This window comes from Caenorhabditis remanei, chromosome III (genome assembly GCF_010183535.1).
Source record: "Caenorhabditis remanei strain PX506 chromosome III, whole genome shotgun sequence".
In the NCBI taxonomy this organism is placed as follows: Eukaryota; Metazoa; Nematoda; class Chromadorea; order Rhabditida; family Rhabditidae; genus Caenorhabditis; species Caenorhabditis remanei.
This window is the reverse complement of record NC_071330.1, coordinates 16395151-16514872: the sequence shown is the minus strand read 5'-3', so window position 1 is coordinate 16514872 and position 119722 is coordinate 16395151. Positions and strand designations below refer to the sequence as shown.

The 119722-nt window shown below is 37.0% G+C and overlaps 27 protein-coding genes across 27 annotated transcripts; 14 read left to right on the top strand and 13 right to left on the bottom strand.

Moving 5' to 3' along the window:
* Positions 1-8716: 8716 nt before the first annotated feature.
* On the top strand, positions 8717-13090 carry GCK72_011666 (uncharacterized protein; the record flags this gene model as incomplete). The annotated part of the gene is made up of 7 exons (XM_053728607.1): positions 8717-8794; positions 8839-8985; positions 11105-11653; positions 11700-11879; positions 11929-12020; positions 12071-12824; positions 12869-13090. The coding sequence occupies 7 exons, from the start codon at positions 8717-8719 to the stop codon at positions 13088-13090; spliced, it is 2022 nt and encodes a 673-aa protein (XP_053588184.1).
* Positions 13091-14095: 1005 nt separating this feature from the next.
* GCK72_011665 (uncharacterized protein) lies at positions 14096-15981 on the bottom strand (the record flags this gene model as incomplete). The annotated part of the gene is made up of 5 exons (XM_053728606.1): positions 14096-14221; positions 14273-15017; positions 15066-15157; positions 15210-15389; positions 15436-15981. 5 exons carry the CDS (start codon positions 15979-15981, stop codon positions 14096-14098), a joined length of 1689 nt encoding a protein of 562 aa, XP_053588183.1.
* A 919-nt stretch (positions 15982-16900) lies between these two features.
* On the top strand, positions 16901-21705 carry GCK72_011664 (uncharacterized protein; the record flags this gene model as incomplete). The annotated part of the gene is made up of 10 exons (XM_053728605.1): positions 16901-16960; positions 17007-17186; positions 17234-17325; positions 17374-18121; positions 18166-18309; positions 19725-20279; positions 20325-20504; positions 20550-20641; positions 20690-21434; positions 21478-21705. The coding sequence occupies 10 exons, from the start codon at positions 16901-16903 to the stop codon at positions 21703-21705; spliced, it is 3024 nt and encodes a 1007-aa protein (XP_053588182.1).
* Positions 21706-23991: 2286 nt separating this feature from the next.
* Positions 23992-25539, top strand: GCK72_011663 (uncharacterized protein; the record flags this gene model as incomplete). Its single annotated transcript, XM_053728604.1, has 5 exons — positions 23992-24070; positions 24395-24460; positions 24522-24711; positions 25234-25371; positions 25419-25539. The coding sequence occupies 5 exons, from the start codon at positions 23992-23994 to the stop codon at positions 25537-25539; spliced, it is 594 nt and encodes a 197-aa protein (XP_053588181.1).
* A 403-nt stretch (positions 25540-25942) lies between these two features.
* On the bottom strand, positions 25943-27942 carry GCK72_011662 (uncharacterized protein; the record flags this gene model as incomplete). Its single annotated transcript, XM_053728603.1, has 6 exons — positions 25943-26170; positions 26222-26596; positions 26741-26972; positions 27021-27112; positions 27165-27344; positions 27397-27942. The coding sequence occupies 6 exons, from the start codon at positions 27940-27942 to the stop codon at positions 25943-25945; spliced, it is 1653 nt and encodes a 550-aa protein (XP_053588180.1).
* A 474-nt stretch (positions 27943-28416) lies between these two features.
* GCK72_011661 (uncharacterized protein) lies at positions 28417-30376 on the top strand (the record flags this gene model as incomplete). The annotated part of the gene is made up of 5 exons (XM_053728602.1): positions 28417-28947; positions 28993-29172; positions 29220-29311; positions 29360-30104; positions 30149-30376. The coding sequence occupies 5 exons, from the start codon at positions 28417-28419 to the stop codon at positions 30374-30376; spliced, it is 1776 nt and encodes a 591-aa protein (XP_053588179.1).
* A 4124-nt stretch (positions 30377-34500) lies between these two features.
* Positions 34501-35599, top strand: GCK72_011660 (uncharacterized protein; the record flags this gene model as incomplete). Its single annotated transcript, XM_053728601.1, has 5 exons — positions 34501-34627; positions 34750-34914; positions 34960-35025; positions 35074-35247; positions 35484-35599. The coding sequence occupies 5 exons, from the start codon at positions 34501-34503 to the stop codon at positions 35597-35599; spliced, it is 648 nt and encodes a 215-aa protein (XP_053588178.1).
* A 132-nt stretch (positions 35600-35731) lies between these two features.
* GCK72_011659 (uncharacterized protein) lies at positions 35732-39022 on the bottom strand (the record flags this gene model as incomplete). The annotated part of the gene is made up of 6 exons (XM_003093371.2): positions 35732-35861; positions 37073-37254; positions 37306-38056; positions 38107-38198; positions 38251-38430; positions 38477-39022. 6 exons carry the CDS (start codon positions 39020-39022, stop codon positions 35732-35734), a joined length of 1881 nt encoding a protein of 626 aa, XP_003093419.2.
* An 817-nt stretch (positions 39023-39839) lies between these two features.
* On the top strand, positions 39840-44977 carry GCK72_011658 (uncharacterized protein; the record flags this gene model as incomplete). Its single annotated transcript, XM_053728600.1, has 10 exons — positions 39840-40364; positions 40411-40590; positions 40639-40730; positions 40779-41532; positions 41577-41723; positions 42997-43551; positions 43597-43776; positions 43822-43913; positions 43962-44706; positions 44750-44977. 10 exons carry the CDS (start codon positions 39840-39842, stop codon positions 44975-44977), a joined length of 3498 nt encoding a protein of 1165 aa, XP_053588177.1.
* Positions 44978-47294: 2317 nt separating this feature from the next.
* On the top strand, positions 47295-48560 carry GCK72_011657 (uncharacterized protein; the record flags this gene model as incomplete). The annotated part of the gene is made up of 5 exons (XM_053728599.1): positions 47295-47421; positions 47532-47696; positions 47743-47808; positions 47858-48022; positions 48445-48560. The coding sequence occupies 5 exons, from the start codon at positions 47295-47297 to the stop codon at positions 48558-48560; spliced, it is 639 nt and encodes a 212-aa protein (XP_053588176.1).
* Positions 48561-49698: 1138 nt separating this feature from the next.
* GCK72_011656 (uncharacterized protein) lies at positions 49699-52133 on the bottom strand (the record flags this gene model as incomplete). The annotated part of the gene is made up of 6 exons (XM_053728598.1): positions 49699-50181; positions 50357-50521; positions 50566-51310; positions 51359-51450; positions 51498-51677; positions 51723-52133. The coding sequence occupies 6 exons, from the start codon at positions 52131-52133 to the stop codon at positions 49699-49701; spliced, it is 2076 nt and encodes a 691-aa protein (XP_053588175.1).
* A 581-nt stretch (positions 52134-52714) lies between these two features.
* GCK72_011655 (uncharacterized protein) lies at positions 52715-54329 on the top strand (the record flags this gene model as incomplete). The annotated part of the gene is made up of 4 exons (XM_053728597.1): positions 52715-53260; positions 53313-53492; positions 53544-53635; positions 53684-54329. The coding sequence occupies 4 exons, from the start codon at positions 52715-52717 to the stop codon at positions 54327-54329; spliced, it is 1464 nt and encodes a 487-aa protein (XP_053588174.1).
* Positions 54330-54359: 30 nt separating this feature from the next.
* On the top strand, positions 54360-58413 carry GCK72_011654 (uncharacterized protein; the record flags this gene model as incomplete). Its single annotated transcript, XM_053728596.1, has 5 exons — positions 54360-54437; positions 54482-54625; positions 56746-57294; positions 57341-58174; positions 58219-58413. The coding sequence occupies 5 exons, from the start codon at positions 54360-54362 to the stop codon at positions 58411-58413; spliced, it is 1800 nt and encodes a 599-aa protein (XP_053588173.1).
* GCK72_011653 (uncharacterized protein) lies at positions 57933-59341 on the bottom strand (the record flags this gene model as incomplete). The annotated part of the gene is made up of 2 exons (XM_053728595.1): positions 57933-58082; positions 58646-59341. The coding sequence occupies 2 exons, from the start codon at positions 59339-59341 to the stop codon at positions 57933-57935; spliced, it is 846 nt and encodes a 281-aa protein (XP_053588172.1).
* Positions 59342-63296: 3955 nt separating this feature from the next.
* On the bottom strand, positions 63297-69319 carry GCK72_011652 (uncharacterized protein; the record flags this gene model as incomplete). Its single annotated transcript, XM_053728594.1, has 12 exons — positions 63297-63447; positions 63579-63670; positions 64774-64885; positions 65714-65870; positions 66000-66094; positions 66428-66705; positions 67153-67288; positions 67345-67499; positions 67545-67687; positions 68018-68101; positions 68284-68399; positions 69225-69319. The coding sequence occupies 12 exons, from the start codon at positions 69317-69319 to the stop codon at positions 63297-63299; spliced, it is 1614 nt and encodes a 537-aa protein (XP_053588171.1).
* Positions 69320-74135: 4816 nt separating this feature from the next.
* Positions 74136-75967, bottom strand: GCK72_011651 (uncharacterized protein; the record flags this gene model as incomplete). Its single annotated transcript, XM_053728593.1, has 8 exons — positions 74136-74373; positions 74436-74514; positions 74576-74753; positions 74800-74885; positions 75387-75483; positions 75529-75601; positions 75656-75805; positions 75873-75967. The coding sequence occupies 8 exons, from the start codon at positions 75965-75967 to the stop codon at positions 74136-74138; spliced, it is 996 nt and encodes a 331-aa protein (XP_053588170.1).
* Positions 75968-76474: 507 nt separating this feature from the next.
* On the top strand, positions 76475-78060 carry GCK72_011650 (uncharacterized protein; the record flags this gene model as incomplete). The annotated part of the gene is made up of 7 exons (XM_053728592.1): positions 76475-76593; positions 76644-76805; positions 76852-77012; positions 77381-77490; positions 77533-77722; positions 77769-77850; positions 77910-78060. The coding sequence occupies 7 exons, from the start codon at positions 76475-76477 to the stop codon at positions 78058-78060; spliced, it is 975 nt and encodes a 324-aa protein (XP_053588169.1).
* A 3514-nt stretch (positions 78061-81574) lies between these two features.
* GCK72_011649 (uncharacterized protein) lies at positions 81575-84342 on the bottom strand (the record flags this gene model as incomplete). The annotated part of the gene is made up of 5 exons (XM_053728591.1): positions 81575-81714; positions 82337-82459; positions 82767-82853; positions 83277-83483; positions 84246-84342. 5 exons carry the CDS (start codon positions 84340-84342, stop codon positions 81575-81577), a joined length of 654 nt encoding a protein of 217 aa, XP_053588168.1.
* Positions 84343-88601: 4259 nt separating this feature from the next.
* GCK72_011646 (uncharacterized protein) lies at positions 88602-93428 on the top strand (the record flags this gene model as incomplete). Its single annotated transcript, XM_053728589.1, has 3 exons — positions 88602-88703; positions 88780-88932; positions 93282-93428. The coding sequence occupies 3 exons, from the start codon at positions 88602-88604 to the stop codon at positions 93426-93428; spliced, it is 402 nt and encodes a 133-aa protein (XP_053588166.1).
* On the bottom strand, positions 89536-90380 carry GCK72_011648 (uncharacterized protein; the record flags this gene model as incomplete). Its single annotated transcript, XM_003102179.2, has 3 exons — positions 89536-89991; positions 90115-90245; positions 90341-90380. 3 exons carry the CDS (start codon positions 90378-90380, stop codon positions 89536-89538), a joined length of 627 nt encoding a protein of 208 aa, XP_003102227.2.
* On the bottom strand, positions 91094-92772 carry GCK72_011647 (uncharacterized protein; the record flags this gene model as incomplete). Its single annotated transcript, XM_053728590.1, has 4 exons — positions 91094-91522; positions 92109-92522; positions 92573-92688; positions 92733-92772. The coding sequence occupies 4 exons, from the start codon at positions 92770-92772 to the stop codon at positions 91094-91096; spliced, it is 999 nt and encodes a 332-aa protein (XP_053588167.1).
* Positions 93429-99874: 6446 nt separating the features above from the next.
* On the top strand, positions 99875-101167 carry GCK72_011645 (uncharacterized protein; the record flags this gene model as incomplete). Its single annotated transcript, XM_003102198.2, has 4 exons — positions 99875-100090; positions 100373-100533; positions 100583-100729; positions 101068-101167. The coding sequence occupies 4 exons, from the start codon at positions 99875-99877 to the stop codon at positions 101165-101167; spliced, it is 624 nt and encodes a 207-aa protein (XP_003102246.2).
* A 477-nt stretch (positions 101168-101644) lies between these two features.
* Positions 101645-102368, top strand: GCK72_011644 (uncharacterized protein; the record flags this gene model as incomplete). Its single annotated transcript, XM_003102214.2, has 3 exons — positions 101645-101684; positions 101732-101856; positions 101955-102368. 3 exons carry the CDS (start codon positions 101645-101647, stop codon positions 102366-102368), a joined length of 579 nt encoding a protein of 192 aa, XP_003102262.2.
* Positions 102369-102919: 551 nt separating this feature from the next.
* GCK72_011643 (uncharacterized protein) lies at positions 102920-104280 on the bottom strand (the record flags this gene model as incomplete). Its single annotated transcript, XM_053728588.1, has 5 exons — positions 102920-103157; positions 103345-103607; positions 103657-103754; positions 104077-104179; positions 104248-104280. The coding sequence occupies 5 exons, from the start codon at positions 104278-104280 to the stop codon at positions 102920-102922; spliced, it is 735 nt and encodes a 244-aa protein (XP_053588165.1).
* Positions 104281-104289: 9 nt separating this feature from the next.
* GCK72_011642 (uncharacterized protein) lies at positions 104290-105161 on the bottom strand (the record flags this gene model as incomplete). Its single annotated transcript, XM_053728587.1, has 3 exons — positions 104290-104300; positions 104352-104512; positions 105076-105161. The coding sequence occupies 3 exons, from the start codon at positions 105159-105161 to the stop codon at positions 104290-104292; spliced, it is 258 nt and encodes an 85-aa protein (XP_053588164.1).
* Positions 105162-107983: 2822 nt separating this feature from the next.
* On the bottom strand, positions 107984-114442 carry GCK72_011640 (uncharacterized protein; the record flags this gene model as incomplete). Its single annotated transcript, XM_003102201.2, has 6 exons — positions 107984-108016; positions 108636-108927; positions 111739-111962; positions 112235-112488; positions 113521-113899; positions 114383-114442. The coding sequence occupies 6 exons, from the start codon at positions 114440-114442 to the stop codon at positions 107984-107986; spliced, it is 1242 nt and encodes a 413-aa protein (XP_003102249.2).
* Positions 108654-113911, top strand: GCK72_011641 (uncharacterized protein; the record flags this gene model as incomplete). The annotated part of the gene is made up of 2 exons (XM_053728586.1): positions 108654-108911; positions 113672-113911. The coding sequence occupies 2 exons, from the start codon at positions 108654-108656 to the stop codon at positions 113909-113911; spliced, it is 498 nt and encodes a 165-aa protein (XP_053588163.1).
* Positions 114443-119722: the final 5280 nt, after the last annotated feature.

Here is a 119722-nt window from a genome sequence, read left to right as displayed (position 1 = left end):
TCACCGTTACCTAGATACCACATGACCTACTTCTCGAGTGCCTGGTTCCATAGAAACATTCCAAATTTATGTGCTCCTCTGTCCCCCTGAAAGCTCCCTTCCTATTTTATTCCCCTTCTTTTTCTGTTCTACTGGTATGTAGCGCTTCCGGCGCGTTTTTGTATTCAAATTGTTGACTTTGTTGGTCTTTTAAAACGTTTTTATCCGGGCGGTTCTGACCCGTTCACTGTTCTGACTGGGGTAGCACTAAGTCTTATCGTGCAACTGACTGTGTCTGGCGCGCCTTCGGCGCGTTAGATATTGCGGCTACGATAGTTGTAATCTTCAGAATCTAGGAATTCACCTGACATGGAATGATCGCGAATTGATATGCCTGGTTTTGGTTCATTATATTTTCAAACGAACACCCATGCAAAAGTAAAATGTTCCTAAAAATATTGTGTTTTGTGCTATCATAGTTTTTGAGAAAATTGAATTTTTGAAAAAATGATGAAAAACGTTTTTCGCAAACTTCAAACCTTCATAACTTGCTTCAATCTAACTCAAAATGGAAGATCTGAAAAATAAAAAAAAGCTAAACTCTTCTAGTTTTTGAAAACAATAACATAAAAATGCTACAAACTTTAATAATATGAAATTGGAAACGAAATAACATTTTTTCTCCAGTACGTAAAAACCGTAGAAAAAATTCTAACCGTAGAAATCGATTGAAATTAGTGTCATAAAGTAGCGAATGCATAATTATGTTGAAAACACTCATAAAACTCCAGGGCACTCCAAAAGCAGAAAAAATATAGAAAAAAATTTGAAGAAAAAAATTTGAAAAAAATTGAAATTTGAATTTTTCCTGCAAAATATCTATGGAAGTAATGTAGTTTTGTCTCAAAATTAAATTTTTTGTATTTTCAGCTTTAAATTAAAACATAAACCAACATAATATGAAGTGTGTTGGCTGAGTTATAATAGCTTGAATTGTGAATAGCTTTTAAAAATTAAGACTGGTATCATCCGGCTTCCGGCCACGACTTTCTAAAAAAATCCGTTAACTTTATTTAATTATTCAAATAGATCTAGTTTCTAGCTTTTAGAAAATATTTACATTTTTTCTGTACGTCACGATTGAAGACAGTTACCATGATGTTAGTGAGGTCTCGTGAGAAAAGGTAATTACAAGGTGGCTATTCAGTATTGTGACTTGTGTTTCACTCCATATCCAAAAATTAGATGCATACATTAAAATTGATTTTGTTATCATACAGAATACAACTTTGAACTTTTTTTACAAAAAAATTTATGTTTGATTCCGTGGTCTGGTGTTATGTCATCAAAAGTAGAGGACGCTCCACGCAACCAAGCATAGAATATTTTAGTCAAAAACCTACTCTCAAAGTTGTATTCTGTATGATAACAAAATCAATTTTAATGTATGCATCTAATTTTTGGATATGGAGTGAAACACAAGTCACAATACTGAATAGCCACCTTGCAATTACCTTTTCTCACCAGAACTCACTAACATCATGCTGTATACTCTACGTGGATACTGTGGTATACTGTCACTCGGAATTACCCAAAGTTGTCCCTCGTATAACTGGTCCTTCAATCAGTAGTTCTTTGGTCCCAGAGTGATCGTCACATCCTCTAAGTCTCCAAACTCCCCTATCGGCTGAAACAGTGTTAAAATTTAATCAACCACTTGTACTGTCTTCAAAACTTGTTTTCAAACATTTTCCGACACAAATGACTTTTTTGAATTTCAAGGTTTCCAGAAAATGAGAGATCGATATGAAATTTGAATAAAACATTTTTAATTTAAAGTTTAGATAATCTTTGAACTAAAAACAGTTTCTAGAAGTTATAAAACATTTTCGAAGAAATTAACTTTGAATCTTGTTAAACGATCGCTTCAGTACATGTTATCAGCTCGTCACAGTTCTTACAACTGCGCTCCACCGAAATCCCTTGAGAAATTTCTCATTTTCTCTGAATCTTTCAATTTGGCACACGTTTTTCTGCGGTTTCGGTAGAGCGCGGTTGTAAGAAGCGTGTCGCGCTAATATTTTAGGAAAAAACTTCTTATCAATTAAAAGTACAGAAAACGCATGTTTCATTTTAAGCCTAAAACAATCTCAACATTTCTCGTCTTTAATATTTTTTGGAATTTGACGTGTATTATGTGTCACCCGGTTTCCGTTTGTTTACAATGTTTCTTCCTCACTCTTATCTCCGTTTTTTCCTCTTTTCATTTTCTTTTTTATTCAGTTTTTGTGGTGAAAAATCACATTTTGAAATTTTCAGTGAGTTCATTCGTTTAAATGTATAAGCTTTTTAAACAATTTATTTCTCTCTGACCATTCATTTGTATGGTTCAAACAAAAATCTTACTGTTGATTTTCAGAACATGTCCCAAAGTTATCCTAGAATGGCATCGAGTCCAATAACGTCAATGGGAATATTTTATAGTGAGCAAGCATTGAAATGTGAATTATACTTCGATGATCCCTGTGGAAAACAGAGTTTCGAGTATAAGGAAACAAGGAACGATCATTTGAAAATCTTCGTTGAATACCCGGAAGAAATAATCAATGATCAAACAGGTCTTGTCAATTCCCTCAAAATCAAGTACAGTGGACTCGAAGAAAACTACACAAAGAACAAGTTGGACCCAATCATTAATCAGATATTCAAGTGTATGGAATCGAGAAAAGAACTTCTTCAAGTCAAAAGACTATCGATTGATGCAGTTGATATGAGTCAGGCAATGACAGTCGTCAAGTTATTGGATCCATCGGTTTTGAAGAAAGTCGAATTTTGTTTTGAAAATAGAGATGAGGATATCGATATGGAGGATGCTCTGGCATTGGTAGAATGGAATGAAGGACAACGGATGAAACTGGTTTTCAAGTTGCACACAATTCGTCCAGAATATTTGGAATCGGTGAAAAAGGTTTGTTTGAGAGAAGTACTGATGTATAGATTGATTAGATATTCAGTTTCTTCTACATCTACCGACTTTCACTGAGATCTTCGTTTATTATAAACACTGTGCCCATGATTATGCGAGTTTGAGATCAATTATGGATGTTCCAATGCAACATGAAACTCCCGACTCTAAGATGAAATTTTTCATGTTCCGGTTGTCACATAGCCTATTGTTAACTGCTGGTTTAGTGGTAAGTTATATTGAATATTGGAAAATGAAGAGTTAAGGTTATTTTACAGAAAATAACACTGAGCAACGATGTATCTGCAATGGTTCTGGGGAATCCATTGATTATGAAACGTGTCATTCAATCGTTCGGGTTTTGGAATATGTACGTGTTACTGTAGACACACCTGATTATTCATTTCAATGATTTCAGCCAACGACTCCGTAAAACGTCTCGTGGAATCAGAGACTGCGTTGACTTTCTCAAACCCGTTACCCATATTGCTGAGTATCATGTTTTTTTCTTAAGTGATACTCATCCAAGTGCATATATTAAAATTGGGTATAGAAGATCAAGAAGCTGGTTATACGGGAAACACGAAACTTCTGAGGACAGAAATTTGTTGTGTCAGAAGGCACAAGCCCAAGTTTTGAATGACTTTGAGGTCAACTTGAGAAATCAGAATACGTGTTTAGAAGAGTTGAAATTCATATTCTCGTATATTGACACTCTTCGAAAGGAGGAAAATCTGGAGCAAGAAGAATTCGAGCGTCTCAATGAACTTACCGCTCAATTTTTGGGAAAAATTAAAGAAACTCTATCAAGAAGAAGTCAGTTACTAAAAGTGAAAAAGTTGGAATTGTTATGTTGTACCGACGACAATGTGATGCAAATCCTCCCGTATCTTGATCCGAATTGCTTGAAAAAAATTGAACTGATTGATCCGATAACGAAATATGGAATACTCGGTTGTTCCACGATTAAGAGAAAGTATCCAGAATCCCTGTTGAAACTGTTACAAACGCTACGTTTGTATACTTTAAACGTGTACATTCCTCGAGGTTACACGCATTTTATTAATTCTATTTTTTCATTGACCTTGCCTTTTTATCATGCCATGTCAAGGTCAATGTTATTCTGAACTTTCACTAAAAAGCTCAGTTCTGATTTTTCCCTCGCTCCACGATTACCGCAATAAAGAGTAATTTTAACCCGTCTTCTACGACATAAAGATGGCGGACACTACAACTGGCGATCAGATAAAGCAACTCACTGAGCAAATCAACGCTCTAGTAGGAGTCGTAAGTACTCTAGCAAAAAATCAAGCCCAACTCCAAAATTCCGGTAACACCGAAGCCTCAACCACCACCACCAATGACACAAAAATGTTCGACTCAATCTGCGCCCGAATCCCAATGTTCGTGTATGATGCCGAAGAAGAGAAGACATTCGATAACTGGTACACACGGTATGAGGAAGTCATCATAAAGGATGGAGCATCGCTCGCGGAAGACCTCAAAACTCGGATTATTCTGTCCAAGTTAGGCCAGAAGGACTACGCGTTGTATACGAACCGATGCTTGCCAAAACTACCGAATGAAATCAGTTACACCGATACAATCAAAAGTCTGAAAACTCTGTTCAAATCGACGACGTCAATATTTAGAAAGCGGCAGGAGTTCTTACGAACAGAGTTCGGCGGAGGAAGCTTAGAAGAATACACTGGGACAGTTCTTCGAAGATTTGCCACATCAGAGTTCAAAAAAATGACCGACGAGCAAACATGTGCAATGGTATGGATAGCAGGGATGCGGGACCCATCCTATCAAGACATCCGAGCAAGAGCACTTCAAGTTCTCGAGCAAAAGCCTAATCTGACACTTCTGGAGCTGGAAAGTGATGTCAAGCGACTACTGGATATCCGTGCCGACGCGAGAGCTGTGGGAGGATCCGTTACAACGACATCGGACGTGAATGCGGTGCAGAAGTTCCAAAAATCCAAGAAAAACACTCCGGAGAAGAAAGATAGCAAACAACCACCATCTGCATGTTATCGATGTGGAGGGAATCATTGGGTGCGAGATTGTGAACATAAAAAGGTGACATGTAGTTATTGTAAAAAACCAGGTCACTTAGAGAAATGTTGCAGAAGCAAAAATCGGGAAAACAAGTCTCCAAAAGTCAAGACGGTCTACATCGGGGCCGCATCGATCGATGGCGCAGAGCGAATCTATCGACAAGTACAAATTAATGGTCATTATGTGAAAATGCTTCTGGATACCGGTGCCGACATCACGCTGCTCAGTCGAAATGATTGGACTACTCTGGGAAGACCTAAACTGGAAAAACCCGCCATCAAAGTCAAATCTGCCACACACGAGCCGGTGAAAATATTCGGATCCCTCCATTGCAAATATATGATGAATGGAAGACAAGAATCTGGAGTGGCGTACGTATCAAATACAGACACTTTACTCGGAAGAGACTGGATTTCAAAAGATAAAGAGTTGTGGAAGTTCCTGCAAACCCCTGAAAAGATTAACCGCGTCTCTGTCACCGAATCAGCATGCAACTACCTGGGCGGGACAAGGGAACGGTTGATCGAAGCGATTGGAACCAAATACAAAGAAATAATGAAACCAGGACTCGGGAAGTGTACGAAGACCAAAGCAACCCTGACACTGAAGCCAAATGCTAGACCCATATTCCGGAAGGCACGCCCCGTGACGTATTCTGCTCTTCCAATGGTCTCCACGGAAATCGAACGATTGACTCAAACCGGCGTCATTTCCCCAGTCGACCATTCCGAATGGGCCGCTCCAGTCGTTGCAGTAAAGAAAAAGAATGGTTCCATCAGACTATGCGCTGATTTTTCCACTGGATTAAATGATGCCATTGAGTCCAATAACCATCCGTTGCCCACTGCGGACGACATATTTGCTAAACTAAATGGTGGTAATTTTTTCACGCAAATCGATCTCGCCGAAGCATATTTACAGGTTGAAATGGATCCGGACTCGCAGAAGCTTCTGGTAATCAACACACACCTGGGCCTCTTCACATACAATCGCCTTCCATTCGGAGTCAAGTCAGCACCAGGAATTTTTCAACAAATCATGGATACTATGCTGAATGGCTTGGAAGGAGTGTCCACCTACTTGGATGACATCATTATTTGTGGATCTACCATAGAAGAACACAATGAGAGAGTGCTTAAAGTATTTGGGCGTATTCAAGAGTATGGATTCCGGATCAAGATGGAAAAATGTTCATTCCTTATGGAAGAAATCAAGTTCCTTGGCTTCATTATCAACAAGCAAGGACGACGTCCCGATCCAGAGAAAGTACTACACATCAAGAATATGCCGGAACCCACTAACGTGAGTCAAGTTAAGTCTTTCCTGGGACTTATCCAATTTTATGGGCAATTCGTAAAAGAACTTTTCCGATTACGCCAACCCTTGGACAATCTCACTGCCAAAGACACTGATTTCAAATGGACTCTGGAATGCCAAAAGTCATTCGATACAATCAAGGAGATCCTGCAATCGGACCTACTGCTGACTCACTACAATCCCAACTTGCCAATCATTGTGGCTGCGGACGCATCTCAATACGGAATTGGAGCAACCATCTCTCACCGATTTCCGGATGGAACCGAAAAGACCATATACCACATCAGCAAGACTCTGTCAAAAACCCAGCGGAACTACAGTCAGATCGAGAAAGAGGGTTTTGGTCTCATCACCGCCGTCACCAAATTTCACAAATTTATCCACGGGAGAAAATTCACTTTGCGAACCGATCACAAACCGCTACTAACTATATTCGGAGGAAAGAAAGGAGTACCTGTTTACACTGCAAATCGGCTTCAACGATGGGCTACAATCCTATTGAATTATGATTTCGACATCGAATACATCAACACCAAAGATTTTGGACAAGTGGATGCGCTGTCCAGACTGATTGATGAGCAGAATGCAGAGAAAGCACCAGAAGACTTCGTTATTGCACAAGTGGAACTGGATCCTGTCGACCAACTTTCCCAAAATCTCGAGTTCTTACCTATAACTGCCAAAACTATTTCATTCCAGACCGGTAAAGACACCATCCTGACAGATGTCCTCAACTCCTTGAAATCTGGTAAATGGCCCAAAAGTGAAAAAGGAACCGAAATGTGGAACATGTGTAATCGGAAGGACGAATTCTCAATTGTCAACGACTGCATCGTGCTGGGCGAAAGAGTAGTGATCCCCACAGTTTTGCGACAAAAGGTCCTGAAGACACTCCACCGTGCCCACCCTGGAATCGTGAGAATGAAAATGTTGGCAAGAAGTTACGTATACTGGCCGGGTATCGACAAAGACATCGAAAAATTGGTCAAATCGTGTGATGAATGTGCCTCCGCCGCCAAGAATCCAGTCAAGAATCTTTTATACTCATGGCCAATTCCGAAGAAACCATTCGAACGGGTTCATGTTGACTTTGCTGGACCGGTAGACGGTATGTATTATCTTGTTTTTGTAGACTCGTTGTCGAAGTGGCCTGAAGTCTATGCTACAACTTCGACTACCACCGCAGCTACTATCAAGATATTGGCAAAAGTTTTCGGGCAGTTCGGGAATCCAGAGACGCTAGTCACCGATAATGGTCCTCAGTTCACGTCACAAACGTTCCAAGAATTCACGGCATCCAATGGTATCACTCATGTTCGGACTCCACCGTATCACCCTCAATCGAATGGTCAAGCCGAGAGATTCGTGGACACTTTGAAACGAGCTTTATGCAAGTTAAGAGGGGAGGGAAACACTGAGACTGCGCTCCAGACCTTCCTTCAGGTTTATCGATCGACTCCATGTGCATCTGTTCCAAATAACCAGTCTCCTGCCGAAGCCTTCATCGGACGTAAAATGAGAACTGTGCTGAACCTGCTCCTGCCACACAAGCCGACTCCCAGCCTAGAGAGAAATTTGGCAATGGAAACGCAGTTCAATTTGCACCATGGAGCACGTGATCGGAGTTTTGAAATAAACGACCAGGTTTATGTTATTGACCGTCGTAGCCCAAATTCTTCCCAATGGGTTTCAGGAGTCATCGAACGTAAACTGGGTCAGACTGTCTACAAGGTCCGAGTTGGTAGTCAACGATGGACAAGACACGCCAATCAACTTCGTCAGCGAACGTCTCCACCGTCTCACTACGATTGGTCAGATTTCCTCGAAATTGAAGACCCCGCTGAAGAAATGCCCAAGTCCGACAAAGCTGATGCCACCGCCATTCCAGTACCATCTCCAAGAACGAGCATTCCAACAACCACACCAGTGCCACTCCGCCGCTCTACCAGAAACATCAAACCCGTGCAACCATTCCAAATCCAACCAAAGCAGAAAAGATACTAAGTGAACTCGTTGCCTCTCTTACCTCCCTCGCATCCATCTTAAAAAAAGGGAGATGTTACAAACGCTACGTTTGTATACTTTAAACGTGTACATTCCTCGAGGTTACACGCATTTTATTAATTCTATTTTTTCATTGACCTTGCCTTTTTATCATGCCATGTCAAGGTCAATGTTATTCTGAACTTTCACTAAAAAGCTCAGTTCTGATTTTTCCCTCGCTCCACGATTACCGCAATAAAGAGTAATTTTAACCCGTCTTCTACGACATAAAGATGGCGGACACTACAGAAACCGTTTGTACTGGACGAGATATGTCAGTTGGAGCAGTGGAAGAGCGCGACAGAACTGGAGATTAGCTCACAGCCAGTATCCACTTCAATTCAAAAAATGAATATCACTCACTTCTCAAAAATTTATATGCAAGTGGAAACAATTAGTTCAGAAGATGTGTTATATCTTAAAGATGTGAGTGATGATTATGGGAACTTTTACAGATACAATAATTTCAGCATCTTCTACTATCGACCACTTTCCAAAGATTCATTATTCACTTCAAAAACAAGGCGATTGACTACGAAACTCTTGTTGGAATAATGGGGCCACCGCATCGAATCTATGGAGATAATGATCGTATTATCTGGTTTTTCCAAATGGAAGTAAATCATCAATTTTTGAAAGTCAGATTAGATATGAGATATATTGAGTTTAAGCTTACTTCCCACATAGAATAATATATGTAGTATTACTGTGTTAACTCTATAAATGAATTATGTTAATAAACTTTTGACATTCTTGACAGGAATTCAATTTTCTCATCCTGTGGATACTTCTGTAGAACACAACTTTCATGACGAAATAAACAATTACAACTATTCAATATTGAATTTGGACGATGAGCATGAAAATAGAAGAGAAATACGGAAAAGTTTGTGAATTTCTGGTTGTAGTATTCGAATCTTGCTGACTACCAAATATACAGAAACGTTACATTCAGACAAATCGTTGGAACAAAAAGTTAAAAGTGGTCTGGAAAATTCCCTACTCCGTGACACCAGAGAATCTAGTTATAATCTCCTGAATTCAGATCTTGCTTCCCTCGACTGATATTCTCAGCACCCGCCCCTCTTCTTTTGCCAATTTTGACGTAAATGTCATTGTGCTGTCACTGGGATACTGTATAGGATACTGTATACTCTACGTGGATACGGTGGTATACTGTCACTGGGAATTATCCAAAGTTGTCCCTCCTATAACTGGTCCTTCAATCAGTAGTTCTTTGGTCCCAGAGTGATCGTCACATCCTCTTAGTCTCCAAACTCCCCTATCGGCTGAAACGGTGTTTAAATTTAATCAACCACTTGTACTGTCTTCAAAACTAGTTTTCAAACATTTCCGACACAAATGACTTTTTTGAATTTCAAGGTTTCCAGAAAATGAGAGATCGATATGAAATTTGAATAAAACATTTTTAATTTAAAGTTTAGATAATCTTTGAACTAAAAACAGTTTCTAGAAGTTATAAAACATTTTCGAAGAAATTAACTTTGAATATTGTTAAACGATCGCTTCAGTACATGTTATCAGCTCGTCACAGTTCTTACAACTGCGCTCCACCGAAATCCCTTGAGAAATTTCTCATTTTCTCTGAATCTTTCAATTTGGCACACGTTTTTCTGCGGTTTCGGTAGAGCGCGGTTGTAAGAAGCGTGTCGTGCTAATATTTTAGGAAAAAACTTCTTATCAATTAAAAGTACAGAAAACGCATGTTTCATTTTAAGCCTAAAACAATCTCAACATTTCTCGTCTTTAATATTTTTTGGAATTTGACGTGTATTATGTGTCACCCGGTTTCCGTTTGTTTACAATGTTTCTTCCTCACTCTTATCTCCGTTTTTTCCTCTTTTCATTTCCTTTTTTATTCAGTTTTTGTGGTGAAAAACCACATTTTGAAATTTTCAGTGAGTTCATTCGTTTAAATGTATAAGCTTTTTAAACAATTTATTTCTCTCTGACCTTTCATTTGTATGGTTTAGATAAGAATCTTATTGTTGATTTTCAGAACATGTCCCAGAATTATCCAAGAATGGCATCGAGTCCAATAACGTCAATGGGAATATTTTATAGTGACCAATCACAGCCATGTAATATAGTCTATCGAGTCCGAATAGTCTATCGAAATTTGTGCTGTAGAATTGCAAGTTTGACGGGTCATAGCTCGGTCCACGCGAGCATTTAGCAGATTTTTAGTGCCATTTTGGAATCAGCAGGGTTGAAAGTATCAGTGGTCAATTTTATAGAAAAAGTTCAACTCGCCTCGTCATGAACTTCCCTTGTAAGTTCAAAGATTCCCGGAACTAAAACATTCAATTTGAAATGTTTCATTTAGATTTCATCTCGATTTCTCATTTTCTGGAAACCTTGAAACTCAAAAAAGTGCATTTCTTTGATAAAAATTTATCTTCGCTTTCTGAGTTTCCTGAGACCTTACACAATCTCAACATTTCTCATCTTTAAAATTTCTTGGAGTATGACGTGTCCCTTGTCTTCCTATGGTCATTTTTCATTTGTTTACAATGTTTCTTCCTCACTCTTATCTCCGCTTTTTCTCTTTCCCTTCTCTTTTTTATCTAGTTTCCGTTTGATTGTGGTGAAAAGTCACATTTTTAAACTTTCATTGAGTTCATTCGTTTAAATGTATAAGCTTTTTAAACAATTTATTTCTCTCTGACCATTCATTTGTATGGTTTAAATAAAAATCTTATTGTTGATTTTCAGAAAATGTCCCAGAATTATCCAAGAATGACATCGAGCCCAATAACGTCAATGGGAATATTTTATAGTGAGCAAGCATTGAAATGTGAATTATACTTCGATGATCCCTGTGGAAAACAGAGTTTCGAATATAAGGAAACAAGGAACGATCATTTGAAAATTTTCGTTGAATACCCGGAAGAAATAATCAATAATCAAACAGGTCTTGTCAATTCCCTTAAAATCAAGTACAGTGGACTCGAAGAAAACTACACAAAGAACAAGTTGGACTCAGTCATAAACCAGATATTCAAGTGTCTGGAATCGAGAAAAGAACTTCTTCAAGTCAAAAGACTATCGATCGATGCAGTTGATATGAGTCAGGCAATGAGAGTCGTCAAGTTATTGGATCCATCGGTTTTGAAGAAAGTCGAATTTTGTTTTGAAAATAGAGATGAGGATATTGATATAGAGGATGCTCTGGCATTGGTAGAATGGAATGAAGGACAACGGATGAAATTGGTTTTCAAGTTGCACACAATTCGTCCAGAATATTTGGAATCGGTGAAAAAGGTTTGTTTGAGAGAAGTACTGATGTATAGATTGATTAGATATTCAGTTTCTTCTACATCTACCGACTTTCACTGAGATCTTCGTTTATTATAAACAATGTGTCCATGATTATGCGAGTTTGAGATCAATTATGGATGTTCCAATGCAACATGAAACTCCCGACTCTAAGATGAAATTTTTCATGTTCCGGTTGTCACATAGCCTATTGTTAACTGCTGGTTTAGTGGTAAGTTATATTGAATATTGGAAAATGAAGAGTTAAGGTTATTTTACAGAAAATAACACTGAGCAACGATGTATCTGCAATGGTTCTGGGGAATCCATTGATTATGAAACGTGTCATTCAATCGTTCAACTTTTGGAATGTGTAAATGTTACTGTAGACACACGTCTGATTATTCATTTCTATAATTTCAGCCAACGCCTTCGTAAAACGTCTCGTGGAATCAGAGACTGCGTTGACTTTCTCAAACCCGTTACCCATATTGCTGAGTATCATGTTTTTTTCTTAAGTGATACTCATCCAAGTGCATATATTAAAATTGGGTATAGAAGATCAAGAAGCTGGTTATACGGGAAACACGAAACTTCTGAGGACAGAAATTTGTTGTGTCAAAAGGCACAAGCTCAAGTTTTGAATGACTTTGAGGTCAACTTGAGAAATCAGAATACGTGTTTAGAAGAGTTGAAATTCACATTCTCGTATATTGACACTCTTCGAAAGGAGGAAAATCTGGAGCAAGAAGAATTCGAGCGTCTCAATCAACTTACCACTCAATTTTGGGGGAAACTTAAAGAAATTTTGTCAACAAGAAGTCAGTTACTAAAAGTGAAATTGTTGGAATTGTTATGTTGTACCGACGACAATGTCATGCAAATCCTCCCTTACCTTGATCCGAGTTGCTTGAAAAAAATTGAACTCAGTGATCCGATAACGAAATATGGAATGCTCGGTTACTCCACGTTTAAGAGAAAGTATCCAGAATCCCTGTTGAAACCGTTTGTACTAGACGAGATATGTCAGTTGGAGCAGTGGAAGAGCGCGACAGAACTGAAGATTCACTCACAGCCAATATCCACTTCAATTCAAAAAATGAATATCACTCACTTCTCAAAAATTTATATGACAGTGGAAACAATTAGTTCAGAAGATGTGTTATATCTTAAAGATGTGAGTGATGGTTATGAGAACTTTTACAGATACAATAATTTCAGCATCTTCTACTATCGACCACTTTCCAAAGATTCATTATTCACTTCAAAAACAAGGCGATTGACTACGAAACTCTTCATGGACTAATGGGGCCACCGCATCGAATCTATGGAGATAATGATCATATTATCTGGTTTTTCCAAATGGAAGTGAATCATCAATTTTTGGAAGTCAGATTGGATATGAGATATATTGAGTTTCAGCTAACTTCCCACATAGAATAATATATGTAGTATTACTGTGTTAACTCTATAAATATATTCTATAATACTTAATGTAAATCAAACATTAAAAATTCCCGTGATTGCTCAAAACACGTAAGTTGCCGTCTGTCTTCAAACAACTTTATTAGAATCCATAGAATCCGCATTCTTTTCCACATGAAACCACGGCGATTTGAGATCAAAAAGTTTCAAATATTTCTCATCAATCGTCTGTCATTTCTCACGGTATCTAATACGATGCATGAGCCCGTAGGCCGGGTTCATGTTGCCAAGTACACTTGTCATCCGGTCGAAAGAGTCGCCGTCCGTCTCGTCGAGATCCACGTTTTCAGATTTGTTGCAACTGAAAAACAATTTTTATAGACAGGTGTTTTGTGAAGATCATGTGAATCTGATAGGTTGATAAGGAAGTGAGAAAATATTGGTCGATAAGATAAGGGGTCACAAATTGTGTGATTTAAAGATGAACTGTGACGTTGGTAGACCAAAATGTTGAATGTTCCAAATTAGAGAGTGAGAGAGAGAAAGAGACGCAGAGGCGCTAGAGCCTCTGGCTTCTCTGCGTCTCTCCTCTAGCTGCGGACTTATAACTCACCAGTCTTAATCGCTATAAAAAAGTAGTCAACTAGTAAAATATAGAGAACTCTATAGGCTACATTTTTGTAGTTGACAACTTTTTGATGTCATTTTAGGTTTTTGAGATATAGCAGTTTTTGTGAAAGTGAGTAAAATTACAAATCGCTCAGTGTGACCGAAATTTGGCGAACCATAGAAACTGGATTTTTTAAACTTGTGTTGTGTATGTATGACTTTTACATGTTATCATTAACTCAGAGAACATGCGGATAGGAGAGACGCAGAGAAGTTAGAGTCTCTGGTTTCTCTGCGTCTCTCTCATTCTCTGCTAGCTGCGCGCAATTCAAACGGTTATATCTCACCAGTGTTGATAGCTAGAAAAAAGTTGTTAACTATGAAAATGTGGAGAATGTTATGGGCTATATTTTTTTAGTTAACAAATTTTTGATAACTATCAAGAAATTTTAAATAAAGTCCGTGAAGAGTTTCGTAGTTAATCGTCGTGTTTTTGAAGTCAATAATGAATCTTCGGAAAGTGGTCGATAGCAGAAGATGCTGAAATTTTAAAAGTTATAAAAAGTTCTAGTTCTCCTAATCATCACTTACATCTTTCAAATATAACACATCTTCTGAACTAATTGTCTCCACATCTATCCAAACTTTTGAGAATTCAGTGAGATTCATTTTTTGAATTGAAGTGGATATTGGCTGCGATCGAATCATCAGTTCCGTCGCACTCTTCCACTGTTCCAACTGACATATCTCGTCCAGCACAAACGGTTTCAACATGGACTCTGGATACTTAACCCTGAGTCTTTCATATTCCGATCGCGGATCGTTCAGTTCAATTTTTTTCAAGCAATTTGGGTCAAGGTACGGGAGAATTTGCATCAAATTGTCGTCCGTACAACATAACAATTCCAACACTTTAACTTTTAGTAACTGACTTCTTCTTGATAAAATTTCTCTAAGTTTCCCCAAAAATTGAATGGTAAGTTGATTAAGACGCTGAAATTCTTCAATGCTTGGGTTCGGATTTTCCTCCTTTTCAAGAGTGTGAATATACGAGAATATGAATTTCAACTCTTCTAAACACGTATTCTGACGACCCAAGTTGACCTCGAAATCATGCAAAACTTGAGCTTGTGCCTTCTGACTCAGTACATTTCTGTCCTCAGAACTTTCATGTTTCCCATAAATCCAGTTTTTTGACCAGTAACGTCCAGTTTCAATATATGCCCTTGGATGAATATCACTTGAGAAAGAAACCATATACTCATCAATGTGAGTAACTGGTTTGAGGAAGTCAACGAAGTCCCTGATTCCACGAGACGTTTTTCGGAGTCGTTGGCTGAAATTATAGAAATGAATAGTCAGATATGTCTACAGTACTACTCACACATTCCAAAACCCAAACGATTGAATGACACGTTTCATAATTAATGGATTCTCTAGAACCTTTGCAGATACATTGTTGCTCAGAGTTAATTTCTACAAGATAACTTTAACTCTCTTATCAAATATTTTTTTCAATATGACTAACCACTAAACCATCAGATAACAACAGACTATGTGACAGTTGGAACTTGATAAACTTCTCCTTCGAATCAGGAGGTTCATGTTGCATTGGAACACCAATAATTGTTCTCAAACTCGGAATATCGTGGGCACAGTTCTTATAATGAACAAAGATCTCAGTGAAAGTCGATCGATGTAGAAGAAACTGAAAATGTAATCGATCAATACATCAATACTTGTCTCAAACGAACCCTTTTCACCGATTCCAAATATTCTGGGCGCATGGTGTGTAACTTGAAAACCAATTTCATCCGTTGTCCTTCATTCCATTCCACTAAAGCCAGAGCATCCTCCATATCGATTTCCTCATATCTATTTTCAAAACAAAATTCGACTTTCTTCAAAACCGATGGATCCAATAACTTGACGACTGCCATTGCCTGACTCATATCAACTGCATCGATTGATAGTCTTTTGACTTGAAGAAGATCTTTTCTCGATTCCAGACACTTGAATATCTGGTTAATGACTGGGTCCAACTTGTTCTTTGAGTAGTTTTCCTCAAGTCCGCTGTATTTAATTTTGAGAGAATCGACGAGACCTGCTTGGTTATAGATGATTTCTTCCAGGTATTCGACGAAGTTTTTCAAATGATCGATCTTTGTTTCCTTATATTCGAAACTCTGTTTTCCATATGGATCATTGAAATACAATTCACATTTCTGTGATTTCTCGTTATAAAATATTCCCATTGACGTTATTGGGCTCGATGTCATTCTTGGATAATTCTGGGACATTTTCTGAAAATCAATTACAATAAGATCTTTAAAACTCCTACAAATTAACGGAAAGAGAAAAATAATGTTGCTGAAAACCAAGAAACTGAAATTTCAAAATTTGATTTTTTACGACCAACAGACGAAAACTAGATAAAAAAGAAAAAAGGAAGAAGAGAAGTGAGCGCTGTCGAAAGAGAAAAAGACGGAGATGATAAGAGTGAGGAAGAAACATTGTAAACAAACGGAAACTGACCGCCACATTGGTATTCATTTTACAAAATTTTTTGAAACCTCTTTGTTTTATGATTTCTGTAGTTTCTTGTTCTTTCTTCCTCATTCTTATCTCCGTTTCTATAAATTTCGTCTATATGTCGTGAAAAATCACATTTCAAAAATTCAGTTTTATGGTTTTCAGTAACATTATTTTTCTCTCTCAGTTTTTTAAATCTTATCGTAGTTGTTTTCAGAACATGTCCCAGAATTATCCAAGAATGTCATCGAGCTTAATAACGTCAATAGGAATATTATATACCGAGCAATCACTGAAATGTGAATTGTATTTTAATGATCCCTATGGAAAACAGAGTTTCGAGTATAAGGAAACAAGGAAAAGGAACGACTTTTTGAAAAATTTCGTTGAATACCTGGAAGAAATCATAAATAATCATGCAGGTCTCGTGAATTCTCTCAAAATCAAATACAGTGGACTTGAGGAAAACTATAAAAAGGAAAAGTTGGACCCCTGTGATTTACCAGATATTCAAGTGTCTGGTATCGAGAAAAGATCTTCTTCAAGTCAAAAGACTATCGATCGATGCAGTTGATATGAGTCAGGCAATGGCAGTCGTCAAGTTATTGGATCCATCGGTTTTGAAGAAAGTCGAATTTTGTTTTGAAAATAGAGATGAGAAAATCGATATGGAATGAAGGGCAACGGATGAAATTGGTTTTCAAGTTGCACACGATGCGCCCAGAATACTTGGAATCGGTGAAAAAGGTTAGTTGGAGACAATTGCTGATGTAACAATTGATTACATTTTCAGTTTCTTTTACATCTACCGACTTTCACTGAGATCTTCGTTTATTATAAGAACTGTGTCCATGATAATGCGGGTTTGAAAGCAATTATTGGTTTTCCAATGCAACACGAAACTCCCGGCTCGACGGAGAAGTTTATCAAGTTCCGACTGTCACATAGACTTTTGTTGTCTGCTGGTTTTCTGGTAAGTTAATGAATATTAGGAAAAAAGAGTTAAGGTTATTATTGTAGAAGTTAACACTGAGCAACGATTTATCCGCAAAGGTACTGGGGAACCCATTGATTATGAAACGTGTCATTCGATCACTCGGGTTTTGGAATGTGTAAGTATTACTGTAGACATATCTGACTATTCATTTCTATAATTTCAGCCAACACCTCCGTAAAACGTCTCGTGGAATCAGGAGCTGCGTTGACTTCCTCAAACCCGTTACTCACATTCATGAATATAATGTTTATTTCTCAAGTGATATTCATCCAAGTGCATGTATTAGATCTGGAGGATGTTACAGTACAAGGAGCTGGTTATACGGGAAACATGAAACTTCTGAGGACAGAAATTTGTTGTGTCAGAAGGCACAAGATCAAGTTTTGAATGATTTCGAGGTCAACTTGGGTCGTCAGAATGCGTGTTTAGAAAAATTGAAATTCATATTCTCGTATATTGACACTCTTCAAAAGGAGGAACCAAGCATTGAAAAATTCGAGTGTGTCAATCAACTTACCATTCAATTTTTGGAGAAACTTAAAGAAATTCTATCAGCAAGAAGTCAGTTACTAAAAGTGAAAGTGTTGGAATTGTTATGTTGTACTGACGACAATTTGATGAAAATCCTTCCGTACCTTGACCCAAAATGCTTGAAAAAAATAGAAATTAATGATCCGAGATCGGAATATGGAAGACTCGGTGACGACAGGGTTAAGTATCCAGAGTCCATGTTGAAACCGTTTGTATTGGATGAGATATGTCAACTGGAACAGTGGAAGAGTGCGACGGAACTGAAGATTCGATCACAGCCGATATCCACTTCAATTCAAAAAATGAATATCACTCATTTTTCCAGAATTTGGATAGAAGTAGATACGATTAGTTCAGAAGATGTGCTATATCTCAAAGATGTGAGTGATGATTATGATAAATTTTATAACTTTTATAATTTCAGCATCTTCTACTATCGACCAGTTTCCAAAGATTCATTATTGACTTCAAAAACACGACAATTGACTACGAAACACTTCACGGACTAATTGGGCCACCGCAACGGATCTTCAGTGACACTTCTCGTATCTGGTTTTTCCAAATGGAAGTAAATTATCAATTTTTGGAAGTTAGCTTGGATAGAGGGTGTCTGGACTTTAATCTTGCTAGCCACATAAGACAATATAGATAGTCTTACTGTGTTAACTCTATAAATAAATTTTGTTAATAAACTTTCGACCTTCTTGACAGAAATTCAATTTTCTCATCCTGTGGATACTTCTGTAGAACACAACTTTCATGACGAAATAAACAATTACAACTATTCAATATTGAATTTGGACGATGAGCATGAAAATAGAAGAGAAAAACGGAAAAGTTTGTGAATTTCTGGTTGTAGTATTTGAATCTTGCTGACTACCAAATATACAGAAACGTTACATTCAGACAAAATGTTGGAACAAAAAGTTGAAAGTGGTCTGGAAAATTCCCTACTCCGTGACACCAGAGAATCTAGTTATAATCTCCTGAATTCAGATCTTGCTTCCCTCGACTGATATACTCAGCACCCGCCCTTCTTCTTTTGCCAATTTTGACGTAAATGTCATTGTGCTGTCACTGGGATACCGTATGGGACACTGTATAGGATACTGTATACTCTACGTGGATACTGTGGTATACTGTCACTCGGAATTACCCAAAGTTGTCCCTCGTATAACTGGTCCTTCAATCAGTAGTTCTTTGGTCCCAGAGTGATTGTCACATCCTCTTAGTCTCCAAACTCCCCTATCGGCTGAAACGGTGTTTAAATTTAATCAACCACTTGTACTGTCTTCAAAACTTGTTTTCAAACATTTCCGACACAAATGACTTTTTTGAATTTCAAGGTTTCCAGAAAATAAGAAATCGATATAAAATTTGAATAAAACATTTTTAATTTAAAGTTTAGATAATCTTTGAACTAAAAACAGTTTCTAGAAGTTATAAAACATTTTCGAAGAAATTAACTTTGAATCTTGTTAAACGATCGCTTCAGTACATGTTATCAGCTCGTCACAGTTCTTACAACTGCGCTCCACCGAAATCCCTTGAGAAATTTCTCATTTTCTCTGAATCTTTCAATTTGGCACACGTTTTTCTGCGGTTTCGGTAGAGCGCGGTTGTAAGAAGCGTGTCGTGCTAATATTTTAGGAAAAAACTTCTTATCAATTAAAAGTACAGAAAACGCATGTTTCATTTTAAGCCTAAAACAATCTCAACATTTCTCGTCTTTAATGTTTTTTGGAATTTGACGTGTATTACGTGTCACCCGGATTCCGTTTGTTTACAATGTTTCTTCCTCACTCTTATCTCCGTTTTTTCCTCTTTTCATCTCCTTTTTTATTCAGTTTTTGTGGTGAAAAATCACATTTTGAAATTTTCAGTGAGTTCATTCGTTTAAATGTATAAGCTTTTTAAACAATTTATTTCTCTCTGACCATTCATTTGTATGGTTTAAATAAAAATCTTATTGTTGATTTTCAGAACATGTCCCAGAATTATCCAAGAATGTCATCGAGCCCAATAACGTCAATAGGAGTATTATACACCGAGAAATCACTGAAATGTGAATTGTACTTTAATGATCCCTATGGAAAACAGAGTTTCGAATATAAGGAAACAAGGAAAAGGAACGACTTTTTGAAAAATTTCGTTGAAGACCTGGAAGAAATAATCAATAATCAAAAATCTCTCGTCGAATCTCTCAAAATCAAGTACAGTGGCCTCAAAGAAAACTATACAAAGAACAAGTTGGACCCAGTGATTCACCAGATATTCAAGTGTCTGGAATCGAGAAAAGATCTTCTTCAAGTCAAAAGACTATTGATCGATGCAGTTGATATGAGTCAGGCAATGAGAGTCGTCAAGTTATTGGATCCATCGGTTTTGAAGAAAGTCGAATTTTGTTTCGAAAATAGAGATGAGGATATCGATATGGAGGATGCTCTGGCTTTGGTGAAATGGAATGAAGGAAAACGGATGAAATTGGTTTTCAAGTTGCACACAATTCGTCCAGAATATTTGGAATTAATGAAAAAAGTTAGTTTTTTTAAGTTCTGATGTATTGATTGGTTATATTTCCAGTTTTTTCTACATCGAACAACTTTCACTGAGATCTTCATTTATTACAAACACTGTGTCCATGATTATGTGAGTTCGAGATCAATTTTTGGTTTTCCAATGCAATACGAAACTCCCGGCTCGACGGAGAAGTTTATCAAGTTCCGACTGTCACATAGACGGTTGTTATCTGCTCGTTTAGTGGTAAGTTAGTGAATATTAGGAAAAAAGAGTTAAGGTTTTTTGCAGAAATTAACACTGAGCAACGATTTATCTGCAAAGGTTCTGGGGAACCCATTGATTATGAAACGTGTCATTCGATCACTCGGGTTTTGGAATGTGTAAGTATTACTGTAGACATATCTGACTATTCATTTCTATAATTTCAGCCAACACCTCCGTAAAACGTCTCGTGGAATCAGGAGCTGCGTTGATTTTCTCAAACCCGTTACCCACATTGATGAATATAATGTTTATTTCTCAAGTGATATTCATCCAAGTGCATGTATTAGATCTGGAGGATGTTACAGTTCAAGAAGCTGGTTATACGGGAAACATGAAACTTCTGAGGACAGAAATTTGTTGTGTCAGAAGGCGCAAGCCCAAGTTTTGAATGACTTTGAGGTCAACTTGAGAAATCAGAATACGTGTTTAGAAGAGTTGAAATTCATATTCTCGTATATTGACACTCTTCAAAAGGAGGAACCAAGCATTGAAAAATTCGAGCGTGTCAATCAACTTACCATTCAATTTTTGGAGAAACTTAAAGAAATTCTATCAGCAAGAAGTCACTTATTAAAAGTGAAAGTGTTGGAATTGTTATGTTGTACTGACAACAATTTGATGCAAATCCTTCCGTACCTTGACCCAAATTGCTTGAAAAAAATTGAAGTGAACGATCCAAGATGGGAATATGAAAGACTCGGGGACAGGGTTAAATACCCAGAGTCCATGTTGAAACCGTTCGTATTGGACGAGATATGTCAACTGGAACAGTGGAAGAGTGCGACAGAACTGGAGATTCGATCAGAGCCAATATCCACTTCTATTCAAAAAATGAATATTACTCATTTTTCCAGAATTTGGATAGAAGTGGATACAATCAGTTCAGAAGATGTGCTATATCTTAAAGGTGTGAGTGATGATTATGAGAATTTTTAAAGATTGATAATTTCAGCATCTTCTACTATCGACCACTTTCCAAAGATTCATTATTCACTTCAAAAACACTACAATTGACTACGAAACTCTTCACGGACTAATTGGACCACCGCATCGAATCTTCAGTGACACTTCTCGTATCTGGTTTTTCCAAATGGAAGTGAATCATCAATTTTTGAAAGTTAGCTTGAAAAGAAGGTGTCTCGACTTTGATCTTGCTGACTACATAAGACAATACAGATAGGTTCATATTGTGAATAAATTCTATCATACTATACGGTAATGAAATTCTGTTTAACAATTTTTGATATTCTTGGCAGGAATACGCATTGTGTGAATACTTCTGCAGAACATGAATACTTTCAGAAACATGACAAAATAAGCAATTACAACTTTTCGATATGGAATTCGGACGATGAGCATGAAAATAGAAGAGAAAAACGGATAAGATTATTGCTGGTTGTAGTATTTCAACATAGCTGAATACCGAATACATTTTTAATCTTCCGGTTTCAGACTTTTAGATCCTTTTTTGTGACTTCCGCAATCTGAATTCAACATTCAGTTTTCCATTTCAAGGTTACAAGATTCAGGATCCAGTTTTTCGACATGCGAAAATTATAGTTCCTTTTCAGGTTCCCGTTTTCAGACTCTCGATTTTGAACTTCCGACTTCATCCTAGCGAAATTTAACCTCGTCTTTAGGCTTCTGTTTTCCAATTTCCGTTTCCAGACTTCTGACTTTAAACTTTTCACTTACGATCTCTATTTTTAGTTATTTCAAATCTGATTCCCATTTTCAGACATCCACTTTCATACTCTCGGTTTCCGATTTTCAAATCCCACCTCTCATTTCCAATCTCCAATTTCAGCCCTCCGTTTATAGACTTCCATGTTCAGACTTTCGTTCGCACATTCAGATTTTCGTTTTCTGTTTTCTAAATTCAGACAATCGACGTCCGACTACGAAGGCCCCAGAACATGTAACCGTTACCTAGATACCACATGACCTACTTCTCAAGTGCCTGGTTCCATAGAAACATTCTAAGTTTATGTGCTCCCTGAAATTTCCCTTCCTTTTTTATTCCCCTTCTTTTTCTGTCCTACTGGTGTGGGACTACCAGTGTTCTATTCTGATTTTTAATGAATTATGTTTAATAGATATTATGTGAAAATGGTCTTTATCCAATGGATACATGACATTTTTTTAATGAAGTGAGTCTGAAAATAAACTAAAATAGTGACGAATTGTTTTCAGAAAAAGATAACCATTATAATATTGCTGTCTATTTATTCCTGGCCATGGCACAATGGATCTGGGACATTTTTTAATTGGATTTTGAAAAAAGTAAGTCATAAATTGTTTTAATAAGACCTGAAATGAGAATAATGTGAGTTCGTACTGTATTCCTCAAAATATTTAATATTTTCATTTTCGAAACGGATATATTTTTGCAGTTCACATATGCTAACGAGACTACGGAATGAAAGGAAAAAACTGATGGAAAGTCTGAAAGAGGGACATTATAAAACTTGTATTTGATATTTGAATATTATTGAGTGTTTAAATAAATATAATTTGTGAGGAGTTGTATCACAGAGCATTTGAGTGAATTCGACATGGCAAAGAGCGCCAAAGGCGCGACAGCTTCAACAGCTATATACACCATGAGATTTATGTCCGGGACATGATTGTGCGGATGTTAGAAAAATCATATCGGGTGAATTCCTAGATTCTGAAGATTACAACTATCGTAGCCGCAATATATAACGCGCCGAAGGCGCGCCAGACACAGCCAGTTGCTCGATAAGACTTAGTGCTGCCCCCAGTCAGAACTGTGAACAAGTCAGAACCGCCCGGATCAAAACGTTTTAAAAGGCTAACAACGTCAACAATTTAAATACAAAAACGCGCCGAAGGCGCGACAGGAGTCCAGGCTACTTTTGTGTGGAGACCTAAAATGACACATCAATTGTTTCCGTTAAATATCAATTTCCGGTAATCACCTTACTCCTTAACCTTGTTATTAAAAAGCTTTTTCATAAAATCAAATTTTCCAAAAGCAGAAATTTCTTGCAACCTATTATTATAAGTTCATAGTAGAATACATATGTGTGAGCCTAGAAACATTTCTTCTAACACAATTTCATTCTTAGAACCTGAATCTCATAGATGATATTTCAAGCACACTTTTGTATATGCAGGTCTCCATTCAGTTATATTGAAACAAATGAGATTACTTTTCAAAGATTAGAGGCGGTTGTAACAAAACAACATTCAGAAAAAGCTATTTATTTATTTGCTCAAATATGGGCTGATAGTTATCAGTTATTTTGAGAGATGATCGCTTATTTGAGTGTCTGGAGTGCCTTGGGCGCGTTTCTATATATATTTTTTCTTTTTTTTAAATAAATTCAGGATCTAGAAAGCTTTAATTAATTTTTTATAAAGGTCAAGGTTCAGCTGTCTATATATATTCTAAACCTACAGCACCTTATTTTTAGTGTGTTCTTCCAGATTTTGTGCCAAAATGTCTTCTTCATGTTTCACCAGTATCGCGCAGATTCTAAGAGCCCATCACCCAAAGACTCCACCAAAATGTTTACGGTGTAAGAATCATGGAGTGACTACTATTTTGAAAGGAATGTACTTTCCAGAGCTTTGATTTGTCCTAGTTTCGGTCCGACGCCGACCAAACTAACACATAACTTCCCTTCTCCAGGCCACAAACGCTTATGCCGTTGGAAAGATTGCATATGTAAAAAATGTATACTTATTGCTGAGAGACAACGAGTTAATGCCGCGCAGGTGGCGCTCCGTAGGCAACAAAATTAAGAGGAAAAAGATGTGAAGGAGTTGGAAACTCTATTGGGAAGAAATGTAAATGGTTGGTTTCCATTTAATTGATAAATTGATTATTTTCTTAATTCCAGCTGCTGAAGCTCTGAAAATTCTAAATGGTGGTGTCCCAGCAGAGCAAAATGTGCAAAGGAATAATGGTGAGTTAAAAAAGTAATAGTTTTTGAAAAGCCACTAGACATCAATGGCATTTTGTTTCAGCTAAAACAACTACCCAAGAAATTCGTTGCTCACCTGTGTCATCACCATCAGCGCTACTACCAGTAGATCTGAAGTCTTTTATAGAATTGGCGTTGCCCAACTTGATGTCATACAACCATCAATTTCCACAGTTCTCACAGTTTTATCCATTGGCTAACCAAATTGGTAAGACTGTATTAGCAGGGCTACTGTAATTTGAGGATCCTTCTAGTACCGTAAAACCAACAATTAACAATGTGAAACCCCGTTATTAGAAAAAAAGAAATCTTGAAGCGGTGAAAACAGAACCATTGACTGAAAATGTCTTGTCAGACTGGCCTTTTTTGATTATTTCCTGAAAACTGAAACCTATATGTACTCTTCACTATCAGTACTCTTAGGCATGTGCACTTTATCGGTTTGGACACGTCAAAATGTCAAAACGGTTGGGTATTTTTTGTAGTTTGAAGCCAGTGAATCATTTTCAGAAAGTTTGTTCTTATGTACTGTTTCAGATTCCCGGCTATGCATATCGGTTTCATTTTTATTTCAAAGACAACGTCTGAGTGGTTCGATCTTAGGCCCACAGGAAATGTTACAGGGGTATCAACCACGTGGAAGGTCAAACGGGTCGGATCTGTTTGGCCGATGTGTAAAATGGCCTGCTCGCCTTATCCAGACATATCGCTTATAGCTTTTATGGACCATGCGATTGTCTATTCTTAATTTCCAGAACAATCATCAACTTCCGTCTGAACCCTTTAAAGTTTACTGTCCACAATGTGATGTTAGGTGTCACTGATAACGGTATCACACTCTACGGCGGGGAATACCAAGAACAATCTTTGGAAGTTGTAGAGTATAATACAAAGTAATAAAAAGCTGTGATTAAACTGAGATGAACTAGTGAACGTACAGAAAACAACTGGAGACTCTCGAACAAAATTTGAAAATTATTGAGGTACACCGACTCCATCGCTGTATTAAATTTAAACACGGATTCGACCGAATACGGAGTTTGAAGACCAAGAGATCGTAACGACTTATTGAAAAATCAAGAGATTGAAAAGATCAATGACCGAATTGGTGACTCTGGTACCGAAGAATTACTGATGGAAGGACCAGTTGTACAGTGCGCGTCATAAAGATAGGAGACCTTCAAGAATTTAACGTTCTGAAAAATCCTGAAAATCCCTTGGAGACAACAGATAGTTTGAATTGAGCAACATTCATTGGGCAGTTTTGTGCTCAAAAGTCTTCTCAAGACAGCGTCATCAAGATATCGCGCGAATTCCATATCGAAAAGTGGTAATTGTTCATTTCGTCATGTTTCTGAATGTATTAATGTTCTGCAGAAGTATCCATAAGAAAAGTGTTTTGTAGTCAAGAATATCAAAATTTTATTAACATAACCTCATTATTATAGAGCTAACACAGTAAAACTATCTGTATTGTCTTATGTAGTCAGCAAGATCAAATCTAAGACACCCTCTATCCAAGCTAACTTTCAAAAATTGATTATTCACTTCCATTTGGAAAAACCAGATACGATCATCATCGCTGAAGATTCGATGCGGTGGTCCAATTAGTCCGTGAAGAGTTTCGTAGTCAATTGTCGTGTTTTTGAAATGAATTATGAATCTTCGGAAAGTGGTCGATAGCAGAAGATGCTGAAATTTTAAAAGTTATAAAAAGTTCTAGTTCTCCTAATCATCACTTACATCTTTCAAATATAACACATCTTCTGAACTAATTGTCTCCACGTCTATCCAAACTTTTGAGAATTCAGTGAGATTCATTTTTTGAATTGAAGTGGATATTGGCTGTGATCGAATCTTCAGTTCCGTCGCGTTCTTCCACTGTTCCAGCTGACATATCTCGTCCAGTACGAACGGTTTCAACATGGACTCTGGGTATTTAACCCTGTCACCGAGTCTTCCATATTCTGATCGCGGATCGATCAGCTCAATTTTTTTCAAGCATTTTGGGTCAAGGTAGGGGAGGATTTGCATCATATTGTCGTCCGTGCAACATAACAATTCCAACACTTTCACTTTTAGTAACTGACTTCTTGTTGATAGAATTTCTCTAAGTTTCTACAAAAATTGAGTGGTAAGTTGATTAAGACGCTGAAATTCTTCAATGCTTGGGTTCGGATTTTCTTCCTTTTCAAGAGTGTGAATATACGAGAATATGAATTTCAACTCTTCTAAACACGTATTCTGACGACCCAAGTTGACCTCGAAATCATGCAAAACTTGATCTTGTGCCTTCTGACACAGTACATTTATGTCCTCAGAAATTTCATGTTTCCCATAAATCCAGTTTTTTGACCAGTAACGTCCAGTTTCAATACGTGCACTTGGATGAATATCACTTAAGAAATAAACATTATATTCAGAAATATGGGTAACGGGTTTGAGGAAGTCAACGCAGCTCCTGATTCCACGAGACGTTTTACGGAGTCGTTGGCTGAAATCATTGAAATTAATAGTCAGATGTGTATACAGTAATACTCACATATTCCAAAACCCGAACGATTGAATGACACGTTTCATAATCAATGGATTTCCGAGAACCTTTGCAGATACATCGTTGCTCAGAGTTAATTTCTACAAGATAACTTTAACTCTCTTATTAAATATTTTTTTCAATATGACTTACCACTAAACCCGCAGATAACAACAGACTATGTGACAGTTGGAACTTGATAAACTTCTCCTTTGAGCCGGGAGTTTCATGTTGCATTGGAACATCCATAATTGATCTCAAACTCCCATGATCATGGACACAGTGTTTATAATAAACGAAGATCTCAGTGAAAGTTGTTCGATGTAGAAGAAACTGAAAATGTAATGAAAACCAATAAATCAAAACTTGTTTCTTTCCAACTAACTTTTTCCACCGATTCCAAATATTTTGGGCGCATGGTGTGTAACTTGAAAACCAATTTCATCCGTTGCCCTTCATTCCATAGTACCAAAGCCAGAGCATCCTCTATATCGATATCCTCATCTCTATTTTCAAAACAAAATTCGACTTTCTTCAAAACCGATGGATCCAATAACTTGACGACTCTCATTGCCTGACTCATATCAACTGCATCGATCGATAGTCTTTTGACTTGAAAAAGTTCTTTTCTCGATTCCAGACACTTGAATATCTGGGTAATGACTGGGTCCAACTTGTTCTTTGAGTAGTTTTCCTCAAGACCACTGTACTTGATTTTGAGGGAATTGACAAGACCTGTTTGATTATTGATTATTTCTTCCAGGTATTCAACGAAGATTTTCAAATGATCGATCTTTGTTTCCTTATATTCGAAACTCTGTTTTCCATAGGGATCATTGAAATATAATTCACATTTCAGTGATTGCTCCGTATAAAATATTCCCATTGACGTTATTGGGCTCGATGTCATTCTTGGATAATTCTGGGACATGTTCTGAAAAGCAATTACAATAAGATCTTTAAAACTCATACAAATTAACGGAAAAAGAAAAATAATGTTGCTGAAAACCAAGAAACTGAAATTTCAAAATGTAATTTGTTACGACCAACAGACGAAAACTAGATAAAAAAGGAAAAAAGGAAGAAGAGAAGTGAGCGCTGTCGAAAGAGAAAAAGACGGAGATGATAAGAGTGAGGAAGAAACATTGTAAACAAACGGAAACTGGCCGCCACATTGGTATTCATTTTGCAAAATTTTTTGAAACCTCTTTGTTTTATGATTTCTGTAGTTTCTTGTTCTTTCTTCCTCATTCTTATCTCCGTTTCTATAAATTTCGTCTATATGTCGTGAAAAATCACATTTCGAAAATTCAGTTTTATGGTTTTCATTAACATTATTTTTCTCTCTCAGTTTTTTAAATGTTACAGTAGTTGTTTTCAGAAAATGTCCCAGAATTATCCAAGAATGTCATCGAGCCCAATAACGTCAATGGGAATATTTTATACGGAAAAAACACTGAAATGTGAATTGTACTTCATTGATCCCTATGGAAAACAGAGTTTCGAATATAAGGAAACAAGGAAAAGAAACGATTTTTTGAAAAATTTCGTTGAAGACCTGGAAGAAATAATCAATAATCAAAAATCTCTCGTCGATTCCCTCAAAATCAAATACAGCGGACTTGAGGAAAACTATAAAAAGAACAAGTTGGACCCAGTGATTCACCAGATATTCAAGTGTCTGGAATCGAGAAAAGAACTTCTTCAAGTCAAAAGACTATCGATCGATGCAGTTGATATGAGTCAGGCAATGACAGTCGTCAAGTTATTAGATCCATCGGTTTTGAAGAAAGCCGAATTTTGTTTTGAAAATAGAGATGACGAAATTGATATGGCGGATGCTCTGGCTTTGGTAAAATGGAATGAAGGACAACGGATGAAATTGGTTTTCAAATTACACACGATGCGCCCAGAATGTTTGGAATTAATGAAAAAAGTTAGTTTTTTTAAGTTCTGATGTATTGATTGGTTATATTTCCAGTTTTTTCTACATCGAACAACTTTCACTGAGATCTTCATTTATTACAAACACAGTGCCCATGATAATGCGGGTTTGAAAGCAATTATTGGTTTTCCAATGCAACACGAAACTCCCAACTCGACGGAGAAGTTTATCAAGTTCCGACTGTCACATAGACTTTTGTTATCTGCTGGTTTTGTGGTATGTTAATGAATATTAGGAAAAAAGAGTTAAGGTTATTATTGTAGAAGTTAACACTCAGCAACGATTTATCTGCAAAGGTACTGGGGAACCCATTGATTATGAAACGTGTCATTCGATCTTTTCAGTTTTGGGATGTGTGAGTATTACTGTGGACATATCTGACTATTCATTTCTATAATTTCAGCCAACGACTCCGTAAAACGTCTCGTGGAATCAGGAGCTGCGTTGACTTCCTCAAACCCGTTACCCACATTCATGAATATAATGTTTATTTCTCAAGTGATATTCATCCAAGTGCATGTATTAGATCTGGAGGATGTTACAGTACAAGGAGCTGGTTATACGGAAAATATGAAACTTCTGAGGACAGGAATGTATTGTGTCAGAAGGCACAAGATCAAGTTTTGAATGATTTTGAGATCAACTTGGGTCGTCAGAATACGTGTTTAGAAGAGTTGAAATTCATATTCTCGTATATTGACACTCTTCAAAAGGAGGAACCAAGCATTGAAGAATTCGAGCGTGTCAATCAACTTACCATTCAATTTTTGGGGAAACTTAAAGAAATTCTATCAGCAAGAAGTCAGTTACTAAAAGTGAAAGTGTTGGAATTGTTATGTTGTACTGACGACAATTTGATGCAAATCCTTCCGTACCTTGACCCAAAATGCTTGAAAAAAATTAAACTGAACGATCCGCGATCGGAATATGAAAGACTCGATGACAGGGTTAATTATTTAGAGTCCATGTTGAAACCGTTTGTATTGGACGAGATATGTCAACTGGAACAGTGGAAGAACGCGACGGAACTGAAGATTCGATCACAGCCGATATCCACTTCAATTCAAAAAATGAATCTCACTGAATTCTCAACAGTTTGGATAGACGTGGAGACAATTAGTTCAGAAGATGTGTTATATCTTAAAGATGTGAGTGATGATTATGGGAACTTTTATAGTTACAATAATTTCAGCATCTTCTACTATCGACCACTTTCCGAAGATTCATTATTGACTTCAAAAACACAACAATTGACTACGAAACTCTTCACGGACTAATTGGGCCACCGCATCGGATCTTCAGTGAGACTTCTCGTATCTGGTTTTTCCAAATGGAAGTGAATAGTCAATTTTTGAAAGTTAGCTTGAAAAGAAGGTGTCTTCAATTTTATCTTGCTGACTACATAAGACAATACAGATAGGTTCATATTGTGAATAAATTCTATCATGCTATACGGTAATAAAATTTTGTTTAACAATTTTTGATATTCTTGGCAGGAATACGCTTTTCTCATTGTGTGAATACTTCTGCAGAACATTAATGCTTTCAGAAACATGACGAAATAAGCAATTACAACTTTTCGATATGGAATTTGGACGATGAGCATGAAAATAGAAGAGAAAAACGGATAAGATTATTGTTGGTTGTAGTATTTCAACATAGCTGAATACCGAATACATTTTTAATCTTCCGGATTCAGACTTTTAGATCCTTTTTTGTGACTTCCGCAATCTGAATTCAACATTCAGTTTTCCATTTCAAGGTTACAAGATTCAGGATCCAGTATTTCGGTCTGCGAAAGTTATGGTTCCTATTTAGGTTCCGACTTCAACCTAGCGAAAATTTCCCTCGTTTTCAGGCTGTTTTTAGGCATCTGTTTTCAGACTTCTGACCTTAAACTTTTCACTTACGATCTCTATTTTTAGTTATTTCAAATCTGATTCCCATTTTCAGACATCCACTTTCATACTCTCGGTTTCCGACTTTCGAATCCCAGCTTGTCATTTCCAATCTCCAATTTCAGTCCTCTGAAATCCAATATCCGTTTATAGACTTCCATGTTCAGAATTTCGTTCGCACATTCAGATTTTCGTTTTCTGTTTTCTAAATTCAGACAATCGACGTCCGACTACGAAGGCACCAGAACATGTAACCGTTACCTAGATACCACATGACCTACTTCTCAAGTACCTGGTTCCATAGAAACATTCTAAGTTTATGTGCTCCCTGAAAGCTCCCTTCTTTTTTTATTCCCCTTCTTTTTCTGTCCAACTGGTGTGGGACTACCAATGTTTTATTCTGATTTTTATTGAATTATGTTTAATAGATATTATGTGAAAATGGTCTTTATCCAATGGATACATGACATTTTTTTAAATGAAGTGAGTCTGAAAATAAACTAAAATAGTGACAAATTGTTTTCAGAAAAAGATGACCATAATGATACATTGTTTATTTATTCCTGGCCATGGCACAATGGATCTGGGACATTTTTAAATTGGATTTTGAAAAAAAAAGTAAGTCACAAACTGTTTTAATAAGACCTGAAATGAGAATAATGTGAGTTCGTACTGTATTCCTCAAAATATTTAATATTTTCATTTTCGAAACGGATACATTTTTGCAGTTCACATATGCTAACGGGACAACGGGATAAAAGGAAAAAAACTGATGGAAAGTCTGAAAGAGGGGCATTTATAAAATTTGTGTTTGATATTTGAATATTATTGAGTTTAAATAAATATATGTTGTTTAAAGTTGTAACACAGAGCATTTGAGTGAATTCGACATGGCAAAGAGCGCCAAAGGCGCGACAGCCTCAACAGCTATATACACCATGAGATTTATGTCCGGGACATGATTGTGCGGATGTTAGAAAAATCATATCGGGTGAATTCCTAGATTCTGAAGATTACAACTATCGTAGCCGCAATATATAACGCGCCGAAGGCGCGACAGTAGTCCAGGCTACTTTTGTGTCGAGACCTATCCAATTTGTAATTTTCTTTTGAATATCGTTTCGTTTTCCTGTAATCTCTTTACTCCTTAACCCTGTTATTAAAAAACTTTTCATAAAATCAAATTTTCCAAAAGTAGAAATTTCTGCAACCCTTCAATTATGAATTCATAGTAGAATACATATATATATACCAGTCGGTTTACGTCGCCTAACGGCGACTAAACCTCCTTCCCTACACCACCCTTCTCAGTTTTACAGCGCCTGCGGCGCTTCTTAGCTGAGCAGTTCGTTCCGATAAAGCACAATTGTAAAATCTCTCCTTTTCAGACTCAAACTCTACAAACTTTCTCAATTACTTTTCTATCCTGATAGAATATGGAATTGAGAATGATCTGTTTTTGAGTTTTCGAATTTGAACTTTCTTCCTATGTTTTCCTTATTTCGAAACAGTCTTACAAAAGAACGTGAACTTGATAACTCTTCTCTCTTCCCTCCCCAAAAGGCGAGTGATCATACCGATATGAGCTCTTATTTTTTGACTGATCGGCAGAGATGCCGTCTCCCCTTCTCGTAATATGGCAGACTAAGACCATATGTTTTTACTAAAGTTCAAGAACTTGAAGCCTTTTCTGTTCACATTTTCAAAAAATGGATTCAAAGTATTCTTCCTGAAGTTTTTGACTGATCGGCGGCGATGCCGCCTCCCTTCTCGGAATATAACAGACTAAGAGCAGTCCGTTCCGGCAGAGTACAATTGTAAAATCTCTCAATGACTTTTTCTATCCTGATGCAATATGGAATATAGAACGAGCGGTTTTTGAACCTCCCTAAAAAGCGAGTAATAATTCAGATAACAATTTTTTTACTGATCGGTGGCGATGCCGCCTCCCTCCTCCCTCCTCGTATGGCGAAATAAAACTATAAGTTTTAACAAACCCTTAGGGTCGTTGAAAACGTCATCGATCAGGCGTGATCTAATACTAACCCCGAACCTTATGATACGTAACAGAGAAAAAAAGGGTTTCCCGGTTCCTCTCTCTTTTACATTTTATATTGTATGAAAATCTTCTTCTTTTGTAAATAGTTTTTGCTGACTCTGATCAGTCCGTTCCGTAACATAATCCCTACTTTTCTAATAGGAACTCACAAATGTTCTCAGTGATTTTTATCCTAAATTGACCGGAACTATTTTAAAAGACTCTTTCAGAAAGAACAGAAATTTGGTAACTTTGCTTTTTTTCGAACGGGAAGGGATAATTGAAATATCAATTTTCGATTTTGGACTGATCGGCGGCGATGTCGACTCCGTCCTCTAAATATGGCACATCATGATAATTTTTAACGAAATCTCATCCTAGCATTTACATTTTTGAAGGTAACCGTGCTACAACAAAGTTCCTTATTTACAAATCACCATCACTTCTTTAGTAGTATTCTTTTTTCGGGAGTTTTGCACTTTTTGATTATTATCATTCAAAAGAGCAAATTCGAAACAATGGGGGTACAAATTTATAGAGAATTCTCAAGACACATGGAAAGTCAATTCCGTTGTTTTCAAAACAAAAAACCAAAAAAATTTCCGACCTGGAGGGAACGAACTCACCACCGTGTGCGTGGGAGTCATCTGTGTAGACCGCTACACCATATACGCGCAGCTGCGGCACTCTCGAGAATGCAGTCAAGAAACACCGAGTCAGTAGTATGATTGAATTTTTGAACTTTCTACCACCCTGTCGGGACACACCTTTTCTAAACGCTTTCTACTGTTGAAATCGACATCGTCTCCAGAAGACGTCAAATTTTATATTTTTGAAAAAAGAAGAGTTCGGGCATCATCTAAGCGCAATTTCCTATCTATCTATCTAGGTTTCATAGAAATCGGTCCACTACGGACGGAGTTATGATCAGCGACAAATAAACGGACAGACGGATCTGTTGAATATTATTAGTAAAGATGTGTGTGTAAACCTAAAAACATAGTTTCTTCTAACCAAATTTTATTCTCAGAACCCGAATCCCACAGCTGATTTCAAGCACACTTTTTTATAGGTTGATTGAGTTCTCTAGAGAGAATTTAATTATGCTGAAATCACCTTTCAAAGATTAGGGGGGGGGGGGGGGGGCAATAAAACAACACTCAGAAACTTTTTTTATAGAATTTCCATTTTAAGGTTTCGTTTTGTTAGGAAGAGTTATTCTCAGATAGGTTTGCTTTTTTGAGTTTCTGGTGTGCCTTGGAAAAATTTTTTACTCGAAATCCTTCAAATTGAATTCTCAGGGCATCATTTGCTCGTTTCATTTCGTATTTGAGCAATTTCGGACTCCAACCGGTCAAAATTAAGTTTTAAAGCATTTTCAGTTGCTTTGAATCAATTTGAACAATTTTTAAACGATTTTTTTAAACGCACATTTTTGGCTCAAAACCGTTAGTTCAGTGTCAGCGCATTAAAAGCTCGGTTTGTCTTTTCAGCAATGCCGACCTCAAATCGGCCAAAATCAAGTTTCTGAGCATTTTCAATTGCTTCCACTCAATTTTGAGCAACTTTCCGACGACATGAAGCAAATTTAGTATGTTTTTCCAGATAATGTCCTCCTCGCCAACATCTTCATCATGTTTCACCAGTATCGATCAGATTCTGAGAGGCCATTATTCAAAGACTCCACCTAAATGTTTACGGTGTAAGAATCATGGAGTGACTACTATTTTGAAAGGTATGTATATACTTACTAAAGTATGACTCGAGTCTCTGATTCACCCAAGCTCTGATTTGTCCTAAATTTGTTAAGAGCTAGACCAAACTACACTCTCTCCTTTAAATTTTCCCTTTCTCCAGGCCACAAACGCTTATGCGGTTGGAAAGATTGCGTATGTAGGAAGTGTATACTTATCGCTGAGAGACAACGAGTTAATGCCGCGCAGGTGGCACTCCGAAGGCAACAAATTCAAGAGGAGGAAGACGTGAAGGAGGTGGAAACTCTATTGGGAAGAAATATTAATGGTTGGTTTCCATTTAATTGATATATTGATTATTTTTTAATTTCAGCTGCTAAAGCTTTGAAAATTCTGCATGGTGGTGTCCCGGCAGAGCAAAATGTGCGAAACAATGATAGTGAGTGTTTTTTAATGTAAAAAAGTCATCAGCCTTATTTTGTTTCAGCTAAAACATCTACCCAAGAAATTCGTTGCTCACCTGTGTCATCACCACCAGCACTATTACCAGTAGATCTGAAATCATCTATAGAATTGGTTTCACCCAGCCCGATATCATTCAACAACATGTATCAATTCTCACCATTCAATCCATTGCTGTACAGCTGTTGGAGGTTTCCAGGTAATTTCTGCCAAAAAAACTCAAAAACTTCAGATTTAGTGGTTACTTGACATGAAGAACCCGAAAAAACACGCAAAAAAAAAGATTCCGGAAGATTTGACCACCGCGGGGATCGATCCCCCGATCCATTGAGGGACAAGCATTGTTACCTTAACCACTCGGCAAGAACCCAAGATTTTTCGAAAAATCACAATTTTTAGAAGAAAAAAACTCGAAAATTATGAATATATTTTCAGTATCTCCCTTGCCACATAATTTCGTCACTCCCCCCTCTGATTTCTCATCTATTGAGAGCCTCATTGCTCAACCAGCGGCCTCAAAAATTGGAGATGCCTGCCAGAAAATGATATAACTTGTTTTTTTAATATATGTTCTGTAGAAAATTTCAAACAACTTTATTAGTATTATATTCATCATGCTTCTCCACATAAAACCATGGCGTTTTGAGATCAAAAAGTTTCAAATATTTCTCATCAATCGTCTGTCATTTCTCACGATATCTAATACGATGCATGAGCCCATAGGCCGGGTTCATGTTGCCAAGCACACTTCTCATCCGGTCGAAAGAGTCACCGTCCGTCTCGTCGAGATCCACGTTTTCAGATTTGTTGCGACTGAAAAAATCAATACATTTTTTTAGAGACAGCTGTGAAGATCATGTGAATCCGGTTTTATAAGGAAGTGAGAAAAATATTGGTCGATAAGATAAGAAAGGGTCACAAATTGTGTGATTTGGAGATGAACTGTGACGTTGGAAGACCAAAATGTTGGATGTTCCAAATTGGAGAGTGAGAGAGAGAGAGACGCAGAGAAGCTGGAGTCTGTGCCTTCTCTGCGTCTCTCCTCTAGCTGCGCACTTTAAACGTTTATATCTCACCAGTCTTAATAGCTATAAAAAAGTAATCAACTAGTAAAATATAAAGAACTTTAGAGGCTACATTTTTGTAGTTAACAACATTTTGATGTCATTTTTGGTTTTTGAGATATAGCAGTTTCTGTGAAAGTGAGTAAAATTACAGATCGCTCAGTGTAGCCGAAATTTGTAAAACCATAGAAACTGGATCATTTAAAATCGTGTAATGTATGTATGACTTTTACATGTTATCATTAACTTAGGGAACATGCGGATAGGAGAGGCGCAGAGAAGTTAGAGTCTCTGGTTGCCCTGTGTCTCTCCCAGCTAAAGCTGCAAACTTAAAACGCATGTTCAGGTTTTTTTTCAGGTTTTAGGCTATGCATATCGGTTTCTTTTTTATTTCAGAGACAACGTCGTTCGTTCTTAGGCCCATAAGAAATGATGGACTAGCGTACAGAAAATAACTGGAGACTATCGAACAAAATTTGAAAATTATTGAGGTACACCGACTACATCGGTATATTAAATTTAAACACGGATATGACCGAATACGGAGTTTGAAGACCAAGAGATCGTAACGACCCATTGAAAAATCAAGAAATTGAAAAGATCAATGACCGAATTGGTCACTCTGGGACCGAAGAATGACTGATTGAAGGAAATGTTGTGAATTTCACGTTCTGAAAAATCCTGAAAATCCCTTGGAGACAACAGATAGTTTGAATTGAGCAACATTCATTGAGCAGTTTTGTGCTCAAAAGTCTTCTCAAGGCAGCGTCATCAAGATATCGTCATAATTCCATATAGAAAAGTTGTAATTGTTCATTTCGTCATGTTTCTGAATGTATCAATGTTCTGCAGAAGTATCCATAAGAAAAGTGTATTGTAGAATATCGTCAAGAATATCAAAAGTTTAATAGCATAACTTCATAGAATCTTCTGTAGTCAGCAAGATCAAATTCGAGATACCTTCTATCCAAGCTTACTTCTAAGAATTGATGATTCACTTCCATTTGGAAAAACCAAATACGATCATCATCGCTGAAGATTCGATCCGGTGGTCCAATTAGTCCGTGAAGAGTTTCGTAGTCAATTGTCGTGTTTTTGAAGCGAATTATGAATCTTTGGAAAGTGGTCGATAGTAAAAGATGCTGAAATTTTAAAAGTTATAAAAAGTTCTAGTTCTCCTAATCATCACTTACATTTTTCAAATATAACACATCTTCTGAACTAATTGTATCCACTTCTATCCAAATTCTGGAAAAATGAGTGATATTCATTTTTTGAATTGAAGTGGGTATTGGCTGTGATCGAATCTTCAGTTCTTTCGCACTCTTCCACTGCTCCAACTGACATATCTCGTCCAATACAAACGGTTTCAACATGGACTCTGGGTATTTAACCCTGTCACGGAGTCTTCCATATTCCGATCTCGGATCATTCAGCTCAATTTTTTTCAACCATTTTGGGTCAAGGTACGGGAGAATTTTCATCACATTGTCGTCGGTACAACATAACACTTTCAACACTTTTACTTTTAGTAACTGACTTCTTGTTGATAGAATTTCTTTAAGTTTCCACAAAAATTGAATGGTAAGTTGATTAAGACGCTGAAATTCTTCAATGCTTGGGTTCGGATTTTCCTCCTTTCGAAGAGTGTCAATATACGAGAATATGAATTTCAATTTTTCTAAACACGTATTCTGATGACCCAAGTTGACCTCAAAGTCATTCAAAACTTGATCTTGTGCCTTCTGACACAATACATTTCTGTCCTCAGAAGTTTCATGTTTCCCATAAATCCAGTTTTTTGACCAGTAACGTCCAGTTTCAATACGTGCACTTGGATGAGTATCACTTAAGAAAAAAACATTATATTCATCAATGTTGGTAACGGGTTTGAGAAAGTCAACGCAGTCCCTGATTCCACGAGACGTTTTACGGAGTCGTTGGCTGAAATTATAGAAATGATTGAAGTAGGATGTGTCTACAGTAACACTTACACATTCCAAAACCCAAACGATTGAATGACACGTTTCATAATTAATGGATTCTCTAGAACCTTTGCAGATACATTGTTGCTCAGAGTTAATTTCTACAAGATAACTTTAACTCTCTTATCAAATATTTTTTTCAATACGACTCACCACTAAACCCGCAGATAACAACAGACTATGTGACAGTTGGAACTTGATAAACTTCTCCTTTGAGCCGGGAGTTTCATGTTGCATTGGAACACCAATAATTGTTCTCAAACTCGGGATATCGTGGACACAGTGTTTGTAATAAATGAAGATCTCAGTGAAAGTCGATTGTTGTAGAAGAAACTGAAAATATAACCAATCAATACATCAATACTTGCCTCGAACCAACTTTTTTCACCGATTCCAAATATTCTGGACGAATTGTGTGTAACTTGAAAACCAATTTCATCCGTTGTCCTTCATTCCATTTTACCAAAGCCAGAGCATCCTCTATATTGATATCCTCATCTCTATTTTCGAAACAAAATTCGACTTTCTTCAAAACCGATGGATCCAATAACTTGACGACTGTCATTGCCTGACTCATATCAACTGCATCGATCGATAGTCTTTTGACTTGAAGAAGATCTTTTCTCGATTCCAGACACTTGAATATCTGGTTAATGACTGGGTCCAACTTGTTCTTTTTATAGTTTTCTTCAAGTCCACTGTACTTGATTTTGAGAGAATTCACGAGACCTGCTTGGTTATAGATGATTTCTTCCAGGTATTCGACGAAGTTTTTCAAATGATCGATCTTTGTTTCCTTATATTCGAAACTCTGTTTTCCATAGGGATCATTAAAGTACAATTCACATTTCAGTGATTTCTCGGTATAAAATATTCCCATTGACGTTATTGGACTCAATGCCATTCTTGGATAATTCTGGGACATGTTCTGAAAAGAAAACAATAAAATCTTTAAAACTCATACAAATTGACGGAAAGAGAAAAATAATGTTGCTGAAAACCAAGAAGTTGCCGGTGGCAAGGTACCCTCATAACCCTGTAGTTCTCCGAGTCCTCACAATAAATACGCAACGACACTCCGCCAAAGCCTCACGCGCCTACCGTAACCTCAGCGCGTCAGTTCACGTGGACACGTGTACTCCACGTGGCAAAAGTAGTTTTCTGAAGTCGGTTGGCTTTCAGAGTTAGTTCTAGTTTTAGCGTTGGTTGTTTTAACTATTGTTTTGTAAGTTTTACGCTCTCTTTATTTATTTTCTTGCAATAAAGTAAATTTATTGTAAGAAACTGTGTTCTTTGTCGTCTTATTTTATCAGGAACCTATCACCCCGTATTCGTACGCGGGCAACTAAGAAACTAAAATTTCAAAATGTGGTTTTTCACGACATACCGACGAAAACTAGATAAAAAAGGAAAAAAGGAAGAAGAGAAGTGAGCGCTGTCGAAAGAGAAAAAGACGGAGATGATAAGAGTGAGGAAGAAACATTGTAAACAAACGGAAACTGGCCGCCACATTGGTATTCATTTTGCAAAATTTTTTGAAACCTTTTTGTTTCATGATTTCTGTAGTTTCTTGTTCTTTCTTCCTCATTCTTATCTCCGTTTCTATAAATTTCGTCTATATGTCGTAAAAAATCACATTTCAAAAATTCAGTTTTATGGTTTTCAGTAACATTATTTTTCTCTCTCAGTTTTTTAAATGTTACAGTAGTTGTTTTCAGAACATGCCCCAGAATTATCCAAGAATGTCATCGAGCCCAATAACGTCGATAGGAATATTTTATAGTGAGCAATCACTGAAATGTGAATTGTACTTCGATGATCCCTGTGGAAAACAGAGTTTCGAGTATAAGGAAACAAGGAACGATCATTTGAAAATCTTCGTTGAATACCCGGAAGAAATAATCAATAATCAAACAGGTCTTGTCAATTCCCTCAATATCAAGTACAGCGGACTTGAAGAAAACTATACAAAGAATAAGGTGGACCCAGTGATTCACCAGATATTCAAGTGTCTGGAATCGAGAAAAGAACTTCTTCAAGTCAAAAGACTATCAATCGATGCAGTCGATATGAGTCAGGCAATGACAGTCGTCAAGTTATTGGATCCATCGGTTTTGAAAAAAGTCGAATTTTGTTTTGAAAATAGAGATGAGGAAATCGATATAGAGGATGCTCTGGCTTTGGTGAAATGGAATGAAGGACAACGGATGAAACTGGTTTTCAAGTTGCACACACTTCACCCAGGATATTTGGAATCTGTGAAAAAGGTTTGTTTAAGAGAAGTACTGATGTATTGATTGGTTATATTTTCAGTTTCTTCTACATCTACCGACTTTCACTGAGATCTTCGTTTATTATAAACAATGTGTCAATGAAAATGCGAGTTTGGGAACAATTATGGATATTCCAATGCAACATGAAACTCCCGGTTCGAAGGAGAAGTTCTTTCAGTTCCGACTATCACATAGCCTATTGTTAACTGCTGGTTTAGTGGTAAGTTATATTGAATATGGAAAATAAATAGTTAAGGTTATTTTACAGAAAAAAACACTGAGCAACGATGTATCTGCAATGGTTCTGGGGAATCCATTGATTATGAAACGTGTCATTCAATCGTTCAACTTTTGGAATGTGTAAGTATTACTGTAGACACACCTGATTATTCATTTCAATGATTTCAGCCAACGACTCCGTAAAACGTCTCGTGGAATCAGAGACTGCGTTGACTTCCTCAAACCAGTTACTCACATTGATGAATATAATGTTTCGTTCTTAAGTGATATTCATCCAAGTGCACATATTAAAATTGGATGTTACAGTACAAGGAGCTGGTTATACGGGAAACATGAAATTTCTGAGGACAGAAATGAATTGTGTCAGAAGGCACAAGCCCAAGTTTTGAATGACTTTGAGGTCAACTTGAGAAATCAGAATACGTGTTTAGAAGAGTTGAAATTCATATTCTCGTATATTGACACTCTTCGAAAGGAGGAAAATCTGGAGCAAGAAGAATTCGAGCGTCTCAATGAACTTACCGCTCAATTTTTGGGAAAAATTAAAGAAACTCTATCAAGAAGAAGTCAGTTACTAAAAGTGAAAAAGTTGGAATTGTTTTGTTGTACCGACGACAATGTGATGCAAATCCTCCCGTATCTTGATCCCAATTGCTTGAAAAAAATTGAACTCAATGATCAGACAACGAAATATGGAATACTCGGTTACTCCACGTTTAGTAGAAAGTATCCAGAATCCCTGTTGAAACCGTTTGTACTGGACGAGATATGTCAGTTGGAGCAGTGGAAGAGCGTGACGGAACTGGAGATTCGATCACAGCCAATATCCACTTCAATTCAAGAAATGAATATCACTCACTTCTCAAAAATTTATATGCAAGTGGAAACAATTAGTTCAGAAGATGTGTTATATCTTAAAGATGTGAGTGATGATTATGGGAACTTTTATAGATACAATAATTTCAGCATCTTCTACTATCGACCACTTTCCAAAGATTCATTATTCACTTCAAAAACAAGGCGATTGACTACGAAACTCTTGTTGGACTAATGGGGCCACCGCATCGAATCTATGGAGATAATGATCGTATTATCTGGTTTTTCCAAATGGAAGTAAATCATCAATTTTTGAAAGTCAGATTGGATATGAGATATATTGAGTTTAAGCTTACTTCCCACATAGAATAATATATGTAGTATTACTGTGTTAACTCTATAAATGAATTATGTTAATAAACTTTTGACCTTCTTGACAGAAATTCAATTTTCTCATCCTGTGGATACTTCTGTAGAACACAACTTTCATGACGAAATAAACAATTACAACTATTCAATATTGAATTTGGACGATGAGCATGAAAATAGAAGAGAAATACGGAAAAGTTTGTGAATTTCTGGTTGTAGTATTTGAATCTTGCTGACTAAACGGAAAAGTTTGTGAATTTCTGGTTGTAGTATTTGAATCTTGCTGACTACCAAATATACAGAAACGTTACATTCAGACAAATCGTTGGAACAAAAAGTTGAAAGTGGTGATATCCTGTCACTGGGAATTATCCAAAGTTGTCCCTCCTATAACTGGTCCTTCAATCAGTAGTTCTTTGGTCCCAGAGTGATCGTCACATCCTCTTAGTCTCCAAACTCCCCTATCGGCTGAAACGGTGTTTAAATTTAATCAACCACTTGTACTGTCTTCAAAACTTGTTTTCAAACATTTTCCGACACAAATGACTTTTTTGAGTTTCAAGGTTTCCAGAAAATAAGAAATCGATATAAAATTTGAATAAAACATTTTTAATTTAAAGTTTAGATAATCTTTGAACTAAAAACAGTTTCTAGAAGTTATAAAACATTTTCGAAGAAATTAACTTTGAATCTTGTTAAACGATCGCTTCAGTACATGTTATCAGCTCGTCACAGTTTTTACAACTGCGCTCCACCGAAATCCCTTTAGAAATTTCTCATTTTCTCTGAATATTTCAATTTGGCACACGTTTTTCTGCGGTTTTGGTAGAGCGCGGTTGTAAGAAGCGTGTCGTGCTAATATTTTAGGAAAACACTTCTTATCAATTAAAAGTACAGAAAACGCATGTTTCATTTTAAGCCTAAAACAATCTCAACATTTCTCGTCTTTAATATTTTTTGGAATTTGACGTGTATTATGTGTCACCCGGTTTCCGTTTGTTTACAATGTTTCTTCCTCACTCTTATCTCCGTTTTTTCCCCTTTTCATTTCCTTTTTTATTCAGTTTTTGTGGTGAAAAAACACATTTTGAAATTTTCAGTGAGTTCATTCGTTTAGTTTGTATAAGCTTTTTAAACAATTTATTTCTCTCTGACCATTCATTTGTATGGTTTAAATAAAAATCTTATTGTTGATTTTCAGAACATGTCCCAGAATTATCCAAGAATGTCATCGAGCCCAATAACGTCAATAGGAGTATTATACACCGAGAAATCACTGAAATGTGAATTGTATTTCAATGATCCCTATGGAAAACAGAGTTTCGAATATAAGGAAACAAGGAAAAAGAACGATTTTTTGAAAAACTTCGTTGAAGACCTGGAAGAAATAATCAATAATCAAAAATCTCTCGTGGATTCTCTCAAAATCAAATACATCGGACTTGAGGACAACTATAAAAAGGAAAAGTTGGACCCAGTCATTAACCAGATATTCAAGTGTCTGGAATCGAGGAAAGAACTTCTTCAAGTCAAAAGACTATCGATCGATGCAGTTGATATGAGTCAGGCAATGAGAGTCGTCAAGTTATTGGATCCATCGGTTTTGAAGAAAGTCGAATTTTGTTTCGAAAATAGAGATGAGGATATCGATATGGAGGATGCTCTGGCTTTGGTGAAATGGAATGAAGGAAAACGGATGAAATTGGTTTTCAAGTTGCACACAATTCGTCCAGAATATTTGGAATTAATGAAAAAAGTTAGTTTTTTTAAGTTCTGATGTATTGATTGGTTATATTTCCAGTTTTTTCTACATCGAACAACTTTCACTGAGATCTTCATTTATTACAAACACTGTGTCCATGATTATGTGAGTTCGAGATCAATTTTTGGTTTTCCAATGCAATACGAAACTCCCGGCTCGACGGAGAAGTTTATCAAGTTCCGACTGTCACATAGACGGTTGTTATCTGCTCGTTTAGTGGTAAGTTAGTGAATATTAGGAAAAAAGAGTTAAGGTTTTTTGCAGAAATTAACACTGAGCAACGATTTATCTGCAAAGGTTCTGGGGAACCCATTGATTATGAAACGTGTCATTCGATCACTCGGGTTTTGGAATGTGTAAGTATTACTGTAGACATATCTGACTATTCATTTCTATAATTTCAGCCAACACCTCCGTAAAACGTCTCGTGGAATCAGGAGCTGCGTTGATTTTCTCAAACCCGTTACCCACATTGATGAATATAATGTTTACTTCTCAAGTGATATTCATCCAAGTGCATGTATTAGATCTGGAGGATGTTACAGTTCAAGAAGCTGGTTATACGGGAAACATGAAACTTCTGAGGACAGAAATTTGTTGTGTCAGAAGGCGCAAGCCCAAGTTTTGAATGACTTTGAGGTCAACTTGAGAAATCAGAATACGTGTTTAGAAGAGTTGAAATTCATATTCTCGTATATTGACACTCTTCAAAAGGAGGAACCAAGCATTGAAAAATTCGAGCGTGTCAATCAACTTACCATTCAATTTTTGGAGAAACTTAAAGAAATTCTATCAGCAAGAAGTCACTTATTAAAAGTGAAAGTGTTGGAATTGTTATGTTGTACTGACAACAATTTGATGCAAATCCTTCCGTACCTTGACCCAAATTGCTTGAAAAAAATTGAAGTGAACGATCCAAGATGGGAATATGAAAGACTCGGGGACAGGGTTAAATACCCAGAGTCCATGTTGAAACCGTTTGTATTGGACGAGATATGTCAACTGGAACAGTGGAAGAGTGCGACAGAACTGGAGATTCGATCAGAGCCAATATCCACTTCTATTCAAAAAATGAATATTACTCATTTTTCCAGAATTTGGATAGAAGTGGATACAATCAGTTCAGAAGATGTGCTATATCTTAAAGATGTGAGTGATGATTATGAGAATTTTTAAAGATTGATAATTTCAGCATCTTCTACTATCGACCACTTTCCAAAGATTCATTATTCACTTCAAAAACACTACAATTGACTACGAAACTCTTCACGGACTAATTGGACCACCGCATCGAATCTTCAGTGACACTTCTCGTATCTGGTTTTTCCAAATGGAAGTGAATCATGAGTTTTTGGAAGTTAGCTTGAAAAGAAGGTGTCTCGACTTTGATCTTGCTGACTACATAAGACAATACAGATAGGTTCATATTGTGAATAAATTCTATCATACTATACGGTAATGAAATTCTGTTCTACAATTTTTGATATTCTTGGCAGGAATACGCATTGTGTGAATACTTCTGCAGAACATGAATACTTTCAGAAACATGACGAAATAAGCAATTACAACTTTTTGATATGGAATTCGGACGATGAGCATGAAAATAGAAGAGAAAAACGGATAAGATTATTGCTGGTTGTAGTATTTCAACATAGCTGAATACCGAATACATTTTTAATCTTCCGGTTTCAGACTTTATGATCCTTTTTTGTGACTTCCGCAATCTGAATTCAACATTCAGTTTTCCATTTCAAGGTTACAAGATTCAGGATCCAGTTTTTCGACATGCGAAAATTATAGTTCCTTTCTAGGTTCCCGTTTTCAGACTCTCGATTTTGAACTTCCGACTTCATCCTAGCGAAATTTAACCTCGTCTTTAGGCTTCTGTTTTCCAATTTCCGTTTCCAGACTTCTGACTTTAAACTTTTCACTTACGATCTCTATTTTTAGTTATTTCAAATCTGATTCCCATTTTCAGACATCCACTTTCATACTCTCGGTTTCCGACTTTCGAATCCCAGCTTGTCATTTCCAATCTCCAATTTCAGTCTTCCGAAATCCAATATCCGTTTATAGACTTCCATGTTCAGACTTTCGTTCGCACATTCAGATTTTCGTTTTCTGTTTTCTAAATTCAGACAATCGACGTCCGACTACGAAGGCCCCAGAACATGTAACCGTTACCTAGATACCACATGACCTACTTCTCGAGTGCCTGGTTCCATAGAAACATTCTAAGTTTATGTGCTCCCTGAAATCTCCCTTCCTTTTTTATTCCCCTTCTTTTTCTGTCCAGCTGGTGTGGGACTACCAATATTCTATTCTGATTTTTATTGAATTATGTATTATAGATATTATGGAAAAAATGGTTTTTATCCAATGGATACATGACATTTTTTAATGAAGTGAGTCTGAAAATAAACTAAAATAGTGACGAATTGTTTTCAGAAAAAGATAACCATTATAATATTGCTGTCTATTTATTCATGGCCATGGCACAATGGATCTGGGACATTTTTAAATTGGATTTTGAAAAAAAAGTATGTCATAAATTGTTTTTATAAGACCTGAAACGAGAATAATGTGAGTTCCTACTGTATTCCTCAAAATATTCAAAATTTTCATAATTTCTTTTGAAAAGGATACATTTTTGCAGTTCACATATGCCGACGGGACAACGGAATAAAAGGAAACAACTGATGGAAAGTCTGGAAGAAGGACATTTATAAATTTTGTTTGGTATTTAAATATTATTGAGTGTTTAAATATATATAATTTGTTATACTTTGTATCACAGAACATTTTAGGGGATTTAATGTGGGAAAGGGCGTCAAAGGCGCGACAGCATTAACAGCTATATACATAATGAGATTTATGTCCGGGACATGATTGTTCGGATGTCAGAAAAATTATCTTGGATGAATTCCTAGATTCTGAAGATTACAACTATTGTAGCAGCAATATATAACGCACCGAAGGCGCGACAGTAGTCCAAGTTATTTTCGTGTCGAGACCTAAAACAGACACATCAGTTGTTTCCGTTGAATATCATTTTCCGGTAATCACCTTACTTCCTAACCTTGTTATTAAACAACTTTTTCATAACATCATTCAAAAGCAGAAATTTCTTGCAAACCTTCAATTAATTCATAGTAGACTACATATGTGTAAATCTAAAAACCTTATTTCTTCTAACGCAATTTTATTCTCAGAACCTGCACAGCTGATTTCAAGCAAACTTTTTATAGGTTGATCGAGTTCTCCAGAGAGAATTCAATTATTGTGAGATCACCTTTCAAAGATTAGGGGTGGTAGCAATGAAACAACACTCAGTAACTTTTTTATAGAATTCAGATAGGTTTGCTCTTTTTAGTGTCTGGGGTGCCTTGGAAACGTTTTTTACTCGAGATACTTCAAATTTAATTTTCAATTCATTATTTGCTCGTTTCACTTCGTATTTGAGCAACATCGGACTCCAACCGGTCAAAATTAAGTTTTAAAGCATTTTCAGCTGCTTTGAATCAATTTGAACAACTTTCAGACAATTTTAAGCAAATTTTCGGCTTAAAACCGTTTATTCAGTGTCAAGCAAATTAAAAGCTCGGTTTGTCTCGTTTCTCAGCAATGCCGGGCTCAAATCGGCCAAAATCAAGTTTCTGAGCATTTTCTACTGCTTTTACTTAATTTTGAGCAATTTTCAGACGAAATGAAGCAAATTTAGTGTGTTTTTCCAGATAATGTCCTCCTCGCCAACATCTTCATCATGTTTTATCAGTATCGATCAGATTCTGAGGGCCCATCATTCAAAGACTCCTCCAAAATGTTTACGGTGTAAGAATCATGGAGTGACTACTATTTTGAAAGGTATGCATTTATTACAGTATGACTCTTAATTCCTACTTTTGTTTGGAGCCAGCACCCATGACCAAACTACACACAAACAGCTCTCTCCTTTGAATTTTCATTTTCTCCAGGCCACAAACGCTTATGCCGTTGGAAAGATTGCATATGTAAAAAATGTATACTTATCGCTGAGAGACAACGAGTTAATGCCGCGCAGGTGGCACTCCATAGACAAAAAATTCAAGAGGAGGAAGATGTGAAGGAGTTGGAGACTCTATTGGGGAGAACTGTAAATGGTTGGTTTCCATTCAATTGATATATTGATTATTTTCTAAATTTCAGCAGCTGAAGCTCTGCAAATTCTGCATGGTGGTGTCCCAGCAGATTTAAATGTGCAAAACAATGATAGTGAGTTTTGCGTTTATGTAAATGAGTCATCAAACTCATTTTGTTTCAGCTTACCAAGAAATTCCCAGCTCACCGTCATCACCACCAGCACTACTACCAGTGGATCTGAAGCCTTCTATAGAGTTGGTGTTGCCCAACTCGATGCCATACAACAATCAATTTCTACAGTTCTCACAATTTAATCCAATGATGTACAACTGTTGGAGGTTTCCAGGTAATTTCTGCCAAAAAACTCAAAAACTTGAGATTTATTGATTAGTTAACATGTAGAACCCAAAAAAACACACAAAAAAAGGTTCCGGAAGTTCTGACCGCCACGGGGATCGAACCCTCGATCTTTTGAGCGATAAGCATTGTTACCTTAACCACTCGGCCAGAACCAAAATTTTTCGAAAAATCGCGAATTTTGTGCTAAAAACTCAAAAACTTCATATTCGTTGGTTATTTGACACGTAGAACCCAAAAAAAAACACTCAAAAAAAAAGATTCCGGAAGATTTGACCACCACGGGGATCGATCCCCCGATCCTTTGAGCGACAAGCATTGTTACCTTAACCACTCGGCCAGAGCAAAAATTTTCGAAAAATCGCGTTTTTTGGGTGAAAAAAAACTCGAAAATTATGAATATATTTTCAGTATCTCCCTCACCTAACCTCGTCAGCCCCTCCCTATCTGATTTCTCATCTATTGAGAGTCTCATTGCTCAACCAGCGACCTCAAAAATTGGAGATGCCTGGCAAAAAATGATATAACTCTTTTTCATATTTGTTCTGTAGAAAATTTCCAACAACTTTATTAGTATTATATTCATCATGATTCTCCACATGAAACCATGGCGTTTTGAGATCAAAAAGTTTCAAATATTTCTCATCAATCGTCTGTCATTTCTCACGGTATCTGATACGATGCATGAGCCCGTAGGCCGGGTTCATGTTGCCAAGTACACTTCTCATTCGGTCGAAAGAGTCGCCGTCCGTCTCATCGAGATCCACGTTTTCAGATTTGTTGCAACTGAAAAACAATTTTTATAGACAGGTGTTTTGTGAAGATCATGTGAATCCGGTTTGATAAGGAAGTGAGAAAAATATTGGTTGATAAGATAAAGGGTCACAAATTGTGTGATTTAGAGATGAACTGTGACGTTGGTAGACCAAAATGTTGAATGTTCCAAATTAGAGAGTGAGAGAGAGAGAAACGCAGAGACGCTAGAGCCTCTGGCTTCTCTGCGTCTCTAGTCTAGCTGCGGACTTATAACTCACCAGTCTTAATAGCTATAAAAAAGTAGTCAACTAGTAAAATATAGAGAACTCTATAGGCTACATTTTTGTAGTTGACAACTTTTTGATGTCATTTTAGGTTTTTGAGATATAGCTGTTTTTGTGAAAGTGAGTAAAATTACAGATCGCTCAGTGTGACCGAAATTTGGCAAACCATAGAAACTGGATTTTTTGAACTTGTGTTGTGTATGTATGACTTTTACATGTTATCATTAACTCAGAGAACATGCGGATAGGAGAGACGCAGAGAAGTTAGAGTCTCTGGTTTCTCTGCGTCTCCCTCATTCTCTGCTAGCTGCGCGCAATTCAAACGGTTATATCTCACCAGTGTTGATAGCTAGAAAAAAGTTGTTAACTATGAAAATGTGGAGAATTTTATGGGCTATATTTTTTTAGTTAACAACTTTTTGATCACTATCAAGAAATTTTAAATAAAGTCCGTGAAGAGTTTCGTAGTTAATCGTCGTGTTTTTGAAGTCAATAATGAATCTTCGGAAAGTGGTCGATAGCAGAAGATGCTAAAATTTTAAAAGTTATAAAAAGTTCTAGTTCTCCTAATCATCACTTACATCTTTCAAATATGACACATCTTCTGAACTAATTGTCTCCACGTCTATCCAAATTTTTGAGTAATATTCATTTCTTGAATTGAAGTGGATATCGGCTGTGATCGAATCTTCAGTTCCGTCGCACTCTTCCACTGTTCCAGTTGACATATCTCGTCCAATACAAACGGTTTCAACATGGACTCTGGATACTTAACCCTGTCGTCACCGAGTCTTCCATATTCTGATCTCGGATCATTAATTTCTATTTTTTTCAAGCAATTTGGGTTAAGATACGGAAGGATTTGCATCAAATTGTCGTCAGTACAACATAACACTTTCAACACTTTCACTTTTAGTAACTGACTTCTTCTTGATAGAATTTCTCTAAGTTTCCACAAAAATTGAATGGTAAGTTGATTAAGACGCTCGAATTTTTCAATGCTTGGGTTCGGATTTTCCTCCTTTTCAAGAGTGTGAATATACGAGAATATGAATTTCAACTCTTCTAAACACGTATTCTGACGACCCAAGTTGAAAGTATTCATGTTCTGTAGAAGTATTCACACAATGAGAAAAGCGTATTCCTGCCAAGAATATCAAAAATTGTTAAACAGAATTTTATTACCGTATAGCATGATAGAATTTATTCACAATATGAACCTATCTGTATTGTCTTATGTAGTCAGCAAGATAAAATCTAAGACACCCTCTATGCAAGCTAACTTTCAAAAATTGATGATTCACTTCCATTTGGAAAAACCAGATACGAGAAGTGTCACTGAAGATTCGATGCGGTGGCCCAATTAGTCCATCAAGAGTTTCGTAGTCAATTGTCGTGTTTTTGAAGTCAATAATGAATCTTTGGAAACTGGTCGATAGTAGAAGATGCTGAAATTATAAAAGTTATAAAAGTTTTAATAATTATCACTCACTTCTTTGAGATATAACACATCTTCTGAACTGATTGTATCCACTTCTATCCAAATTCTGGAAAAATGAGTAATATTCATTTCTTGAATTGAAGTGAATATTGGCTGTGATTGAATCTTCAGTTCTGTCGCACTCTTCCACTGTTCCAGTTGACATATCTCGTCCAATACAAACGGTTTCAACATGGACTCTGGATACTTAACCCTGAGTCTTTCATATTCCGATCGCGGATCGTTCAGTTCAATTTTTTTCAAGCAATTTGGGTCAAGGTACGGGAGAATTTGCATCAAATTGTCGTCCGTACAACATAACAATTCCAACACTTTCACTTTTAGTAACTGACTTCTTCTTGATAACATTTCTCTAAGTTTCCCCAAAAATTGAATGGTAAGTTGATTAAGACGCTGAAATTCTTCAATGCTTGGGTTCGGATTTTCCTCCTTTTCAAGAGTGTCAATATACGAGAATATGAATTTCAACTCTTCTAAACACGTATTCTGACGACCCAAGTTGACCTCGAAATCATGCAAAACTTGATCTTGTGCCTTCTGACACAATACATTCCTGTCCTCAGAAGTTTCATATTTCCCATAAATCCAGTTTTTTGACCAGTAACGTCCAGTTTCAATACGTGCACTTGGATGAGTATCACTTAAGAAAAAAACATTATATTCATCAATGTTGGTAACGGGTTTGAGGAAGTCAACGCAGTCTCTGATTCCACGAGACGTTTTACGGAGTCGTTGGCTGAAATTATAGAAATGAATACCCAGATGTGTCTACAGTAATACTCACACATTCCAATACCCGAGCGATCGAATGACACGTTTCATAATCAATGGGTTCCCCAGTATTTTTGCAGATAAATCGTTGCTCAAAGTTAACTTCTACAATAATAACCTTAACTCTTTTTTCCTAATATTCATTAGCTTACCACAAAACCAGCAGACAACAAAAGTCTATGTGACAGTCGGAACTTGATAAACTTCTCCGTCGAGTCGGGAGATTCATGTTGCATTGGAAAACCAATAATTGCTTTTAAACTCGCATTATCATGGACACAGTGTTTGTAATAAATGAAGATCTCAGTGAATGTTGGTCGATGTAGAAAAAACTAAAAATATAATCAATCAATACATCAGAACTTCAAAAAACTAACTTTTTCCACCGATTCCAAATATTCTGGGCGCATGGTGTGTAACTTGAAAACCAATTTCATCCGTTGTCCTTCATTCCATTCTACCAAAGCCAGAGCACCCTCTATATCGATATCCTCATCTCTATTTTCAAAACCAAACTCGACTTTCTTCAAAACCGATGGATCCAATAACTTGACGACTGCCATTGCCTGACTCATATGAACTGCATCGATCGATAGTCTTTTGACTTGAAGAAGTTCTTTTCTCGATTCCAGACACTTGAATATCTGGTAAATCACAAGGTCCAACTTTTCCTTTTTATAGTTTTCCTCAAGTCCGCTGTATTTGATTTTGAGAGAATCGACAAGAGATTTTTGATTATTGATTATTTCTTCCAGGTCTTCAACGAAGTTTTTCAAAAAATCGTTCATTTTCCTTGTTTCCTTATATTCGAAACTCTGTTTTCCATAGGGATCATTAAAATATAATTCACATTTCAGTGTTTTTTCCGTATAAAATATACCTATTGACGTTATTGGACTCGACGCCATTCTTGGATCACTCTGGGACATGTTCTGAAAACAACTACTGTAACATTTAAAAAACTGAGAGAGAAAAATAATGTTACTGAAAACCATAAAACTGAATTTTCGAAATGTGATTTTTCACGACATATAGACGAAATTTATAGAAACGGAGATAAGAATGAGGAAGAAAGAACAAGAAACTACTGAAATCATAAAAGAAAGAGGTTTCAAAAAATTTTGCAAAATGAATACCAATGTGGCGGCCAGTTTCCGTTTGTTTACAATGTTTCTTCCTCACTCTTATCATCTCCGTCTTTTTCTCTTTGGACAGCGCTCACTTCTCTTCTTCCTTTTTTCTTTTTTATCTAGTTTTCGTCGGTTTTTTTTTTTGAAATTTCAGTTTCTTGGTTTTCAGCAACATTATTTTTCTCTTTCCGTTAATTTGTATGAGTTTTAAAGATCTTATTGTAATTGCTTTTCAGAATATGTCCCAGAATTATCCAAGAATGGCATCGAGTCCAATAACGTCAATGGGAATATTTTATACGGAGCAATCACTGAAATGTGAATTGTACTTTAATGATCCCTATGGAAAACAGAGTTTCGAATATAAGAAAACAAAGATCGATCATTTGAAAAACTTCGTCGAATACCTGGAAGAAATCATCTATAACCAAGCAGGTCTCGTGAATTCTCTCAAAATCAAAAACAGTGGACTTGAGGAAAACTATAAAAAGAACAAGTTGGACCCAGTCATTAACCAGATATTCAAGTGTTTGGAATCGAGAAAAGATCTTCTTCAAGTCAAAAGACTATCGATCGATGCAGTTGATATGAGTCAGGCAATGGCAGTCGTCAAGTTATTGGATCCATCGGTTTTGAAGAAAGTCGAATTTTGTTTCGAAAATAGAGATGAGGATATCGATATGGAGGATGCTCTGGCTTTGGTAAAATGGAATGAAGGACACCGGATAAAACTTGTTTTCAAATTACACACCATGCGCCCAAAATATTTGGAATCGGTGGAAAAAGTTAGTTGGAAAGAAACAAGTTTTGATTTTTTGGTTTTGATTACATTTTCAGTTTCTTCTACATCGATCAACTTTCACTGAGATCTTCGTTTATTATAAACACTGTGTCCATGATCATGGGAGTTTGAGAAAAATGATTGATGTTCCAATGCAACATGAAACTCCCGGCTCAAAGGAGAAGTTTATCAAGTTCCAACTGTCACATAGTCTGTTGTTATCTGCGGGTTTAGTGGTGAGTCATATTGAAAAAAAATTTGATAAGAGAGTTAAAGTTATCTTGTAGAAATTAACTCTGAGCAACGATGTATCTGCAAAGGTTCTCGGAAATCCATTGATTATGAAACGTGTCATTCAATCGTTTGGGTTTTGGAATGTGTGAGTATTACTGTAGACACATTTGACTATTCATTTCTATAATTTCAGCCAACGACTCCGTAAAACGTCTCGTGGAATCAGGAGCTGCGTTGACTTCCTCAAACCCGTAACACATATTGATGAGTATATGGTTTATTTCTCAAGTGATATTCATCCAAGTGCATATATTGAAACTGGATGTTACAGTTCAAGAAGCTGGTTATACGGGAAACATGAAACTTCTGAGGACAGAAATGAATTGTGTCAGAAGGCACAAGATCAAGTTTTGCATGATTTCGAGGTCAACTTGGGTCGTCAGAATACGTGTTTAGAAGAGTTGAAATTCATATTCTCGTATATTCACACTCTTGAAAAGGAGGAAAATCCGAACCCAAGCATTGAAGAATTCGAGCGTCTCAATCAACTTACCACTCAATTTTGGGGGAAACTTAAAGAAATTTTGTCAAGAAGAAGTCAGTTACTAAAAGTGAAAAAGTTGGAAATATTATGTTGTACTGACGACAATGTGATGCAAATCCTCCCGTATCTTGATCCCAATTGCTTGAAAAAAATTGAACTCAATGATCCGAAATCGGAATATGGAAGACTCGGTGACGACAGGGTTAAGTATCCAGAGTCCATGTTGAAACCGTTTGTATTGGACGAGATATGTCAACTGGAACAGTGGAAGAGTGCGACGGAACTGAAGATTTGATCACATCCTATATCCACTTCTATTCAAGAAATGAATATCACTCATTTTTCCAGAATTTGGATAGAAGTGGATACAATCAGTTCAGAAGATGTGTTATATCTCAAAGAAGTGAGTGATGATTATAGGAAGTTTTACCGATACAATAATTTCAGCATCTTCTACTATCGACCACTTTCCGAAGATTTCTTATTTATTTCAAAAACACGACAATTGACTACGAAACTCTTCACGGACTCATTGGGCCGCCGCATCGAATCTTCAGCGATGATGATCGTATCTGGTTTTTCCAAATGGAAGTGAGTCATCAATTTTTGAAAGTCAGTTTGTATAGAAATCGCCTGGACCTCGATCTTGCTTACTACATAAGACAATATAGATAGTCTTACTGTGTTAACTCTATAAATGAATTATGTTAATAAACTTTTGACCTTCTTGACAGAAATTCAATTTTCTCATCCTGTGGATACTTCTGTAGAACACAACTTTCATGACGAAATAAACAATTACAACTATTCAATATTGAATTTGGACGATGAGCATGAAAATAGAAGAGAAAAACGGAAAAGTTTGTGAATTTCTGGTTGTAGTATTTGAATCTTGCTGACTACCAAATATACAGAAACGTTACATTCAGACAAAATGTTGGAACAAAAAGTTGAAAGTGGTCTGGAAAATTTCCTACTCCGTGACACCAGAGAATCTAGTTATAATCTCCTGAATTCAGATCTTGCTTCCCTCGACTGATATTCTCAGCACCCGCCCTTCTTCTTTTGCCAATTTTGACGTAAATGTCATTGTGCTGTCACTGGGATACTGTATAGGATACTGTATACTCTACGTGGATACGGTGGTATACTGTCACTGGGAATTATCCAAAGTTGTCCCTCCTATAACTGGTCCTTCAATCAGTAGTTCTTCGGTCCCAGAGTGATTGTCACATCCTCTTAGTCTCCAAACTCCCCTATCGGCTGAAACAGTGTTAAAATTTAATCAACCACTTGTACTGTCTTCAAAACTAGTTTTCAAACATCTCCGACACAAATGACTTTTTTGAATTTCAAGGTTTCCAGAAAATGAGAGATCGATATGAAATTTGAATAAAACATTTTTAATTTAAAGTTTAGATAATCTTTGAACTAAAAACAGTTTCTAGAAGTTATAAAACATTTTCGAAGAAATTAACTTTGAATCTTGATAAACGATCGCTTCAGTACATGTTATCAGCTCGTCACAGTTCTTACAACTGCGCTCCACCGAAATCCCTTGAGAAATTTCTCATTTTCTCTGAATCTTTCAATTTGGCACACGTTTTTCTGCGGTTTCGGTAGAGCGCGGTTGTAAGAAGCGTGTCGTGCTAATATTTTAGGAAAAAACTTCTTATCAATTAAAAGTACAGAAAACGCATGTTTCATTTTAAGCCTAAAACAATCTCAACATTTCTCGTCTTTAATATTTTTTGGAATTTGACGTGTATTACGTGTCACCCGGTTTCCGTTTGTTTACAATGTTTCTTCCTCACTCTTATCTCCGTTTTTTCCTCTTTTCATTTCCTTTTTTATTCCGTTTGATTGTGGTGAAAAATCACATTTTGAAATTTTCAGTGAGTTCATTCGTTTAAATGTATAAGCTTTTTAAACAATTTATTTCTCTCTGACCTTTCATTTGTATGGTTTAGATAAGAATCTTATTGTTGATTTTCAGAACATGTCCCAGAATTATCCAAGAATGGCATCGAGTCCAATAACGTCAATGGGAATATTTTATAGTGACCAATCACAGCCATGTAATATAGTCTATCGAGTCCGAATAGTCTATCGAAATTTTTGCTGTAGAATTGCAAGTTTGACGGGTCATAGCTCGGTCCACGCGAGCATTTAGCAGGTTTTTAGTGCCATTTTGGAATCAGCAGGGTTGAAAGTATCAGTGGTCAATTTTATAGAAAAAGTTCAACTCGCCTCGTCATGAACTTATCTTGTAAGTTCAAAGATTCCCGGAACTAAAACATTCAATTTGAAATGTTTCATTTAGATTTCATCTCGATTTCTCTTTTCTGGAAACCTTGAAACTCAAAAAAGTGCATTTCTTTGATAAAAATTTATCTTCGCTTTCTGAGTTTCCTGAGACCTTACACAATCTCAACATTTCTCATCTTTAAAATTTCTTGGAGTATGAGGTGTCCCTTGTCTTCCTATGGTCATTTTTCATTTGTTTACAATGTTTCTTCCTCACTTTTATCTCCGCTTTTTCTCTTTCCCTTCTCTTTTTTATCTAGTTTCCGTTTGATTGTGGTGAAAAGTCACATTTTGAAACTTTCATTGAGTTCATTCGTTTAAATGTATAAGCTTTTTAAACAATTTATTTCTCTCTGACCATTCATTTGTATGGTTTAAATAAAAATCTTATTGTTGATTTTCAGAAAATGTCCCAGAATTATCCAAGAATGACATCGAGTCCAATAACGTCAATGGGAATATTTTATACTGAGCAAGCATTGAAATGTGAATTATACTTCGATGATCCCTGTGGAAAACAGAGTTTCGAGTATAAGGAAACAAGGAACGATCATTTGAAAATCTTCGTTGAATACCCGGAAGAAATAATCAATAATCAAACAGGTCTTGTCAATTCCCTCAAAATCAAGTACAGTGGTCTTGAGGAAAACTATAAAAAGGAAAAGTTGGACCCAGTGATTCACCAGATATTCAAGTGTCTGGAATCGAGAAAAGAACTTCTTCAAGTCAAAAGACTATCGATCGATGCAGTTGATATGAGTCAGGCAATGAGAGTCGTCAAGTTATTGGATCCATTGGTTTTGAAGAAAGTCGAATTTTGTTTTGAAAATAGAGATGAGGAAATCGATATAGAGGATGCTCTGGCTTTGGTAAAATGGAATGAAGGGCAACGGATGAAATTGGTTTTCAAGTTGCACACAATTCGCCCAGAATATTTGGAATCTGTGAAAAAGGTTTGTTTAAGAGAAGTACTGATGTATTGATTGGTTAGATTTTCAGTTTCTTCTACATCTACCGACTTTCACTGAGATCTTCGTTTATTATAAACAATGTGTCAATGATAATGCGATTTTGGGAACAATTATGGATATTCCAATGCAACATGAAACTCCCGGTTCGAAGGAGAAGTTCTTTCAGTTCCGACTGTCACATAGCCTATTGTTGTCTGATAAGTATCATGTTTATTTCTTAAGTGATACTCATCCGAGTGCATATATTAAAATTGGGTGCAGAAGAAAAAGAAGCTTGTTATACGGGAAACACGAAACTTCTGGGGACATAAATGTACTGTGTCAGAAGGCACAAGATCAAGTTTTGCATGATTTCGAGGTCAACTTGGGTCGTCAGAATACGTGTTTAGAAGAGTTGAACTTCATATTCTCGTATATTCACACTCTTCGAAAGGAGGAACCAAGCATTGAAACATTCGGGAGTCTCAATCAACTTACCATTCAATTTTTGTGGAAACTTAGAGAAATTCTATCAAGAAGAAGTCAGTTACTAAAAGTGAAAGTACTGGAAGTATTATGTTGTACCGACGACAATTTGATGCAAATCCTCCCGTATCTTGATCCCAATTGCTTGAAAACAATCAAACTAATTGATCCGAGAGCGGAATATGAAAGACTCGGTAATAATTATCCAGAGTCCATGTTGAAACCGTTTGTACTGGACGAGATATGTCAGTTGGAGCAGTGGAAGAGCGTGACGGAACTGGAGATTCGATCACAGCCAATATCCACTTCAATTCAAGAAATGAATATCACTCACTTCTCAAAAATATATATGCAAGTGGAAACAATTAGTTCAGAAGATGTGTTATATCTTAAAGATGTGAGTGATGATTATAGGAACTTTTACAGATACAATAATTTCAGCATCTTCTACTATCGACCACTTTCCAAAGATTCATTATTCCCTTCAAAAACAAGGCGATTGACTACGAAACTCTTGTTGGAATAATGGGGCCACCGCATCGAATCTATGGAGATAATGATCGTATTATCTGGTTTTTTCAAATGGAAGTGAATCATCAATTTTTGGAAGTTAAACACAACTGGCTGTGGTTTTAATATATTTATTAAAGAAGATAGAATAGTCGCTCTCCCCTGGGCTTTTATACCAAGAACAGAGGTGGAGCTTATAACAATATATAAAGTAGGATAGAATAGTATAGATGATGATTCACCTAGACGGTGAATCATAAAAGTGCAATAAGGTGAAAGGGGGGCAAGAAAGTGGGAGAGTGTACAGTGTACAATCGAGTACACTCCCGGCCTTCAGAAAGGAAAGAAAGAAAAATACAATTAACAAAATATGAATTATCTTGTTGCTGTATCCTTCCCTTTTGACGACGTCGACGTGGTTGACTATAATGTCCGGTTGTTTTCGTCTGTCATGGTGGTATTCTTGAACTGGAGGTCTCTCTTTGCAGAGAGAGGCTCCCGGCGAGCAGAAGGGGTTTCGTTGCGGCTCCTTGATATCTCTGACCTTGTGGTAACAGATAATTGTCCAAAGCGTAGTGATAAGCAATGTCTCTGTCGCGTTGTCGATGTTGTTCTGTATGAAGAGAAACTTGTGTTTCATCTTCTTGGTTGGCTGTCTTCGTTGTTCGATTAGGCGAACGACAGGATCTTTTGAATGAGTGAAGAAACAGCTGAGTTTGGACCCAACTCCACTCTGTCCTTCGAGGTACGAAATGTGATTTCCGTTTCTTGGGTAACGTCCTTTCGATGTCCAATTGTCCATGTTGAACGGTCCGTCTAATGGTTGAGCTTTTAGTGAAGCTCGATGAGTGCTGGATTCGCTATCGTTTAGCTTGTCCAAGCGAATGTCCCGTTGTCGATTTTGAGACTGGTGCCAAAATACTCGAGGATCTGCGGGTGTCCAAGCAGCGTAATGGCGATAGGTGAAGTTTGAGTGAGCCAGGTGCTGCACCTTCCTTCTGACTGTTAGTTCTTCGGGAACTACAGTTCGGGTGATCTTCCTCGACAAGTCCATCGTTCGTCAGCTTCAGAATAATAGAACTAGTCAAGCCCACAGCCAGCGCCTGCCACGCGGGACTTGAGAAACACAGGGGGCCGAGACCCACGATGCACCATAAACACAACTGGCTGTGGTTTTAATATATTTATTAAAGAAGATAGAATAGTCGCTCTCCCCTGGGCTTTTATACCAAGAACAGAGGTGGAGCTTATAACAATATATAAAGTAGGATAGAATAGTATAGATGATGATTCACCTAGACGGTGAATCATAAAAGTGCAATAAGGTGAAAGGGGGGCAAGAAAGTGGGAGAGTGTACAGTGTACAATCGAGTACAGAAGTCAGATTGTATATGAGATATATTGAGTTTAAGCTTACTTCCCACATAGAATAATATATGTAGTATTACTGTGTTAACTCTATAAATATATTCTATAATACTTAATGTAAATCAAACATTAAAAATTCCCGTGATTGCTCAAAACACGTAAGTTGCCGTCTGTCTTCAAACAACTTTATTAGAATCCATAGAATCCGCATTCTTTTCCACATGAAACCACGGCGTTTTGAGATCAAAAAGTTTCAAATATTTCTCATCAATCGTCTGTCATTTCTCACGATATCTAATACGATGCATGAGCCCGTAGGCTGGGTTCATGTTGCCAAGTACACTTCTCATTCGGTCGAAAGAGTCGCCGTCTGTCTCGTCGAGATCCACGTTTTCAGATTTGTTGCGACTGAAAAATATCAATACATTAATAGGTGTTCCAGTTTTTGTGAAGATCATGTGAATTTGATAAGGAAGTGAGAATTGGTTGATAAGATATGAAAGGGATAGGGTCACAAATTTTGTGATATGAACTGTGACGTTGGTAGACCAAAATGTTGAAAGAGAGAGACGCAGAGAAACCAGACACTCTCGCTTCTCTGCGTCTCTCCGCGCGCCATCTCTGCTAGCTACGCACTTCTCACTTCAAACACTTATATCTCAAAAGGTATAATAGCTATCAAAAAGTTGTTAACTAAGAAAATATAGAAAATGTTATGGGCATTACTTTGTAGTTTACAACTTTTTGACAGCTTTTAAGGCTAGGGAGATATAAGCGTTTGAAATGCGCAGCTAGCAAGGAGAGACGCAGAGAAGCTAGAGTGTCTGGCTTCTCTGCGTCTCTCTCTCTCTTTTTTGGTTTCAAAGCGGTTTTTTTTTATCAAATAACGATCTTATTTATGAATTTCAATACATACCCTATCTTTAACATGCGGGTGAGAGAGACTCAGAGAAGTTAGAGTGCCTGGCTTCTGTGCGTCTCACCTTGCTAGCTGCGCACTTCAAACGCTTATATCTCACCATTCTTGATAGTTATCAAAAAGTTGTCAACTACAAAAATGTAGAGAATTTTATGGGCTATGATTTTGTAGTTGACAACTTTCTGATAGCTTTTGCAGATTTTGAGATATAACAGTTTTTATAAAAATGAGTAATTCAGAATCGTACAGTACGTCCAGTGTGACCGAAATTTGGCGAACCATAGAAAATGGATTATTTAAAGTTGTGTAATGTTTGTAATATTACCACAAACTTAAAAAACATGCGGCTTCGAGAGACGCAGAGAAACCAGACACTCTCGCTTCTCTGCGTCTCTCCGCTCGTACACTCTGCTAGCTGCCCACTGCTCACTTCAAACGCTCATATCTCCCCAGTTTTAATAGCTAGAAAAAAGTCGTCAACAACAAAAATGTAGCTCTTAAAATTCTCTATATTTTACTAGTTGACATTTTTCTGATAGCTATTGCAGCTTTTGAGATACATATGTTTAAAGCCACGCGACTCTTCAGAGAGGCGCAGACATCTAGAGTGTCTCAACTCATTTTTCGAGTTTTTTTGAGATATTTAAGTGGGTAAAAGGTGGGCAAACAAATAAATACTGATGCGATCGAATAGTTTTTTGGTCAACTGGAATTTTTTTTCCAATTTTATTCATCAAACCCTTACCTATCAGATCCAGAATGACGATTAGGCTTTTGCGCTCTGTACAACGTGAATCCCTGACTTCCAATAATCAATAAACATAGAATAAGAAAAATAGATAGAAAAGAGAGTCTCAGCATGGTTTGTTGTTATGAATGGAAGCAACCCTTCCCTTTTTGTCTCCTCTATTCAGTGGGCGGAGCCTAACGCGACAATTTGATCGGTGTCGATCAGTCGACGACATCATCGGTCTCTCGTTCACGAGATGGTTGATGTGTTTCATGTGAAATTGTGATAGAAGGGGACTACATAGTTCATTTGCCGGATTGTGATCAAGAGGAAAAGAGGAAAAGTTCATTGTTTTGCAGGGGGAGACTACAAAATATAGTGAAGTCATTGAACACTTTTTGAGGGGAAGAGGAAGACAAAGAAGCCACAATAGTCACTAGGTACTATAGGACACGCAAAAAAACTGCTGTAACTTTAAAAGTGTCGCAGATTTTGAAGGTGTTTCAATTACAAAAATTGGATTTCCTATGTCCCACGACGGCAATCTTAACTGAACGGATAGCTTTGAAGATGATCTATAAAAGTCTGTAATTTATTTTTAAAAAAGTTGAAAAATATGAAAAAAATTGCACAAACCCAACGGTTAATATCATTTCTACAGTATACCTCACTTTGGGCACTTGTCTTCGTACACTAACCAATCCTAAGTTACCCAAAAGTATATTGGTTGTGTAGATCATAACTTGAGTTTTATTTTTGTAGTTGACCGTTTTTCGATAGGTCCGCCCACTTTTGAGATATGCATCAAAAAACAGTCAACTATAAAAATGAAGCTCTAGGAAAGGTCATAGAATCAATCTGAAGTTATCTAACGTGACCTATATCATTGGAAAGCTGAAACCACGCTGATTTCAAATATATCCAGTTTTTGCCGTCGAGGTCTGGTATTCGAGAAAAACGAGGTCAAAGTTCTGAAATTTACATTTTCCGAAAACTTTTTTGCAATTTTGAATAAAAAATTCTCGAAAAATCCTTAAAATTACTGAAACCCATAAGTAAGATAGGTTTTCATCGTTATTTCACAAAAAACCGCTATATAACCAAAAAAGAGAGAGACCCAGAGAATCAGACACTCTCGCTTCTCTGCGTCTCTCCGCGCGCACTCTCCTTGCTAGCTATTCAAACGGTTATATCTCCCCAGTCTTGATAGCTATCGAAAAATTATTAACTACAAAAATGTAGCTCTTGAAATTTTCCACATTTTATTAGTTGACAACTTTTTGATAGCTATCATAGCTTTTGAGATACAAGCGTTGAAAACCAGGGGGCTATCCAGAGAGACGTTGACACCTAGAGTGTCTCGTTTCTCTGCGTCTCTTAACTCACATGTTTTAGGTATTTGGGTATCAATACCCTTTTTACAATCTGTCTGTCGATCTGTCCCCATGTCTGGATACCGTATATATTGTTTTTGTTGTAGCCTACGTACTTTCAATTTTCTGATTTCTTGGTTTCTAGTTGTTTATATTTTTATATTTTTCCTATCAAACATTTATCATTCTAATTCCAATTTATTCCAGAAAACATAGGACACATGAAAAAAAGAAAACATTCGTGATAATTCGAAACAAAAAAATATGGAGACAAGGGTAATATGATAAGAAATGTGATTTGGTGTGTGAGTGATCGGGGTGATAAACAGATAAACAAGATATCAAGGGGAGGGCTGATTGTTAGAAGGAAATTGGTAATTAAATAAGTGTAGAAAATAAAATTTGTTACCTTTTTATAGTTGACCATATTTTTATAGCAATAAAAGGCAGTGCTTCAAACCAACAATAATTATTTTACCTTCAACGCGTTTTATCTCCCTACCTCTTACTGCTATAAAAATATGGCCAAGTACAAAAATGTAGCAGATTTTATTCTCTACATTTTATTAATTGACAACTTTTTTCTATCTCTATACGCTCCAGAGATACAGCGGGACAACTACATAGTCTTCGGCGCGGCTTTCGTATGAACTGTGAAAAGTGAGTCGAAACCGATGAGAATCACAAATACAGCGAATGTAAACCCACAGAATACGGTAAGTAGGATTCTGTCGAGCACGTTGGCCAGGAATTCCCATTCCAGGGAACATCTGGAAAATTTGAAAAAATTTTGAAAAAATAATTTTGTTAAAAAAATTTTTTGGAAAATTTTTTAGTTTTTTTTCTCACATTAAAAAAACCTCGTAAATCTACACTAATTCTCGTAAATAAAAAATCTCACCTCCTCTGCATCTTCTGCTTCTTGACACTCCTCGCCTGACTCGTATCCATACTCATCCGGTATTGATTTTTTCGAAGCGCTTTCATTTTGGCCTGGAATTTAATTTAATTTTTAATTTGTTTTTGGCGAGCGGTTCAAACCGTGTGAATTGTTAGAAAAGGTGGGGTTTTGTAATAAAAAAAAAACTAATAATTTCACTCAAAAACTTAAAAAAAACTTATTGATGGTGACGCTGTGTTAGTAACAAAACATTAGTAACAAAACATAAAATTAACTAAAAATAACCTTTTTCATTTTTTCTTCCTAGAAAGTCAAAAAAGTTCCTTAATTTTCATTTCTAGGACCCGCAATTACAACTACAAAAAACCAAAAAAAGAAAAAACGTAACGCAGTTAGCAGGACTCGAACCTACGCGGGCAGAGCCCAATTGATTTCAAGTCAATCTCCTTAACCACTCGGACATAACTGCACGACCAAGAGTGGTGGCGGAGGGCGTTCATATGGAACGGCCGGCGCCTCAGGCTTCACACGCGTCGTCTGCGTCTCTCTCACTCTCTCTCTCGCTCGTTTTTTTCAAAGAAGCACCAATTCTTCGTCTATTCTATATATATTCTAACACAAAATAAGGGAAACTAAGGGATTGAAAACTATTATTACATGTTGAGTATACTGTCTTGTGATCGTCGCCAGTCTCGCCGTGTAGCTATAAGTCGATTGTAGATCACACATTTGGGAGGAAATGGAGCCGAAGAAGTGTTGAGGGTCTTTCTGAAAATCTTTCTGAAAATGAGACAAGCAACTGAAAGACGAGACAAATGGGGGATAACGAAGCGACAGAGATAGATGGGGGAATGGAGGAATAGTCAGACTTGCAAAATATCGGCCCGGAGTCAAAAAATGAGCACAATTTTTTCACAAAATTTTTCGAAATTTTTTGAAATTTTCATCAAAAATAGTCAAAAATCCTATGTACACTTGAGTTTTATCGAGATGTAAAAACATTGTCGAAAATTCGACTTTTTTGCGAAAAAATCAAAAAAATTTCAAAAAAATTCAAATTTTCAAATTTTTGTACTGTGACCCGGGCCGACCGGGCCGGGCCGGGCCGGGCCGGGCCGGGCCGGTGAAAATTCTCAAATCGGCCCGGCCCGGCCCGTTGCAAGTATGGGAATAGTAGATCTGAAAAATGACTCACTGCTGTAATTGGATCCATATTCTGAATTAGTAGAGGATCCAGGTTAGTTGAATGTCGCTGTTCGGAGATTACACCGAATTCCGTCCATAAATCGATTAGAGACGTTGGAGGGCTGAAAATATTGAATTAAAAAAAAATTTTTACATTTTTTTCAGAAATTTTGAAGCACTGTTTCTCAAAATTGAAAAGTGCTAGAAAAAAGTTGTCAACTAGTGAAATATTGCAAATTTCATGTTGATAATTTATGCATTCAGTAACTTTTTGATAACAATTATATTTAGTAAATTATACACGTGGAAAGTCAGCAACCGTTCCGAAACCAAGCGTTATAAAGTACAAACTTTGACCCAATTTTTCTCATTAACTAATTTGCCTATCAAAACACAATTTGTTAAAAAAATATAGCAAACTTCAAAGGCTACATTTTTGCGGTTGACAACTTTTTTGTAAATGTCCAAGTTTTTGAGTTATAGTCGTTTGAATGTAAGTTACAGTTTTAGGGCGCAGACTAACCGACCTGCGTGTTTCTCTGCGTCTCTCTTCTTGAAAACAATTTCTTCCTTCTGAATTTTTTCGTCAGTTAATACCTTGAATTCACCAATTTCCCGTTTTTGACACTAATTCCAGCAACACTTCAAAAAAAATATAGAGAGACGCAGAGAAACAAGACACCCTCGCTTAATCTGCGTCTCTCCCCTTTTTCTTCTACACCTTATATTTCCATCTCTTATATCTCACTAGCCTCGACAGCTACAAAAAAGTTGTCAACTACAAAAAAGTAGTTTTTAAAATTTTCTATAACTTCATAGTTGATTATTTTGTGCTAGCTATTATAACTTTTGAGATACAACGTTTCAAAGTTAAAGAACAAGAAAAGAGAGCGCAGAGAAGTGAGACGCTCTCGTCTCTCTGCGTCTCCCCACTTCTACTAATGACTTACCTCAATATAAAAAACTCGACAAACGGATTATAAATCAACCTCCTTATCCGATCAGAAATCGGTTTATTATAATGTTTCTGTCCATGAATCGCGAGGACACCGGTTGCCAGGAACGTGCCCACCACTATCACCATAATTATGCCGATATAGTACCAACCTGGAATATTTTACAGGTTTTAGGGAATTAAAGGGATCAAGGACATTGGTAATATCAAAAAATTCCAAAAAATTCCATTCAAAAAAGTTTTTTTTCTCTGCGAAAAATTTTTCAACAAAAAAAACTCACTCATCAGTGGCACGTAGGTACTCGTTGATGGCATTTGATTACAAACCATAAGCATCATTACAGACATTGTGAGAAGGGTATTGATACCCAAATATCTGAAAAAAATGAGTTGAGAGACGCAGAGAAACGAGACACTCTAGGTGTCTACGCCTCTCAGAAGAGTCGCGTGGCTTGAACCGATTGTATCTCCAAAGCTATAATACCTATCAAAATGTTTTCAACAAGTAAAATGTAGAGAATTTCAAGAACTACATTTTTGTAGCCAAAAACTTTTTGATAGCTATCAAGACTGGGGAGATATAGGCGTTTGAAGTGGGTAGTGGGCATCTAGCAGAGAGTGCGCGAGCAGAGGCGCAGAGAAGCGAGAGTGTCTGATTTCTCTGATATCTCTGCGTCTCTCCCTTCTTCTTGTATTCAAAAAAACTCACAACTTCTCATCCCTCTCACTACTCGAGCTTGTCGGCGTAAAGAACCCGGTCACCGCTACAATCGTGATAATCGATGTGGGAATCACCAAATTAATCATATAATACAACGGTTTCCTTCGTATCACCAGATGAGCGTATAACATCACCCACGGAGCAGCACAACACTTGAATGACTCTTCGACTCTCACGAATTCGAAACTTATCACTTCCCACTCGTCGTTTCTCGCCATATTTCCCAAGTTTACCGTGGAACTTAGCGGCCAGTAGTCGATGGTTTGCTGGAATTTTCGAAAAATTCAATTAAAATCCACGATAAATGGCAAAATCGCTCTATTTATATAAAATTCTCCATAGAGCGCGTTTGCAACATTCCTCCATTCCTCCTCTTCTCTGCGGCAGGCCGCCGCCGCCTCGCATTCCCCCACTCTTGTTTACGCCCTCCCGCCGCTCTCTCCGGTGTGCAGTCATGTCCGAGTGGTTAAGGAGATTGACTAGAAATCAATTGGGCTCTGCCCGCGTAGGTTCGAATCCTGCTGACTGCGTAAATCTTTTTTATTTTTTGTTTCTTTTTGTAATTGTAATTGCGAATCGTAGAAAGTAAAATTAAGGTATTTTTCTTTCTTTTTTGTATCTTTTTCTCACAATTAGAATGAACTTGCCTTATCATGTGTCCAACTAGAAATGATAAATGTGCAATTCTGCCTATCATACGGGAACCATCTAACATCCATTCGACAAGATAACTTGTATATCGCAGGGAACATCAATTGGACCTTGGCTCCCGTTTGTTTCTGATCCCAATGACCCGTTTCAAGCTGAGCATTCATCAGAGACTCTGTCTTTTTCTGTTCAAGTTCTTCGCTGAAAATTTTTAAAATGTATTTTTTTATTAAATTTGGGCGATGTGCCTATTATACCTATTATAAAGATAAGTATCCGGAATCCATATTTGATGATATGGCACTATGGTCCGGTTAATCATACCGTAATCCGCAGGATTCCAATCTAAAAACTCGTCGTACCAGTGCTGAACCATCCAGACATTCACTTCGATACTTTGCATATGTTCGTCCTGGAAAACTGTCTGTTCGGTAGAGCGTATTTTCAGCTGACTTACCACGTCCAATATTTGATACAAGCTCATACTCAAATTCACCCTTGTCGGCCTCGTATAATCTCTTCTTGGGTGGACTGTTTTCTCATAATAATTTGGGTCCAATAACTCCTCTACCAGTCGCCTCTGGTCGTTTATGAACTGGCCTGGAAGTCAAAAAAGTATTTAATTTATCTTTATAATCAATATCCAACCCCTTTACTATCAATAAAAAAGAAAACAAAAAGGATTCGCAGTCAGCAGGATTCGAACCTACGCGGGCAGAGCCCATTTGATTTCGAGTCAAACTCCTTAACCACTCGGACATGACTGCACGACGGAGAGGGAGGGCAAGGGGGGTAGACAAAGGAGAGGGGAGGGCGGCGCTCGGTGAGGTGGGGGATTGAAAAAAAAATGAAAAAAAGGGAAAGGTTGGAAACGCGCTCTACTGAGAATTCGCTAATTATGGATTAAATTATTAGAGCAGCTTTGCTTACCTTCATTCAGTTTCTCCAGAAATTGCTGTCTTTCTTCAACGAGTTGTTGCATAAAAGTTGCGTTATAAGCGGCGGTTGTGTTTTCTGAAATATTATTTTCTATAATACCTTTTATTTCTTAAAACCTGGAATAGCTATAAAAAAGTTGACAATTACAAAGTTGTAGAGAATTTCAAGGGCTACAACTTAGTAGTTGACAATTTCTTGATAGCTGTTTATTTGAAGGAGATACGGCGTCTAGAGGCTAGCTAAGCATAAAAACTCACCCAACGACCTCCTCAATTGCGTCTTAAAATCCTCGATATTCGTGTTATTTCTAGTACTATGCACTCGATTCGAGTCAAACCATTCTTGATAGGATGACGTTGTTGGTGGAGATAATCTGAAAATGTGTTAGCAAAATCGGGTTTTTTGAAGTAAAATAAATTTAACCAAATTAAATTGAAATATCTCAAAAAGCAAAACAGCTATCAAAAAGTTTTCAACTAAAAAAATGTAGAGAATTTCAAGTGCTACATTTTTGTAGTTGACAACTTTTTGATAACTATCAAGACTGAGGAGATATAAGCGTTTGAAGTGCGCGCAGCTAGCATGGAGAGACGCAGAGAAGAGAGAGTGTCTGTTTTCTCTGCGTCTTTGGCGTTGCTTTGCAAAAAAGTTGGGAAATTGAGGAAAAAACTTAAAATTTGAAGCGAAAATCGAAAATCGCATAAAACTCATAGTCAGATAATAGCAAAATAGGAAAAGCTTAGAAAACAATTTACAAATATTTTTTTTGTAAAATCCTATTTTAGCCGATTTTTAGCGAAAATAATCTTGACAAACATTTGAAGGATCAACTGTCAAAATGGTTGAAAGAGTAAGAGAGACGAGACGCAGAGAAACTAGACACCTCGTTTCTCTACGCTCTCTCCTCCCCCCTACTCTCTCATTTTATAGTACGCTCTCTTATAACCGTTATACGTCATGAGTGTAAATAGCAAGACAAAAGTAATCAACTACAAAAATGTAGCGCTTAAAATTCTCTATATTTTATTAGTTAACAACTTTTTTCTAGCTATTCACACTTTTGAGATACAACCGTTTCAAGCTGAGAGTGAGGAGGAAAGAGACGCAGAGAAGCAAGACACTCTCGTTTCTCTGCGCTTTCGCTATTGGTTTTTTAAGGGGATGAAGAGAATAAAACAGAAGTAAAAGCCATGCTTACTGCACTTGCTTCCCATACTTCTCGAGCACTTTACCACCAGCTCCAAGTGCCGAGCCTAACCGGATAAGGATTGACAGGATTATGTAGGGAAGCATTCTGAAAAATGTATATAGAAAATCTGAAAAAAAAATGCTAAGAAAGTGTTGAAAGGCAACACAAGAGATTCCATTATTCTTTTTTTTTGTTGGTTTCTCGTTTTTTCTTTTTCTCGGGTATAGATAGAGATGAGAGAGTACCCGACCCCCTAAAAAATGCCCCAAAAAATGGCGAAGGATATTGGAAATCATGGAATCCTCATGGGACACTAAAATAGAAAACGAAAGAATGTTGACGGGTTTTGAGGTCTGGGAGGTGACGAATGATTGAATGTTTCAGAGTGAGAGAAAAAAAGAAATTTTTTTTGTTGGTAAATCTTATATTTACCTGATTCAGATCAATCTGAAATTTAAATTTTTGAATTCAGTGTGCTTTATTTAGTCTATATACCAATTTTCAGCAAAATCTTAAAAAAGTTTTTGGCTATGAGAGAGGGGAAGTGAGACTGTTTGTTATAGTGGGTGTTCAACTTCAAAACGCTATATTTCGAAAGCTACAATAGCTATCAAAAAATTATCAACAACAAAAATGTAGAGAATTTTAAGAGCATTTTTGTAGTTGACAACTTTTTTGTAACTATCATGACTGGGGAGATATAAGCGTTTGAAGTGCGCCCAGCTAGCAATGAGAGACGCAGAGAAGCGAGAGTGTCTGGTTTCTCTGCGTCTCCCTCTCTCTGTCTCTTTTGGTTTCAAAGTTTTTGGTTTTTTTCTGTGAAATATAGATACTTTTTAACAATTTTAACTAAAACATTTGATTTTTAACGCAAAAATTATTTTAGAAAAAAGAAAAAATTATCTAAAAAGAAAATTTTTTCGTAATTTTTAATTGCCTTTTTTTATTCACCTTGAACATACTTTGTGCTCTTTTTTCTCACATATTTAATTTATGTGATCTTACTACGCTCACATGTTTGTTCTAAGGGTCATGGAAGTCGGAAGTGCGTAAGTTCAAAAACTATTTTTTTTAAATCCAAAAAATAAAAAATTTTGGGTGGCCTAAAAAATGTCAAAAAAAATGAAATCATATATATTTTAGAACGATATAGACATGGAACAAGATAACAAAAAAGATAAAATGAAGTTCAGAAAATTCGATTTAAGGAAAAAAACACAATTTTTGCAAAAAAAAAAACTTCCAGAAAAAATGTTTGAAAGAATTTTAAAAGGTATATGGACATCTGGACAAACATTGTGACATACAGACATTGGACATCCGGACATCCGGATCTGGATTGAGGGACACACAGACAGACACACAGATGGATGTTTGGACGTCCGAGATACACTAGCTTTAAGTAATGTTAGTGAGCGATAAGGATTGACTTCGCAAATTGGAATAGTGGACATCTGGATAGATGAACACACAGACAGACATACAGATAGTCATACAGTATTTATAATAAGAAAAACACTTTAAAAGTATGGAAACTTCTAGATTTTTTCCCATTTTTTCAGTTTTAGAATCTCAAATTTCTGAATTTCTATAGTTTTTTCAAAAATTTCCCAAAGAACAATACTAAAATGACACAGCTATTAAAGATACCACTCATTAACCCCCCTCCCTTCTCTATATCCCTCCAGTTTTCAAATTTTCCAGAAATTTCTTTGTCTCTCCTATGAAAAGATGAGAAGACGAATGAGAAGAAGAAGGAAATAAAGGAAGAAAAAGAACAAACAGAGAATATTAAGGGTAGCTGGGGGGGGAGGAAGGGATGACTTTAGTGACCCATCTCTCTATTCATTCCCCACTTTTTTAGAGAAAATGAAGGAAGAGCAGTTTATTATTGTGGCTGACATCAGGAAAACAATTGTGTGGCTTAAGGGTATTTCCTGGAAATTATAGACATAGGTACATTTAGAAGCGGTAAATCTAACAAGGGGGAGTCTTTTGAGACGGCACTTTCAAAGGATCTATAAATTTTGTTATAGGTACTTTCGACCACGGGGAGTCTATTTCTGCAGTCAAAACCTGCTAAACGTCTATGAGAGCCGAGTTATGAGCTTTTAAACTTTTCATATGGATAAGTATTTTCACGTGGAGTTCCAAATCGGCCTCATATACGCTACCGCGCGGTTCCATTTGTGTTCCCCAGGGGTTTACCTGTGCTCATACGTCGCAAAAATGAGAATATTTTGCGTATACTACTTGTACTATGCTCAAGGAATAAAAATAGGGCCATTAAAAATTTCGAAAATAAAAGTGTTTTTCATTTTGTAAAATTAGAAATCAGATTCTTAATTTAAAATTGTTTAAAAATGACTCAAATTTTACAAAAAACCATTCTGAAACCAAAAAAGAGGGAGAAACGCAGAGAAATCAGATACGCTGCGCGCACTTCAAACGCTTATATCTCCCCAGTCTTAATAGTTTTCAAAAAATTGTCAACTACAAAAATGTAGCTCTTAAAATTCACTACAGTTTTGTAGTGGAAAACTTTTTACTAGCTATTATAGTTTTTGAGATACATGCGTTCAAAACCGCGGGACTTTTCAAAGAGGCGGAGATACCTAGAGTGTCTCGTTTCTCTGCGTCTCTATTCATTTTTTTTTCGTATTTTTTGGATTTCCGACAGCAAAATTAATTGGATTTTTAAATTTCAAAATTCTATATGTTTAATTACGTTAGATAGGTATTATTACAAACAGGCGAAAAGGAAGAGACGCGGAGAAGCTAGATCTATAGCGCCGTTTGACTTCAAAGCACGATATTTCCCCAGTCTGGATAGCCACCTAAAAGTTGTCAACTACAAAAATGTAGCCCTTAACATTTTCTGCATTATTGGAGTTGACAACTTTTTACTAGCTATTATACCTTTTGAGATACAAACGTTTAAAGCCACGCGACTCTTCAGAGAGACGTAGACACCTAGAGTGTCTCGTTTCTCTGCGTCTTCTCAGTATAGTTTTAACGGTTTTTTGGGTGCGCCGACGACATTTTCCATTACTATTATTTTAAAATCTACAACATGACATCCCTTCCCGAAAAAATCCAAAAAAAACCAATATCTGAAAAACGAAAGGCGCAAAAAAAGGCGATCAATTTTTAGTCTCGTCGTCACCAAATGGAATTGGAGAAAGCTCGCTCGAGGAGTCGAGTTCAATTAGCCGAATTGGTTTTTGGCATGGGCTCTGGGCTCACTAGCTACTAGCCCCCCTTTTTGAAGTATAAATTTGTTTTGACATTTTCAGGGGAAGTCAATGGGAGAAAAGAGATCTGGATCCTTAAAAAATTGTCCAAAAGGAGTACACACCTCAAAATTTTATTATTTTTTCTATATATGGTTTTTGTGCTAAATGTGCAAAGTCATAACCAAAAAATAACACAAGGTGACTCAAAAAGTTTTGCATTTCAAAGTAATATGCTGTTCACTTTTTTTTCTTTTTTTTTATTGGTCACGTCACTTCCCTATGTTTTTGGGGTCGGACATCCCAAAAAAAATGGTCAAAAACAATTTAAAACAAAAAACAAAAAAGTTAGGCGGTGGGTGGAATTGAACCCTGGCTGTTTGATTGGTAGGGGAGTACCTTTGCCACTTTATAGGGGGCATGAAGAAATTAAAACTAGAGATAAAAATGATGGACATCCGGGCATTTGGACACACAGATAGACTTTATAAGCTGAAGATAGAAGAAATCTAGCTTGGGTAGGCTCAGGTATTTGGCGCCAAAACTTAAATTTTTTCGAATTTTTTTGAAAATTTTGAATTTATTTCGCGAAAAAGTCAAATTTTCGACAATCATTCAAATGTTAACATTTTCGATGAAAAATCGGGAAATTTTCAAAAACAAATTTCAAAAAAAAGGCTCATGTTTTGAAGGGCTCTCGGGCCTTGACAAGTATGTTATGGTAATGGACATACGGACATCCGAACACACAAACAGACACACAGAGAACCATCTGGATTCTGCGAATTTCATAAATTTATAAAAATACAGACAGACACCGTAAGAATTTCAAAAAATGCTCATAGTTTCATTTTTTCGAAATCATACTTTTACTATAAATCGGTGGTGTGAGGACACTGGGCATTCGGACACCCTGACACACAAAACAAAACTCTACAAATCAACAAAAAAACTTTCTCTTTACTTCTTCTTTTTTTCGAAAAAGTGCTATAGAATAAAGAGCACTCAAAAATTGGGATGGAAAAGGTCTCCGGTCTCCGACCACTCTTTGTAAAACAATTTGAAAAAGGTGAACAATGAGATCATCAGAGCGTGAAAACCCCCTTTCCATCTTTTTTAAAACAAAGAGAAGGAGAGAAATGGCAGAGAAAGAAGAAGGGGAAATTAAAGGGCGTGCTCCAATATATACGATGAGTTCGAAAACGGAAATTGGAAGAAACGTTTCAAGTTTTTATTAGGCGTGGTGAGGAGATGGGAATGTATGTATAGCAATAGGGACATCTGGACATAGTGAAGCTGAAAAACAAGTGTTTAAAAAAAGAAAAAAATATTTGCCGCCAGCAGGGGTCGAACCTGCGACCTTGGGCTTATTAGACCCACGCTCTAACCGACTGAGCTATGGCGGCTGGGAACGGAAGGGTATGGAGGGCGTACAGGAGAGTGATTATTTTTGCGCGGGAGTGGGAGGAAGTCATGCATTGAGCCCGAACTTCAAACTGTTATAACTCCTTTTTAAATCTACCTATGAAAAATCTAAGGATTGCGTTTGATAGGGAATTTTCTCAGCTTTCAGACTATATATAACACTCCCAATTTTAAACTACAAGTATGTTGAAAAACGCGAAAACTCGTTCCCATGCTGAATTCGAAAATCTCATTTACAAAAACCAAATACTTTTATAACTAATTAATACAAAACAAGACCAATTAACAGAATCCATATCATCTGAATCTTCGCACTTCCTCTCTTCACAACTTTTCTGTCGTATGGAATCTCGAAACTCCTCATCTCCTCATCTTCCTGAATCGCTGGAACATAATAAGTAGTTGGTGGTGGCCGGGTTGTTGGAGTTGTTGGTGGTGGTGGTGGTTCTGTTGTGGTGGGAGTGGTCGAAGTAGTCGGCGGGTCAGTCGGGTGTTGGCCTCTGAATTTCATAAGTACTTATTTGAAAATCCAATAATAGTTTTCTAAAATAAACCAACTCACTTCTCACAAATACCAACCAAGTCACACACGTATTGAGTTGCGTCTATGAAATTGTAAACAAGAAGTTGTTCACCCGTCCCTTAAAACGAAAAAGTATATTTTCAGAATAATTTTTTTCTACTTTCTCCCCTGGAACATACAATTATATGCCATCCCAGCAACCGTTTCCTTCTTCTTGTCCACTTTCAAAACCATTGGGATGGAAATTGGCTTTCCTTTGCTCAGAGGCGCATCTAATAGCTTCATATCACCGATAGGTTTGAAGCAGTGTTCTTTTCTTTGGTCCTCTTTTTCGGTTGTTATGGAACAATTGACCACCTAAAAATGTATTTTTCAGAAAATCACCTCACATTGAGAATCTCACATTCGCTCTAAGAGCGTTGAATGATGTCCCATTTTTTCCATATTTCATCCAGCTTAACGTGTAGTTAGACCCGTTCAGGTTCAGAGCTGAAAAAATAAAACTTATCAAACAAAAAAAGCAAAAAAAGTTTGCCGCCAGCAGGGGTCGAACCTGCGACCTTGGGCTTATTAGACCCACGCTCTAACCGACTGAGCTATGGCGGCTGCGAGCGGTGGGGGGCATGGAGGGCGTATAGGAAAGTGAGGGTTTTTTGAGAAGGAGTGGGAGGAAGTAAGACATAGAGCCTGAATTTCATACTGTTATAACTTCTCTCTAAATACACCTAGGTAAAATCTGAGGACATGGTCAAATAGGGAATTTTCTCAGCTTTCAGATCATATATAAAACTACTAGCAGAAATCTAACAAGAGAACCTCAAGGGGTCACAAGTTTGGAATCGTTCCAAATTGCTACCAGGTATTAAGTACAGCTTGAATAGTCATATCCCAAATTTTCGTTTTTTGCTCGTCAGCGGCAGCGGCAAGTGGAACGATACCAAACTTGCGACCCCTTGAGGTTCCCTTGTAAGAAACTCCGCCTCGACTCACCAGGAAAACAGATAGGTACTGTGTTTTTAACATCGGAGTTCAGTTCTGCTATAGCTATTCCAGATTTCAATGGAAAGCATCTTCCGATCGTCTCAATCTGCAAGAAAGCTTATTTTTTTAGATACATTCTGAAATCACAAACATTTTCAGTGATTGTACCCTTGTCTTTCGGGAACTGGATTTGAAATGTTGGTAGCTTATCGCCGAAATTCTCCCTAGAATTGAGTTAAATAGAGTAAATCGGAAACATTGTTTTCTTAAACACGTACATAAAATACGGGTGACAACGCTGTACTTCTAGCCAATGAGGGAATGGGCTGTAGGAGAACATAACGTGGCGAGAAGAAATAAGGACACCAAGAATATCTGGGTCAGGAACTTTATCTTTGATGAAACGACCGATCCAAGAGTCGAGAGTTCTGAAAACATTTCGAAAAAACATCAAAAAAATACACGAAAATTTTAAATTTTAAATAAAGAACCTACCCAATTCCACACTTTTCAAGTCGTTCCTCATTTTCTTTCATCGTCAGTTTCTTGAATGTGTTTGGTTCCAACCTGGCTTGAACGATGGTTATCATGACCCAAAATAGATAGATATGCAACATTTTCATATTGATTCTGTTCTTCATCGATGGTAAAAATTGGGACTAATTATGGGGACACGTATTGAGTGAAGAATCCACGTGGGTGACCTTCGAGAATTTTGTAAATAACGTTTTTTTGTATTGTGTCACGTTTTGAAAGCGATTTTTTGAGAAATTTTGTGAAATTCCACTTTAAAACGTTGCTGCTAACCTACTGATCACAATAATTTTTTTCAATTGGTGTCAATTTGAGAAAGTTATGAGGTGTGCATTTACCGAGTGTCGATTTACGATTACCTTGTTTTCAAAATTCCAAACCAACGTGATCCACAGTTACACATTTTTTAAATATAACACCGTGACATTAACCTAACCAAAAAAGTTTCGCTTGACCATCAGATAACTTTTTATTTGGCCCCGCCCATACCACGTGTCTAGATCTTATCTCTACTCCAATCCACACCACTTCAACAGTTTCCAGTTATTCCCTCTGTAGACGAAATGAAGGTCTCTCTAATCTTCTCCATCTGCGTCGTGATCCTTGCTCAAGCCAAAAATCCAGCGTTCAAAAAATTGACAAAACAAGAGAATGAGAAGCGTCTCGTGGAGTGTGGAAGCCCGTAAGTTTTTTGTTTTCAAGTAGTGGAGTCAGATTATTAATTTTTTCCAGCGGTGGTTCTTCTCCAAAGGACTCATGGATAGGCCGCCTGGTCATTGATGGCAAAGTATACGACGAGTACCTAGGTGTTCTGATTTCCTCTCGCCACGTCGTATTCTCAAAGAATCATTTACAAGAAATGGGACCGGATAGTATGGCCAGTTGTAATTTCGCGTAGGTCAAATAGATTTTAGGTGGAAAATACGTTGCTTTCTTTCAGAATGACTCCATGGTCGAAAAGCCGTGTTGTTGAATTCCCGAATGATGTGACCGGTGTGATTTCGGATAAGGTGTTCTTCTTTGGATCTTGCAGCCCACTGAGCGGAATTATTGTTGTGGAATTGGAGAAGGACTTGGAACGAGTTCCTATTTGTTTTGCAGGTATATTTAAGCGCGTTTCAACCGGTTTTTAATTTTAACATTGATGTATATATAATCTGAAAGCTGAGAAAATTCCCTATCTAATTCTGTCCTCAGATTTTCTAAAGGCTCATTTTAAGAGGAGTTATAACCGTTTGAAATTCGGGCTCTATACCTAACTTCTCCCACTCCATCTCAAAAACCCCCACTTTCCTATACGCCCTCCTTGCCCTTCCGCTCGCAGCCGCCATAGCTCAGTCGGTTAGAGCGTGGGTCTAATAAGCCCAAGGTCGCAGGTTCGACCCCTGCTGGCGGCAAATTCTTTTTTGCTTTTTAATTTTTTGCCAGAAAAATAAATTTTATTTACAAATAAGCAAGTTTTTTTTCAGATCGCGAAACATATAAAGGACAATCGGATAGTTTTATCAAATTCAAGATAGTTGAAGAAATGTCTCGATCAATCAGCGGTCGTGACGGAATCGTTGAAGTAGGAGAAGAAGTGAGTTATCATTTTTGTCCTTTATATATGGCCGAATTGCAGATGGCTGAATGTACTCAAGGGAAACGGACCGAGTACTGCATGAAAGACGATTTTATCCAGAAAATGGACCGAGAGGGCCCTCAACCAGCTTATCCAATTGATGTGCATCCGATTTTTGGAGGAGCAATTTCGAATCCAATTACGATTTTGCAAAATTATAAAGAAACGGCTTTCGGACTGACTATTGAATGTGAGCTAATTAATTGATAATCATTTAAAAAATTTTGTTTTCTCAGATGTCAAGTATGAGAAATTGATTATTCATGGTTTCAAGGAGCATCTTGAAGAGGTGTGCCAATGGGTTGGAATTTGTGCAGAGTGAGTTATCTCAAGAGGGATAAAAGTTGTAATGATCAACTTCTTTCCATTTTCTACAGGGGTGACTACAAAACTGCACAATCTGAATCCAAGAATCTGAATCAAATCGAAGAGAAACCATCGGCAGCTGCATTGGAAGCGAGCGGAAATTCGATGAAGGAAGCTGGAATTATTTGGATTTTTGTGATTATTCTTATGTATTACGTATAAGAAAATAAACAGGGCTTTATGAGTTCACAAAACACAAGGACATCCAAAAATTAAATTTGGAAAAAAAAGAAAAGAAAAAAGAGTTTGCCGCCAGCAGGGGTCGAACCTGCGACCTTGGACTTATTAGACCCACGCTCTAACCGACTCAAGTAAAGCGCGATGGATCCAGTGTGGGTCCATATGCGCCCATATTGAATATGGATCCACATATGGTCCATAATGCGTCCACATTTAAAACGCGGATGGAATATGGATGGGGAGGATGTCGGTCGTCTAGGGTTATTGAGATTACATATTAGCACGGCACGCTTCTTTCAACCGCGCTCTACCGAGGCCGAATGAAATTGTGTGAAACATTGAGAGACTCAGAGAAAACAAGAAATTTTTAAGGGCATTTCGGTAGAGCGCAGTTGTATGAACTGTACCGAGCTAATATCATGTTTTGTTATCCAAACCAATCTCTGATGATGACTAATAAAAAATGACGTGATCTGAAATTCACTCCAATTGTTATGTTACACCTATATTTTTTTATTTTTGAGTGACATTTAAAACATTCAAAAACAGAGAGATAAGATATGGAATGGGATACATATAAAATGACAACGGCTGCAATAAGAGAACAATCTGAAAAATGAAATTCTTCATTCTCTTCACGGTTCTGGCGTCTCTCTTCATGGCCTCTTCAGTTTTTGGAGTTCCAATTATCGGAGACGTCGGAAAAGTAAGTCACGCCTACTTGCTTACTGTAGCTACCGTATTCCAGACTACTGTCAGTAAACATGCTGAGCCATTGCAATTGTGTAAGAACCCACATTGGTGTTGCAAGAGAGAAAACTCAAAGGTACGTAACTTAGTTTATTTTAATCCGAGACAAATTTGAAAACCAGATTCAGAATCCTCATGACGTCAGCTTTCTAACCATATCAAAATTTTTCAGACCGAATGCGGAAAAGTGTGCTGTTAACGTGTGCTGTTGATCAATGTCATATCTCCTAATGAAATAAATGTTAATTGATTAGACATTTTAGACACACACTACGAAAAAAAAACACATTTATTCAAAAAAACCCCAAAAAAATCCATTATTGAGTATTCAGCAACAAACTTGTCCACACTCGAACTGAAAATATTTTTCAAATCCCTATTTCATTTTTCATTAAAAATTCTCACCTTTCCCCCGATAACTTTACAACAGACATGACAACTGGGTGGTAGGACGAACACAGTTTTGGTTGGTCTGGCAGTTTGGGCGTGGCCAATGGCGGTCCGGAATAAATTAGTTGGAAAATATGTCGAAGAGCGCGTCAGAAAGTCAAAAAGATATAAAAACGCTGGTACTACATGAAAACGCGTCTAAGGTACGTCAGACATTAAAAGGTTCGTAAAGATAGTAAAACCATTAAGTCAGAAATAACCTTGTTTGAAAACGCGCTTAAGGTGCGCCAGCCTAAAAACTCAAAGAAACCGAATCGAGTAGTTTGAACAACTTGAGATGCTTAAAAACGCGCCTAAGGTGCGTCAGACAATTAAAAAACCAGAAAATCAAATAAAAATGAGGTTATACTGTCAGACACGGCTAAGGTGGGCTGGACACTCAAAAAGCCGTTAAATCACTGCACAATCTAAAAACGCGTCTAAAATGCGCCAGTTTCTAATTTCTGTCTATCTGTATGTTTGTCTGTCTGTCCTGATCCCCTTCCCGCAACTTACATGACCAACAACCACCTCTTCCTCGGCAGTGATTGGAGCAGCCAAAGCTGTGACCATAAGAAGAGCAAGAATAGCGAACACAATTTTCATGAGCATTCTGTGATTAGTAGATGGAGACCGGGGTGAAGGGTAATTATGAAGGAAAAGGTTTTTATAGTGACCTTATCTTGAACGGAGCGGATGTTTCAATTTAGCGTTTGGTAAGAACATGTTTTGATAGAGAAAAACAAAAACATCCGCTGTCTAACTAGGTAAATATTTTGTATATTGATGGTGATAAGGGGAGAAAATTGGGGAAAAATCTCATGTTTTGAAACCAAAAAAAAAACAATTGAAACATCCGCCGCCCTTCAAGATATGGTTACTATATAAACCAGACTTGTCACGAAGTCAGGAAAAATTTTGGCCCGGCCCGGCCCGGCCCGGCCCGGCGGGCCAAACTCAGGAAAAATCTCGGCCCGGCCCGGCCCGGCCCGGCCAGGCTCTTTTGAAACATGTTGAGTTTTTGATTTTTTTTTGGAAATTTTAGGAAAAATGTGAATATGTATGATAATTAAGGCATTTTTACTCTATTTTTTCGAAAAATTTCAAATAAAATTTGGTAAAAACGGGTTCCCATTTTTTGAAATCAGGAAAAATTTTGGCCCGGCCCGGGCCGGCCCGATTTTTGACAAGTCTGATATAAACCTATACCTAATTTCTCTCATAATTACCCTTCACCTGTCTCTGATAACAATGCTTATGAAAATCTGAGGAAGGGGTGGTTGTTGGTCATGTAAGTTGTGGTGAGGGAGGACAGACAGACAAACAGACAGAGGCCAGAAGCTACTGGCGCAATTTAGACGCGTTTTCAGATACTGCTTCTCACTAGATTGTACAATGATTTTACGGCTTTTGAGTGTCTGGCGCACCTTAGACGCGTTTTCATATAGTACCAGCGTTTTTACACCTTTGAACAATCTGGCGCACCTTAGACGCACTCTTTGACATATTTCCCAATTAATTTATTCCAGACCGCCATTGGCCACGCCCATACTGCCAGACCAACCAAAACTGCGTTCGAACTCCCGCAAACTTTCCATGTTTGCTGTACAATTACCAACGGAGTGGTGAGATTAAAAAAAAATAAAATAAAACTGCGATTTGAAATATATGAATGGTTTTTCAGTGGAAGTGTGGAGAAACTTGCGACGACTGAATGCTCAAGTTATTAAGTATTGAAGTTTTTCAAGGATTTTTTGTTGGAAATAAATGTGTTTTTTGGACTGGGTGTTTTATATGTCTAATCAGGTAACATTTATTTCATCAGACGGTACGGCATTGATCAACAGCACACGTTAACATCACACTTTTCCGCATTCGGTCTAAAAATTTTTAATATGGTTAGAAAGCTGACGTCATGAGGATTCTAAATCTGTTTTCAAAATATGTCTCGGATCAAAATAAACTAGGTTACGTACCTTTGAGTGTACTATCTTGCAACACTAATGACACTCCGATTGCAATGGCCCAGCATGCCCATTGACAGTAGTCTGGATTACGGTAGCAACAGTAATTCAGTAGACGTTATTCATCTTTTCAACGCCACCAGTACCGTTCTTGTTGTGTCTTGATCTCCATCTTGATCCTTTGAACCAAATAAATGTCACGTACATAGCAATTCACGTATGTACACAAAACACAAATCCCTAATCATTTATTCACGAGATACAAATATAGGTTTCACACAACATAAATAGGTATGTATATATACATTTAGACAAACAAACAAACAATTTAAAAACTTTACTAAAAGCATTGATTACACCTTCTTGGCCTTACTATTCCACCCTTGTTGTTGTTGTCCACATCCACCTCCAAATCCTCCAGTATTTCCACCACCACAACCTCCTTGACCTACTCGGGTAGGAGCGTAATTATTGTTGTTGTTGAAGTTTTGAGCTGAAAATATAGTTAAAATTAATAAAAGTTAGTAAATGAGAAACGCAAAGAGATCAGAGCGTATTGCTTCTCTGCGTCTCTAATCTTTTTATGAGAAAAATGAGAAGCCTGGAAGCGGTAAGGGCACCGGGTTTGTACGGATTCAGGATTCCCGTTTTCTGGCTGTCCGATTTCCATTTCTCATTCGAACCGTCTCAATCAGCAAAATCTTAAAATTGCACTTTGGTGACTTGTGAACTACAAACTACAAAGATACGATACTTTTACTGAAACATGAATTTCGAAAATCCAAAGTTTTCTTAGTTTTCATTATTTTCAAAAGTTTTTTGTACCAAAATGTAGAGAAACTCAAGAACTACTTATGAAAATGAAATTATTGCTTTTATGTCAAAGGCAAACAGTCTTCTAACGGTTTAAAGATGGGCGGTGCTCAAGAACCTTCGAAACCGGATTTCCGGGTTTATTTTTCATTCTGGTTCCGGATTTTACAAATGTTTGGTTTTTTATGACCCAGCCTGTTACAAGTTTGCTAAATATCCCATTTTAAAATGTTCTTTTCCTTTTCCACAATTTTAAATTGATAATGTTTTAACAAGAATAAATAAATAAATATCAAATTCACCAGTACTTCTTCTCCCATACGCTTTCATCGTGTTTCCATTGTTTAGAGTATTTATTGGTTGTGTATTCTGGTATCCTGTGTTCATTGTCTGAGCCGCTTGCTGTTGGACACCACCGAAGAGACCTGGAATTTATAGAACTTTGAAAAAATGTGTCTTTGAACCCCAAGACACATTTTTGTTGTATGACTGAAAAATCTAACACTTTGAAAAGTGATTTTTCCCATAATTTTTTGTGGTAAATTGTCTTAATTGTATGCATATCCATAATCAACATTCTCACAAATACCAAAAGTGGGGCGGAGTCTCACAATTCTGAAACACCCTTCCCCCTTCCTCTCTCTTCTCCTATAGATATCATGAATAATGTATCGATGAGAACCTAAAAAGGAGAAGAAGATGCTCCTTCTCTTTTTCCATCATGCTGCTCACCATTATTTGCTCCGGTTGCAGCTCCTCCAAACATATTGTTATTGAAGCCGGTGCCGAACGCATTCTGCCCAAACATTCCATTGTTTCCTGTAGAATTTTTAATTACTTTGGGGTTTCGGGAAGTGAAAAATGGGTTTTTACGCTAAGGAGGCCCAAAATGTGATTTAAAATCGACTAAGACCTCCAAATTTTTTTTTTCGAGGGTTTTTATGTAAATAAAAGATAAAAATATGCTTTACAGAGGAAAAAATGATTATGATGCAAAAAATGTGACCTAGAATGCCTTTTTGAGGCTTTAAACCTTCTAGAATGCTCACAAGTCTAATTTTAGGATTTTAAGGCTAATAAGTTGTCGCAGACCTCCAAAAGTCTTTTTTCGTGAACTTATATGTTAAAACTATGAAAAATTACTCTTAAAATGCTATAATTCAATATAAACTCACCCCCACCCTATCAATCCCAAGGGACCCTCCTCTTTCCGCCCACCAATTTTTCTATTCAAAAACCCACCGAAATTGAACATGCCATTCCCATACGGATTATACGCTCCGAACATCTGCTGCTGCCCCATCCCTGCCGTCTGTGCTCCTCCATATAAGCTCTCGAGTCCTGTGCCGAATGTGCCGAAGCCGGTGTTCATGCCCATAGTGTTCATGCCAAGTGCACCGGTGCCCATGGTGTTGGTCATTGACATCATTGGGTTGTAGCCGGTGTAGCCTGGAAATAGAAAATTTTGCATTTGCCGGTAGTATGCTTTTTTAGGACTCTCTTATTCTCAAACTGTCTCACGTAATTTTTGGTTTTTACTGTTACACTACTTTACACCTTCGCTTACACTATCCGCCAAATAGGAAAAGTTTGAAAGCTCATAACTCGACTGGCAGAGACATTTAGCTTATTTTGACTGCAGAAATAGACTCCTCGTAGTCGAAAGAAAAACTTATAGAACGTTTTAAAGTCACGTTTCCAAAGACTTTCTTTGGTAGGTCTTTCAATTGCAAATAATCCCTAAGAGCGCGGATAGCGAAAATTTTCTACTTTTGAACACCGAAAAGAAGAAACTTGAGTATTCTATAATATCTTTCATATTCATGTTCGTTTTCCAATTTCCCTCCCCGATAAACTTAATTCCTTCAAATAAAATCTAAGAAATTGAGTCAGTACGTAACATTTTCGGAGCCTTTCGTACCTAGTTGGCAAGCTAAGTTAACTGGAAATGCAGTTTTATGTAATAAAAAAAGTTAAAATCTAATCCCGGTCTTGTAAAACCAACACTGGATTTATCTAAATTTCTTACTTTGAACTGCTGTAATTACTAAGTAATTTTATCCCATCATAATGCCTTTAATTTTTCTTTTCTTGGTATAAGAGGCTTGCTAGACGATGGAACTCTAAACTTCAAAAAATTGTTTTACTGAAATATGGAACCTTGAACCCTTGAAGTTTTTACATTAAAGGCTACTATATTCCTTGACTCACCAGAAAACATCGAACTATAGTCATAGGGATATCCCATGAATTGTGTCTTGACCATTCCAAGAATGGTGAGGAATACAGTAAGCATTGTAGTTCCCATTTTTGTAACAGAATCTGAAAAACATTTGAGTTAAACATAAGGACGAAAGGGCACTGTGAAGACAAGATACGCAAATGAAAACGATCGTGACCTATATCATTGAATAGCTGAAATCACACTGATTTCAAATATATATTCAGTTTGTGCCCAGGAGGTCTGGTATTCAAAAAATAAGGTCAAAGCTATCGATATTTCGGGAAAGAAATGACTTGTCCAAACTTTGACGTCGTTTTTCTTGAATTCCAGGCCTCAAAGGAAAAAACTGAATATATATTTGGAATCAGCGTGATTTTAGCTTTTTAATGGTATAAGTCACGTCTCGTAACTCCTCGGTTCACAAAACTACCGGACTCTTGTATAAATATTATGTTTAAAGTTTTAGAAAACATGCAAATGACAGTTTTATAATGGACCACGAATAAAACTTGTCTATTCACAAACGTTATTTAATAAATTTTTATTGTATAAAAATGAAAAAAAACATTAAATTGCATTCGTGAATAGAAAAAAAGTGTCTTAAATTGTACAAGGTTTCTTCGTGGGTAGGTCCATAAGAATGAACATTTGAATTTATATTTTTTAATTCTTCCAAAAGAGTGCAAAACTATCAAAACATTCTAACCGAGTCATCCACACCTGGAGTATCGAAAATGTAAAGAAAGAGTAAACGATGACAGTGTGTGTATGTGTGTTCTTTAGAAACTAAGTCTAAAGGGGCGGTCAGCTCCATACAAAGTGTATGTGTCAAGAGTCTATTTGCACTGTTCACATATAACTAGTCTCTGTCGTCTTTTGGAGGAGAGATGGTCAATTGTGTATTCTGAAGAGCTCACGATGTATTGTATTGGAGAGAGAGAAAGAGTTGATGTTCTGAAAATAGAATTATGGTTTGTGTACTCTTTGTGAAAAACATGAGAGGCTTGAAATGAGTAATCGGGTACCGTAGCACAAAACGCGTCCAAGGCGCGTCAGCCGTAGGAGGTCTGAGCAGCTTAGTACCTTCCAATTGATGTGGAGGCGCCAAAAGTACGCCATTCCAAAATTGCATAATTTGGAAACTAGGTTTAGGTATATTAGATTGTTTAGAAAGCGCCAAAGGCGCGCCAGATTCATTTCATGAGATTTGAAATGGTTCACTTGCTCAGAATGCTCGTAAAGCGCCAAAGACGCGCCCGAATTCCAATCTCTCATTGAACGCGCCCACGACACCCCAGCCTCTCCTCTTCTTCTTCTCATTTCTCGTCTTTTTTTTCTCCCAAAAAGGAACCTAGAAGAATATGAAAAGGAGGGAGAAGTCATCGACTCGTCACTTTTTGATGAGGAGAGGCAGAAACAGAAGAGAAAAGGGAAGAAGAGAATGTATGTGCATAAATTTACTCACAATGTTTTTTCTTGTTTCGTTCTGTTTCAATGGAGAAGTTTTTTGAAGTTTTTTGAAGTTTGACAAGTTTTTTGGGTTTTAGGTGGTGAGATAGTGGATTTTTGAGACAGTGATAGATTGTAGCCTGAAATTGTTTTCAATATGAGGAATTCCAGCACTGTCTGGCGTTTTTGGGGTTTTCTGCAAAAATGTTATCATTGTTTTTTTGTTCACAATTTAGGTGGTACTGCACGTTCTCGCATTCTGCGAGAAAAAACTGCAAGAAACGTGACTTTTTCAAGTTTTAATTTAATCCCTGTATATATTTTTTTGAAAATATAGTAATTTAGTAATTTGAGTTTTTTAACAATGGATGGAAAAAGGTCCCATCCATCCGAATTTTGGAAAATTAGATGGTTTAACTAATGAGCTAGAAAACGTGAACTTTGGTCAGAAATTGACTTTTTTGATACAGAAAAACGGATTTTCAAATAATCATTCTTATATATAAAAGACAAGTGGGCGTTGTCTGAGGCGATGTCCGCAACGGTTTTGGAAAGAGAAACTGAGCCAGTGGGCAAAACCGAACTGGCGTGCTTTGGACAACGACCGCCGCTTTGGACCACTCGGCCATGGGTGCACATTCGAAAGTCAATGACCACGTGAATGAAGAGAGACCAGCCGGCTCAACCGCCGAAGGCGGGGGAGACAGGCTGGTTGAGTATAAATTTATTAGCAAAGAACATTTTCTAATGAAAACGGCACGTAATGTACTTGAGGATGCTCTGAAACTGTCGTAATCTTTAGAAAAAGAAATATTGGATAAAATGGCTGAAAATCTCGTTCTTCTGAAAAGCTGTTTTTCCGTATCAAAAAAGTGCATTTTCGACCAAAATTCTTGGTGTCTGGCTCATAAGATAGAGTATTCAATTTTTCACAATTCTGATGTATTTAACCTTTTTTCATCCATAGGGATGTCTGAAAACCTGAAAATACTTCATTTTCAGTGAAAAATAAAATAATCGATTTAAAACGTTAAAAAAATCGACTTCACGTTTCTTGTGTGCGATATCTTTAATTTCCTATGTCACAGATTCTTATTTCTACCCATGACCCCCTTCAGAAAGTATCCCATTCCTCCTACCAATAATTCCTCCACTGCTACATACTTATGTATAAAATTAATGACACATGTATTTTCTATCCCTACAACTACAACTCCTATCATAATCCTTAACCCTTCCCCACCCACCATTAAACTAACTCCTCCCTTCCCTTCTTATGCTCCTTCTTCCCCAAAACTTTCATAATCTCCCCTAGCCTAAAACACATGTAAAAGGGGATTAACTCTCTTTTCCCCTACTCTTACTTCTACTTTTCTTGTTTCTGTCTCATTTCGAAACGAAAAACTTTGAAAAACTCCCCTCCCTTCCTTCCCTAAAACAACCTACACTTCACTTTTATGTCAATTGAAAAAAAACCTCTCTTCTCCTGCTCTCCACAGGAGAAGAAGGAGGGAAATTGAATCGAGCGCTTTACTCCCCCTATTTTCCATTCCTTTTGGGAAACTGACGGATTTCTTTTTATTTCGGGTCAAGCTTTTCAACAAAACACAACCTTTTTGCTCCGTTTTGAAGAAAATTGCTCCATTTTCGGGGGAAAAACTTTGTTTTATAAGTCGGTGGTCTTGGGTAGGTTAAAACGCGTGGAAGGCGCGCCAGACTGTTACGTTTGGAAAAATGACTCTTTCAGGTTTTATAATTGTTACTTTTTTCGCTTTTTCAATACTCATAACGCGCCCAAGGCACGCCAGACGGTTCTATTTATTCAACATTTTACCTGAAAATCATAAATTTTATTAAATTTCTGACTATAATTAAAATTATCGCGTTGCTTTTCAAGAGAGCACAGACAACCAGACACTCTAACTTCTCTGCGTTTGAACTCTCTCCCCTTAGCTTCTAGGCTCGATATCTCAAAAACTAGCAAAGTTATCAAAAAGTTGTTAATTACAAAAATGTAGATCGTAAATTTTACTACATTTTCGTAGTTGACCATTTTTTGATAGCATTTGTTCCTTTTGAGAAATAACGCGTTAAAATGGAGGCAGTGCTTAGGGGGAGGGTGCAGACAGTTAGAGTGTCTGGATGTCTGCGCTCTCTTCTTTTTTCCTCAAAACTAATAAAATAGTTTAATTTATATGGTTAATTTCCTTTTGAAGCAAATTTTTTTCAAAAATTCGAAAAAGAGGTCTCGACACTTCAGCTGTCTGCTCCTCCCTCTAGCACAGGTTTTAGGTTTAAACGTGTATAACTCGCAGCGATCAAGTTCTATCAAAAAGTTATCAACTACAAAAATGTAGCCCTTAAAATTTCCTATAATTGTGTAGTTGACAACTTTTTTATAGGTATTTCAGGTTTTGAGATACATAAAGTTTAAGCCACGCGACTATTCACAGAGGCGCACACACCTAGAGTGTTTAGTTTCTCTGTGTCTCTCAACTCATTTTTTGTGATTTTTCCAGATATTTGGGTATTAATACCCTTCTCATGATGTTTGTACCCAGAAAATTTCCTACGTTTTTTAGTTTTCCACTTTTCCTATATTCACCAGATCTCCAGCTCCCATCTCCATCTCTTTACCAAATTAGGCATCCGATTTTTAAAAGCTCCAATTTTTCCTCAATTCAATCAAAACCCTTCCAGAACGCTCTTTTCCCCCTTTAAACCCACATCACTTCTCCTCCTAAAAAGTGCCCTCTCTTCCACCTCATTAATCAATTTATTTCTCGTGTATCCCTTTGAAAGACTCAGAGATTAGAGCTCACCGAGCACAAACGTTCAGATTTTTCTCTTTTTTCAGATTCTTGTTTATCATGACCTAAACCTGCGTAGACATCATGCACCGTCTAATTATTACTCTGGTTATTTGTGTGGTGCCAATTATCGCGAATTCTAAGACAACCCAACTAGAGGACTTGGATTTTACCGACCATTCTAATGTGAGTTACTTGGCTTTTAAAGCTGGCGTGCCTTTGACGCCGTCTACGAAGGACAAAAAGATAAAATGTATTACAGGAAAGCCCAAAGATCAGTCGATCGTCATATTTCAAACAGGACTCCCGTCTTGGCTACAAGCTGAAATTGTTCTGTGAAGCGAGTGGGACACCGAGACCCAGAATTGTGTGGTATCATAGAGGTGTGGAAGTGAATCCGGATCATAATCGGACGGTATGTTGGTTAAGGGAGTTGAAGTCGTTTTTACTCTAAAATTAGAAAAATGTGAAACTTTGTGTTTTTCATGTTATTAGCCATCCAGCAATGCGAAAACGTTCTCAAACCATTTTACTTTGAAAAATTGACGCTTGGCAACCATGGTAATCAAGTTCATATTATTTTCATAACATTTATTTACTTTTAGTGTTGAAAGGTTACGGTTTCAAAACGTCCGGTTTCCAAATGTCTCGGTTTCGAAATCTGGTGTTTCAATGTATGTACCTCTAGATTATAACGATTTGGATCATATCCTAATGTTAAAGCAGTTTTTTTTTTCTGGTAATGCTCATTTATTTTCTACCCACGTTCCCTATCCTCTTTTCAAACAACATTAATATACTGGTGTGACTCGGAGGCGTTCTTATCAAAACACCGAAAATTGGATTACAATAGAAAAATGTTACAGACTATCGTCATCTACCAGGTCCTCTGATAGATTTAGTCGACCCTTTTAGTCTTTTGGATTCAAAATTGGGTGTTTTGTTTGATTCTTCGAATAATCTTTAAAAAAACCAGTGTCAAGTCATTAAACAAATCTTTATTCAATTCTCATATCACTCAAAAATAAAAAACCGATAAAGCAAGGAACACAATCAAATTGAAGACCCGGCCAGATGAAGACATCTTGATTCCAAGCAAATCTCCATATTTCGAAGCTTTCGGTAACCCCAATTCGGAAGCCACCCGTTTGTCCTCCTCTGACACATCAGTGGTAAGCGGTCCGAGTATGCATCCTCCAACAATAACGATTTCTTTCCCCACAAACTTGGCAGGTAAACCATCTCCTTCTTTAATTTTTATTCTACATGTGACTTCTTTGGAGCATCCAATTTTAGTTTGTCTCCAATCGAATAAACCAAGACTGGGTTCCTTTGTTCCTTTGTAGACCTCTTCATATATTTCGTCTCCGACACTATTCCACTGCAATGCAGACAATGCAACGCCTGAAGAAGAAGAGCCCCCCGGTTTACAGTCGTAAGCTGCAGCCTTTTTCTCGAGTTCCAAGTCGTAGGTCTGAAATTAATCAAAAAGTATTGGATCTGATGGCTCAGAGCTCAAGAGCTATAGCACAGCTAATAATGGTTTTTCCTCGTAGTAGTCGTCATGCTCACATCAGACTTCTCTTAGAAAACTTACCAAATGTTGGAACACAATACCCGAGGAAGCCGTTTGGGCTCGCACACGATCCTTGTTCAGTGCATCCAGAAGTTTCTTCTGCTCATCCTTACTGAGACCTCCTTTTGTTGCCTCGACGGTGACCGAGAAAGCTGGAAATAGAAAAAGTAATTGATATTTCAAGTGAACTCCAAATATTATGAGTGGGAGGCTGCTGGGAGTGAATTGAATGTGTTGATAAACTGACCATAGACCAGTATGAAGCCGAAGAGAAGGGATGTCTTCATGAGGGAAGATGTCGTGTCAATTTAATTGAGACTGAAGTTTCTTTCTGCTTTTTGGATCTTTTATAAGGAAATTATCTAGGCTCCTCGGTCACGGTGTTCAAATGCTTGTTCTTTATTTTTCGGTGTTAATAGTTTACGGAGGAAAATTATTCTCTGAAAAAAAAATTAAGTTTGGCGAGAGGTCAGCCTGAATATTTATAAAAGTGGATGATCGATTGAAATTTTTTTCCCCGTTAGTTAAGCCTATTAAATATCGGATCCGTGGCTTGGGGTTTGGGTGAGCCGCGAAGGATCCAGATGACCTAGTCAGCCGTATATTATTTGGTTCTTGATGTAATTTTATAAAAAACTTTCATAAAAACCGCTTGAAAATCATTTCGCATATCACGTCTCCATATTTACCACCTTTTGGGATTAACGATTTTTCAATTTTATTTCGGAACACTTCATGAAAGGTTGCGAAAACATCATCTTCATGGTCAACCCAAGGAGTAGTACTCCAATTTCCATAATATCAAAAACTACGAAGCACTAAATTAAGAATCCACAGCTTTTTAATTGAATTCTTCAAAAACAGCATTATTCAATTAATATTAGACTCAAACTTTCTAATTTTTTCTGTGTACCACGTGTAAATTAGGATTTTAAAATCTTTATTCAATTCTCATCACTTGTGAATTAAGGTTTAAAAACCTTAATCAATTTTCATATCACTAAAAATAAAAGACTATGATAGCAAGGAAGACGAACAGATTGAAGACTTGTCCAGATGAAGATATCTTGAGTCCAAGCAAATCTCCATATTTACTACCTTTTGGGATTGACGATTCGGGAACTTTATTTTGTTCCTCGCCACTCATCTCATCTTCCGGACCAACATAACATGCTCCCAGCATAACCGCCTCTTTCCCAACAAACTTCTCAGGCATTTCTGGGTGTTTTTCAATTTTCTTTGTGCACTTGAATTCTTTTGAGCAACCAATTAAGTAAGCTCTCGAATCAAATAATGGACGATTTGGGTTATGCACATGTGTAACCTCTGTCCACATATCCTGTACCACACTGTTCCATTGTAACAAAACTGGAGAACCGTCTTCACACTCCAACGCGGCTACCTTTTTTTCGAGTTCAGTGTCGTAGAGCTGAAATGTTTCCTTTATAAAATTTAGATTGACTAATTCATACCATCTTTCTGAGTTTACCACCAGGTCACGTCGTCCAAAAATATTTTCAAACATTTCTTGGAATTGAAAATAGGAGGAAAATTGAATTTGCCGTTAGGTATTTGGTATTCCGGAAGTGATAATGTTCTTATGTAATTTTCATATCACATAGTATGCATTGCCACCGCGTTACTTTTCTTCGGTCATTTCATTGACCAAACTTTACGGCGTTTGGTTTCTGTGGGTTTTGCACCGAATTTTGAAATTCTTGAAGAGGAAATAAACTCGACAAAACGAATAAACCCATAATACGCCTTTAAGTACTTCTCAACACGCTGACTCCAAATACGTAATTTAATTTTGCAGAACGCTTCCCAGATATATGAGTTTTAAGTAACTTCTTGGGGAAAACTGCATTTTTCAATCAATTTGAGACGCAAATTTCCAGTTTGTTCTGTGTAATACGTGCAAGTCAAGATTTTAATATTTTTATTCAATTCTCATCACTTGTGAATTAAGGTTAAAAATCCTTAATCAATTTTCATATCACTCAAAAATAAAATACGATAATAGTAATGAAGACAATCAGATTGAAGACTCGTCCAGATGAATTTATCTCGATTCCTAGCACGTCTCCATATTTTTTACCTTTTGGGACTAACGAAAAATCTTTTTGTATTGGATCCGTCGAACCAATGATTGGCTTAATAACACATGCTCCAAGCATAACCATCTCTTTCCCAACAAATTTCTCAGGTAATTCAGGGTTTTTTACAAGTTTCTGTGTGCACTTGGTTTCTTTCGAGCAACCAATTTTTACAACTCTCGAGTCGTATAATTCAAAATTTGGGTTATCCTCATGATCAACTTCTTTCCAGAAATCATGTGCCACACTGTTCCATTGTAACCAAATTGGAGGCTTTTTGTCATTGTCACACTCGAACAAGGCAGCCTCTTTTTCGAGTTCAGTGTCGTAGGTCTGAAATTTTACATTTATATTTTGCGATTGACTAATCCATACTATCTCACCAGAGGTTTAAATGTAGCATTCACTCTTTTACGATCCTCATTTATTTCATCCAGAAGTTTCTTCTGCTCATCCTTACTAAGACCTCCTTTTGCTGCATCGACAGTGACGGAGAGTGCTGAAAACTATAAAAATAAATGTTGAATGTGTTGATAAACTCACCATAAAGCAGTATGAACCCGAAGAGAAGTGAAGTCTTCATGATGGAAGAAGTTGTGTCAAAATAATTGAGACTGAAGTTTCTTTCTGATTTTTGGATCTTTTATAAGGAAATTTCCAGCATCGCAGGTCACGTCGTCCAAATGTATATTTATCTATTTTTCGGTGTTGAAAGTTCACGGAGGAAATATGTTTTGTTCCAACATTTGGTTCATATAATGAAAATTGACGTGATAGAATTGCCATTCCCTTCGTTGGAAAATTGCTTTTAGTGAGAGTATCGCATATATTCTGAAAGCTGATGAAATTTATTTTCTAATCCTATTTTCAAATTTTTTCAAGGTACCTTTTCAGCCATGTTATTACAGGTTGAAATTAGGTCACACCTAAGTCAAAACCCCCCACTTTCCTATACGCCCTCCTTGCCGCTTCCGATCGCAGCCGCCATAGCTCAGTCGGTTAGAGCGTGGGTCTAATAAGCCCAAGGTCGCAGGTTCGACCCCTGCTGGCGGCAAACTCTTTTTTTTTCTTTTTTAACACTTGTATTTTCAGATCCGCTTCTCCATCCATGGTGATACCACATCGTCGCATCTGGAAGTCGACCCAACTTCTATCGGGGATAAGGGAGAGTATGAGTGTGTGGCGACGAATTCGAAAGGGAGTCGAGTGAAGAAGTTTTTGACCGATTATCAGTATTGATTTATATTATCTGTTTTATATCTATAATTTGCTTTTTTTGAAGTTGTAAATAAAGTAGAAACTCATGAAAATCACACAGACGGTTTCAGCGTGTCAAGACGCGTCGAATGGGTACTAGAAGAGGTACATCATGCACCTTTAAACTTGCTTACTGTAGTTTTCGTGGCGGGACCCAAATTTAACCGAATATGGGCATGATTATACTCATTCGAATTGTCATGACACGCTGAATCTAAAAATATAAAATTCCAAAATTTTGGAACAAAATGCAGCGAGATACGATAGTTTCAGTAAATTGTCAGGTTTTCGAAAAGTTTCAAAAATCTGTAACTTTGTTGGGTTTTCACATTTCAATGTGATTTATAACTTGAAATGTGTGAAATGAATTTTCAGGGTCTCACCACGAAAACTACAGTGTATGAGCTTTTAAATTTGGTTACTGTAGTTTTAGCCGTGATTATGTATATTATGTATACTCATTCGAGGCGTCTTGACAAACTCACTCTGAAAATCCATTTTTATATAGAAATTGTGCTATTTTCAGATAAACCTTCCTTTTTTATTATTCCAGTCAATTTTCTGACATTTTCCCGAAAAACTTTCAATTTCAAAAAATTTTTTTTTTAATTTTTTGAAATTTTCTCTAATTTCAGACGACTATACGATATCTCTGAAACTAATCTATAAAAATTTTTGAATTCTCCTATCTTCAGATAGCCCATGTCTTTCTTAGTGTTCCACCTAATTTTCAGTCATTTTCACTGAAAAATTTCAGAAAATTTTTTAAAACTTTTTTTTCAAATTTTTTTTCAAAATTCTGCAATTTCATTTTTTGTTGAATAATCCCTCCTAGTCAGTTTCCAAAAATAAAAGTGAGATGAGTTTTTTCTCCTTTTCCAAGTACATCCCACCCACTTCAGCCATAAAACTTGAGCTCTTCTCGACGGGAAATACGACTTTTTCCATTTCTCCCTTTCACAAAGCAGAAAAAAACACGAAATTTGTGTTTTTGAGTTTCGAGGTGCTCAATTTGTTGTTTTTTCCTTTTTTGGAAAATCTGGGGAGTCGTTTCCTATTTAGCTATATTTCCCTCATAATTCAATTAATTCTGAATATTTTAAACTTAAAACCAGGCGAAAGCCACTAAAAATAAGAATGTTAGGGATTTTCGAAAATTTTCGAAAATCCAAATTTTCACATAAACCATCATAACTCGGTCAGATTTCACATTTTCCAGAATATTCTAAAATGTTTGGATTCCGCGTGTCAAGACGCTTCGAATGAGTATAGTCATGCCTACGTAGGAAAACTCATTCAATGCGCCTTGACAAGCTTAACACGAATATTCATGCTAAATTCTATTTCAAGACCACCATTCGAAAAATTTTTGCACTTTTCAAAGTGCATCATGTTCGAGGCACCAGAGATGGCACATGAATTAAAAATTGATTAAAATTTCTGACCTCAGAGCAGGGAAAATGACTTTTTGGGATATGAAAAGTTTTTGAAAAAAATTCTAGCGGTTTAGGACCTCGTAAAAGTCTGAATTTAAAAAATCCTGTTACATACCAGAAACGCGCCGAAGGCACGCCAACCATCTACAAATTGTGAGCATTCTCAAGACCATACCTCTATAAATATCTGTTGGAAATAACAAACGCGCCGAAGGAGCGCCAGCGTACATTCAACTGATTTTCTTGTTCTACTTGTTGTTAAGCAATCATGTTTGTCAAGATATTATACAACCTTCCAAAACAAAAACGCGCCAAAGGCGCGCCCGATGTATTCAAGACATGAGCCTTCACAGATGTTTTTGAAAAAATAATTTTCTGTGGAAGTTTTTTTGTGCTCTTCCATCTCCAAATAGTCGTTCCCCCTAACTAAATTCTATCATCAACATCATGACTTTTCACTTCTCCCACTCACTCACAACCCATTTTCACATTTAGTATCAAATAAATTCACTCATAGACGGGCGGCTCTCGTATTTCCCGTCCGCCTCCTCTTTAAGAATATGTCAATTTGACGAGACGAAGAAGAAGAAGCCATTTTTTGTGTTGCTCAGATTTCTTTGTCGTTTTTAGTATGGCTTCTTCTTTATTCTTCTTATTGTTCTTCTTATTACTAAGTATCAAATATTATTGTTCATTTACTAATTTTGTATGCGTCTCTCTTCCCCCTGTACTATTTTTTTCGGAGAGGGATTTCTTTTAATATTATGAATTCATTTTTATCTGTGCATGGGAAAACCGCGCCGCACTCGCGCGGCGGCCACGCCCATTTTTTGCGACAGTGTTCAAAAATGAACGCAGCGTTAAAATGGGAGTGGGCGTGGCCGCCGCGCGAGTGCGGCGCGGTTTTCCCATGCACAGATAAAAATGAATTCATAATATGTGACCAGAAGATTTGGTGGTCATCATTAATTTATAGTGTTTATTATTATTACTTGGCTTAGACTAGACCGTTTATTATATTTTCTCGCTGCTTGGCTTTTCTATTCAAAGAATCTAAAATTCCAGCTGTTTTTCTGAGGCAGTAAGTACATTTTTCCTTATTTTTTCAGTTTTTTTCTTAGATTATAAAGGTGATGTATATTTCTCCTACAATTTCCACTAAAAATGTCTGGATATAGCTAAAAATCAAAAAGTTACAGATTTTCAATCATTACTTTTCAGACCGTCATATCGTTGTCAGATGTGCTCTTTGAGAGCTATTTCACCTTTTTCAAATTGAAGACGCGCTTTAAATGAATATAATCATGACTAGGTTTGGGTATTACCAAAGATTAACAGGTTAAAAAACATACGTGGTCAGTTTTGGGAATGATTATACTCATTTGAAAGGTCTAGACAATCGGATCCTAGAAATGTTGCTTTCATTCAGATTGTTTTATTCTCAAGATGATTGTGATTATCTACTGAATTTAACGTCAATTAAGTTGTTTATAGAAAACTCACCGGAATTTTCCAGAGTTGTACGGATTTTTGGATTCCGGATTCCGAATTCATGTTTCTCAAAATATCATTTTGAATTTCGGACACCGGAAATCAATAAAAAGAATCCCGTAAAACTATGGTGTACTCAAAAAGAGTTTCACACGTTTCTAGTTTGAACTCACAAGAAATTTGTTTACTCACGTTTTTCACACCTGTATCACATGTGGTAGCAATTACTAGCTGCCTTTAAACTTTTTATTCTCAAAATCTTCTTTTTTCCCCACTAAAAAAAACTATAAAATGTGTGTGAACAGGTGTTTGAAAGCAGCTAGGAGGCTGAAGAATAGAATTGACAATAAGACGTCATATGCACATAGAGAGAGTTGGAACATATGCCCATTCAATGGGTTCGACAAAGAATAAGAGGGTGGAGGAGGGGTGGGGGGAGGCCTATTAATAGGCAATGGGAGGGAACACTCGTGGCTTTTTTCTTGAGACAGGAATGAGAAGTTAGTCACTGAGATTTTTTGGTGAACTTTATTTTGATTTACTTCAAATGTGTTTTTGAACTTAGCTGTTACAGTCTAGGTTTGAATATATTTGCAGCCCATTCGTCTTACAACTGCGCCCCATCGCAAACGAGAGAGTATCGATGAAAGACGCAGAGGAATTTTTCCGCGCCGGCTTATTTTCGCTAATTTCCATAATTTTTTTTTTGGAAAATTGTTTTGAAAAATGGCGAGAATAGGTTAAAACTGTGAAAATCGGTGTCGACACTAGAAAAAACTCTGCGTCTCTCGCCGACACTTTTTCGTTTGCGATGGGGCACATTTGATATACGTGTGGCCTCCTATAAAAGACTTCTGGATTTTTTCCCGGATTCAGCTAGCCAACAGCTCTCAAATGAGTACAATCTTCACCTAATTCAATTTGTTCCCTAGAAATTGATCTAGAAATCACAATCCTTCAATTCTCATTTCCCTTGGTGGCCTAGAAACCAAAAACTAGGCCTTCATTCCAAGTTAGGTTCCCATCCCTGTCCAACAGATATCTATCTATATGAAAACTAATTTCCTTCTTTCCTTCCTTCTCCTTCCCTCTCATCCGATCCGATCCGAGACAAAACATAATTTTTGTCGCATTAAAATTTTATGAGCCAACATGAGGGGAGAGCAATTTCGGATATTCTTCTTGTTCTGCTTCTCCTTCATCCAATGCGTTTTCCAACATGAGTTCTTGGAAAAAAGTTTTTGAAAAAAAGAGTAATTCGCAAAACTTTATTTCTCATTCTCATTCTTTTATGAATCATGTGAGAATTGGATTTTTCTGAAATAATGAGATTTTTAGATCGTAATTATATTCATCTTTAAGGTTTTGATGAGCTGAATCTGAAAATCTAGTTTATACCAATAAGAAGGTGAAAACTGATCTGCAATTATTTTGGTTTCAACCTCACTGTCTTCAATTTTTGTCTTTTTTTGCTTTTTTCAGTCAAAATTCCAGGACTTTATTACTAAACAGCCTGTCAAATTTGGTATGAATAGCATTTGGAGCACATTTGCAGATTCCGCTAGTTGAAACGCACCAAACTCTAACTTTAAGGGGTATTCGCCTTTAGAATCGTTTCAAGACCAAAAACTTTTGAATTTGGTCTAAATTAGCCATGAATATAGCCATTCGATGCGTCTTGACTAGCTGAATATGAAAATCTTAAAATATTTCTGGTATTGTCAAACCCGACCGAGTTATGATGATTTAAGTAAACATTTGAGTTTTCTGGATTTTCGAAAATTTTCGAAAATCTGTAACTTTTTGAATTCCCACCCGAATCTGTTGATTTTTAGCTATGACTAACTCCAATTATTTCATGTTTCTGTTAAAAATCTAGTAGGCACTCTCAGACTACCCTAATGTGTGCAAAATCCGTCATATTCCACAGTAACCCCTGCTAGATGAAGATTATCATCATAACAACACTTCACTCGATGATCATTCCTTTTTTAGCATTAATCCCCTACATAAATCTCAAATATCAATGCTCACCATCATCATAACGTGACAAGTTGAAGGGCTTCTTAAGGAATCACGAATCTGTCACATTTTTTTTTCAGCAAAATACCAAAAATTGTGACATAAACACCGCCCCCTAATGACACTTCAGTGTATGCTTGCTGACTTTCAAATTTTAGGCTCCGCCCCCAAAAATCAAGAGTCAGGACTCATTTTCACTGTCAAACCCCTTGAAGCCCATGTTCACTGGGCTGCTCAGTTTTAGGGGCGGAGCCTGAAATTTGGCATTTTTCTCATTCTCATTCTTCAACTAGAAACTTTATGTGTCTATCTTCAGATTTTTTTTCTCAATTTTTGAATTTGTCATCTTTCCCAGATTTTCCCTCCTAGTATATACATACATGTCCTGATTTATGAGTCCTTGAGAATTGTCAATGGCAACCTCTCTCCGTCTTCTCTGTTACATCATTCGACTTTTTCCCCAAAAGGGTCCCCCCTCCCTTCTCCGTCATATTCTTTTGACTCTCCAAATATTATAATTGTTTCCTGAAGACAAGAAATAGGGGGGAATCACAAAGATTTGTAGTGACATATACACTTTTTTCGATATAAGTTAGCGGGGGTTGATATAAGTGTGCTTTGGACCCAAAATTTTACGATAAATGTCAAAATTGGCTCAAAAATTGCTCGAAAACTGAAATTTTTCCGTCAAAACTCAACATTTTACAATATTGATCATATTTTGAATGTAATGAAACGAAAATGTTCGAAATTAGTTCCTTACGACCGTCTTAAAGCAAATTCCCTTAAAAACTTCAAAAAAGAGGACTCCGACAGTTAGACACTCTAGCTGTCTGCGCTCTCCCCCCTCCCCTCTCTCAAGCTTTATTTTTGAACGTCTGTAACTTCTCAGGACAAACAGTTACCAAAAATTTGTCAACTACAAAAATGTATCCCTTGAAATTTACTACATTTTTGTAGTTGACAACTTTTTGTTAACATTTTTTCCTTTTGAGATACATATAAAGGCTCAAAGTAGAGACGTTGTAGCGATAGAGGGAGGGGGAGGGTGCAGAAAGTTAGAGTGTCTGGTTGTCTGCGCTCTCTTCTTTTTTCCTTAAAACGCATATGACCATGGTTAATCACTTTTTAAAGCCAATTTCCTTAAAAGAGGACTCCGACAGTTAGACACTCTAGCTGTCTGCGCTCTCCCCCTCTCTCTCCCTTTGTCTCAAAGCATGCTCATGTCTTTGGACGAATGCAACTTGCTAGGATCAAAAGCTATCAAAAAGTTGTCAACTACAAAAATGTAGCTCTTAAAATGTACTACATTTTTGTAATTGACAACGTTTTGATAGCATTAATCCGTCAAAAGTTATAACGCTTTGAAGAAAAAAAGGAGACCGCAGAGAAGCTAGACGCTCTCGTTTCTCTGCGTCTCTCCATCCTTTTTTCCCAACTTTTTTTCAATTTTTCAGGAAAAGCAGCCTATGGTGGTATATGTTGGTGATAGTGTCGAATTCTTCTCCACTTTTTCTCCTGTTCGCCCTATTCTCATTTGCATTTCTCTTGGTGACGAGTCGACCGATAATTGAGGAAAAAGATAAGACGAATCTGGATAAATTATTTGATATTCTGAATATTACCGACGATTTCGATGAAGATGAGTTGATTAGAAATGTGACAAACGAGAAGAGAGAGGAGAAAAAGCCAGTGGTAAGTAGGGAGACAGTGCAGACGGTTAGAGTGTTTTTTGTCTGCGCTCTCCCCATATTTTTTATATTTGAACGTTTGTAACTCGCTGGGTTGTAATCTTATCAAAAAGTTGTCAACTACAAAAATGTAGCTTTTGAAATTTACTACATTTTTGTAGTTGACAATTTTTTGCTAGCTATAAACGCAGTCAAGATACAACAGCTCAAACTTTTTAGATAGCTGAGAGAGCGCAGACAGTTAGACACTCTCGTTTCTCTGCGTCTCTTTATCCAATTTTTCCAGGAAAAACGCATCGACCCCTCCACATTCATCACTCTTAAAGAAAACGACTGGCGAGATGCTCACGAGGGTCGAATGATCATCTGGAGCCATGAATCCCAACATCATCCGGATTACGGTAAAACGTTCACAGACAGAGATCGACGGAAGGCGTATACTTATCGGTAAATGCGCTCTATCGCACTTTTTCAAAAATCAAAAAAATAATTTCAGCCAATCGAAATCCTCTCAACTAATGTCATTTTGTATTTTGGGGTCTGTCATCGGGTTCATACTATACACATATTTCTCACATGTGATCATGATGCGGAAGCTTAATCGAGAAAGAGAAGCGTCGAGGTTGAGGGAACTTGTACATAGGTAAGATATGTGAGAGACGCAGAGAAACGAGAGTGTCTCGCTTCTCAGCGTCTCTCTTTTCTTTAGTCCGCACTTTGAAGAGTCATAACTTCTTATTTTTCAATGCTATCAAAAAATGGTCAACTACAAAATTGTAGAGAATTTTAAGGGCTACATTTTTGTAGTTAACAACTTTTTGATAGCATGTTTTCCTTTTGAGATATAACGCATTAAAGTAAAAGGAGTGTGGTGAGAGAGGGAGGGGAGGGTGCAGACAATTAGAGTGTCTTTCCTTTTTTTCCTCAAAGGTTTTGAGTCAAAACAAATAGTAATTTCTAAAAACCTTTTGTAAATTTCAGATCCGCCCTAATCATGGCTGGTTCGGCGCACCAAAACGAGTACGACTTTTCGGAACGACGCCATTCACTTATCAATATGTTCAAAGCGTTTAAATTGTGAATGTTTATTTTGGTCATAACTTTCAATATTTTGTCTTCAAAACATCTTAATTGTAAATAAAAATTATTTTTCAATCAAAAAATGGAAAAGCAAAAAAGGAAAAAAGTTTGCCGCCAGCAGGGGTCGAACCTGCGACCTTGGGCTTATTAGACCCACGCTCTAACCGACTGAGCTATGGCGGCTGCGGCTGGGGTCGGAAAGGAGGGCGTATAGGAAAGTGAGGGTTTTGAATTAGGTGTGACCTAATTTCAAACTGTAATAACTTGGCTGAAAATGCACCTAGAAAACATTTGGAAATAGGGTTAGAATAGAAATTTTCTCAGCTTTCAGAATATATGCAATACTTTCACTTTTTATCACGTCAGTTTTTTAACCATGACAGTTCAGAAAAAAAGCACCGATCCTTATCTTTGATCAAGAAGATAGAACGCAACTTCAGTCTCAATTATTTTGACACGACTCCTTTCCTTATTGGATATGAAGTTTCTTCTGGGAGCTGTCCTCGTCCTCTTCTACGGTTAGTTTGGGCTCCTCCCAACTGTTCCAACTGTTTCAATTATTAAGCTCTCTTCGTCACGGCAATAAAAGGTGGTCTTAGTGAGGATGAGCAGAAGAAACTTCTGGATGCACTGAACAAAGATCGTCTGAGAGCCCAACAGGCTTCCAATGGTATTACATTCGAACATTTGGTAAGTTTTTAAAGGAAAGTCTGCTGGAGACATGGGGACTCCTACTACTTGGAATAATTACTATTAGCTGTGCCAAAGCTCATTGTAATTAATTTCAGACCTACGACTTGGAACTCGAGAAGAAGGCTGCAGCATTCGACTGTAAACCGGAGAGTTATTCCTCAGGCGTTTCAATAATTGCGTTGCAATGGAATAGTGTCGGGGACGAAATATACAAGGAGATCCACCAAGGAACCGTTCCCAATCTTGGTTTATACGACTGGAGACAAACTAAAATTGGATGCTCCAAGGAAGTCACATGCAGAGCGAAAATTGAAGAAGGACCTAAAGTACCTTCCAAGCTTATCGGGAAAGAGTTCGTTACTGTTGGAGGATGCATTCTCGGACCGCTTACCACTGATGTGACAGAGGAGGACAAACAAAAGGCTTCCAAATTGGGGATACCGAAAGCTACAAAATATGGAGATTTGCTTGGAATCAAGATATCGTCAGGGGAAGAAGTCAAGACATGAACACCCACGTCCTCCGGAAACTCTTTTGGGCTAGTTGCCTTTCTTGCTATTATGGTCTTTTACTTTTGAGTGATATAAGAATTGAATAAAGATATGTGAAATGAGATCCAAACAGTTTTTATGAGACCAAACAGATGACTCATTTTTAATTTAAAAAGATCCATAGAATGCTACGGTTGACTAGGTCATCTCAATACCGTCACGGCTCACCCAAACCCCAAGCCAACAGGAGGAATATTTATTTCAAAAAAAGACCTCTAGTTGCGAGCGGTGGGGGCAAGGAGGGCGTATAGGAAAGTATAGGGCGGCGATGGGAGCTAAGAGTTCAAGAAATTTTGAATTCAAGCAGTTATAGCTCCTCTGAAAATGCACCTAGACAAAATCTGAAAATTGGGCTAGATCCAAGGTTTTCTCAGCTTTCAGAAAAGATATCACACTACCAAAGTTTACTAAATGATGGGGTGTTGGGAGCTCTTGAAATGTAGGAACCAAAAACTCGTAAAAAACCTTTATTTTACAAAATAACATTTATTTCCCAGCCACTCTTCACATTAAAACCAAACAAAAGCAATCAATAGAATCCATATAATCTGAATCTTCGCACTTCCTCCCTTGACAACCTTTCTGTCGTATGGAATCTCGAAACTGCTCATCTCCTCATCTTCCTGAATCGCTGGAACATAATAAGTAGTTGATGGTGGACGAGTTGTTGGAGTTGTTGGTGGTGGTGGAGGTTCTGTTGTGGTGGGAGTTGTCGGAGTGGTCGGTGGATCAGTCGGGTGGGCACCTCTGAAAATATGCAATACGTTTTGAGAGCAAGATATCTCCTGGGGATGGATAGTTATCAAAAAGTAGTCAACTACAAAAATTTAGTAAATCTCATGAGCTACATTTTTGTAGTTGTCAATTTTTTAATGAGACTTCAAGTTCTAAAGATGTGAACACCCTAAACTTTTTCTTTAAAAAATCAACTCACCTCTCACAAATGCCAAGCAACTCACAGAACGCTTTGGTCTTGTTTTTAAAACTATGGACCGCAAGTACTTTGTTAACACCAGGTGGAGTAGTACTGTAGTCGTATCCCATTCCAAACACTGTTTCTCTGTTATTTTGCCCAACAATCACCGGAATCGAAATGCCATTCCTTTCAAGCGCTTTCTTTTGCTGAGCTGTGAGAGGCTTCGTTGCTCTTGGTTCCCATAAATATTCTCCATTTGAGTCATTAGTTAGCTGAGTTAGCTGAGAATAATAATGGGGATAAAAATTAGAAAAAATTGAAACGACTCACATTTCCCATGCTTTCTGTTAGATTCTCATGTATATTTCCCATATCTTCTGTTTTATATTTCAGCCAGCCAGTCCTATTATTTTTGAAGGTTTCATTATCTGGAAAAAACATTTAAAAATATTAGAATACAAAAAGAGTTTGCCGCCAGCAGGGGTCGAACCTGCGACCTTGGGCTTATTAGACCCACGCTCTAACCGACTGAGCTATGGCGGCTGCGATCGGAAGCGGCAAGGAGGGCGTATAGGAAAGTGGGGGTTTTGAAGAGATAGGGGGAGTTGGAGGGTTCCAGCAAAACTTCAAACTGTTATAACTCCGTCGGAAATTCCCCTAGAAAAAATCTAAAAACAGATTCAAAACGGAAATTTCCTTGACTTTCTAACCAAGTAAAATACTCCCTTGAAAAGTGAAGGGTAAACTCACCAGCCAAGCAGGCAGGCACTAGAGGAACATCTTGTTTTAGTTCGACAATAATTATTCCATTTAATGGTGTGACTGAGTTTTTACAATCTCCAAGCAAATAGTTCTGGAAGAAATACTTATTTCTCGGGGTTTAAAACTCAGAAAACCCAACTTGATCGCTGTTTATGTAACCAGTTGTGCCATTGGGAAATTGGATTGAATCATTTTGGAAATTTAAGGGGCGTCTGAAACAAAATTGAATATTATCCTATTACCGAACCTTCTAACGGACAAACTGTAATTTGGACATTCTGTGGTTATATCGACAATTTTATCGAACTGTCTATAAGAGAAGATCACGTGGCGAGTGGAGATGAGGACACCAAGACTATCGAATGAATATTTACCGTTTGGAGCTAAAGCGCCAAACCACTTTTCATCAGGATTAATTCGATTTCTGAAATATAAATATTTTTGGGGGAAGTAGCATATTTTATCTAAGGACACAGACAATAAATTCCGGCTTGAATTAATGAAATTGTAACTTTTCAGGGAGGTCTCTTACAAAAAAGTTGTCAACTACAAAAATATAGCCCAGGAAATTTTCTACACTTTTGTAGTTGACTACTTTTTGATAAACACTTTTTCTTTTGAGATATGACGCGTTAAAGTAAAGACAGTGTGGTGATAGAGGGAAGGGGAGGGTGCAGACAGTTAGCGTGTCTTGTTGTCTGCGCTCTCTACTTTTTTCCACAAAATAGTTGCATTCTCATAACCTTTTGAGGCGATTTTCTTAAAAGAGGACTCCGACGGTTAGATACGCTTGCTGTCTGCGCTCTCCCTTTCTCTCTCTCTCTCAGGGGATTTTCATGTTTTTGAACGTACATAACTCGCCAGGATCAAAAGCTATCAAAAAGTTGTTAACTACAAAAATGTAGCCCTTGAAATTCACTACATTTTTGTAGTGGTCAACTTTTTGATAGCTCTGCACCCGGCGGAGATATCATCCATAAAACTCACCTTTTTCCACACACCTTAAGACGCTTCTCGTTCTCTGCCCAACTCAATTTATTGAAATTCGGAGCGGATTGAACTGTGATGAGCATGAAGGTCAATGAAATGATAAGCAACATTTTCATATTGATATATCGAAAAGAAGCTTATTTGTTTCAAAAACTAGAACTGAGGGAATACTGAGGAGAGAGTCGTGGAAAAAGTTCCACGTCATCTTCTAGAAGAATCTTTTTGGAATCAGGGTAATGTCACGTTAATATTTAGTTTAATGTTTAATGTTAGAATAGATATTTTTGTTTTAAAAAATAGTATTGAAAAAAAAATATTTTTTGACGTTTCATTTTTTTCATGAAAAATATCATTCTTTATATAAAACGCGTGTGGTTTTTTTTTCTTCCAGACCTATTTGCTTGGAGTAAAATACCAGGCATACCATTGAATGGAATAATTATTGTCGAACTAAAACAAGATGTTCCTCTAGTGCCTGCCTTCTTGGCTGGTGAGTTTACCATTCACTTTTCAGGGGAGTATTTTACATGGTTTGAAAGCTAACAAAATATCCGTTCTGAATCTGTTTTCAGATTTTTGCTAGCTGCATTTTCAGCGGAGTTATAACAGTTTGAAGTTTTACCGGAACCCTCCAACTCCCCCTATCTCTTCAAAACCCCCACTTTCCTATACACCCTCCTTGCCGCTTCCGATCGCAGCCGCCATAGCTCAGTCGGTTAGAGCGTGGGTCTAATAAGCCCAAGGTCGCAGGTTCGACCCCTGCTGGCGGCAAACTTTTTTTTGCTTTTTTTCTTCTGTTCTCATTCGAAGCGTCTTGACGAGCTGACTCCAAAAATCTTACATGGAATGACTCCCGACTGGCTCCACAAAATTTACGAATTTATTGGCTTATTTGATAGATTCTACAGAAAAAATGACAAATCTAATAGCTTTTCCGGTGACTGGACCTAATTTTCGAGATTTTCAGATTTTTAGAAAATCAGTTTTTTTCAAAAATTTTTTTTCATCATTTTTTTTCTCAATGTTCTCCCATCTGGCGAAAAAAACAAAAACAAGTAAAAAATAGAGAATTTCATAGACTTTTCGATAGGCTATGAAAATTTTTTTGGTCATGTTCCTACTTTGACCAGACCCCCGAAAACTGAGAGTCAAAAAAAATAATTTTTTCTGTGAAGGCGTTGGACTGTTTTAAAAAGCTTTAAAAAATAGAAGAACTCATGCAAACAAATTTTTCAAAAAAAAATTTGGGGGTAATCGCGAAGAAAAAAGAAATAAATTTTGTTGAAAATTTCGGTTTTTCAAGATTTTGATGGGTATAGGAAATATGCGATTTCTTCTGTTTAAGCTTCGAAAACGTTGGTATATTTAAAGAAATTATTAACCACAAACTTTTAAAACCTGTATCAAGAAGTTTGAATGTTTTCTGATCAGTTTCCAATTCGTAGCAGAGGCTCATAAAATGCATTCTTTTGAGGTGGTGAAAATTTCAGAAGCTTACAACGTGCTTTAAACGTCAGATTAACGACTGTTGTTTTGAAAACATGCTTAAAATGAAAGATTCAACAAATTCGGACACTTTAAACAAAAATTTTAATTTTAATTTTTTTTTGAAAATTTCATAAGGGGGGACCACATGAAATTTTCATGAAAAATGAAAATTTTAAATTTTTGTTTAAAGTGTCCGAATTTGTTGAATCTTTCATTTTAAGCATGTTTTCAAAACAACAGTCGTTAATCTGACGTTTAAAGCACGTTGCAGGCTTTTGAAGTTTTCACCACCTCAAAAGAATGCATTTTTTGAGCCTCTGCTACGAATTGGAAACTGATCAGAAAACATTCAAACTTCTTGATACAGGTTTTAAAAGTTTGTGGTCATTAATTTCATTAAATATATCAACGTTTTCAAAGCTTAAACAGAAGAAATTACATGTTTCCTATAACCATCAAAATCTTGAAAAACCGAAATTTTCAACAAAATTTATTTCTTTTTTTTCGCGATTACCCCCAAATTTTTTTTTGAAAAATTTGTTTGCATGAGTTCTTTTATTTTTTGAAGTTTTTTAAAACAGTCCAACGACTTCACAGAAAAAATATTTTTTTTTGACTCTCAGTTTTCGGGGGTCTGGTCAAACTAGGAACATGACCAAAAAAATTTCCATAGCCTATCGAAAAGTCTATGAAATTCTCTATTTTTTACTTGTTTTTGCTTTTTTCGCCAGATGGGAGAACATTGAGAAAAAAAATGATGAAAAAAAAATTTTGAAAAAAAACTGATTTTCTAAAAATCTGAAAATCTCGAAAATTAGGTCCAGTCACCGGAAAAGCTATTAGATTTGTCATTTTTTCTGTAGAATCTATCAAATAAGCCAATAAATTCGTAAATTTTGTGGAGCCAGTCGGGAGTCATTCCATGTTAGTTTCATGTAGTTCTGATAAATTCCGACAAAGTTACGTCTGCTTTTCTGTCTACATGTCTGTCTGTTTGTCCGGATGTCCCTGATGTCCCAACAATAACTTTACGACGTAAAAATATTCATTTGTTCGTATTTCTCCAGCGAGAAAACAGAATGAGTGCAACCCGTATCGTGCCCAAACAAACAAATATGGATAATCCAGGAAATCGACAACCAGTACTAGTAAAACGACCATGATACACAGTAAAGGGGGCGGAGCCGCCAAAGGGGGGTGGCCTAGAAAGGGGCGGAGCTTGAGAGAAGGAATCACACGGTTTGAGAGAGAGAAATGAACCGAATTTTCTAGAAATTTTGACTAAAAATTGAAGCGAAAAAAATGAATAAACGAGGGATGAGAGAGAGAGAGAGATCACACAGATGAGAGAGAGAGAGGCAGAGAACGAGAGAATTTTTATAAATCGAAAAATGTTTTCTGGGATTCTTTGAGGTATTCAGCATGGAAGTGGGTAGGTCGATGAGGAACTCTGAAAAATTTAAAGTTGAATAATAGAGAAAAAAAAATTGGTGGAAATTTTTTTAAAATCAATTTTTCGACATCAATATGTAATTTTTGAAAAAAGTGACCAACTAGTAAATTATAGCTCTTGAAATTGTCTGTTCAACAATATAAAATTGATTAAAATAGGTTCCCAATCAAAAAAGTTAAATTTCTTCAACATTGGGAAACATTTTTAAAAATGAAAAAAAAAACAGTGATCAGAGAAAAACCTCATTTTTCAGCTAGATCTTGTTTTTCTTAATATTTAAAAAATAACATTTTTGTAGCCCTTAAAAATCCCTACAAAATCATATAAAAATCTCAAAATTTGAAAAAATTTGAAGCAAGTTACATCTGTTCAAAGATTAAGCAGAACGCGCCCAAGGCGCGCCAGCCTCACAACTTTTGAAGGCTCGTAACTCGCTTCAAACTTGTTCAAAATTTTTGGTTTTTGTACCAAAACATAGGAACTTTTAAAATCCATTGATATATTACGTATACAACAGTTTTTCAAATTTTAGACGGTATGAAAAACACGACTTTCAATTTTTTTGAAATTTTTTTTGTATTTTCGAATTTTTCAACATATTCAACCTAAAACTTACAATAGAAACATGTTTTTGATGATGATTTGTTGTAGTATTTGTAGTGGTATCACAAGTTGTCGACGACGAGTCACTCGAGACCGGCTCGTTGTGCCGGGCTCCGCCCCGTTCGCGTCCGCCGCTCCCCCGACGACGTGTCCACCGGGACCACGGAAAACTGCAACGGTTGTCGAGACGGCCGGGCACAATGTCCTCTTCGAGCCAATCGATAATTTTGCATGGCCACCACGAGTACAGGATGCTCTTGTGACGCTCCATACACATGTCCAGTTCACAGTAGGCGTGGTAGATTCTGGAAAAATCAAATTTTATGACAAGTTTTGGAATGGCCAGTCGGCTGTTGAAATTTTACGCATTTTGATTCAAAAATCTCAAAATTTGAAGAAATCTACAATGAGTTATGAGCCTTCAAAGTTTGCGTCGCAGGCGCGCCAGCCTCCACACACTTTAAACTTTGATCCTACATAACTCCCTTCAATCTTACAAGGGAACCTTTTAAGTGGTCCTTAATGCCAGTAAAAACTACCTATATAGGGTGAAAGAGCATGTTTCAAAACCTATAAATCAACTTTCAAAAGTTGCTTCCGTGACCTGTAAGTGTCTCAAATTGCCATCTGAAAATTGACCATTTTTACCATTGATTTGCTGCATTTCGCCTTCTCGCCTCCTCCAAATCCTGTCACGTTTGTAATAAACTTCGGTGACACTTTAAAAACGTGTTCGGATGGCGCAGGTGCACAGGTAAAACGCCAGCATGTCAACTATGGGGCATCAATGGGTGTGCCAATGGGCGTAGGAAGAACATGAAATGATGTCAAAAATGGCCCATTGATGACCCATCGCACGCCCATCGGCGGACAGGCATTTTTCACCCATCCGCATACCCATCGATGGCTCATCGCCCACCCATTTCATTTCCCTCCAAAATATAAAAGCTGCTTTATGAAAAAACGATTTATTTATTGAAAAAAGTTGAAAAAAAGAAAAGGGAAGGAAAACTTAATCAGAACATTTGTAGAGGGTAGACGGGAGCTCTTCGAAGAGTAGTTGTGGAGCTGCAGTGAAGGAGTAGTGGAGGAGTCGAAGTTGTTCTGAAAATACAGTATTTTGAGAGCAAATACATTTGAATAATTTTCGATAAACAAAAAATTTCAAAGACATTTATTGTCAGCGCAAAACTTGAAATTTTCTGAATTTTTTTTCCGAAAAAGCCGTCTTCAGTTGAAATTGTCTATCTTTGACAGTGTGTCATGGCAATACTGATTGTCCCATCAATAATATATTTAATGAATCATACAGTTTAATAGAAGAGCTTCATTATTACAAAAATGGAGCTCTACCTTTGTTATGTATGATTCATTAAAAATCTACTTGATGGAACAATTGGTATCACCAGGAAACACTCTCAAAGGTGGACTAACTGAAAATGACCAAACTCCATAACCTTTTGACCGGTACTGTAAATATTATGTTTGACCAAACTTTACTTCAAAAAAGTCCAAATTCTTGAGACGCCATCATCAAGTACTGAATATTTTGAAAATCTGAACTCACGATGTTTTCTTAACTCAAAAGCGTCTTAAAGTGGTCGATCCTTGCCAACACTTATCAGTGAATTGTTCACTTTTTTCCTCTCGATTTGTTTCTGAAAATTAATTCAATCATGAAAGTTGAAAATATGAATAAGAAAAACAAAATAATGATAAAATAGAGTAAAATAACGACAAAGTGAAAAGAAGAACAGAATGCCAACGCTGCAAACCACGCGTTCTGGTTTACGATGGTCCATCGATGACCCATTCGTGACTCATCGAGAAAGAATTTTTCCCCAAAAATCAAGTTTACGCCAATGTGTTAACAATGGGTCATCGATGGATATCCAGATGGGCCATTTATGATACATTTTTCACCCATCGGGACTTCGTCCATTTTTGACGCATCGGTACCGATGGGTGAGTGAATGCGTCAAATATGGGGCATCGATGGGCCATATTTCGCCCATATAGCACTTTAGCCATCGATGGCCCATTCATGACTCCCTGGCGTTTTACCTGTGTGGTTAGCGTCTAGGTGGAGAAAAATTTTGGGCTGGTTCGACCCCTTCGCCATTTTTTTTCTTTTTTTTTGTTTGATTTCTTTTTTTCCAGCTTTTTTCAATGTTTTTTGGAAGCTATCATAAAAGTCTTTTTGTACCACCATCAACGTGATTTCCTTCTGAATCCCTTTCAATTGATGATTATAAGAGAGATCTGCCGGTTGACAGACGGAGGTGCCGCCAAACTTTTATGATAGCTTCCAAAAAACATTGAAAAAAGCTGGAAAAAAAGAAATCAAACAAAAAAAAAGAAAAAAAATGGCGAAGGGGTCGAACCAGCCCAAAATTTTTCTCCACCTAGACGCTAACCACCTGCGCCATCCGAACACGTTTTTAAAGTGTCACCGAAGTTTATTACAAACGTGACAGGATTTGGAGGAGGCGAGAAGGCGAAATGCAGCAAATCAATGGTAAAAATGGTCAATTTTCAGATGGCAATTTGAGACACTTACAGGTCACGGAAGCAACTTTTGAAAGTTGATTTATAGGTTTTGAAACATGCTCTTTCACCCTATATAGGTAGTTTTTACTGGCATTAAGGACCACTTAAAAGGTTCCCTTGTTAGTCTATTTTTTTGATTTTTATATAAAAATGTAGCTCTTAAATTGCACTACAAGATAATATAAAAATCTTAAGCTTATGTAAAAATTGAGCTATGTTACACTACTTTCAACTTTCAACTCAAACACGCCAGATCCAACCTCGGCTAACTTTGACTCTTTGCAACTTTTTCCGTTTTTACTCAAATTTTTTGGTTTTTATATCAAAATGTAGCTATTGAAATTTTCTACAAAATGATATAAAAATCTCCAAAATTCCGCTCAAACGCGCCGCAGGCGCGCCAGACTCCAAGGTCGGCCAATTTTGATCCACTGCAACTCCCCTCAATTTCTTTCAATTTTTTTGATTTTTTTAATCAAAATGTAGGAAATGTCAAGGGCTTGAAGATATGAAAAACAAATATACATTTTAACAAGAAAAACATTTTGCTTCTTTCAAATACGAACCTGAACACCATATTGCTCAACCAGTAGGCGATGATCACGTCGATGGTGTAGTGCGTTCGCGAGATGATCATACAAATCATTCCGATGAAACACGACAAGTGAGCCAACCATTGAAGAGGTTTGATGGATTTCGGGAGGTAGTAGGCGACCGCCAGGGAGCACGTCACCATGACGAGTGTGTGTCCCGAGAATAAGAGGTCACCGCATAGCATTTGGTCTTTGCTCTGGAAATGGGAAATTTTAGAAAATGACTAATATGTAGGTTTTGTTGCTCTTGAAATTCTCTACAATTTGGTGTAAAAACCAAAATATTTGAGCTAAATCCAAGGAAGTTACGCGTCTTCAAAGTAATGAGTCTGGCGCGCCTGCGACGCGTTCAACTCAAACTTTGGAAATCCGTAACTCCCTGTAAATTTTTTCAAATTTTTTGATTTTTATATAAATTTGTAGATAATTTAACGATCGTTTACATCAATTAAAAATAAAAATATCTCACCTGAAACCCGATTCGTATCGTCTGCTCGAAAAGGCGTCCAAAGAAAATCGATGCTTTCGACTCGACTTGTTCGCGACACCGTCCCTGGTTGTCAGTATATCCGGATGGTAGTTGAGTGGCGGCTAGGGTGATGGACCGCATTGCGTAGAGTGTCGCAGCACAGAAGATCACTCGTTTCAGCACTGTCGTCCGGTGTTTGTGGATGACGAGTAGGCCGCCGAGAAGGACGATGCAGAGGGCCACGCATGCGTCACCTGGAAACTTTTTTTAACATTATATTATTTTATAGATTACAAAATTGTCTATGATTTGATATAAAAATCATAAAATTTTGTTAAATTACAGCAGAGTTACGCTCCCTTGCTCCCCTGCGCACCGTCTCTTAACTTTGACGTCCCACAACTCCTCGCTATTCTACCCAAATTTTGTAATTTTTATATAACCTTGTAGCGCTTAAAATTTTCTATAAAAATGTTTTTGAAACACATAGTTAAGTTATAATTGAAAAAAGTAAAACACTTTCAAAGTTAGATAGCTCTAGTTAGATAAAGGCCAGCTTTGCAAGCTCACAACTTTCTTCAAACCGGCTCAATTTTGATGAAAGTTATATATTTTTGGAGCCCTTAAAGGTTTCTACCAATTCATGTAAAAAACAATCGAGTGTTGTCAAGCCTAAATAAAGTTACCCCGGTATAAAAGCCCCTCTGGCGCGCTCTACGTCTTTGAGTGGTCGAACTTTGCAAGTGCGCAACTTCTCGGTAAATAATCCAACTTTTAAAAAACTTATATATTCTTGTAGCCCTTAAAATTTTGTACAAAAATATACAAATAAAATTGAATCAAAATTGAACCAAGCTACACCCTTTCAAAGCGCCCAAGGTGCGCCAGACAGGGCCCCAAAAGTGGGGAAGGTGTAACTCTCCTCATATACTACGGAATGTTTTGGTTTTTATACCAAAAAATGTATATCTAATAGTGCTTTAAATTTCCCACATTTTGCTATAAAGACCACTGAAATCGGTTGGAATTGAGACAAGAGATTACGTTGCTGCAAAGTTTAGCAAAAAGCGCGCCGAAGGCGCGCCAGACTTGCGGGTGGCTTGATTTTGGAACGATGCAACTCTGTTCAATTTCAACCGATTTTTTTGTTTTTATACCAAAATGTAGGAAAATTTAAGGGCTACATTTTTGTTCAACACTTTTATCAAAAAATTCAGATTTTTGGCTCTTTTTTAGATTTTCAAATCTTTTTCATACAATTTTCATATTTTATGTGCACTACTCACCTAATGACGACGCCCACCGCTGCTCTCCAACCAAACTGAATACCACATCGGGAAGTGGCTGCCTCGGCACATAATCGTGTGTGTACGCTATCACCGCCCAATTCGAAATTCCGGCAATCAGAAGAAAACAACCGAGAAAGAGACATTTCAGCCATTGAGGACCCCGTCGACTGCCGCCGCCGCCACTCTCCGTATCCTCCGTGTCTTCTGGGGCTCCACGAGCACTGATCACTGTCGAGAGGCCGCCGCCGCCTCCTTTGCTCCCGGAGCCCATACTTGTGATACTTTGATGGTGACAGCCTCCTCCGCCGATACCGTTGCTGTGATTGATGTTTGTGTGGTGTTGACGTTCCTCGTCACCGCACAACGAGTCGTCGGTCTGCAACAATAAAATTTTGAAAAAAAAAAGTTTTTCGAAAAAAATTTTCCAACTGAAATTTCAGCATTTTAATTAATTTTTTCTAATTTTTAATATGATATTTTTGTAGCCCTCACAATTTCCTACATCTTAGTATAAAAACCAAAAAGATAGGTTGGAATCGAAGTGAGTTACACCCTTTCAAAGTCAGACCTCTTGCGAGGCTGGCGCACCTTCGGCGCGCTTTTTTGCTAAACTTTGCAGCAACGTAACTTTCTTCAATTCTAAACCGATTTTTGTGATTTTTATACCAAAATGTGGAAAATTTAAAGCACTATAAGGCATAACATAACACAAAAGTGGAAAACTTGATTCACCCGGAAAAAATTTAGTTTTTCTAAAGCTCATGGTTTTTTTCCAAAATTTCACTTTTTCATGATTTTTTTCATGCGATTTTTCAGTTTTTATCTTTTTTTTCTAGATTTTTTCAATCTTATTTTTCACCTCAATAGAATATTGAAAACTTCTTGGTACTATTTCGCAAAACTCCACTGTTTTCACCATGAGAGGGAGGGGATGGTGTGGGGGACCCTAAAACGAGAGGAAATTTTTTTTTGATTTTTGACCATGGTGATTACGGTATGAATATGATACGGTAGATACGAAAAAAGATGGAACAAGACGAGAAAAATAAGAAAATTGAGAAAAACGGGATTTCGATAGATGGAAATCAAACAAAAACATCGAAAAGGTCTGGTGGCCTCGGAATCCAAAACTCGGCCATCAAACCAAAATATTCAGAATCAGCTTGTCAAGACGCTTCAAATAAGTATAATCATGCCCTAGTTTGCTTCCATTTGGGTCTCACCACGAAAACTACAGTACCCCTTTCCCAGTTTAAAGGCGCATACCGTAATTTTCTAAACCCCCGTATTGATAATACTCATTCGATGCGTCTCGACGAGCTGAATCTAATGGTGATAGTTTCTGTAAAAAACTGTTAAAAATAACGAAATTTCAAATTTACCGTATGAATACAAGGTCTCACGACGAAAACCACGGGCGAAAGTCAATCTAGCTTAAAATACGTCATGGTTATAGTCATTCGACGCGTCTCGACTTGCTGAACTCAAAAATTACAGTTTCAAGCAAGATATATCATGTTAGAGAGGGGTAACATCCAAAGAACCCGAAAACTTCGAGAGAGAAAACAAAAAGTACTATGAACTCTCTCTGTCCAAAATAGCAAAAAATCACTATTTTTCCGTAAAATGACGGAGAAAAATCTCAAACGAATATATTTTTACTTCAAGACTCCATGGCTACTCCCGATTTAAGGGGCGGGGGTATCTAGGAAGCACAAAACACGAAAATCAAAAAATCGGTAAGCCAAAAGAAGCGAAGAGCTCTTGAGATCTTCTGAGAGAAAAGGGATAGAATAAGGGAAGAGTGATTAATGCAGAAGACGGGAAAGGGAAAAAGGAGACACTAAGAAAAAACTACTTCCGTCTTCTACTACTTCTTTTTTTGTTGACTTTTCATTTACAAAGATCTCTAATTTTTCAGATTCTGGAGAATGGAAAGGGGTTTTGAGAAGGTACATCAAACTTTTTATAACATATTTTGGCATGGCTAATTAGCTGTTTTAATTTTGCGCATTTTGATATAAAAATCGTAAAATTTGAAGGAATTCACAGGGTGTTACAAGCCTCCAAAGTTTGCACCTACGGCGCGCCAGCCTTCACACATTTCAAACTTCGTGCCTGCATAACTCCCTTCAATCTTACTCAATTTATTTGATGTTTAAACAAAACTGCAGCCCTCAAAATTTTTTACGATTTGGTATAAAAACCAAAAAAATCGGTTGCAATTGAAGTGAATTACACCCTTTCAAAGGCAGGTCTCCCGCTCGTCTGGCTTGCCTTTGGCGCGCTTTTTGCTAAACTTTGCTGTAACGTAACTTGCTTCCATTTCAACCGATTTTGGTGGTTTTTACACCAAAATGTAGAACATTCAAAGCACTATAAGATGAAATAAATTTAAAATTGAAAAACCTGACTAACCAGAAAAAATTTTGTTTTTCTGAAGCTCTTCGTTTTTTTTCAAAAATGTCACATTTTTCATGATTTTTTCTTGTGATTTTTTAGTTTCAAACATTTTAATTTTTATATCAAACTGTAGCTCTTGAAAATTCCTACAAATTATTATAAAAATCACAAAAATCGGTGAAGATTGAAGAAAGTCACGCTTTCTCAAAGTTCCTGCTGGTACGCGCCGCAGGCGCGCCAGACTCCAAGCATACTTATACTTTTCTGAAAGCTCTCAACGAGCGGAATTCGAAAATTTCACTTGTTTTTCAAAATTATGCTAACCAAGACCAAAAAAACTACATGTAAATAGACTCCGAGTGTATAAACACCAAAAACCAGGCATAAATAGTAAATACACTGGAAATGATATAGAAAAAAACGAGGGAGAGGGGGGGGGGGAATAATAGGAGGGAGAGAGTAGAAGGTGGGTGGTGGGCTCTCCCGGATGGAGCAATAAACATCACGTTTTTGTTCTGTTGTTAGTGTGTGTGTGAAAATGAACGAGAAAAAAATGAAAAAAAGTTGGAAGGATGAGGAAGATAATAAAATGAAAAGGTGAAAATTGGGGTTTTTGTTATGATTTTCAGCAATTTCAGCGAATATTTTATTTTCTAATGTTTTCGGTTAATTTTGGTGAAAACTTGTAAAAATCGTTTAAAAATCCGGAACTTTTAAAATTAAAAAAAAAGGAAATAAATTAAATTTTTCCAACTAAAATTTAATTACTGTTATCAAATTTTTTACATTTTCAATTAAAACATTTTTGTAGTTGTTAAAATTTCCTACAATTTGTTACAAAAACCAAAAAAATCGGTTGGAATTGAAGTGAGTTACACCCTTTCAAAGTCAGACCTCCCTCGAGGCTGGCGCGCCTTCGGCGCGCTTTTTGCTAAACTTTGCAGTAACGTAACTTGCTTCCATTTCAACCGATTTTTGTGATTTTTATACCAATTTGTAGGAAATTTTAAGCACTTTAACTTATGATATAAAAAGTGGAACATTTCTTTTTTTTAATCAAATTTCCGTTTAAAAACCTAGAAAGACTACTGTATTCTAGTGCGAAATATAATTTTTAAAAATGAATGTGTGGGAGACAATGCCGGCTGAAAAACATAACTTGCTCCAATTGTGGTCAACCAAGACCAAGTTTGAACGTTCAATAAAAAAAGATAAACAACTAAATAAAGTTTTAATCAAATTTTCCGATTGTTGGTCATTGATTTTCAGAGAGAAATTTTTTTTTAAACAGGAAAAAACAACAAAAAGTTGTGATTATTCGGATTCTCCATCAGAAAACATGAATCTAATTCAATTCTTTCATTTTTCGGTCACTAGAAACTACTTCATCAAATATTCATTAAATTCTACTATTGCTACGAGGAAATTTCTTGAAATTTCTAGAATTTAATTATAAACGGGGGGAGAGTAAGAAGAACTATCCAGAGAGAGCGGCGAATTACAGAGTCTGGGGCACCTCTGGGCGCGTTTCTGACATTTTTAAAGTCGTCTTCATTTCAATGTCTAGAACCGTAGTAGGATACACCAGTTTCCAGTGTCTGGCGCGCCTTGGGGCGCGTTCTTCCAAAATAACCTCAAGAAGCACTTTTCCTGTAGAGTCAGTGTTGAAAATACATGTTTTCGTTGTCAAAAAACGTTTAAAATTGTATCAAAAAGTTGAATAAATTGGTAAAACAGTTCCACCACTGTGATAGATAGAGAGACCCAGAGAAAGAGTGAAAAGAGAGAGAATGAGAGAAATAGAGAGAAATAGAGAGATAGAGAGAGAATCATTCAGATGGACACAACACAAGGGGGGAATGGGAAATCGGGCGGGGAAATGGGAGAGAAAATTGGGCACTCTTTTCTCTCGGGAAGAGAGAAGAGAGCGCTCTCTCCTCACTCTTTTCATCTATGAGAGTGAGAGATAGTACAGAAAATCGAGAGAGTGGCGAGAGAAAGAGAGAGAGAAAAATGTGGGACCACTCTGAGAGTGTTTGGTGTTGGTGGGGTTTGGTGGGTCGTAAAGAACTCGGAAGTCGCGGGGAGAATAGCCGTGGGAACTTCTTATTCTCTAGAGTGAAGGAGGAGAGTGCGTCAGAGGCGCGCCAGAATTTTCAGAGACATTCGAAAATTTGGATGAATTCGAATATCCAAAAAAAATTTTAATAGAACTTTAATCTTTTCGTGCTAATTTGAATGAAAATGGTGTTCGAATTCTGAAAAATAGTGGAATTCATCATAATATCCTTAAAAACCCAGAATTTTTAAAAGCTTCAGAAAAAACTGAATTTTATCTGGGTTAATCAAATTTTTCAATTTTGAATTAAATCAAATATTGTAGTCCTTAAAATTTCCTACATTTTGCCAAAAAAATCACAAAAATCGGTTAAAATGGAAGCAAGTTACGTTACTGCAAAGTTTAGCAATAAGCGCGCCAAAGGCACGCCAGACTTGCGGGTGGCTTGACTTTGGAACGATGCAACTCTCTTCAATTTCAACCGATTTTTTTGATTTTTATACCAAAATGTAGGAACAGTTAAGTACTATAAATGTGCCAACTGTCATAAATAACAAAAATTTGATAAAAATGGTGAAATTTGAGTTGGAAAAAAGAAAAATTTTCAACAACAAAAAAATGTTCCCAATTTTTTCCGATTTTCAAAGATAATGATTTTTACAAGTCTTCACCAAAATTAATCAAGAAAAAATATCAAAATTCTGTTAAAAACCATGAAGAAACAACTGAAATTCATGAATTTTAAGTGCTAGGCAGAAAACGCGCCCAACGGCGCGCCAGCCACATAAAAAATTGGTCGATAAACGGAAATAAAGGACCCTAAACTCAAATTTCTTATCAAAAAAATCGCAAACTTTTTTCTCCTAACACAGTGGAACACCCGCCAAGAGAAGGTAGGACCTTCCCAAAAATAAACGCGTCAAAGGCACGCCAGACTTCAAGATTTATAGTCAAAATGAGTGCTCAAAGTCTCAAATTTCACACCTAGAAACAAGTGAGTCTCTAGTTTGATATGGAATTTTCATTTAAGGGGACGGATTTTGTGTGGTGGGAAGCCATTCGAGACAGGAAATTGAAAAACACAAAAACATTTCAGGGGGGAGGAAGCCAAGTGCAATTTCCGAAGGCTTTCAAACTGATATGATTGTTTCTCATTGTATGACTCCCAAAGAAAAAACACTGCAAAAAAAATGGAGAGAGAAAGGGAGAGCATGATTTGTGCTCATTTTGGTCCCCCTCCGAAAAAAACCGAAAAACCAAGAAACAAAAACGTGAATCACCATGGAAATCGAGTGGACACACACACACACACATGACTTCAAGGGTTCCCACGATGTAAGAAACTCTAAGAAACAAAAAAAATGTTTGAAATAGAAATGTAATGAGTCGGAGCACAAAACATGGAAAAGTCACGGAACAACCTCATGTTGTTGTTGTAGTTGCGAACTTTTAATCTCGTGAAAGGTCAAAACTGAAAATTTCAGAAATTGGAATGACCCGTAGCAGAGTTGCATGGAATTCCGACTTCCGAGTTCCGGATAAGAAATTTCACTTCCGACTTCCGGATTCCGAGTTCCGGATAACAAAAATCACTTCTGACTTCCCGATAAGGAATTTTATTTCCGACTTCCGTCATTCCATAACTGTGGAATTTCCGAAAAGTAAATTTCGCAGAAATACGTGGAAAAACGGTCTAAAAGGCGAGAAAATTGGCTTTATTTCCTAATTTTCCACTGA